The 144179-nt window shown below is 40.0% G+C and overlaps 5 protein-coding genes, 1 long non-coding RNA gene and 1 pseudogene across 9 annotated transcripts; 3 read left to right on the forward strand and 4 right to left on the reverse strand.

Moving 5' to 3' along the window:
- Positions 1 to 4574: 4574 nt before the first annotated feature.
- Positions 4575 to 10159, forward strand: LOC113016858 (histamine H3 receptor). The gene is made up of 3 exons (XM_026160016.1): positions 4575 to 5040; positions 5604 to 5770; positions 7849 to 10159. Exons 1-3 carry the CDS (start codon positions 4764 to 4766, stop codon positions 8704 to 8706), a joined length of 1302 nt encoding a protein of 433 aa, XP_026015801.1. The 5' UTR covers positions 4575 to 4763; the 3' UTR covers positions 8707 to 10159.
- A 31293-nt stretch (positions 10160 to 41452) lies between these two features.
- Positions 41453 to 63644, reverse strand: LOC113016605 (protein-glutamine gamma-glutamyltransferase K-like). Of its 3 annotated transcripts, none has more exons than XM_026159542.1 (14): positions 63556 to 63644; positions 51752 to 52035; positions 51431 to 51622; positions 47473 to 47724; positions 46223 to 46341; positions 46023 to 46130; positions 45546 to 45723; positions 45323 to 45461; positions 44769 to 44961; positions 44422 to 44575; positions 44005 to 44289; positions 42866 to 43026; positions 42632 to 42768; positions 41453 to 42532 (listed from the first exon to the last, which is right to left on the reverse strand). In XM_026159542.1, the coding sequence occupies exons 2-14, from the start codon at positions 52032 to 52034 to the stop codon at positions 42373 to 42375; spliced, it is 2361 nt and encodes a 786-aa protein (XP_026015327.1). In that variant the 5' UTR covers position 52035; positions 63556 to 63644; the 3' UTR covers positions 41453 to 42372. The 3 variants fall into 3 exon arrangements, with proteins under 3 accessions (XP_026015327.1, XP_026015328.1, XP_026015325.1); XM_026159543.1 differs by lacking the exon at positions 63556 to 63644 and adding an exon at positions 59652 to 60730; XM_026159540.1 differs by lacking the exon at positions 63556 to 63644 and adding an exon at positions 52909 to 52999.
- On the forward strand, positions 61006 to 61614 carry LOC113016606 (uncharacterized). Its single transcript, XR_003271268.1, has 2 exons — positions 61006 to 61411; positions 61494 to 61614. It is a non-coding gene; the product is annotated as an uncharacterized LOC113016606 (long non-coding RNA).
- A 4777-nt stretch (positions 63645 to 68421) lies between the features above and the next one.
- Positions 68422 to 77730, reverse strand: rabggta (Rab geranylgeranyltransferase subunit alpha). Its single transcript, XM_026159544.1, has 17 exons — positions 77557 to 77730; positions 77194 to 77230; positions 76938 to 77048; positions 76142 to 76266; positions 75851 to 76038; positions 75446 to 75703; positions 75228 to 75311; positions 75049 to 75131; positions 73516 to 73611; positions 71880 to 71985; positions 71741 to 71792; positions 71568 to 71656; positions 70467 to 70555; positions 70249 to 70365; positions 70040 to 70153; positions 69801 to 69888; positions 68422 to 69134 (listed from the first exon to the last, which is right to left on the reverse strand). Exons 2-17 carry the CDS (start codon positions 77194 to 77196, stop codon positions 68986 to 68988), a joined length of 1752 nt encoding a protein of 583 aa, XP_026015329.1. The 5' UTR covers positions 77197 to 77230; positions 77557 to 77730; the 3' UTR covers positions 68422 to 68985.
- A 3771-nt stretch (positions 77731 to 81501) lies between these two features.
- Positions 81502 to 83928, reverse strand: LOC113015834 (GTPase IMAP family member 8-like; annotated as a pseudogene).
- An 8310-nt stretch (positions 83929 to 92238) lies between these two features.
- On the reverse strand, positions 92239 to 98207 carry LOC113016367 (GTPase IMAP family member 8-like). Its single transcript, XM_026159153.1, has 6 exons — positions 98089 to 98207; positions 96186 to 96887; positions 94730 to 95428; positions 93528 to 94307; positions 93262 to 93429; positions 92239 to 93179 (listed from the first exon to the last, which is right to left on the reverse strand). Exons 1-6 carry the CDS (start codon positions 98102 to 98104, stop codon positions 92959 to 92961), a joined length of 2586 nt encoding a protein of 861 aa, XP_026014938.1. The 5' UTR covers positions 98105 to 98207; the 3' UTR covers positions 92239 to 92958.
- A 9918-nt stretch (positions 98208 to 108125) lies between these two features.
- Positions 108126 to 143240, forward strand: LOC113016176 (capping protein, Arp2/3 and myosin-I linker protein 3-like). Of its 2 annotated transcripts, XM_026158788.1 has the most exons (40): positions 108126 to 108227; positions 110903 to 110997; positions 113773 to 113823; positions 113913 to 113972; positions 115985 to 116106; positions 116264 to 116358; positions 116665 to 116735; positions 116851 to 116924; positions 117002 to 117077; positions 117162 to 117250; positions 119970 to 120064; positions 120374 to 120460; positions 120951 to 121060; positions 121166 to 121243; positions 121600 to 121676; positions 122230 to 122334; positions 122485 to 122554; positions 125573 to 125654; positions 125767 to 125863; positions 126093 to 126147; positions 126742 to 126914; positions 127028 to 127096; positions 127522 to 127615; positions 128733 to 128831; positions 128917 to 129036; positions 129122 to 129235; positions 129314 to 129489; positions 129615 to 129702; positions 129789 to 129908; positions 133349 to 133415; positions 133745 to 133932; positions 134284 to 134363; positions 138505 to 138678; positions 139207 to 139405; positions 139487 to 140228; positions 140352 to 140458; positions 140592 to 140718; positions 142086 to 142157; positions 142304 to 142411; positions 142632 to 143240. In XM_026158788.1, exons 1-40 carry the CDS (start codon positions 108170 to 108172, stop codon positions 142670 to 142672), a joined length of 4605 nt encoding a protein of 1534 aa, XP_026014573.1. In that variant the 5' UTR covers positions 108126 to 108169; the 3' UTR covers positions 142673 to 143240. The 2 variants fall into 2 exon arrangements, with proteins under 2 accessions (XP_026014573.1, XP_026014574.1); XM_026158789.1 differs by lacking the exon at positions 142304 to 142411.
- The last annotated feature ends 939 nt before the right edge of the window (positions 143241 to 144179 follow it).

Raw genomic sequence — 144179 nt, forward strand, 5'->3', positions numbered from 1 at the left:
CCATTTTTGGTACATTTTAGGTCTGGGGTATTTCTTTATGAACTTAGCTTGGCAAAAGATTTGAAGTGGAGCATTTGGAAGCTGTGAACATACAACAGACAGATGAGCTCAAAGGAATCCATCACAGAAAGAGATAACAGGAACATTTGGATTGGCAATTTGGTAAATTTGTAGAAACCCTGTACAATGTCTATCAAAGTGACAACCACTCTCCAAATGGAAAGCAATACCATTGCTCACAAGAAGAATTGCAGATATTTTATCACAAGGTGCCAAAGAGTCATCATCTTAGAGAATAGGAAAGACAGATTAGAGTTAAATAAAACGCATCTTAAAATAAAAGGTAAAGCTGTCAGAGCAGGGCATGCTTGACATCAAATTGCACTGGGTCAGTAGTGTTTACTGATGATGTGCCAGAAGCGGCGAGAAATCTGAAGAGCTATAATTTTTGCTCTCTTCAGCAAAACTGTCTTGACTGCACGTCATAGTAGCAAATGCAGTAAAAAGAGAGAAAATCCATTGTTTGGTGATACCTTTAGCTTCCAGACGGTAAGCAATCAATGTCAAGGGTCCTTAACTGGGAAAGGTTTAGGAATAAACACTTTGTTATTATGCTAATTTATCTTATTGCACCTAAGCTCCTGAAAACACAAGATTGTATAAATATGGAGTTCCTTATGAGTTAATGCTGTATTTTTGTTCAACACCTGTTGCTGAGATGAGAGTCGGTGTTTTAACCCCATATTCATCATATAACTGTAACTTGAACATGTTTTTACAGCCAAAAACCATTAATTTCATAAATGATGAAAAATATATGTGGACTTAGCACCACTCGTTCGATTTAGGTGTAAGACAAAGTTTGTCACCCCAGAGTTCTCAGTAGTTTTAAAAAAATGATGATTATTGACTAAATCAAATTGTTAAATATATATATATATATTTTAAAAAAGCTCATAAAAGTTTCATATAAAGTTTCAAATTCCTCATTTTTTAATGACAGATGTTGCAAAAAACTTAAAGACACCCTGAAAACTTTTCACTGATGATGTGCAGATGTAGCCTACAACCAGAGATGGGCAGTGACGCGTTACTTGTAACGCGTTACTGTAATCTGATTACTTTTTTCAAGTAACGAGTAAAGTAAGGGATTACTATCGCAAAAACGGTAATTAGATTACAGTTACTTTCCCGTAGGAACGCTGCGTTACTGCGTTACTAAAACCGTGATTTTTTGCGAGAATGTCTCACGACAGTGACGTAAGCGAGTGCGCCGTTAGTGACAACAGCTGTGTGTAGATCAACAATGGATCACATATCGATTGTGGGAGAGAGTATGAGCGTGCAGCGTTTAACCCTTTAAGACTTACCATAGAACCAAGTTCGCCAGAGCTTATATTATATTTTTACATGCTGTGGAGCCATTTATGGGAGCATTTCAAGTTGCTATACATCAATACAACCATTATAGCCCAAACTTTAATAATATGTCTGCATTAGGTGCATAGTAATTACATAAATTGCAAAAAAGTGCAATAAACTACAAAAAAATTGAAAATCGTTTTTGTTTTTTTAACATATATTTCTAGTTAGAGAAATTTAAGAGGCTTATCCCTCAAAACTGTAAATACAAAAATGTTACACAAACTAGTTTCCCACCACAGGAAATTTATTTTGAGTGTCTTCATAGTTTTATTTTTGAAATACACCAATTTTTATATACTGCAGGAAAAACGAAAATAAATATTATAGTGCAAATTTGCAAAATAACAGCATATGCATCAAAATAAACTATTTCCAGCAGTGCAATATGAGTCTTAAGCATCCCAGAAACGACACAGAAAGTCATAAAGTCAAACATAACTTTTTAAAACACATAACAAGTAAAACACAAGCTCATAAGGCCCCGATCATTAAAAACTACATTTCCGCAAAATGACGTCACTTCCGGTTTCGGGCAGGTCATGCGGTCATGTGATAGTTCGCGCTGATGGACGTAGGAAGTGTTACAAACAGCTGATGGATCGGCGAAGCGTGTTTCTGGAATATCATGTTTTTGTTGCTGCAAGTGATTTTTATGCAGTTTTTGCAAAGCTATATGTGGAAGGAAACTGTGACCTAGGACAAGCTGATGGCATAAGATGTAAGTACAACTCCTCCAGTTTCATATGCAAAAAAAATTATTGTGCTAGCTTACTTGGTTGCAGAGCTACCGGGATTTAAAAATAGTTACGCAAAACAGAGCGTGCCCGCTCCGATCGGCTGTAAAGGGTTAAAGCGTGGAAGTACTGACCTTACTTTGAGTTTGATTCCATAAAAAGTGACAAAAACATTAGTGTCCATCGTGCGTGGGAAGAAAACTTCTTTTTACAGCGAAAAAAACCCCTAAACTTCCAAGCAAGCACCGAGTGCGCAACGACGCAATGGGAAATTCACAGAGAAACTCGCTGATTCTTCAACTGACCACGGCACACCTGCACCAGGGTAAACCTCCGCCTACCGTAGTCCTGCTTTACAGGTGAAAATAGAGCAACAGGACCGCTGAGTCTTTGACTTTATTTCCTGCTGTGTTTTACTTGCATCTATTTGAAAGAGTGAGTGTAAACACAAAAAATATTTTATTTTATGTGCTGGAATGTGCAGAAAATAGGTTTAAATGTTAAACTAATTTATTCAAGTCAGAGAATGTTGCATATAATTAAATTTTTGCTTGATGCATAAAGTTAAAAGATTAAAACTGATAAAACAAGTTAAAAAAAGAGACTTTTCCATTTGATTACATTTTGTATGATGGATTATGTAGAAAAAGTAGAATAGGGCTGAAAGACCTATCGCTTTATCACCTCTTCAGGTTGTAAATCGTGTTTTTAAAAAGTAACTAAGTAATTAATTACTTTTGAAAATAAGTAATCAGTAAAGTAACGGGATAACTTTTTTGTGGAAGTAATCAGTAATTAGTTACTGATTACTTTTTTCAAGTAACTTGACCAACACTGCCTACAACTCATATTTTCTGATGGGTCTGGTTTTCACATAGCAAACAGTCTTAGGCTCATAAAATGGACAGTCTTCTTCTTTCTTTCTTTCTTTCTTTCTTTCTTTCTTTCTTTCTTTCTTTTTTTTAATTTTTACTACTTTTTTTTTTTTCTTTTTTACTAAAATGACCAAGAGGTATGGCAGTCATGATAAGAGCTGGTCAATTTCCTTAAATTAAAAGCGCTTCAATTTCGCTTTTCTCCTTATCTTAATAAACATAAGACAAATTTCCTGTACAAGAAAGGGAGATAATGCCATCCTATAATTCTTTGGCAGCTTTGTCATAATTTTTTTGTTACTGGCAGGATATTCTTAAATAAATCAATCTCCATGTCTTTTCTCTAATGCCACGGCAGTTGTTACTGAGGTCAAGTAATGGTGTATAGCAAAAGATGCAGGATGTTAATTTTTCTTTAGGCTTTCCAACCTTACTTCAAGAGTATCACATATATTATTAAAGAGAAAAAGGATCACAAACTCAGAGTAATGACATTATCCAATAAAAACAAATGCACTTATAAAAACAAGAGTGATTATTTGATAACAGAAGATATTGTTTTCCCCCTTTATGTGATATTTTGGGACTCGTTAAGAACAATCTCATCCCCAGTATCAGAAGGCTGACAGCTCATTTCAGAAAACAAACGGATTTTTCCGTTTCTGCCCGTATTTGTGTTCTGATATTAGTCTGGGTACCCTGTGTTTAATAAGAGGGGCTATTTGCATAGCTAAGTCAGTAGTAATTTTAGATAATTACGTAATTTCTTCGCGAAATAAAGGGATGGGAGGGATAATATGGTAATTCACACTGGACATTGGCCTCTGAGTCACGGAACTTGTTGCTTTGTGTAAATATCTGCTGGCTGGCTTATTGCGATATCCTGTTGCATAAAGCTCAGATCGTTTCATCTCAGCCTGCTTCATGCGCCTGGAGCACTTCAGCTTTTGATTGCAGACATGAGCCTTTGATCAGCTGTTGGGTGGGCAAAAAAAAAGCAAATCGTCCAAAATAGCAAACATCGTCTGAAAAAGGCCGGAATTTGTTTTGTTTTCAAAATAAAAGTTTAAGAATTCGTCACATCTGTTGGAAAACATACAAGAAGGACGTTTTATAGAGAATTTTATATTTTAATCCGACAGCCAACAATAATATTGTTATGTCTTAAAGGGGGTGTTAAACGGGGCAATTGTTTTAAATGCCTTGTTATTTAGGTTGCTCATTAAGCTGCATGCTGGCTGTCATTTTTATATTTTCTGCCGACGGCAGAACATCAAATGTAACTTGTCACATTAAATGTGCATCTTGAAAACAGATTTAGAAAACACCGATGCGCCTTGTTCGTCTTGAAACCTTACAGGACTGGTTTTATTTTGAAAAACATCCGGATTAAGTACTTTATCTCACATCTGGTCAGTACTGACGTTGTTAACAAAACCAACGGTGCGCTCCGCAGTATCAGCACATCCAGCATCAGCTGAGATTGTAGATGACAGAGTCCAGAAAGGAGAGAGGACCCAGAGGAACAATAATCATTATTAGTATTACTATTACAGAGTGTTCTTAACTCGTGTCTGTAGCTCGGAGACTTATTCTAGTGTTTTAAGAAATGGAAGATTTGGGAAAAGTCTTCAACGATTCACAGGTCTTCGTGTTTAACTTGTCTTCATGAAGTGGAGCGGGACGTTTAGGCGCGTTTTTGGACTTCTCCGGTGTTTCTGTGCGTGCGATGAAAAAACCCTACAATGATTTTGGCAGTCAATTAATTATGGGCGCGCACATCCTGGAGTCCAACTCCAGCGGCAACTTGACGCCTGCGGTGTCGGAAGCTGGGGCTGTCCTGCCGGGCTACCTGGTGGTGATCTTATCGGTACTTATGGTGACTCTGGTTGTCGTTGTTGTGGCAGGGAACGCACTGGTCATCATGGCTTTTATTGTGGACAAAACCCTGAGAAATCAAAGCAACTACTTCTTTTTGAACCTTGCTATATCCGATTTTCTAGTGGGTAAGTTCTCCTTCTTTGTCACTTTATCCGTTCGTGTTGTCTGAGTCCATTCTTATGAATGAAACCCTTTTTTTGCGCGCGCCCCAAGCACATTGTAATTTTCCCACACTGTAATTAGCGTCTAACTATTGATTAGCGGCGAGTTCATGATGACCTTTACAACCCTTTTGCGTTATTCACATGTTAAATTACAACGGACTACTCCGCGTAATTGTGGCATGCCTCCGTTTTATTGAAGAGCACTCACGTCCCTCTTATAGTGAAAGCTCCTCTTATCTACAGCTTTAGTTAAATTATACCCTTGTCATTAATGAAAGAGACATATTAGATTGTTCTTGTTCGTACAATGTCACAGGTTTCCTGGAACTGCGTCTTTTCGCTAATTTTCTGCCGCATGTAATGCATCTTACACCCAGAAACTGTGAAGGTATGGGAAAGTGTGAATATTGATGCTGGTGGCTGGTGAATCACCAATGTGATGTGTGTGTGTGTGTGTGTGTGTGTGTGTGTGTGTGTGTGTGTGTGTGTGTGTGTGTGTGTGTGTGTGTGTGTGTGTGTTCCAGGTGCCTTTTGCATCCCGGTGTACATCCCCTATAACCTGACCGGCAGGTGGATGCTGGGCAAAGGGCTCTGCAAAGTGTGGCTGGTCATGGATTACCTCCTTTGCTCAGCCTCTGTCTTCAACATTGTCCTTATTAGTTATGATCGCTTCCTGTCAGTCACAAGAGCGGTAAGTACAGTCTGTGTGGTAATGAGGCGCTCATTACCACACACACATACACACACGCTCATCAAGTTCACATAGGCGACCACATTTAGGTCCAAAATGTGTTACTCCCTGAAATAGCTTGTAGTGTGCTTAGAATCATTTGTATTCACAGCTTCGTTCTTTCACCAGGGTATTGCTGTCAAGTGAGTGCTTTGTTCATCAGCTTAGCCAAAATATTATCAGTGCAAAAATTAGCCCTGGCTCAACAGTCAAATAAACTATATATTCCATCACACAGCTCAGTTTTCTCATCACTTTTCAGATTTATCCTGTGAAAACAGCTGCAGAATGTCTTCTCTGGATCTCCAGGGGGTTAAATAACAGTCAATATGTCACAGTGATGTCACTGGGGTCATCATGGTTTTGTGATTGGGTTTTTGTTTTTTTAGGTTTTTTTCAGGGGGTGTAAGAAGCAGGGTGAGTCAGAGATGTGTTAGCGTGCATGAGTAGGCACTAATGCTCAATCTTAAAGCTAGAAATAAAGGGAAAGTTCACCCTAAAATCAAATTTTTACAGCCTGTTGTGACAGTTACGTTGGTATGAGCCGCTCAGTTTTGGTGATAGTAGCTATACAGAATCTGCCTTCTGTTGGAAAACAATGGAACTAAATGTGTAATTAAAAATATTATTAAAAATCAGTGACCAAAAAACCCACAAACATTGTGAGCAGTTTTATTGTTAGCTAAACGAAGCCTTGTTTTGCTGCTCATCATATCATGTTGTGTTATATTCAAGTGAAGGCAGGCAACTCTATAGGGATATCATACCAGTCTAGATGAATACAGGCAACTAACTAGTGAACTGTTCCTTTAACTCTTTCTCATTTAAAGACAACACATAAAGATAACATTTGACGACTAAATGAAGAGATTTGATACTTCAGTATTTGTCATTAAAGTGTGGTTTGACGAATATTCGAACAGTTTCTGGATTTTTCAAACTCACTCACTTCTGATGCAAACACAGTCATTTTAATCTAAGCAGGCTTGAAATATGACAAAAACCTCTTAAGTATATTTCACTGTCTGCTGCTTTGATCTTTGATCATTCTTTTCAGTTTTTGGCAGTTTTTTCAGTTTTTCCCTACATTTTGTACAAGATGAGTAATTCTTCTGTTGCTCTAAAAGAGTCATTGACTTTAATCATGGGGGGAAAATAGCCAGTATTAGATATAAAAGCAAAAGAAATATTTGTAAAACCTAAATATTTCAATGTGAATATTTGTATCCTCTTGCAGTCTCTTATTTTTAATTTATTAAAACTGTTAACTTTCTGTCAACTGATACGAGATTTACAAAAAAGAAAATCTGGCTGATGATTGGTTCGACTGCCTATTGGTCAGTTTCTTCACATTCAGCCTGTAGGGTGCAGTATTTCTTTAATTTACAGTGGAAATAGGGAGTCTTGTGCTTTTGTAGTGAACACTTGAAACTGGGGCCATAATTATTTATGAGCATCTTGTATTGGATCTGTTTCACTACTGATTTTTTTTCCAGTTGCTCTTGAACCACAGACATGCTGGCAGCTTCACTTGACATATATCCAGCTGTTGAATCTGCAGAGAGACATTCTGATTGTGTGAGAAAAAGAAAAGATTGAGAAAACAACAACAACACCAAAGGGGAGAGCAGCAGATAGAGAAGCCCTGCAAAATGATAGCATTTAGACCGAGAGGAGGTGAAGTGAAAATGGAGTGAAAGCAAAGAGAATAAGCGACGGTGAGGGAGGGGTAGATCGGGAGAAACCAGATGTCTCTTTCATACTAGTGTTGCATCAGTGAATGTGGCTGTCAGCCTGACATTCCCCTTCTCTCTTTGGCTTCGGAGACACACCGTGGTATAAAAACTCCATGAGTGGGTTTTATTTACAGCATCTCTCTCCTGCTCCAAAGCCGCACAATGCAACAAGGGGTTCATTTGGGGAAGATACTCTGAGCAGCTGTGGGTGTTTGAAATGTAACGTGCAGTGTTATTATGATGCAGAGTTTCTGTTCACGGCACATCACTGTGAGTCATACTTGTGCCTCTCTTTTGACACAGGTTAAATACAGAGCTCAGAGGAACATGACCCACCAGGCTGTTTTCAAGATGGTGGCGGTGTGGGTGCTGGCCTTCCTCCTTTACGGCCCTGCCATCATCTTCTGGGAAACGATCGTCGGCTACAGCATTGTCCCGGCCCACGAGTGCTATGCTGAGTTTTATTTCACCTGGTACTTCCTGCTGAGTGCGTCTACCTTTGAGTTCTTCACCCCGTTTGTGTCGGTGGCCTTTTTCAACCTCAGCATCTATCTCAACATCCATCGCAGGAATAAGAGTGGGGCTGCCTGTGCTGAAGACAATGCCAAGCCTCAGAAGAACAATGAGAAGCATAAAGATGGAGCCGGCTGGTCCGTGTTTTTTGTCAAGACTCGGAAGGTGATGTCAAGCGAGCCTGTTGCGATCTCTGCGGTCATCGAAGATGACGACATCTTGTCTCCCTCCTCCAGCGGGGAGCCTAACGCCAGTCAGATATTAATGCAGCGAGAGAAGTTCTCTCCGCACAGAAAAAACTCCAGGTTGTTTCAGCACACGGCCTCCTGCATGGTGCCTGGCCGTAGGACACCGGGATCTCGGCTTTCCAGAGACAAAAAGATTGCTAAATCTTTAGCCATTATAGTCTGCATTTTTGGGATATGCTGGGCTCCGTACACTCTACTGATGATTATCCGTGCCGCCTGTAGCGGTAAATGTGTGGCGAACTACTGGTACGAGATTACCTTCTGGCTTCTGTGGCTGAACTCTGCCATCAACCCGTTCTTGTACCCTGTGTGCCACAGCAGCTTTCGAAGGGCTTTCTCAAAGATACTGTGCCCTAAAAGACAATCAGTTCAACCACAGATTGAAGTTCAGTCTTGTTAGATGAACTCAAATGAACTTGCATATTTTATGAATGGAGTAAATGTTGCTGAACACTGTAAAAAATCCATTTGATGTTCTTCTATAAAAAAAAAAGGCCAGTTTTCAAAAATTAGGTAAATGTTTGCATTTAAATGAGGATTGTAACATACCTGACAGCAATACGATGACACAACACAGCTGAAAATAGCACAACATAATATTCTTATGGGCAGAACAATAGACTCTTGTAGTACCATTGGATAAATCTGCCCACGATTAAACCACCTCTCAAAGCCAGTTTCAGATTTTTCTAATGTTGTTCTTGTTCATTTTAAAACCTTCACACATTCCCTCTAAGAAGGCTGCAGAAGGCTGTGAAATGATGGCATATGCAGTCTTAAAGAAGGTAATTACCATAATTTAGTCTAAGATATCACACATATATGAGAACTACTGATCACCAGGTTGTTAAATTGTGTTCTGTCTGAATGGAAGCACGACGCAGACAGAAATGACATCTTCACCCAGCATCCAATTTCATAGCGGCCACCGTGAGAACATTTCAACTTCTATTTAGATGAAGCTGATGTGAAGCAAGAACTCAATGGTCTTTTGATGGTTTCAGAATATATCTGCACATGAAACCCTTTCATGTTACAGTTTCAAATATACAGCTGCAAGTTTGACTTTATGCTCATGCCCCTAAAAACTATACAATGCAAATCATGCAGCGATAGACTCACAAATGCAGAGTCCTCCATGTTTAAAGCACTAGAAAAGAAGACAAGAGTGTGCTTACTGACCAATGAGTGTACTTTTATCAAAGTAATTCTAAATATTTTATAGTTTTAATCTTATGGCAAGGAAATCTACCTGACATCTGTCAAAATGTTAAGAAAATGTCAAAGCAAAATGTGAAGCACAATGAAAAGAGAGCTGATTTAAAACTTATGTACAATAAGATCAATGTCAGGCCAGATGGCTGAGTTAATTATTTATTTCAAGGCTCGACTGGTTTACCTAAAGCTGTTTTCACACATGCAGTGCAGTCTTGAATTTTTGCCGAAAGGTACATGCAAGGATTTGCTTGTAAGACTCAGTGGAACATTAAACAGTTTTTCCTTGATGCAAAGCCTGCGTGATGTCTGACTGAGCTCATGTGCGAGCAGAAAAACGAATCGTCCAGCGAATTCATGATTCAGGGAATCATCGTGTTCTGCCTCCCTCTCGCTGAACCCAGACAGCTCGCCTGCCTTAACCAAACAAAGTATTTCCAGGAGTGAGAAAGAGTCTGACTGTCTCCTGTTGTGTTCTACAAAGGAGAAAGAACACTTTTGAATAATAATATGACCTGATTCTCCCAACATAGTGCAGACATGTGAAAACCGCATATTTGATTACTTTGTGTATTGGTTATGAATCTGTGCAGCTGTAAGTCAGATGAAAAAAATAAAATAAAAGAAGACTGCCAACAGGCTTTTTTCCACTGTATGTTATTGGTAAAATCTGGAGGAGTAGTTACATCTATAACCTACTTTGTTGTCAAGGGTTAGATGTGAACACTGCTTTTCTTCTGGTCTCTTACTGTTTTTCTTTTTTCCCCACATCAGCTTTGATATGAAACCTTTCTTTCATTCATCCAGAGTCTGTCTCTGGAGACAAAACATCCATCTCTCAGTTCCTGCAGCCCAAGTCACTCTTTTTATTTTTCAAAGAAAAGCCATCATCACTCCTGAGGGAAAAGTAAACTTTCTGGTGTCCAACTGAGACAACTTGTTCAGTCATGAGACTATTTTTCTCTTTTAATGGAGTCTTGCTATTTTGTCCACTCGGCACCTCTGTTTATTTCCTTCCATCTTTCTTCTTTTCTTTAATTCTCTCTGCTTTTTTCCTAAACAGGTCTGTAGGGTCAAACATATATTCCTTAACTAGTTGCTGAAAATTTCTGTCTGTCATTTGTTGAAATCAGTCACAATGAAGGTGCAACACCGAAAACCTTGCTGCAATTGCTTCGATTGCTAGCATATCACCATAGCCGACGGGGGTTTCCATGTAAAACATGGACTTACCTGCAACACTCACCAAATGCAAAAAAACTCCAGGCGACCAAGCCAATCTGCCAAAGACCACAGCAATTGGCATGGTTTTTGGTGTATTCAATTCAATTCAATTTTATTTATATAGCGCCAAATCACAACAAAAGTCGCCTCAAGGCGCTTCATAGATACAGAGAAAAACCCAACAATCATATGACCCCCTATGAGCAAGCACTTTGGCGACAGTGGGAAGGAAAAACTCCCTTTTAACAGGAAGAAACCTCCGGCAGAACCAGGCTCAGGGAGGGGCGGGGCCATCTGCTGCTACCGGTTGGGGTGAGAGAAGGAAGACAGGATAAAAGACATGCTGTGGAAGAGAGACAGAGGTTAATAACAGATATGATTCAATGCAGAGAGGTCTATTAACACATAGTGAGTGAGAAAGGTGACTGGAAAGGAAAAACTCAATGCATCGTGGGAATCCCCGGCAGCCTACGTCTATTGCAGCATAACTAAGGGAGGATTCAGGGTCACCTGGTCCAGCCCTAACTATATGCTTTAGCAAAAAGGAAAGTTTTAAGCCTAATCTTGAAAGTAGAGATAGTGTCTGTCTCCCGAATCCAAACTGGAAGCTGGTTCCACAGAAGAGGGGCCTGAAAACTGAAGGCTCTCCCTCCCATTCTACTTTTAAATACTCTAGGAACAACAAGTAGGACCCTCTTTGCAATGGATTTCACCTGGCAACAGCCAAGAACCTCCAGAAACCACTTGCCAGCTGGTTGGGGAATGCTCATTTTTCCTTTACCACTGGGGGTTGCCAGATAGTGATGGCCACATTTTCCCCGACCAACTAGAGGTTGCCAGGGAATCATCGACCTTCTCTAGGCCTGAGGCGTTATATAGAGAAATTAGTGCTTGAATAGCTGGCATCTGTCAGTCAGCTTAGAATGATTTTTATTTTCTAGCAATAATAATAATAATAATAATAATAATAATAATAATCTTTATTTATAAAGCACACTAAAAACCAAGGGTATACCAAGGTACTTGACAAAATAAGATAAGATAGGAAAAAGAAGATGGGAGGGAAAAGAGTAAGAGAACATATGTATATCATAATACATAAAAGTAGTTAACAACGCATAACGGATAAAAATGTATCAACGCACACCAAATATTAGCTAGGTGGAAAAGCAAGATTAAATAAACAAGTCTTTAACCATGATTTAAACAATGGCATAGAGTCAGACGCCCGGATAGCAACAGGAAGATTGTTCCATAAGACTATGGAAAAAACAGAACAGTGAGTTCTTCTCTTAGTTTGTGCTCAAAATTGTAATTCTGCACACAAAGCCTAGTGAATGAGGGCTGCGAATTCCATCACTTAACTGAAAGTCACCACTTAACACTAAATCCCTTATTTATGATTTCAGGTAGTCACTCCATTGACCTAACCTGACTACTGAAATTACTCTCATAAAACTATAGTTATTATTTGTACATTTTGTACTGAAGTATAATGGATTAAGCTGGAACCTTCAGAGCCTCTGTTTTCTGTTTCAGACTGAATGGTGCCAAGTGCCTCTTGGTACTTCCAGAAATGTCATACTACTTCTCTGAGTGTTTCACGATTGGTTAAAGGTTTATAATTGTTTCTGGCTCCTGTGAGATGGGATATGGTATGACAGATGTTAGCTGGTGTGAATGGGTGAAAAGCATTCTTGTCTTTTTATGTTGCTGGTAGCTGTTGTCTGTGTTTGATTCACACCTGCCAAAAAAAAAGAAAAAAAACTTTGCAGGAAAAAAGTGAGTTTTCTGTTTTGAAGATTGCTGTCAAGCTCTCATTTTATCTAGCAGCAAACACACAGTGTATGACAGAAGTGGCATTGACTTAAAAAATTTTCACCACAGATGAACATGATCAAAATATATCCAGAAAACTCTCTGGGGGCTGTCAGAAAAATAAAGGAAGTAACAGTATCGCTTTCCCCTGTGGGAATAACATGGGACATTTTACTTAGGAGGAAAGACCCTTGGAGACTGTTTAGCCTTGAGGATACACACAGAATTTATTGCACTGAAAGAAGAATCTTTGGATGATGCTGTTTTGTATCTTTCTGCCGTGCCTTATCGGCAACAACAAATTTAATTTGATGTCCAAAAGGTCACACGAAAGTCATAGCCCTACAGAAGCAGCTGTATAAATCATACAGTTTGTTGCCGTTCTGCAACATCTCAGTTAAACTCTGGAACAGCTCATATGATTAAACTTCCTGTCTCTGCATCTTGTTTTGAATACAGCCCAAAGCATTAAGTGGCTTTAAAAAAAAGACCCTGCAGAAAAAAAAGCTGTTTCCTCTGGGGCAAACTGGATAAATAGATTGTGGTGGTGTGTTTTCCCACTGACCCTATTTAATAATAGTCATTTAAATGCAATGGTTACTGTGGGTGCATTGATACACATTTTGTGCCTGTGAAAACCACAGCTCAAGAGTGAAAATGCTTTTGCTAAACAGATCCAAAAAATCTGAGACCCATGAGGCACGACTGTCATCTGTGTGTCTCAGAATTCAAGAATAGAAACGGACTAGTCGAGGAGTACAAGAGACTTTTTCCCCTCGGCCAAAAACAGGAGTCAATTTGGAAGCATTTCATAAAAGGTCAGTCGAGAATGAGATGAATTGGCAGTGGTTTAGGTGACTTGCACAGAGACGCAGGTGGACTTGCAAATAGAAACCAAATTGCTCAGTGCCAGTGTTGACATCGTTTCTATGCGCTGTGGGAAGCCCAAGAACCAATGAAACAGCCTTTCAAAAAGAAAAATTGGAAGCAGTTTCCATCCGTCTGGTTCATGTTGGGGTTGCTCTGGGATTCAAATATGGTGGCGGTAATTGTTAGTGAAACACATATCTGGTGAACAAAACAGATGAGATCCTTGGGGCTGAAGACAGAATGCAGACCCCTTCTTTTTTGTTCGTTTTGCTTTTGTTTGAGAGAAATGTGAGACGTGGGAGTGAAAAAACGGTGGCTGCTGTTAACCGGACAACATATGTTTGGTGGATGATAAGCTTCATGCAAAACCAAGTCGTTTAAAGAATGTAAAAGAAACACGTCCTTTGAGTGTATTTCACTGACTCTGAATGCAGCCTCTAGCTGAGCTCGCTCTTTTGATTTCAAGTCACTATGAATATTTACAGTTAGAGCTGAGGAGTCTGTCCTGAAAGAACTGGTGGCTTATAGAAGCTACATTTGATGCTCTGTTGTCCAAGAAAGCGATTTAAAATTCAATTTAATTCAGGATATGAACACTGGCTGCAAGGAGATGATTTTCCATTAGTTTTTTACTGTATAGAGTACACTCTACCACAGTGAAGCCTGCCTGACGCTGATGATGCTGATGACTCCTTAACGGGACTCACACAACATGGAATAATTGTTTATGGTGAAGATGTGGATAAAAGCATCCAGCGGCTCATGCTCATTGAGATCAATGGAAAAACAAGCATTTACTCTGCCAGAGCTCTTAATTAACCCACATGCCCTACACATGATAATTGCTTTCAGGGAAACAATCTACAGATGGCTTTCACCACAAGAGTTCTATCAGCTATGCCTTAATTTCAGCACTGCATTAATATGTATCTGTTATGTTGCTAATTGCTGCCAGCCACTTGTCTATAGGATCAGCACTGTTGCTTTAAACTAAAATAAAACTTTAAAAACAGGTTCCTAAAAATCTGGTGGTATATGCATTCACAATGTTTACATGAAATAACCACCAGTGACCAATCATCCAATCACAGTTGCAGAAATCAGCAGTCCAAAAGCTTGGCAGAGAAGGTATGTTTTTAGAAAAATAGTTACAGCTGATGCTTGTCTGAGGTCACTTGGGAGGTCCTTGCAGAATTTTGGTGCAACAACAGCAAAGGTACAACCCTCTTTTGAAATAATCTTTGAACCTGGGATGATAAGGAGTGGTTTAGAAGCACTTTATGCTGGATTCTGTAATGCACCAGAGTCAGTATAAGGCTAACTCTGGAGTATTTTGACCTCTCCAATTTTCCCCTGAATTAGTAATCAGCATTTTATACAAATTTTAAACCGACAAGAGATGATGATGATCGAGTATACACTGCATTGCATGGTTACATTTTAGATACAACAAAGGCGTGCATAACCGGATTATAATCCAGATCTAAAGGTGTAAAAAACTTTTTTAGGACATTATTCAAAGCTGGAAGTAAGATTATAATTTGGGATTTCAGAAAATCCCAAATGTTTTAAGGAACCTTGTAGAGCAGATTTACCAGTTGCATGGCTTTTCCTTGTCTGCTGTAATTAGTGACATCTTGTCAGCCTGAGGGGCAGCCAGTGAAAGGACACAGACAGGAAATGTCCCGCTTGTCCTCTTGTTGACACTGGGCAGTTTCATGGAAAAAAACTGTCACAGGTCATGAGCCTTTTCTTAACAACATTTTCATTCATATTCCCACAACATTTAAACAAGACTCTGTAGGTATGCCGGGCAGTTAAAGCACTATCCTTTAGGAAAACGAAGGTCAACATGGAAATGTAAAAAACTGCAGTTTTTATAGTGACCACATGAAGCACCAAAGTCTAAAAAAGTGATATCTGTAAGAAGTGGACTTCATTGATTTAAAATGACCAGCAGGATTTTGCCTTCCACCTTTCTTCTCCATGGGGAGCTTCCTCTACCTGTAACCTGGATCTTATACTCAAGTGCTTCTACGATTACTGTGGCAGTTTTAGTTATGAGCTCACTGGCAGTGGGAATCCAGTGTTCACATTTGCATTCCCTCTGATGAGACTCAGGGCCACAATCTTCATCTTCATCTTAGTAGATATATCTGTCATTGCTGGTGGCTGGATATCGTCTAAAATTGTTACACACACACACACACACACACACACACACACACACACACACACACACACACACACACACACACACACACACACACACACACGGGAAACAAGAATCGGTTCTTGTAGAAAACTGTTTTCTAGTAGTCCAGTTTCTTGTTAGTCTGCCTGCCTATCAGTCTTGCTTATCTGTTTGTGTGTTGGAGGAGGAAAATAGTGAAATGGGAAACTGCATCCAGGACAGAAACAATTGCATTATGCTGCTAACACAACTTTGGTTCTTTGCAAGCATCTGCCAAGACAGCATGCTAACGCTATGCTAGCCAATAACCCAGAGTGAAAACTGAGTGAATGTCACCACAGCAGCCAGACCCTGAAGTTTAACAGGTAACATGCAGCCTCCCTTTCTACCTGTTCACGTATCTAAAGCAGAATCACTGTGGTGACCACTTTTTTTCGTCTTTGCTTTGTGCGGCCAGCTTTGTGTTCTACTAAGAGAAAGATCTTAGCCGTGTGTCCACATTAGGGATTTGTGTTGGTGTGCAGGGTTGTAGCCTCAGGTTTATATTGTTAAATGGTGCCTGTGAGAGTGTGTTTCAGCTATTTTACAGAGTAACATGAAAGTAATGTAATGAGTAGTATAATTAATTATAATGAATCAATTTAGTTAGTGTTCTGTGTAATAATGTCTTTTTTGAGTAACATCTCCAACACCGATCACAAAAAAAAAGAAAAAAAAAAAAGAGGGAAATACCTCAACAAACATGCACTTGCATTTTCATGCATTTGATCCACAACATGCAATTAATTTGCATGAATGTAATTTCTTTATTGCTGCTTAGCAGTGTTGGTGACTCTCGAAACGGAGCCAATGAGAACCCAGTGACAATCAATAAGCGAACTGATAAGGAACTGAATCGATAAGTGATATCAATAATGGAATCAGAATTGCTCAATTCTTATCTGTTCCCATCCTTAATCACATAATGTTACAAAGATATTCTATTTGATTTAGGTCAGGTGACCACGGGGACCAGTCAATGGTATGAATTTCCTCATCCTTCAAGAACTACCTGCAAACTCTTGCCACATGAGGCCGGCCATTCCTGTACACCCGGAAGAACCCAGGTCCCACTGCACCAGTACAGGGTCGGAAAATGTGTCCGAGGATTTCATCCCAATACCTAGTGGCAAGTGCCGTTACCCTAGCCTGTAGATATCAATGTGTCTCTTCATGAATATGGCTGTGTCATGCTGCCTGTTAAAAAGCAAACAAAAAAACCCTCATAGTTTTGATGCTTTCAGTGAGAATCTATAATGAAAATAAGGTACAACCATTAAATGAGATGGTGTGTCCAAACCTTTGACAGGTATACATATATATTGAATGAGGCAACAAGTTGTTTGCTTAGAAAAAAAAAGGGGTTAAAATACGATGTTTACCACGTTTCAAAGCTCTGCTTTTTAGGTTGCTTAGGTCACGAGTCTCAGAAAAGTGTAATCTTAGAAAAATATGTTGTACAGGCTAGAGATGGCACGATACCACTTTTTTATGTCCGATACCGATACCGATATCATAAATTTGGATATCTGCCGATACCGATATGAATCCGATATAGTGTTTTTTAATCAACAAAACTGTTTTTTAAATATCTTGCTGCATTTTGTATAAGTTCATACTCAAGTTTAAAACAACAACTACACTAAAGCTATTCTGTTATACCTGTATGAAAAAAAAAAATTTCATAGTTCAGCAATACTGATCAATCTAATAAACTTAAACCTACACCATCCTCCCTATTCTGGTATTTTAAAGAGTACTTAGCATAAATATTAAGCAACCTAACTAATAGGGTTCCAACTCCCAGCAACAACAAAAATAAATAAATAAAAAATAGGGAACCACCCCTCACGCTCCACCTCATGATGCTTAATCGACGTAATCAACCTTAATTTGATGCAGTGTGAAAAAAAATACACAGAAATCAATTATTTTTCAAGAAATATTAAATAGATTCAACATCTTTCTTCAACAAAATTGCAGACTGCACAGATGGTACCTTCCCAAAGGAAAAAGTACTATAGCTTACTAGGGTATATTAGACTTAACAGTTACTATATACAATAATGGACTTCTATACATTTTACATCAGATTAAAACTTTGGGTGTAAGATTCAGATAAATATTAAATAATTAAAAGCTAGACATTTTAAATGAGAATAAGAAAGAAAAGTATGTCTTTGTGCCCTCTTTTCCCTGTTAATGCCCTATCGGCCCCCCTGGCTAAACTTTGCTAGATCCGCCCCTGCACAGTTACCAGCCATAGAAAAAGATCCTGGAGTAGAAAGTAATAATAAATAAATTCTAACAACAGCTGATCAAGCTTAAACGTGCTGCTGTTGTTCAGCCGCTGGTTTCCTCTGTCTGGTGCAAAGTGGGCCAAAAGCAAACAAGAGACACGGACTCCCGACAGAAAAGCCGATCAGCTGATTATTAAGCAGTTTCATGATTGAAGTAGCAGCCGGAGAGCGAGAGGCAGTCGCTCGTTAAGCTTAACGCAGGAATGCTTTACAAACATTCAGAGATGGACTTACACACTTGCTTTACTTCTCTCGGGATAACTTTGTCGGAGATGAAATGCGGGGTTGCTAGCGAAGCTCCACATGCTATCCAGACCACCGACAGGTCCCGCATGCCACAGCCGCTCTATCACGTGATGCATACTGCTCCGACGTGCTAACGTTCTGAGGTGAGTTACAGCGTGTTGCAAGTTTTGTGAGGTGCTTTCGTGATATTTAATGGATCGGATTACATTTTTTATTTTTCTCCGATATCCGATCCAGTAATTTAGGTCAGTATCGGACCGATACCGATACGTAATATCGGATCGGTCCATCTCTAATACAGGCACACAGCATACTTCCATTAGTATTTCAAAGTCCGTTAGGTTCTGTGTCATGCTGGGTGTCAAAAAACAAACAAAAAAAGAAATTACCCTTCAACCACATGACTGTCCCCGCCACTCACACATGACCCTACGCTGTGTCACTGCATCATTTCATGTCTGGCACTGATCACCACCTGCACTCATGTATATATCCTTCTACGTAGCACTCTTAATTCTTATTCTCATGTATATATCTCATGTATATCTCATGCACATATCTTTCTTTCTACATAGCACTTTAATTCTTATTGTTTGCACTGAAGCACCGCAGCAAATTCCTAATGTTGTAAACCTCAACATCTGGCAATAAACCCATTCTGAATCTGAATCTGAATCTGAATCTGTGTACTCAAACGGGTACACGGAAAGATTAGATAAGCAGATTAAAGGTTTTTGGCACAACTTAACCTACTTCAAGGTGCAGGTAGGAGAGGATAAAATTTTAATAAGTCTGAACTCTGGCATTTCTTGTAGTAACTTTATTAGCTGACTGACTATTGATTTTGGCTTTTGGCCTTCACTGTGGTTAAAAAAAGCCCAACCCAAAACCAAAACAGAGAAGAAAAAAAGTTTAAAAAAATCCACATTCATGTCAGCAAATGATGCACCTATAAGAATGGGTTGAGTGCATGGACATGCCATGTGGCTTCAGGAAAAACAACGTCCTTGGAAATGGGGAATGCTGAATATAAAAGATGATAAACTAAATAACTTATTTAGTAAATCAACAGGAGAAATGAACTTAAGAGATGGTATTTCCCCCATTTGTACTGGGCTACAAGCTGACATTAGTCAGTAAAACAATAAATTTGTTCTGAATCTTTGAGCTTTATGAAATGCATCATTTCGAGACTGTTTCAGAGTTTGCAATGAGACCCGGTCTGGACCTTCAGTTAGGCCAGCTAATGCAGAGTAATTGTTGCCTTTTAAATTCAAACCATTTCCAGTTAGATGATCTTTTCTGGTGATTAAATAGAATTTGCAAAGGAAAGGCACTGTCTAAGAGAATAAAAAGCATTATTTAACAAGAGAAGTCAGATCTCAGCTGTAGAAATAATTATATCAAGGCCGTTAATGTGCAGCATTTTGTAACAGCAGAGGTACAGAGAGCTACACGGTCTTTGCAAAATAATGTGTTTTTATATCAAATACTATTCAAAATGAAAGACAAGGGATGCTGAAATATGAATTTCAAAGAGAAGTAAATGTACAGGAAATATATACACATCCGGAAGTCTTCCCAAAAAACACATTTTCTGAAACCACAATATTTCATGTTAGCTTTCAACAGCATCCAAATACAATCAAGCAGCACTGATTTACTGGTTGATCATCTTGGCATTGCACACACAAAAAAACATTTTATTGTCAAACAAGAGACCTGAATTGTCTCCAAGGTGTTGCAACAAGCTCTATTACTATTTCATATTCCATCCATCCATTCGCTTCCGCTTATCCTTTTCAGGGTCGCGGGGGGCGCTGGAGCCTATCCCAGCTGTCACAGGGCGAGAGGCAGGGTACACCCTGGACAGGTCGCCAGTCTGTCGCAGGGCCAACACACAGGGACAGCCAACCATTCGCACTCACATTCATACCTAGTGACAATTTGGATTATCCAATTAACCTATCCCCACAAGCTGCATGTCTTTGGACGGTGGGAGGAAGCCGGAGTACCCGGAGGGAACCCACGCAAACTCCACACAGAAAGACCCCAGCCTGGTGTTGGAATTGAACTCAGGACCTTCTTGCTGTGCGGCAACAGTGCTAACCACCGTGCCACCGTTTAAAACACCAATATTTCATATTGGTGTTTTAAATTTTAAGGCGCAAAAAGCCTCTAAATTCCACATTATTGATCGTTCCCTTAATTCACCAAGATAACAGCATCTCAGGAAAATCATTTCTCAGTCCCTAAAAATGAGATTTTTTCCACCTCTGTTATCTTCATTAGATTTTGCAGCCCCTGGGATCTAATGCTTCATTGGAAGTCATTTCACCAGTCAGGAGGCAATTTACAAAGGATAAGGTTCAATTGGTAATTTTTACTTGCGAGCTCAAGAGAGCAGATCCTCTAGTGTAACGCTCATAATGCTCTGTGTTCTCTGTTAAAAGAGGTCCTGTTATATTTAGATCAAACCTTCCAGAAACACACATACATGTAAGTAATGAGTATGATCAGGTTGCAAAGCAGTGGTTTTGACAAAGCACGATGCCATAATATAGAATTTTCTGGTCTGCCAACACAAGACCAACCATTAAAGGAACAAATTTCAGCCACTTGATTTGCTTTTTCTGAGTTTCCCATTTTCAAAAAACAAAACAAAACAGAAAACCCATCACACTTTGACATCTGTCTCTTTTATATAATTGCCTGTTACCTTTACAATGTTGAATACTAACTGTGTATTTAGTACTGTCAGCTTCCTGACATTTGCTTTCTGTCCGGGTAATACTGTAATAGTGCTCAAACTGGGTGGTAGGGTGATTATGATCATGACAATAATGATATATGAGTATGACCCACTTTTAGGATGTGACATTTATTTACAGAGTCACAGCGACCTGTGAGGAGCTCAAACATAAGTCATATTCTTCTTTTGCCTCACAGTTTACGGTAACTTCTTTTCTCCCTTTTGCTGCCATTGTAATCATGTTTAGATCTGCGTTACAGTCACATTTCACACTGGGTGCATCAATGTTATGCTCTGAATATTAATGAGAAAAAAGTTTTACTGACATTATTTTTAAATACAATTGAGGGATCCTGGGGTTTTCAATTCATTTGAAACACAAAATCAACACTTTGCTGTTTTTGTGAATTATTTGCTATGAAGAAATAAAAAAACCAAAACAGACAGGCTGATATTTTTTGCCCTAGTTTACCTGTCACATATATCACTCACTTGTCACATGCCACCCACTCATGCTGTCACGACGCCATTCTCCAATTGGATCCTGATTACGTTTGACCTTGTTTTATATGCTAATTCAAGGCTCGGAAATGAGAACCCACCCCCACCCTAATCGAGAAAAAACCCCCAAAACAAACAGTTCATCCAGATGAACACACAGAAAAGTAATTTGCCCGACGTGAATACATAGATGCCATTCAGGGTGATGACTCACCTATTTCCCCCCTACCTGGAATCTGTCATAAGAAGTCAAACACAGAGTTGGAGGAGGTCCATTCTGACTGTGGTACATTAAGCAACTCCACTCATTATCAGGTCTAATGCAATCTTCTAAATGTCAGCTTTCACGTTACAATGAGAGGTGGGTATTTTTTCTTTTTGTTTTTTGGCCAGATTCACTTAATTTGCTGTCCTTATTGCCCTTCACTTGGTAATTACTTTTCCATATCTGATTGTTTATATTTATCTACATGTATATATATATAGCAATACTTTTTTAAAAACATATTTGAAAGTGCTGTTATTGATATTTTTCTTTATCATCAGTGGATTACATGACTATGTGCATATGGCAGATGCTGTTTGTACTGCTGAATTCACAGAAATGCCTGCCTCTGCTGTTCTTTTGAGCTCTGTGGACCTTTATGATGTTTTTTTATTGAACCTGTTTTGGTTGCTTGGTCTGTGACTCTGCTCTTTTGATTCACTCTCAGCTTTCTGATAGCAGCAGAAAATGGTCAGCTCAGTTTTTATTTTTGCACTAGAAGAGCTTCAGCTCTTATTTTTGTAGCTTAACACTGAGACTACTGCATGATTACTATGAGAGTCCTGTGTGTCTGACACTATATGCGACTCCAATTGACTCCCAATCAAAGAAATACTTCTGTATGTAAGTAAGTCAACAATGTTTATCCAATGAGTCATTATGGACTGAACTGCTTTGGCTTACTGCTGTCTGCCATGTGCCCACTCATTTACATCTGTATTTGGTTGTTATCTTGCCTGCTGCTCTCCCCAGTTCCCGTTTCAAATTTCAAAAGTTCCTTTAAAAGAACAAACAGAGATGTTTTTAACCACTGAAGAAAATATCAGTCTACACGTGGATCTTCTGGTATTTCGGTGTGATTCATAAGCCTTAGTATTGAAATTGTCGTCATGTTCTGTTAAGTTTGCATACTACAGTATTAAATAATATCTTTAGACGATTATTGGTTAAAGTTTCATACTGAGGTTTCTCACATAACATGAACTTTCACTGCAGCCACCTTAAAAATCATCTTATAAAGAGGAGTGAGCATATGGGAGTAAGTCAGGTAATTTTAATATAGAAATTATTATCTTCCAAAGTGATTCTTTCTCCCACTCTGCACTACTACAAATGATCTTAGGGTTACCTGCCATATTTGATGCCAAAAACGTTTAAGCTAGGTGGCTGTTACGCATTTACATGTAAATATGTTAGTAAAGTCACTTTAAACATTTTCCCATGCCTTTTTTCCATGTTGGAAATAAAATATAAGATATTGCTCACTGCAACTTAAGCATGCATGTCCATTTCACGCTTACATGAAGCAAAGCGTGACATCCACCATTCACACGGTGGACCTTTTACATGCGCTTACATCTTTTACATGCTTTGCCGTGATATCAGGTTGGCATAACAGATGTTCAAGCTGTGTATTTAAATTGAAATTAAATTGAAAAAAAGAAGAAGCTTGAATTCTCTTCTGTTATATTTGTTATTGTAATCAATTTCACAAGTGACACTTCAGTTATGTTTTCACAAAAAAGCTCATACAAGAGCCACGGGTACCTTTAATTCGGTTTAAATAAAGAATGTGTGTACTAATGCCAGCTCTGTTAAAATACATGTATACCCCCTCACAACATCTGCAGCATGCTTTTCCAATAGACTCTTAACTCCATTCTACGGACTTAAAAGTCATTCTAAAGAATAGGTTACGAAGGGTCCTCTCCAAGCGTCAATATATGGCGTTTGGGGTGAAAACCAGTGGCCACATTACATATTAAAATTCGATTTATTTTTGGTATAAAATATAAAACTGAAATGAATTACTGAATAAATTAAGTGGAAAGATCATCTTTCCTTTCAAAGTGGGTTTTAATCAAAAACTATTGATGCGTTTTGTGTGTTTGTTGTCTGTCAGTCAGCTGAGAGACTCTCAGCCTGAAGTGCTGTTTTACAGCCCTGCTCTAAATCATTGCAAAACTGGGGACTGGGCTTAGACCTTATTGACTGCTATGCGCTGAGTGTTTGCTACAAATAAACAGCACTGTGCTTTGGTCATGATGGACCTACATCCCTTTTACACTACACTGTTTTGAGCTCCAAAATGTAGAGATTCAGAGAGATTTTTGGAAGCTTTTTCCTTTATAAAAAGATTTCCATACTAGATATAATTCCCACAAGTTGTTTAACATTGTAGCAATATATAGTTTCATTACTACTCCAGAGATTATTTATTTTTGAGAAAGCTACCTATACCTCCATGTATTTGCTTGCCGAATTCATGTCCTGCTACACTCACTTGTTACCTAGAATTTAATAATTGCGGCTACTTTGTCTTCAACCTCAACCCCAGCAATTCTGAGCTATATCTCAGTTCGACTCCTGCTGGAAAATCCACGAGTGCAACACAAACAGCCTAAACCCAAACACGCTTGAAATCTTTGTTTTTAGTTACTATTTATCTTTAACACATACTCGAAAGAAAAATTTCCCAAAACACAAAAGTATAGTTTCATGCAGAATTTCGCTGTCATGCTGAATCTTTGTAAAAGTCAGAGAGACAGTATATAACCATATAATTAAGTGGATGCATTTTATCCTCAGGCCTGGACAGAGTTTTCTTTTTCTTTAGATTTTATTGATCTGATTCGAGAGGCTTTGACAATATTTGCAGTAGAGATATCTATCTTGTGTTGAACCTATTGGAGCTAGACAGCACTTGCCTTGTGCTCAGAGCAGGGTAAGTAGGGGTGGTGCTGAGGGGTGCTCCATAGGTTGCTTGTTATTTTCAGTTATATGGAAGTTGCAAGTTGTCTACCAATCCAAAGGTCAGTGGTTCAGTCTCCAGCTACTATAGTCTGCAAGTCCAAGCACCTTCAGACAAGATGCTGAACCCTAAGTTGCCCTGGTGTGTGTCTGTGTAGGTGTGTGTGTCAGACAAGGTGCTCAGGTATAGAAAAAGAGCTTCTATAATTGTGTGAATCAGGCTTGTAGTAAAAAGTGCTTTGGGACTGAATAGTGTATCTCTGCCAGTGGTTGTTATTTGTAGATAGCTTGGATGTGCTGGCTCTTGGCAGTAAAACTACCGTTAAATCTTCTTATATATTACCGATATTTGACTCATGCAATAATCCGTATGTTTGTGTTCTTTTTCAGCTTTGCAAAATTGAAATATTTTTCACTTGACTATTCTCACCTGCTTCCTCGTCACCATAACAGGCACCTCAGGATGTTTAATTTGACACAAGTTTTATGCCAGATGTTCTTCCTGATGCAACCCCATATCTTGTTACATGGGAATGATGTTTTACTCTGGTTTAGCCTGGGGTTTTGGCTATACTGAACCTGCTATGTGACTTTTCTCATATTGTTTGAGATATTTACATTTTATATGATCTCAGTGAAAAGAAAAACTCATTTGACATGAGATTTCTTAACAATAAGTCACCTGTAATTAATGGATGTGGGTTTTCTTATTTAATCTTTCAGTTATTTTTAACAGATTAGAAAGGAAGAAGCCACTTCATGCAACAAATACATTTTCTGTTGAAAGTAGAATAACCTAGATGTGAGTTAGAGCTGAAATTTTCTGCCTGTTATATTTTCTCCTTGAAAGCATAGGCGGTTTCTATCAAGATAATTTAATAAATTTGGAGCACGGTGTGCCGCTCTCTTTCTGCAGACATGAATAAATGTAGTTCACCCACCGACCAGTCTCTTTCTTTGCCTCATTCTTTCTCTCTCATCTGTAGAGCAATTATCATTTAAATAAATGCACAGATGTCCTATATTGGTCCTCAGAATCCATAATAGAAATAATAATGATATTTCTTAAATTTATACATGCACATGTACCCATTGTAATAAACAGAAGCAATGACATTCAAAATATCAACTTTTGTAATCATAAGCCCCAGCCCAAATTACTTTGGCCCATCCAAAAAATCCAGTGCGTGGGCTACAACTAATTCCTGAAAAATACAAGGAACTGTTTGTTCTTTAGAGGATTTAACCTTCTGAGAACTGAGGAAAAAAGAATCTTCCCATCGAATTTTTTTGTGTGATTTCCTGCCTCTCTAAAAGAGGCCACCCAAACACATGAGATATCAATATAAAGCCCAGGATGTCCATTATTTAGCACATCAGGACTTAGTAGTGTGGCTCAAATAAGCCAAAAGATATAGACCAAACAACAAACATAAAATGTTCATTACAGAGCACATAATGCTGAAGCATATCATGTTTATGATAGCTGTAAAGCTGAAAATACATTGCCTGCAATGGGTGTCAGCATAAATGATGGTGTTGTATGCTGTGGGTGTTTGTGGGCCTGGTAAAATTTTGTTCATTTGGATATTATTTAGTCAGTGTAAATAGTTGTATGTTCTTAACTGTGTTTTTAGGTGTGTATAAATGGAGCTCATACTTTTTCTTTCTGGTTTCAAAATGAATTTGCTCGCGCGCACACACTCCAGGATCACCAACACCAAGGCGTTTCCCACAGCTCTAATTCAGAATGGGAAATTAATGTTTCTTTCCAAAACTCATGACTCAAGACAAAAATCACAAACCTTGCTGCAAACACTTTTGTGTAACAATTATTTTCTGTCTACAGGCGTCAAATTAAAGAATTGTGCAACTAGCTGACATTACAAGAGAAAGCCATGCTAACATCCTTTCAACTAGTTTGAGCCTCTAAGTTCTGTTTGATGCACACTTCATTCTGCACCGGGACATGTTTGATGGTTGTAACTTGATTTAAAGAAACTGCTTACAACACGACTTTTGTAAACAAAGTCCATTTTTGGCACTTTGAGCACCACAACTCAGTCACCATAGAAGGTGACCCCCCAGAACTAACTCCCGGGTGGATTTGAGTGACAAACAACTCTACAAAAGCCACTGTTGTTGTGATTTGAATTGAAATTAAACAATTTTTCGATTTACATTTATATATGATATTGCACATACAGTAAGATGAGTTTCTACCAAACCTGTCAAAAGGTGTGAGATCTCTGAGATCTTTATCTGAGAGTGAAATAAAGGACTTCATCCAGCCTCTTTATGGTTACAGTAACACAAAGTGCTAGAGCAACCTATATGAGTATAATCTATACAGTGACTCCACTAATAGCAATCATGCACAATTTTAATCAGCACGGTGGTGCAGTATTTACCACTGTTGCCTTACAGGAAGCAGGTCCACCATGAGGTTTTTCTGGTTGGAGTTTGCATGTTTTCCCTGTGTTTGCGTGGGTTCTCTCCGGGTAGTTCAGCTTCCTCTCACAGCCCAAAGACATGGAGTTAGTGGGGTTAGGTTAATTGGTGATTCTAAATTCCCCATAGATTTGTTGTCCATCTCTGTTAACCCTGCGATAGACGTGCCCTAAGACAGCCTGACTGGATAAGTGTAGAGTAGATGGAAATAAACCTAATTAATGTAATGAATGAGGAAAGTATATACATTTAAGAACATAATATGCAAGCGTTGAAATGAGAAAGTCCAGTAAAGCACTGTGTAGACATGTTGTGTGATACAGGAAAGTACATGTGTAAAGACGTGTGGCTCAGAAAGTATGAGAGAGAGAAAAAAAACGGACACATATGGGCAGTTAAAAAAGCCGCTATTTAGCAAGGTTCAGGTTCCTCCTCTAGTTTCCTGCCGATGAATCGAGAGTAACATCGGAAAAAGAGATTTTTTCAGTTCACAGTAAGAAAATCTCTGGGAAAGCTGCCAAAGCATTAACCGCTATCCAACCACTGTACTGTACTGATTCACTGCTTCCCTATTTGGAGTTCATCAGGTGCAGCCCAGAGAGGATTACATTCAAGGTCTGGGCATTGCATCAGTTACTCTACTGTATCTCCTTTAATAAATTACAAGTACTGCATATACGAGCTCTAAATTATTTTTGCCGGATGAAATAAAAACGGCAAAGGTGCAGGCTGATGTAAAGGTGGTGATCTGGTTAAAACGACACTGACCTTTTCCCCCCCTCCAGATCACCACCTTGTACTTGTAAATACTGAAGAAAACTTTGTAAATAGTGACTTGTTATTATTTATCCACTGTAGTTGAAAAAAAAAAATTAGCTTGAAAACACTTTTTTCCTCTTGGTAATTGGTTATGTTTATAAATCACAAGTAGCACAAATAAGAGCACCTCTAAATTGTCTTTGGCAGATCAATTAAAATCTGTCATTATACATTGGTGATTCTAAATTGGCTGTAGATGGGAATGTTAGCAGCGTGGTGGGCTCGTTTGTTCATTGATTGGTTGGTTGGATGGATGGATCAGTTGATGTCCAAATAAAGTGCAAACAGTTTTACAGCATGCGGAAAGCTCAAGGATGCCTCAGGATAATAAATATATTATGATTTTTACCGTATTCAATAACCGTAACAGAATTAGCAATAGCTAATAAATATAACATGGCATTTAATTTATTAGGAACTCCTGTACAATTAATTGCAATTCAACATGACGACTCTGCTGTAACTTTTACCTGTACGCAGCTTAAATTGGTCAGTTTGGTTTACAAGTACAAAAAAAATTAACCTTCAATAAATCTAAATTATGATTGCGTGTAAATACAATGAGACAGATCTGTATTCACTCGTCTGCCTGGATTCCTGAGTGTCTATTCTTTCGCTTCGGCTTTCCCACGCTGTCAAATTAAATTTTGTCACCATCGCTCTGGCAGACTCATTTACTTGCATGTCTCTCTCCAAGCTAATTAGCCTCTGTTCCATGTGCTTCAAGTCTCAGTGCTCTTTTTCCATTCTGCCTTTGACTTTCATTTGTGCTAGGACCATTTCCACCTCCTCCTGGTCAGTTAGAGATTCTGATCCAAAGCTCCACCTGCTTCATTTCTGCTACCACCAGCATCTACACTCCATGGGGTCTATGAGGATCAGGCTAAAATATGCACCATTGTTCAAAACACCACAATGAAGGGTGAGCCCATGAGAAAAGGGGAAACTATGAAAGAAGTGTGCACATTGTCTGGCTAAATCCTCTGGGTGGCAGCTTGCATTTTATCCAAAGACTGCTCCTCTAATGAGAGGAGGGAAACCAACCAGAGAACAAATCCATATAAAGAAATGTCTAATGACCTCTGCACACACACACACACACACACACACACACACACACACACACACACACACACACACACACACACACTAGTATTAAGCATGTGACTTCACATTTTGGATTCATACATATGGCAGTTGCTTCCATCGCCTGCTAGTAGTTTCATACAAATGACAATCCCTGATAATTTAATGCTGCTGAACAAATAACACTGATTTTTCTGACATTCATAAAAGCTGTTTTTGCTATGATTTTTTTCTTATTTCTCTCCATCGGCAACAAATATGTCACAAGGTCCAAAACTCACCAAATACTCCAACATACAAAAAGCTGATGTTTGATCAGCAAGTTCAACCAATAGAAGCTGCTACATGAACAGCCAAAGGAGCTTCTTTTGTGTGTGAAGTTGTTTGAAAGGTCATCAAAATGTCCAACAAGCCAAAATAAGGCTATCTGCTCTGTCACTTCCAATAGTTCACTGAAGCGTCTGTATTTTAAAGAGATCAGCTTTTGGCAAATGGTTGTTGGCATTCTGGTGAAACGGGGTACACAGGCACAGCACAGATTGTGTGCACAAATCAGTCCAACAAGCATGACAGATTCAGTGGAATTAGTGGCATATAGCTGTTCCACAGAAGTAATGAATGCGCTCCAAGACCCCTTTTAATCAATGGCATCTTTGGAAATTAGGAAAAAGTATATTGGTCCGTGCAGCATGATAATCTCATGGAAAAAATATAAATGAATAACCCCACTGAATGATAAAAAAGAGCAATATTAACACCGAGCAGCCATGGGAAAATGTCATTATTGAGTGACATTCAAGTGAAAAACATAAAATGTTATGGAACAGCACAGGGTTCAATGATGTGAGGATTTTAAAACCACTGTAATTTAGAAAAAAGATTAATGTACCATCAGACAGTTTCACGTACTTCCTCTGGTAACAAAGTCTACATGAGAAGCAGTAAAAGAGATATAAATAGGAGAACAAGTAATGAATGTCTTACTGTGAAGCTTTTATCACAGAACCGGCAGATTCTAGAAGTAGCAGCAGAGTGTGTGCCTGAGAGTGTAAATGCTGAATTGTAATCATTTATAAACTGTACATATTTTGCACTGCAGCAGTTGAGTAGGAGTGAGAAGCCCTTTTTTTAAAAAAAAAAAAAGACTTTTTCCCCCTCTTGTTTAATGGTTACTGTAAGAGCTTCGGTTGGAGAATTTTTCTTTACTTTCTTTGTTAAGGAAGGGTAGGGATCATTTAAAATGTTTGTTATTCTGGCATTGCTTACTTCCGAAGCAAATAAAGCTGCTGTGTAGCCTCTCTAATTGCTCTGTACTGGTCTTGGGGGTGGTAGGAGTAGGACTCACACCTCCTGCTATGTCTATGTTATTCCTAAGCTGGGTCATACATAAATTGGCAAGCCAAGGCAAGTAAGGAATGACAGAGCTGGTGTTAAAATTCAGCAGGTAGGTGATCCTATCTCCCTGGTGGGGAGCTGTGTGTATCAAACATTCTGGTGTGTGTATATTATCATTTGCTTTCTGTATTTAAGGAGTCCAAAATTAGTTCTGAAGGACACCAGTGTCATGTTTTACCTACCAAGGCCATTTGTTAGTAGCACAATACGATTACAGTGTTTTAGATTTGCAGCAACATACATTTGCATGGGAATACATCTGAGTAGGAAATCATGCAGCTTCTTTCCCATCCTTTTTTGTTTCAACTAAATATTGTTTTGAGGGTACGTTTGTTGATTATCTTGCCCTTAAGTGCAGAGGATGTCTCTGGTTGGAATGAAAACCTGCAGACAGTTCCCCTGGGGGCACCTTACAGTGATAAACAGATCATCTGCAAGAGTATTTTTGAAAATGCCAACCATTTAGCAAACAATTTATGATCAGCATACACTAGCACCTTCCCTGTAACTACAACTAAAGGATATTTGTATTGATTTATCTCAGTTTTGGAATACATATATTGTGGAGTCATTGATGTAGGTTTTCTTTCTTTCTTTCTTTCTTTCTTTCTTTCTTTCTTTCTTTCTTTCTTTCTTTCTTTCTTTCTTTCCAATTAATTGTTGATGATCTCACCAGTAACCTCTAAGTTAACTGCACCAGATTTCAGTACAATGAGTTGAAAATACCTTATGTTTATGAGGTCAAGAGGCTAGAGTTTGGTATAGCGACACAGTCTCGATTGAAAATAAAAGACCAGCTGAGTGAGCGAATGCTTTATGCCGATATAACATCTGACACAGGTTGGGAGTTCCAATGCGGGGAGTCTTCAAAAGAGGAAAATGTCAAAAAAACAACCATCTGGAACATTGTGAAGAAGGAAACCAGAACCCCTGAAGGGACTGTATTGATTCCAAGGCAAGACACACAAAGCATAAATGTTGCTGTTTCGCTATTTGTGCAAACCTTTTATCAGTGAAGAGCATATTGCACCGTTATTGATGGGCGCTTATCACCCACTCTGTGACTCAAGCAACTGCAGGCTGAAATGACTCTATAGCTCCCATTTTGCAAGATAAATGGTTGCTTGACTGTGTGATAAATCAGTCATCTTCTCAGAGTTAGGATAACAGTTACAATACTGACCTTTTTCCTAGCTTAAGACTTTTTCCTCTGTTGTGGTAATGTCGCTATCTTAGTTCAAAGAGAAACCAATTATTTATAGTCTGCTTTTGAATGTGTGTCTCAGCACTCCATTCAGTTCCTTCTCAGGGAATCCATAATATGATGTAAATTGGAGATATCAAGCTTCAGGAGCTGTAAAACACGACAGGCTAATATATGAAACACTGAGAATAATCAAAACGTCAAGTGAGCTTTGTGCAATAAAAATGTAGGAAATTCATCATCGGCTTACATGCATTTTTTTTTATTTTATTTTACTAAGAAAGTTGACAGAACTACATTTTAGCTCTCTGTGCTTCACAGCAAAACTGTTAACATACATACTGAAAGAGCAGCGAAGGTATTTGAGGAAATAAACTGTTAAATATCAGCTGCATATAATAAAATCTCTTTTTAGGGGAAAATTGAGTTACATAATCTGTAAATCAGATAATTTGATGTGCATTAGGAGTTCTAACCTTTTCACTGACTGTGTTGAAAATGCAGCTTGAGTGCTGCTCTTTAATAGTGCCACACTCTGTCTCTGCAAATGCTCAGGGACGGTCAGTATGAGAAATTGCTCTGGATAAACAGCAAGGGGTTCATCAGGTCAACAGTGTCTGTAAAAATGCCCTCAAAATACAGCGGACAGATTTAAGTGAATTTGCTGAACAAAGTGCTACTGTTACATGGAGACAAATAACTACTGTATGTCACAGGTAAATTGATTTATTACTCAGGAGAAACATCAGACAGAAAGATGAGCATAGTGGCTATCAGAAAAAAATCAAATCTGATCAAAGTGCAAGCAACCTGCCTTTTCAAATCACAGCCAGTGACTGGCTTCTGTCTAAGCAGACAAAGGTACAAGCCAGAGAAGCATTAGACCACAGGAGTAAAACTGTATAATATATGCAGTCAGAGATCTACACTTAAAATTCTGTAAATGGAACAGCTATGAAAAAAAGCCCTCATACAAGCGCTGCAATTTAGCCACCACAATATTAAATGCACTTGTTATACCGAACAGCCTTTACTAAGAGTCACCACACCATGTTGGTTGCTTCATATACAGGCAGGGCCACCAAACATTTATACACATATGAAGTGGCAGAATCAATTTGTTCCACCTTGAACCACTATAAACAGTTTTCCAATGTCTTCCAACTATTAAAACTTTGGCTCTGACTTCCACTTGCCTTTCACAGTGTAACCAATCAAATGACTGCTACACCTAGAGGAAACTGTTAGAAACAGAGATAGATTTCTGTTATTTCCCGTTTTATTTTCCCGTCTTTGCCCCAATCCCTAAAACTAAAACATCAAAGACTTGAATGCTGTCGACAGTGTGCGCAGCCTGTATTTCGGTTCTCATTTCATCTTCGACTTCATAGAATAAAAATTACATAATGATATACTGAGCCAAGCTCTTACCGCGGACACCTAAAAACACACCAGAATTTGGCCTCAGAAAACTCATGTGTAGTAATGAACAAATAACAAAAAAATGCAGTATTTTTCAAGCTTTTAAATGTTGACTTTTTTCTATTATGACTTGAGGGTCTCTGAATTTTAGACTAATTGTTAAAAAAAGGAGGATGGACACATTACACTGTTCCCTTGAAACTTGTAATGGACATTTCAATATTTGTATAACTTTTAAAGCTAATGATTTCTTAAGTGACAGATAAATTGATATTAAAAAATGGTTTAGAACAGTCCTAAGAAAACCAGTAATTACAACCCAGAGCTCCTCACCACTCATAAGCTTTCAATTAAAGGAAGTAGGCCTTGTCTACATTTTGTGTTGCATAACAAATGGGAAACTGGGCTGCTTTAAGTTTTAGAAACAACAATTCAAAATGGAACTTCATTATGTAAAACAGCAAACTCAATTGCACATCTCTGCGGGGGAAGCCACTCACATTAATCAGCACACATCCCATCAGCATCTGACACACAACAGCCCAACAATGAGTGTCAGACATGAGAGCTTAATTACCTCTGCTCGGAGTCGGGCTCAAAAACTGCTCCACAGACATCACTGAAACTTCCTGTATGATCAGGCAATGGGCCAAGGTAGAACTTAACACTACAGTAACACTAGGGAAAACAATACTCGGGGTCAGTGGCACATGTTAAATTTTTGCGGCCATCTGCAGTGAACACTTCTTGCTTTTGGATTGGTTGCTTTAAATTTAGGGACCAGGTCTGCAATCATTTGCAGTCAGCTGGCAAAGTGACTTTGATGTATCACAAACATACTGCCTGCAATATGTTTGTGATTAGCTGTGATAAATTAGTGAAACCTGTTGCCATCTACACACATATTCACATTAAGTACTTAGATTCAGTCCATTCAGAACCACAGATTTACACATTCAGGAAGCCTTCTATTCCGCAGTGCTTTTATACAGGAGTAGAACCAGAAGTTCCCTGATGCAAGTTCCCTAATGCAAAGAGACACATCCCAGATGGGTTGCTCTCTGTGACAAATTGCCATTGAGCAGCAAAGGTCCAATCACTGCATGCAGGAGACAGGATTCAGCACAGCCCAAGTCTGTTATTTTGATTCATCCAAGCCTCAGTTCTACAGCTTAACAATTCTAAGCTCTTTGGAGCACTAGTAGCTTCTACCAGCATCAAACTAAAGTCCCCCTAATTGGCAGTTGGCAGCACTTTATACCCAGGTGCTGAAAAGCCACATCCTCCTCATAACCTGGGGTGTTTCCACACCTTCCCAAAAAGACAAATGGTGATAATAATATTTATATGTTATATTATATATATATATATAAAATCTATTCATCAACCTATATTTACATTTAAAACATATAATTTATTTTATTTTATTTAACATTTATTTATACAGGTAGTCCCATTGAGATCCAATGTCTCATTTGCAAGAGACCTGTTACAAAATAACACAATCAACCTACAATTACCAAGCAACACCTCCACCCAACCCTCCTTGGTCTCTCCCAGAACTTTTAAATAGAGTTCAGACCCTCAGGGACACATTTTCCCAAACATCCTGGAGAACACAAAGGAGAGAAGTGATTGCTACACACACACAAAAAAATCTGTTTGCACTAAAACTCAGCACCCATATTCGCAGTAATTGCACAAAAACAATTACACTAAAACACAAAAATCAATTAATCTGGGGCCAATCTCATTGTTTTAGCATCTGTCCACCATACACTAAGTAGATGATCAAGTGCCTGGAATGCATATAATTAAAATTTTCAGTAAATAATCAATATTTTGCTGTGTGGCAGGCAGGATGAAAGACCCAAATTCAGGACTCAAGACGGAGAAATAAAGTCAAAAGGCAGCTTTTATTGCTGGAAAAAAAATGACATTAAATACAAAACTAAACTAGGAACTTCACAAAACTGGTTATCAACTTTCTCATTAAGCTAAAATAACTATGACAAAAATATAACACTCCTACAGATAGGAAAACAGATTAATGCTGCAGAAAATCCTTAAACTTGGGCTCTTAGCACATAGATCAGTAAAATAAAGATTTTAGACTTAGTTAATTATTTTATCATTTAGTGCATTTATTTGTAATGTGACAGCTGCACATTAGAACTCTGAAACTTTTAATTGTAATTATTTAAACATTAATTTTTGCTGTCTCATAGCCGAATCAAAGAGATGTTGAAAACACTTTGTCAGCAGATCAAACTAAAATAGATTTTATTGACTGAACAGGTATTCTTCGTAAGTGTGTTCTGTGTTCCAGTAGCTGCAATTTCACCAGTGTAAAAGAGTCTCAGCAGCAGATTTACAATCAAGTACAAAGGTTTTTTGTTTTTTTTTTGTTTTTTTTTCGCCTGTCCCATTTGGTTCTTTAGCCATCAGAATTGTTGTCTGAAGACCAACAAGGATACCCAATGGATTTACTTTGCCAAATGGATCATCGTGGCATTGCCGTATTGGTCCATTTGGTCGATCTTTGTTTTTATTATTTATTATATTTTATTTTCAGATGTTACAGATGGGACAGACATGAGTGAGAGATAGGAAAGGGAGAAAGAAAGAGGAAGGAAAGGAAAAACAGAAGGGGAGAGGGACAGTGAGAAAGGGGGGGAGAAAAAAAATAAAAATCTCCTGGATCACCTGTTGAGAGAAGAATAGAAAACAAGCAAAAAAAGACAAAAAAAACAAAAAACAAAGCAACATACTAAACACAACACCATCGCATTAATCTAGCTAAGTGTAAACAGCAGTAAATACTAAATATTCAATGTTGTTGTGCAGCACGCAGGACAGATGTGCTTCGAAGTAGCAGCCAAGAAAGGTGTAATTTGGGTCTACGAGCAGTGAACACCCGTGTGCATACCTGTGTGGATCAGCGCGCTTGTATTCCAAAGGTTTCTCCATGTAACGATCTGCTAGGGAGTGTGGGGGGGCCACAGACCCGTCCTCCAGGGTGTGAAGCAGGTATGGAGGAGATCAAAACTCCAGACATCTAGAGGCCCCCAGAACACAAGAAACCATGGAAGACCAACAGAGGGGCAGCCGCGCCACTGTTCCAGTAAGAGCTGAGGAGAGTCCCAGATGAGGGTTCACTCAGCAGCCGCGGAGCAGAAGCCAGGGGGAGTTGCAGTGACGCGCCCGTGAGCTCCGCCGGCCGCCAGCTGTGCCTGAGTGACCGAGCCCCAGGCCGAGAGGCCGGGGGCACCCCACCCCCGAAGGGGCCCGAGCGAGCCCCAGGCTCCAGGCCCCAATAAGCGGCCGCCAAGGAGTGACCCGGTGTGTACCTGGACGCCCACCCCCAGACACAAAGAACCACCAACGCACCGACACCTGAGGGAGTCCGCCACCGGCAGGGGAAGTGGTGGTAGGTGGAGATAGGCCTCCAAACCTTGGAGGGCCTGAGGTGTCCCCAGAGAGGTGGCGTCTGATACCCAACCTGACATATAGACACAGACATACAGGCACACACAGACACAAACATCCATTCCCCCCCTCATGCTCTCATATGCACTCACTCCACACTCAACCAACATGGAGACAGACATAAAGAGACGCTGTACACACGATCACACTCCCCAAGCATACTCTACAAACCGGGTCTAGGTACCCTTGCTCCTGGAGGGGGGAACTGCACCCAGACCCAGGTGGTGTTACCCTTTCCCCTGCGGTGGGGAGAGGCAGACCACCCCGACTCCGTAGCAGCAGGGAGGCCCCACACTCCAGACCGCAGTCGGACGGCCAACTCCACCTAGCCCTCCCGCTCCAGCAGGCCGCAGAGAATGGGGGTGGGAGAAGACTCCAAACCTCCCTCCACCCGCTCATTGTAGTGTTGATGCATGTGTGTTCTAAGGTGCAATTAAAACCCAAGTACAAAGGTTTGCATTTTTACATTTTCTGCATCACCAGCTTAATTAGCAATACCATTTTGCCTTGACAATGCAGTGCTTCATTCAGTGGTTTTAATAAGGTATTGCTTAACAAAACAACTTGCACACATAAAGCATATTTCCCCTGGAGGAAAGTCGTACTGTGCTTAAAACACACTCTAAATGAAAGATTCATTGAAAATGTGGCACTTCTTGCCAATTTTAAACTGAAAGTCAGAACATAACCTGCTCCTGGCCAAGTAATGTATTCAGAATAAGTTACCACGGTGATTTAGTAGATAAAAAGGGACCGGCTTTTGTGATCCAGAAAACTTTGGCATTGAGGTCGACAAACCTTGCTCAACCATTAATCTATCTTCTTAGTACATCCCTCAGGCGATCAGTGCAGTCACCTTAAGATTGAAAATGATCACCCAGATGTTAAGGATGTTGCATGCTCCACTTCTGAGCCACTAGTTGGTTGCTGCAACTACTTGTCACTGAATGTGAAATAATTCCGTGCAATCACTGGGCCGCATAGGGTCAGTGATTGCTCCGGAGCCCTATGCGGCTCCAGAGCCGCAGGTTGCCGACCCCTGCACTAGTGTATAAGGTAAACAAGTTTATTTATGTATGTAAAAGCAATTTTATTAGTTTGACTTGACCCTTTTGATTAGCAAGTATTTTTTACAAATAGCCATTACAATGCGTCTTTGGATATATTCACATTTGTTTTATTCTTTTTTATTCTTTTTTTTTCCTTATTGTTCATCTTTTCTATAAAAAAAATTGAGACAAATTAAATTGTCTTTGTGTGGTTTGGTTCAGCAGTCTGTTTCCCACATTATTGTGTACATTACTAATGTTGCATAGAATACCATTACTCTTGCGTGTCCTTGAATGCACGGGTTCTCTACTTGTCTGGCACTACATTAAGAGATTTTAATGGCTTAGCACAGTGGGCATGGGTTAGTCAACCTTTATGCATATTCAAAACATGTAAAGATAGATTTAGAGAACTCTGCAGCCTTATTGAATGCATTTATGCTCTGAGTGCTTTTAGTTCAGTGACATGTAGGACATTTGCTTTTACCTTTGAAGGTTTTTTTCCCAGGTGTTGCCCACATGCTGCATGGTCATCAGAACTAAAACACTGGTTAACCATACTATTAGTGAGTAATCATTCACAAAGTGGTGGATTAGCACTCCTTGCACATGCTCACATTTTTCTTTTCTTTTTTTCAGACAATAGATCATGACAGACACTTCTTAAACACTTTTTCTATGCACTTATTAATTATTAACATGTACTTAGTAAAATAAAAGAAAGGGTCATGTTGGATCTAATAAACATGAGTAGAATGGTCCAGCAAAAAAAAAAAATACACATTTGTATATTTGGTCACAGCTGTTCAGTGTTGAGCTGATCTTAATATATTAACATGTTGCTTTTGTTTTTGTTCCTTTGTTTCAGTAGGGTCCTGCTGACATGCATGCTGGCTTTTAGGCACAGCTTACTGGCCTCCCAAGTGCAACAAAGCTACCCCTAATGTTACGGATCAACTGGGCTTGGTGACCTTGCAAATAACTACAGTGAACAAAGTGCATTTTTTTGCTTTTGTGGATATATAATCAGTCAATATAATATATGCAGTCGAAGTCCCATTTGTAAAAACCCCTGGGCCATGTGGGTACTAAGGGTATGTTTTCTTTTGTTGTGCTGTGCTTTGTCCTGCAGGTGCTGATCAGAGCATGTATAGCTGCATGAGCTACGCCTGGGCCTGGTGTGTTCAGCTGTAAAAGCTCACTCATTCCTGCACTATGCATCTAAAAGACTTGTCCAGTTCTATGACAGCATGTGGTTTATTTTTTTGTGCTTTCCATAAGCACTAGCAACCACCCAGACCTGCTTTACACTTCTTTTTCTTTTCTTTCTATACATTTCCTTTTGCTGGAATCATTCAATCTTTTAGGGACATTTTACCAACTTTATGCTGATGACATTCAGTCCTAAATCTCTTTTAAGCTTCGCTAGCAGAAGGTCCATCCTTGTTGATTGCTTAATCCAGGCTGGTTACTTGCAGTCTAATAATGATCTTGTTTTAAATTCCAAGAAGACTGAGACTGTGATTATAGCTCCTCCTGAATTACATCCAAACATCAGTCAAGTGATTGCTTCCTTTTGCTCATCTGCAATGTCACATGTGCAAAACTTGATTCCTCTCTGGGCTTTGGCTTACATGTAAAATCTATTTCTCATTCCTGTTTCTTACAGTTAAGTAACATTTGCAAATTGTGAGCAATAGTCTCCTCAGTGGAACTGGAGAAAACTATTCATGCATTTGTATCATCGTGCCTAGATTACTGCAATGCCCGTTACCAGCTCAAACAAATAATCTCGTTCACACCTCCCCGCTATACAAACTGACAGACTATTAACACTTTCTAGTAAGTGAACTCACATTGCTTCTATTTTATATTCTTTACATTGGCTCCCAGCAGATTTCAGGGTTTGTTTTAAAATTCTTGTACTTATATGCAGAGAACTAGTTCCAGTTGATTTATCTTAGCTTCTTATCAAACACACCACTGCTTCCAGTCTTTGATCACAGGCTTGTGGTAGTCTACTTGAAGAAGATGGTGTGAGCTTTTAGGATAATCTTAGACAAATATGTCCATTCCCCCAACTGCTGACTCTAGTTGCTGTCCATGGTGCTGATCAAATCTAGAATGATGCTATAGTTAATATTGAGAATTGCTATATGCTATATATTGCTTTTGCACCTACTGTGTGTGTGTGTGTGTGTGTGTGTGTGTGTGTGTGTGTGTGTGTGTGTGTGTGTGTGTGTGTGTGTGTGTGTGTGTGTTACAGAGAGAGAAAGGGAGAGAATAAGAGAAGCTCGATTGCTCCAGTACAATATGGTGGTATGGGCCCAATAAGAAAATCTGCCCTGGGACCTAACTCAGAGTTGTTACACCTGTGGAGAGAAAACTACTGGGAAAGCAAGATGAAAGTAGCCTTTTGTGAAGGAAGTAGTTTGTGTACAGGAGGTAACCTTGGGAAAAAGACAGGACTGGAGCCAAACACTGTACTTGATATGTTTTCACACCACTGCAAACAGCACACTCCAGTAAACAAATAAAACTGGAGTGGCTGTAGGCTATGTGAACACCTACAAGTGGTTTGGCTGTGGAGAGATTCAGTTTGCTTTTACCAGTTTGTTTGGATAGTTTGATATATAAACAGATGGTCTGTAACTAACCATAGTGATTTGAAAACTGCTACATTGGAAATTGATGGAAATACTGAAGGTCTGTGAAAGCAGGGACAGCAGCATCTACACTTCCTCAGAAAGCTAAGATCATTTAATAGAGAAAGACATTGATGAAACAGTTTCATAAATCCAACAGACTCTGTCCTTCTGTGTTATTTGTTGATTTAGAAATTTCTATGTGAAAAGAAAACCTCACTGAAACCTTCGGAAAGAGTGAAGAGCTCAGAGGAAGAGCGACAAAGCGGGTGACGTTTTCCAACGCTTTTATGTTCACCACATGTTAATTTTACACACCACAGCTGTAGCTGTATGTACTTATTTCCTGTGATGTGCCATTACTGAGTCAACATAGCTTCACTGGCTATTCTGGGTCTGTGCTAGCATTTTGTTGTAGTTAATTGACAGCGTTAAAGCAAATACACAGTTATGTTGTTTCAGTTTCTTTATGTTGCATTTCACAGTCTGTTTCTAGGTTTGATTGACAGTGTGTAGAACAAACTCCCAGAAAGTTTAAAAGTCAGCAGGAACAGCAGCAGCAGCCACAGCAAGCAATTCAACAGATAGTTTGTGGGAATTTTTTTGACAGTGAAACCCACCCACACTGCAGCTGCTGATGCCACTGTAAAGGACAAAAACAAATACTCCACCGATGCATTTCTTCCAAGGGCACATAATCCAGTTTATTGGCAGAGACGATGCAATGCATATCCTCACCTTTATAGCGCTCTATAAGTGCAACTGCTATGTTGTGTAAATGGATTTTTGCCAGGGTTGAAGAGGCAATTTGCAAAAAGAGAAGCCAACGCTGTGTTAGACAAGGTGCTTATGTATAGAGAAGAGCTTGTATGAATGAGTGCGAGTGTTTGAGTGCTCAGTTAGAATGAAAAAGAGCTATATAAGTACTAGGCCATTTACCAAGGCTGTAGAGCAGTGGACTCAATACACACCCTTGTGGGGAGTCAGCACTCAGTCAGCACTTGAGTGCATTCTTTGCATTCTGATGGTCTTTGGCATACTTTTAATTATAACAAGTAGTTATTTGAGTTACCATTGGCTTGAAGGTGCCTGAACGCTCTTCTCTACATTCATCATCAAGAATTTTCGTCTAGAGAACGGATACTCACTGGATATTTTCTTTTTTGTATAATTTTCTGTAAACTCTAGAGACTGTTGTATGGGGAAAACCCAGTAGATTTTTAAAAATACTCCAGCCAGCCTATTTGCCACCAACAAACAACATTCAAGCACATGCTAAATAGTTTAACACTGGCAACTGGCAACATTGAAAAAAAAAATTCTTAGCAGAGACACAGAGAACTTTTGACAGCAGCTGCATAACAATGGGCACACGCTGACATTAAAAATCAATAAATCACAGAATAAAACATAATTTTAACAAGTGGCATTTTATTAATATAATAGCATTTAAGTAGTGATTTGATATTTAAATGATTCTTTTGGCATCACATAATAAACAAAATAAATATATATAAAAATAGAATCAAAGACATAAACATAACGCCAGTCTTTACATAAGCACATCTCTTACATTAAAGCCAGCAGATGGTCCAACCTCAGCATCTACTGTGGGTCCCCAGACTGTTTCCTAATCATAGTAACCACATACTTTCATATGCATACTTTTTGCATATTCCAAGAAAACGTGAGGTGCTTATGTGGTGTGTCGATTATGTCTCTATTGCACTGGTTGGTTTAGAATAATGTTCAATGCTTCTTTTTTTTTTTGCAAGTCTAGAAGCATACAAGATGAGGAAATGTGAGTAATTGTCACTTTAGTTCAATACATCAATACATGTCAGTGCTAGCTATAGTGCTTGATCGGCTGTCAGAGCATAATGATGACATTTACAATGCTTACATAAGATTTCATAAAAAGTCATGATAAAAACTTTCTGGTTCCACATGGACACCTTTGCAAGAGCAAACATGTTCCAAAGAGGTTTTATGGATGCTGCCTTGTTCAATGCATTGTAGAAGTATGTTGCAAGAGTTTGAGCATTAAGATGTAAAGAAATTTTTATGCAGTTTAATACTGGTTTTCTTATTGTAGAGACAGTCTATTCTCTGTAACAGCCCATAAACGCCACCATGTTATCAAATATTTTATGGTTACGCGTGGTTATAAGTAATTTCAATATTCTACTGCAAAAATAAATCAGTACTGTGCTTTGTGAAAAAAATACTGGCTTATCATATAGAAAGCAAAAAGCAGAAAAAAAGACACAATCAGTGCCTATATAAATGAAATAACTGTCAGCATTCAGCCTCAAAGTGGCTCTATTATCACTATAGAGGGGCGTTGCTTTTCTCCTCCACAGTGATGTCACTCACACCATGAACCTGCGTGAGCTGCTTACAGTCCAGTGAAACTAGTAATTTTCTCGTTCCAGAAAGGGTGGGGATGAACTGCTCAGTGAGAGACACAGAAGCATGGCTGCCAATATCTCTGAGGGTAGGACAGGAAATGACAGTAGCAATCACAAAAGAGATAGCTAGACAAGGTATTTAAAAAAAACACAGTATAAAGTATATTATTCCTCCTTACCCATAATTTATCATTCGAGCAGTCAGAAGGCCAAGTCCTTCCACATGGAATATCACTGCTTTCAGCACTTGTGGCAGTGGATTAGTAAATGAAATCTCTACTGACATCTTCTCTCCTACCACAGCCTTCCCCAGTGGCTATTTGACAAAAAACGGAAAGAAAACAACTTTAGATATAGATTTATATCTTAATCTTCTTTCCTGTAATAATCACCTGATTAACTACGTGGCTTACTTTAATGATGAGGTCTGGTGTTCTGAGTCGGAAACTGAACTGAGTAGCAAGGATCTGCTGTGTTTCTGTGACCCTGCCTGATACTGTAAGCATCAGGGCAGCCTGATCTATCAGTTTGTCCTTGTAGTCTTTGTATTCCAGGGCCCACTCCAGAATCTTTTCTGTAGACAACAGCATAGTGAAGATGGCCTTTATAATTAGTGAAGATGGCCTTTATAATTAGTGATATTTATATATATATATATATATATATATATATATATATATATATATATATATATATATATATATATATAGTTTGTAATTATACAGAGTTTGTAATTATTCAGGTGCAGTCGGTACCTCCCACACTACCCCTCAAAGTCACTCACTGGTTTCCTGTATTCTGCCTCCTTGATCCCCTCAATGAATGCGAATGCAACTGTAACTCATCCCAAAATTTGACAGAACTTGGTATTGTAATGTTAGGCACCAGTACATTATAATTTTTTACAATAATTTACCTGCAACCATTGTCAGCAGATGTTTTCAAACATATTTAGCTTCATAATATTATATCAAGTTAATCTTTTTTTTAATATATATATTTTTTAGCCTTTTTTGGGCTTTATTGGACAGATACAGTGAAGATTGACAGGAAAGCTACACCTAGACATCATTGATTCCTTTTATAACATATATGGATACAATGTATGGGCACCGCTGAGGGCAGAAAGCATCTCCAAGTCTCAAGCCAGCTTGAAAAGACTGGATTGCAAACTGTGGATTAGGAATGATTGAGTTTCTCTCTGGAGTGGAGGAATTCAAGTAATCTAGGGATTTGTTCACAAGTGGGAGAAGAATGGACCGTGTATTGTCAGATATTTCGGTGTCATGTCTGTGTGGTGATGCAGTGGTAACGGCAGAGATGAGCCCAAAGGCTTCCCCTCTTCATAAGTTTAAGACTATGGAGTCACGCAGTGGAAATTGGCTTCTTCAAAAAGGTGTCTGCCCTTGCCCATAGAGATGGTGGTGGAGGGAAAAAGGACTACGATCCAGACTTCAATAAATAATAAAAAAAATATTTATTCTGCTTGTGAGATAAGCCTTGTGATCTTGCTGATGAAAAAAAGTCATCCAAAATGAAATGCTCCACTCACCCTCATTGGGAAGTACTTCTATATCTGTCGTGTCAGTTCTGACTGTAGCTTTGTGGACACCGGTGTAGTACATGACTGACACCTGGCTGTGCAGACTGACACTGCGTTGCTGTGAACTGCTGTTTTTCAACGTGATCATCAGCTCTGCATCTTTTCCCATTTTAGGACCTTCACCATCTAGCGTAACTTCTAAAGAGACATCCTGAGCTGTAGGAGATGAATAAGCTTTTGCTTTGGAGCCAAAGCTACATGCTGTTTCCACAGCAATGCGTTCCTCATTTGAGCCTGAGAATGACAAGAAATGTTGAGATATTTGAATAAGTTATCCAAAAATAATATCTCAGTTATAGCCCTTTTTAAATTTTTTGTGATCTCCTTTAAGTCTAAGTAAGTGTCTGCTTTTTTGTTTGATGCTACCTTCAGGATGTTTGTAAAGGTGGGTGATATCACTGCGTTCATTAGAGCCAACTGCTTTGGTGCTGATGGAGATGCCCACAATCTTTTTCTCACTGTATATTTGAGTGAAGGTCCCATCTGCATTCTTCTGCCAGTAGATTTTATCACTGTTCACCTGAGATATCGATGAGACAGACCATGAGAGAGAGATGGGGTTAGAAAATAAAGTCCCCACCACAAAGGAAGCTGTCATGCATATATTTAATGCGTGCCATATGAATCCTTATCAGTATACAGTGTTTTCATATCTACTATGATAAATGTCTTCTACCTTCCCAAAACACAGTAAAGAAGAATATTTCACAAACCTCAGCAAACACAAAAGCTGTGTCACGTTTCAGGTAGACCTGACCATAGCGCACAGCGGCGAGAGAAGCAGGGCCACAGCAGTAGGTGCCCTGGCTGGTCTCTTGAGGCGTGGCGTCGACAGCCTGCCATCCTCCGTGGCCAGGAGGTAAGTCCTTACGAGCCATCCAGCAGTCATTCCACACATGGAAGTTCCTTCAGAAAACAATTATGGTTGGTAAACTAAAGTTATAGTGAAAACAGCTGTGGAAATTTTAGTTCTGCGTAAATCTGTCAAGTACTATGAGGTTTCTGTGGGTAGTTTTTAAAACCTGTTGTAACAATTTTAAAGTAAATCAACCACATACCAATGTATAAATGAAGACACATGTGCTGATGTTGCCATCTTTGTATCGTCAGACTTAAATTATTAGGCTATACCACTTATCTTTTAGTTGTTTCCAAATACTGGTACTTGTACCACTGAGGAGTAACTTTAGATTAAGCCACTAGAGTCATGCAACGCTTAACCTCCTTCTTTGTAAGTCAAGGTAAATGTGACATATGGTGAACATACCAAATTGAGTCCACATTGAGGTTCTCTATAGGCTCCAGGTTCTCATCCAGGTACACATCTGTTGTCAATGAAACATCTGTGTCATGTGCTGAGCTGAAGTTGGTCACGGTTCGGGTGGGAATGCCTAAACACCGTAAAACTGAAAAGAAGACAATGGGTTTAATATCGTATCAGCCACTTAGTTTGATCAAATAAATTTATTGTTAGCTGAAAAAAGTCTAACCTGTAGTGACTACACCAGCAAACACCCAGCACTGGCCATATTTAACAGGGGTTCCATTCTTTTTGTGGTATTCCTCAAGGATTTCTACACTTCCACTCCACACTGTTGGAGAAGTTCCATTTGAATAATCTCCTGACCAGTTTCCCTCCAAAACACCTTGGTCATCAGGGGAGTTTACCTGAGAAATAAAGGAAGTGTTTCATGTTTTCATGGTTGACTTTAAGGACAATACCCGAAATACCTTAAGTTAGCTAGGTTTTTTGTTTATTAATTCAAATCTGGACATTTGTTTTTTGCATTTAATCCATAGCAGGTGTAAGCAGAAGTGTGCAGCCACCATTTGGCCACTTGGTATCCACTCCAGCTTTCAGCCACTGCCTGCGTTTAGGGGACTATGATATGGCATATGCGGTTTAACATATTTTACTGTTTGTTGTATGTCCAGTGATGTCGTTGTTAGTTGGGATCTCGTCTCACCATTGCTGAGATGATTCGCACCACATTAACTGGGTCACCCCACCCAGATGGAGAAGTTCCACTCTTTTCCATGACAAAGAGGCAAGCAGCCAGAATCCTGTCACTAAACTGATATCAAATGAGAGGAAAACATGAGGAGACCATGTCAGTTTCGACCGCTAAGCTTGGTCATTAAACATTAAGATTCAGAGCACCCTCACCTGTCCGTAGTTCCATGTCCTCGCTCCAATTTGATCCTTTGTGCCATAGTAGATTCGTCCAGTGTCATTTAGGATGTACTCTTGCCTTTCATCTTCAGAATCCATGTACACAATGTCATCTGACAGAAAATAGGAAAGGCTAAATTTTTAACTGGAAATAACACAAGGTCACTCTGAAGCATAGACTCTACAAGTAGGCTTTATCTTCTAAATTTGGTTTCTTTTCTATCACAGTTTCATGGTATTTTTACCACCCTAAATATCTTTTATTAAACTGTCTGAGTCATTCTTGAAGGCTGTCTGTGGAGATTTATTTTGAACTGATGACAAGGGTATATCCATACTGTGCTTGTTGTATAAGAGCACCTCCTACACATATATTTGGAAACGATGGCATACGTCTGTTGTCGTCTGGTGACGCTTGTAATTTTTGTACTGAACTTTTGAGAGGTTCAGTAGTTGTCATTTTAGGGGCTGTCACTGCTTTGTATAGGGCATTATTTCAGAGAAATAGTGTGGTATTTTTGGAAAGATACACTCACTACAACATAAGAAGATGAAGCTGAACAGAAGGAGGGAGATGCTGGCAAGAAAAATACTCTTGCTAGCAGCATAACCTGAACATGTTATATTTAGTGATAACTGTGGGAAGATACTGCTATTTAGCACAAAAGATAGTAGCACCATAAGTGACCAGCCTACCACAAATAACAACACTGCAAACAAAAACTAACCCTTTAAAGCCTAAACAAAAAACAAATTTGTTTTTTTTTTAAAAATACATTTTAATTTCCATATATGATTTTTATTTTGTGTTGTATTTGATACATCTGGCATTTTTTTCTTGTTGTGTAACTTCTTTAGATTTATCAGGGGGAAAAATCACACCGATGATTTTGAAGTCACAAAACACTCACAAGAAACTGTATGTATCAAATATGATACACTAGGTGATTTAATAATTTTTTTATTTGCCATTCTCAATATGAGAATTTGATTTTCTTATTTAACACTAATGCCAGAGGACTTTATTCCAAAAAACTCCAAGTATGCAATTTTGTATGTACACAATAACCTACACAATAGCCTGATGTGGCCCAACCTAGAAATGTAACTGCACATCACCATCACCACAACCCACACAGGTATAAATACTGGTAGCAGGGTTGGCCACTTGCATAGGCTGCATTATAGGCTCTGCATAGATTCATTCCAGAAGTATAAATTAACCATAAGATGTCCATATTTACCTTGACACCAGGGATTAAACAATATGTAGATGTCATTGGCAGGGTCATGTGTGGAACTGGCCGATCCATTTTGATTATTTGTTTCCACTGTGAGTTGATATCGGCCAATGACGGCTGTGGCTGGAGAATTCACCAACAGTTTTATCTTTTTGTCCTCCTGTTTCACAACAGCAGCCTCCCAGCGATCACCCTCCAGCTTCGCCACCAGTGGGATGATTACATGAGTTCCCTTTGCCACTACTGCCAATGGACCTTAGTAGGTGAAAAAGAAAAGAAAAAAAGTGTTACTGGCTGTTATTCATAACATGCCCAAACAGTTACTGTGCTTTTTTAAGAATCACTTCCCTCAATTAAAACCACACCTGCATTCCCAGAGTATGTTTGAACAACAGAAACTAAAAAGAAGGAACACAGAAAGCTCTATCCTGACAAGCTGTCTACACACACACACACACACACACACACACACGCACACACACACACACACACACACACACACACCTTGCGTGACAGCATTTGATCTCAGCGCAGCTGTGCTATAAAAGTCTCCATGTTTTCAGCTTCACTGTTACTGCACTATCTTGACGTTTGAAGTTAGTGTGGCCTCATCATTATCAAAAGAAAGCTTGATCTTCAAAGACAACAAAAAAAATAGTGTTTTCTATAATATATAAACTCACAATTTCCCACAGTACAAACAGCTGAAATGTTCAATTTGTTGCCACATTAAGGAGCTCTCCTTCTAAAGTGATAGTGGAAAACAACAGCTTTCCATGGCTATCACTCTCTACCCTCAGTGGGTGTGACCTTGTCTTGACTGTGTTTTCAAATGCCTTAAGAGAACTGATTTGCTTTTCTCCAGTTTCACCCTGAGATGTTTATCTGATTCAGTCATGGACAGACAGGCCACTGATTGTGTGTGACAAAAGGAATCGAAAGCGGCTCGCAAAGACATGAGGAAAATGAATGAAACGGCCATTGTTAAGGAAAAAGTAGTTGCCTCTGCATTATAGTGACCAAGAGGGAGGGAAAAAACAGACAGGAGATGCCAGGACGCCATAATGACTTACTGGCTGATGGGAAAGCAGCAGCTGTGCACCACTAGCCACCACGAGTGATAAAGATAGCAAGTTCATTAACATGGACAAAGACTACACCTTTACATAACCACTGAGGGACTCTAACCCAGTGACAGCTACTCGAGACTCTAACTCTGGTTCAGGGAAGACTTTATGATTTTCTTTTATAAAAACAAAAGAGAGCAAGAGATAAACAGAGGGAGAGAAACATAACACTCTCAGGTGCACAGCTCTGAGTGTGAACACATAAGCCCCTCCCACCTGCTGTCTAAACCTTCTGTTTTCATGAGGCTGCCAATCAGAAGAAAATTGACTTAAAGGAAAGGAGAAAAGTTAATACAGCTTTTTTGTTGTTGTTTTTTCCCAAACAGTGGATGAAATGTTGGGGTTCAACATAACTCATGAGAAGATAAATTAGGATATTTTAAACTAAGAATCAAGAAAGAGTTACTAAGGCCTCTGTAGCTGAGTCCAAGAATGAAAAAATATCCTTGGAAAGGAGCAAGACTCCTTTATAATTCGACAAGCTTGTTAAATCTAACAGATAAATATGCATGATAAGTGCTGTAGATATTCAAGGAGACCAGTTGATGAAGCCTTCTGTTTTCGGTGGCTATTGCTCAATAATTGGGACATAAATTATACCAGTGCACAAAAGAACTGTAATTAGCAGATGGCCATGACATTTTCAGACACTTCAGGGTACAAATGAGCAAAACCCCAAAAGTCTGATGATAATTGTTAAAGAGTTTACTCCTAATTGATGAGTAACTGCCACAACTTGACATTCTTACACTTTTGTTTTGTATCTTCAGTTTATGGTTTCCTGCTGCGCACGGCCTGCATTTCTGCAAAGCAACAGTAAACAGCTGCTGGCTAAAGATTCTAAAGACAACTATTCCTAGAAATATTGAGATTTGATAGTTCCAGGGTGTATTAACCCTTTTGTTTACTGCCAGGCCTTTTCTCTGCCTTACAGGGGGAAAGAACAGAGAAGAAAAAACTGTCAACGTGCAGTTCACTGTGCCTGACACTTTCATTTTGTCAGGTGTGACAAGAATCACCTCCTTAAAATTTTTTGCAGGGCTTCCGAACCAAAAGGTCAGAGCATCTGTCAACTGTCACTCTCTTTCGCCTAAAAAATCCTTGACTATTTAAAACAGTGTGTCGTTTTAGGTTGTGCTGTGATTAGCTTTTGTGCTGTGTGTCTGATGTATCTCAGAGTACAGTCTTTAGACTGAATATAGGGTACTGTAAGCATGCCTGAAAACAGAGAGCTGGGGGCAATTTAGTTAGTAATGCAGTGCCATTCTGGAGAGCGGTGTTATGGTTTTCAAAAGCATAAAAACTGGCATTGTCTGCTGCTTTTGTTCTCCTGCTTATTGCTGGTATTACAGATGGCTTTTTAAATTAGTGTTCACGTTGAATGTCGCTGTTGTTTTTGTCTCAAATTATGGATAAAATAGGTTAGAACTATATTTTTTTCCCTCTAAATGCAAAATCTAGAATTTAAAATGTATACATTATTATTCTGTCACTTTACCAAAACAAAACCTTTCATTAAACAGTGCATTATAGAGCCCACCTTTTCTGTAGCAGCAGCACTGTAATTATTCTGCTTAAGTGTCCCTAACTTGCTATCACACACAGCTGTAATTGTAAGATCTATATTGGTTTTCCCTGTCTGACAGCATTCAATTCTCACAAGCAGTGTGCAGAGACAGGCATGCACACTGGGTAAACAGGTGGCGTCCGAGGCACATGCAGCTGGCAGTGGCAGCAGTGACAGTGAATTCTCAGTAGAAGGGATCTCTAGTATCAGCAGGACTGAAGATTGCATCTGTAAAACACTCTCCCAGGACCATAGCAACCCCAACTGTTACCATAGCAATCTGAACTAAAAAATCCCCTTCTCTCATCCACAGCCTTCCCATATATCTATAAGTATCTATTTCACACATCTATGCAGCCTCAACACACAATCAGCAAAAAAACACAGTACAAGATGTGAGCATAAAAGAAAAAAATGTATTTTTTTTGTAAATTAGAGAGCTTCTACTCTCCGGAGAGCCATTTATAATGAATGAATGGGCCCTATAAGACCTGCAGTCCAAAACCTTTGATGCAATCCCCAGCAACTTCTTGAAATTGGCACTAAAAAAAAGTCAGCATGTGTGCATTCCCATGTTAAAATGCCCAATTTCAGCTGTGAGAACAAGTTTGGAGCCTACAAAAGAAACAAACAACTATTGTGGTTTCTAGGGCTAGCTTAACTTTACAAAGCTGTCCAGTGGATTTTTTAATTTAAATACCGTGCCTTGACTTCAGATAACACAGGAAGCTGTTGCTGATAGTGATCTCCTATTTTACTGTAATTATTTGAGAAGTAATATCATCTGGTTTATGGATGCATCTTGGTGCTTAACTACTGCAGAAAAGAAATACTTCACAGGAGAATAAGAAAACAAAATTTCACTGCATTTCATTGAGTTTCATTTCAGTTCAGGAATATAATCAATACTGTAACTACAAACAATTAAAAATGGGGCTGCTTTGTCTGGAAGTGCATGTAGAAAAAAGAAAAAAGAAAAAGCAATTTAGCTCCATTCATTCCTATTCACAGTAGACTATATTAGAACAGGCTCCCCACTATATGCACTGTATCATGTGCTGCTCTGCACAAGATTTCAGGAAAACATGTGAGTATGTTGTGACCAGTTTGGATCCTTCCCATCCAGTTTCATACTCTGGCTCTAAATATTTCAGGCTAGTCTTGGATGAAATTCAGTCAAATTTGAAATTTTCTGTTGCCCCAAAAAACAAAACAACACTATAACATGTATTACTTTTATAAAAGTCTCCATTCACTTCTCACAAACCTGTTTTAAGGTCGAGATGAAGCTCATCGGAGGAGGGGTTGAAAGGTCGAGATAAGGTTATCCACATCTCGAAACTCTGCCCCCTGCGGATGATTAAATTATCACTTTGGTAGAGATGAGTGTGATGCTCTGTGCGATTCGCCCCTGATTTGCTTTTCAGGAGGTCTATTGACTTCACTTTGAGAAGGACTTCTGAAGAAAAGAAAAGAAAAAACATAGGACACGTTGAAGTATTTCATATTGTTGGCATTTCTTCCCTTTTGGGGGGGGGGGGGGGGGGGGGGGGGGTAAACAGTGGCTATATGGAGTCTCTCTAATCACCGTCAAGCTCTTTGTCACCAGGCACAGGTTTCTCGCCGTTTCCCCCGTCCTCCTTACCCGGCCCATCAACCAGCGTGACCTCAGTGTCTATGCCATCATCATGCTTGGGACAGCAGCATGGGCAGACCTTACGCAGCCACTCCTTGCATGCATTTCCTTTTTTAACATTGTTTTCCTTTGGCTCTTCTTTTTCTGCCTCTGTGTCCTCCCCAAATCCAAAAGTGACAGATGGAAAGCGACCTACTGCAGATCTGCCTCTTGCTGATCGCCTCTCTGCAGGCATTCTGGAGAAAAAAAAATTATAAAGAACAACAATTAGATAATCAATGACTTTGGTATTAATAATAGTTAACATCCCAGCCTTTACAAATGCTTCTATGCATATATTTCTTTTCACAACTGTTCATAAAATGGTCATAAATGATTAAGGTACCACAGTAAGTGATCTAAAAGGTAATCCATTGTCACTGTGAACAAAGACAAGAAGGGTCTTTTCATCAGCTAAGTTCAGCAGTATTTTTAATCCATCAAAGCTTCAGTATCTTATGATCTAAGCTCACCGGCTCATTACTGATGGATTCTATGCATCATGTCTTTGCTTCAGTGTGAGAAATTGCTGATTTAAGTCCTTTGAAATAAATTTAAAAAACCGGAACATAATCTTGCAGTGAAACTCTACCCTAACATATTATTTCCCAGAGTGCAACATCTGGGCAGGGAAAAAGAAGAAAATGGTAATGGCATGGTAATCTCAAGAAAGTATTATAAATATTACATGTTATTCATATTAAACTGCAACCATTTCTACTGTTTATTGGTTATAGTCAGTGATTTCAGTGTTGCTTGACTGCTTACAGATAGTCTTTCAACAATTTCTTTATCTTAGCTAACCATCTGAACGACTGAATGGCTGCTTTTAAATGGAGAATATTCATTATCCATTACCATTATCCATAAGAATGTCTATTAACTGGAGAAACATGTCTGGATTTCTGCTGCAACATTCGGTGTAAACAACATGAAAACGTCCATGATCTATCTTGCCTTGAAACAACAATTCATGCTGCTGGTAATAATGTCATAGTGTGCGTGATATTTTCGTAACACACCTCAGGCCCCCTTAATACTGACAACATTTTTTAAATGCTAGAGTCTACCTGAGCATATTGCTGACCACGATCGCCTCTTTATGAGTCAAATTGGACAGTGATTGGACTCATCTCGGACGGGGATGAGTCTGCCTACAGGAGGGTGGTTGAACGTCTGGTGTCCTGGTGCAGCCACAACAACCTGGTGCTGAATGCCCAGAAGAGTGAAGATTATTGTGGACTTCAGGAAGCACACAGCCCCACTCCCCCCCCCCATCATCCTGACTGACACCCTCATCACCACTGTGGACTCATTCCACTTCCTGGGTACAACCATCACCCAGGACCTCAAGTGGGAGCCCACCATCACCTCCATCATGAAGAAGGCCCAGCAGAAGATGTACTTCCTGAGGCAGCTGAAGAAATTCAACCTGCCAACTAGAGCTGGGCGATAGAACGATAACGATATGTATCGCGATATAACTTTTACTCGATAGAGAAATTAAACTATCGCGATAGACTTCACCGCTCTTGTCCTCTTAAAAAAAAAAAAAGGTCAGCCAATCCAAATTAAGTAGCGCAGAGCCGAACCAATCACAGCCGCAGCGTCACGTCGCGTGACTTGTTATGTACAGCACAAGTGCCAAGCCGCACGTGTGTTTCTTTGGGAAGCAGCCAGCGGGTAATCCGATTGTTCAGTCTGACGTCACTAGCCGTGTCTGGGTCTAAACTCCGCTGCAGGTCCATATATCAAACGATCACTATGGCATTACTGAGAGTTGAAAAACTGTCTAAAGTCTTTCATCTTTAATAAAATGATCAGCGTTCTGCTCTACCAGGTGTAACAATTGAGTTTAACATCCAGGCATCCATGAAAACGGAATTTATGACATTTAACGGAGTTAGAAGTTAGCAGGGAGTTAGCTCGCTAGCTTCTATCTAAATACAATATAGCATGTCCTGACTGCGGGGTTTTGGAAACAAATTAAAACGTACAGCTTTCTTATCACTTCCAGCATAAATGAAGACAGAAAACTAAACAGCAGTGACGTTTGTAGGGTTACTGAAGTTGAGCTACCTGGTATATAATGATGTGCTACGTGACCGCTAGCGACACAGCTATGTTAGCTTAATATAAACAAGCTAACTTTTTTTTCCACTCGATAAAAGTTAACAGGAGTGTTGTCGGTGGTCAGGAACAAATGTAATCGCATGGCAGGATGCTGTAAAAGGACCAAACTTCAGCCAGGAGAACAACTGAGATAATCCATCCACATATGAGGTTAGTCATTCATATACTGCTGCATGGGCTGGGCTGTAGTTACATCCTAAGGTTTTAAAAACTGAGCTTAAATAAATGATTAGCGGTAATAAAAGCCGAGGGAGGTCAACAGTGATCACTGACTGTTTTAGGAGCTTTTTGAGATCAAATAGAAGAAAATACATAACATTAAACATGTTAACAACACAAAAGCCATATTAAACGCAGACTACTTTAGACCCGGAAGTAGGATTCGTCGCGTCATCACTGAACAACCGGATGGAGCCAGCGCGTAATGGAGGAAATGAGTGTGCCGACTAGAAAAATCAACCGAGCGTGACCGAAGAGAAAACAGATGATGGTTCCAACGCCGGAGAGATTGTCGAACGGAAGAGCCATAGAAGTTCCGTAGTGTGAAGGTATTTCGGCTATTTCAAGTCTGACAAAAAACAGAGTAGCGTGCACTGTAAATTGTGCCGAAAGCAAGTCTGGAAATACAATAAACTGGTGCATGCATCACACTGTGCGCCACGTTATTGTTTCGGTGAAATGAATTTCTACAATACTGTTACTGTTAATTCTACTCTCTGCAGTGTTTAAATGCTTACATATACAGACAGTTACTGTCCGTCCACACATACGACTCGGTTCTGCTTCTATGCCGCAGCTTTGTTTACTTTTTCCCACCGAGGCTTCTAGACTTCTGATTGGCCAACATTTCTGCACGGTTAGGAATCTAGCGCCACCTGCTGCTTTGGCATGTTCATAGCAGCATTTTCCTTCATTTCTGCCTTTATGTGTGGACGGGATTATTTTTTAAAACGAAAACGGAAAATCTCAGTTTTCAAAAATACCCGTGTACGTGTGGACGTAGCCTCAGTCTCTGACTGGAAGCGCTAATTCGTCATTCGGCTTTTGTCAGACTAAAGTAACTGTTAAAACTGTTTGAAAAGCTAAGCTATACAACAAGGAGAGATTGAGAATTTCCTTTTAGTTCTCAGTTTATTTGATATTGACAAAAGTTAGTCAGTTTTGTCTGTTCTTCTGTAAAACAAACTAAGATTTATTTTTAGAATTAATATTTTGTTTCTAAGTGGAATTGACAATTTAGTAGTCTGTTTCGTTTGTTCTATTTTGAAACTTAACCGCTTTAGCGGCTGCCTTTTGTGTAGTTTGTAATATTTGCCTTTATTTATCTGAAAAAGTCTCATGTTCCTTAAGTACATCTACCCTGTTGAACTTATTATGGGAAATAAATATTTAAATAAAAACAAGCTGCTGATTATTTCACATTTTACTTGTGAGCAACGGCACATTTAAATCTTACAAATATAGTTATTTGGCTTATATCGTGATATATATCGTTATCGCCTGAAATGAAAAAAACATATCGTGATATGAAAAAATCTCGTATCGCCCAGCTCTACTGCCAACACGGACGATGATGCAATTCTACACTGAAATCATCGAGTCCATCCTCACCTCCTCCATCACCGTGTGGTACGCTGGAGCCACTATCAGGGACAAACAGAGACTGCAGCATGTTGTGCGCTATGCTGAGAAGGTGATTGGCTGCAGACTCCCATCTCTGCAGGACCTTTACACCTCCAGGACACTGGGGTGTGCAGCTCAGATCACAGCTGACCCTTCTCACCCTGGACACAGTCTGTTTGACCTGCTCCCCTCAGGCAAAAGGCTCCGGTCCATTTGAACCAGAACCTCTCACCATAAGAACAGTTTCTTCCCCCCTGCTGTTGGACTCATGAACAATAACCATATGACTGTTCACACCACAAACACATGACTCTATACTGTGTTCTCTGCATCTGTTCCATTTTTGCACTGATCATCACTTATGTTTATTTAAGTGTTGTCTTACAGTATGTTTTGCACTACGTACCGCAGCAATTTCCCAATGCTGTAAACCTGCTCAACATTTGGCAATAAAACCCTTTCTGATTCTGAAATGGAGCAACAACCTTGAAAATGTGGTGGAATGGGAGCTTTTAATCACACCCACAAATTTGTAGGAGCCAACGATGCTATCACATCATTATGAACCAAAAACTGTGAGGAATATTCGTTCCTTCATTTATGAATCATTGATTTGTTTTCAAGGAGAAACTCAAACGTGTGTTTTGATTCAGCCTAGTCTGTCTCTAAATCTTTAAACTACTTTGTTCAACTTAGTTCTGTATGCATAAAGAATGATTCCCCCCCCCCCCCCCCCCCCCCCCCCGGCAAGACTTAGGAGGGGTGTTTTGACTCTGCAGTAGGCTACCCTCAGGAGAGTTCTGTAGCTGATCCTCTGAAGCTGATTTATGAGTCTGTGAAAGCATTTGAGTGGTCCTCTGGGGAACCGAGCACATGTTCTTATCCACAGCTGTGCAATGACAAAGAATTTTGTCATTGCAAATTTCAAAGAACACAGTCGTTTGTCACCTCTTAAGAAGAAACATTACACACAGGGTACATTTCTCAGGTGAACTACAATCATCACAACTATTTCTCTCCCTCTCTCTGTGCTTTGCTCACTTCACTCTGATTTGTCTTGCACATTTTTCTTCCTTCGAAGAAATACTATAAACCTTCTAAAAGCCTTTCACACCCACACTTTACATTCCTCGATATCAGCGACTGTTTCATTTTCACCAAATAGGTTCAAACAATAATAAGACTGACAATGAGTTCGGTTCTTATTCATATGTCGAGAATCTGAGGGGTTAAAATAAATTGCAAGCAGCCTCAGCATTGGTGACGAAACACCTCCACCCAGGTAGGAACTGGGCGTCATATTTACTGCTGGCAGATAGCCAACTAAAAACTGCTTAACAAAACAATGTAGAAACAAAGACACACATTTATCTACACACACAGAAACTGATTTATTGCCTAGCAACAAAACACTTTTTAAAAATATATGTATGTGTATATATATTGTACTCCACACAGCTACATTTATTAAAGATACAGTGGTTTTTCCCCCCCTTTTTCTACAGTCAATACGGCAAATCAATTTGTTCAATCAAGGTTCAAGAGAAGTAACCAGAATACCTACAATGTTGTGCCATTACAGTTTTAGCAGACTTGTATTCTACTGTGGAGGTAAGCATCAACGACACAGCTCTCAGTTCTCACTCCTTTATTCGTCTCCAACATCAACTGCGCATATCGCGCCACAAAACACAGGAACACACTTCCTATACACTGGGTGTGAGTGGAGCCCTCTAGTGGTCCACCACACATGCCCCCCCGAACACCCAGCAGAACTAGTCCAGGACCCGGGGCTTAAGCAAACGGCCGGAACGGCTGAACTGGGGGGGTGGGGAACTGACAGAGGGCAACCCAGCCCGGGAGCGAGGCTGGCACTGGCGGTCAGAAAAAGCTGCAGACGACTCGGATTCCGTTGATTTTGGGTCGCTCCTGGGGGAAAAAACAGAATCCATCAGCCCGGTGGCAGGTGGGCGGCCGCGGCGAGGGGCCTGGGCCGGGACCACCTGATCCTCTTGCATAACATGTGCAGGCTTAAGTCTGTCAACAGAGACAACTTCCTGCCGACCGCCAAAGTCCAAAACGAAATGTTTGTTGCCTGGTTGAAGAACCCTGTATGGCCCGTCATATGGTGGACGCAGCGGAGTCCTATGGGCATCGTGCCTGACGAAAACGAAACGAGCAGAGTCCAATGAACTCGGAACAAAAGTGTCAGGCAGGCAGTGGTGCACAGGACCAGGAACAGGAAATGAGTCTCTTGGGGGGCGAAAAGGCAACAAAGAGGTATCGAAACATGGGGGAGGGCTCTCAGGTAAGAATTCCCCGGGGACCCGGAGAGGCTGGCCGAGGACCAGTTCAGCCGGGGAAACCCCGAGGTCTTCTTTAACCGCGCTGCGCAATCCCAGCAAAACCCACGGAAGACGGTCGACCCAGTCGCCACTTGTCAAGGAAGCACGGAGCGCGGCCTTAAGTGACCGGTGAAACCGTTCGCACATCCCATTAGCTTGCGGGTGGTATGCTGTGGTGCGGTGGACCTTGACTCCCAGGCCGTCAGCCATAGCAGACCAAAGCTCGGAAACAAACTGGGGGCCCCTGTCCGAGGTAATGTCAGCAGGGGGGCCGAAACGTGAAACCCACGTTGACAAAAATGCCCTGGCCACCGTCGCCGCTGTCGTGGACGCCAGGGGTACCGCCTCCGGCCACCTGGTTGTGCGGTCCACCACAGTCAAAAGGCGCGTGAAACCCTGTGACTGTGGCAAGGGACCAACCAGGTCCACATGAACGTGATCGAAACGCCTACCCGGGACACGGAAAGGTTCGAGGGGTGCCTGTGTGTGCCGGTGGATTTTCGAGCGTTGGCATACAAACCGCCGCCCATTCTTTCACCGCCTTGCGAAGGCCCGGCCAAACAAACCTGGCGCTGACCAGCTTGACCGAGGCCCGGACGCCGGGATGAGAGAGGGCATGCACCGAGTCAAAAACACGACGACGCCACGAAAGGGGAACCACCGGGCAGGGGCGGCCGGTGGAAACGTCGCAAAGAAGGTGCGGACCGCCGTCCCACACCGGGGTGTCCTCCAGCACGAGGCCCGTTTTTGTTGACTGAAGGGCAAGGACGTCCGGGTCAGCACGTTGCTCGGCGGCCATGGCAGCGTAGTCGATGCCGACATACACCGGAGAAACCAACACACGTGAGAGACAGTCAGCGACGTGATTGGACTTACCAGCCACATGCTGAATGTCTGTGGTAAACTCAGAAATGGCCGCCAACTGGCGCTGCTGGCGTGCGCTCCATGGGTCAGAGACCTTGGACATCGCAAACGTCAAAGGTTTTTGGTCAACGTACGCAGTAAAGTTGCGACCCTCGAGGAAAAAACTCGAACAAGCCGAAGGGGGTAATGACAGCGGTTTTAGGAACGTCTTCGGGGCGCACAGGAACCTGGTGATACCCCCGCACCAAGTCAATTTTAGAAAAAATCTACGTTCCGGCGAGATTGGCAGAAAAATCCTGAATGTGGGGGATGGGGTAACGGTCATTCTCCGTGGCATTATTTAAACGGCGGAAATCTCCGCATGGCCGCCACCGACCGTCCGATTTGGGCACCATGTGAAGCGGAGAAGCCTATGCACTGTTCGAACGCTGTACAATGCCAAGGCGCTCCATGGCTGCAAACTCTTCCCGAGCGACGGACAGTTTCGCGGGGTCGAGGCGGCGCGCGCGCGCGCGAACACCGGGGGCCCGACCGTGGGAATATAATGCTCAACCCCATGCTTCGTTACCGTGCTAGAGAAATTAGGGACAGACAGCGATGGAAACTCTAAAAGCAAACGCTGAAAAGCATCCCCGGAGGTAACTACATTAGCCCGAATCAGGGGCTCGGCGGCCCGAGTAAAACAGGGTAGCGAAGAAAACGAGAGAGCATCGATTAAACGTCTGTTAGCAACATCGACAAGTAGTCCATGAGCACACAGGAAATCAGCACCCAAAATAGGTACAGAGCTAGCAGCAACAACAAAGTTCCACTCGAAATCCTGGCCATGAAAACAAACAGTCACCAACCTTTCCCCAAACGTTTTGATGGGAGAGCCGTTAGCTGCAATGAGCTGCGGCCCACAGTTCGCTGCTAGTCCGTCGGCAGCGGTAGGGGGAAGGAGGCTCTTCTGGGAGCCGGAGTCTACGAGAAAACGTCTCCCGGAGCGCGAGTCCTCTATGAAGAGCAGCCTTTCTGTATTGCCAGCGGTCGCGGCTGCGGCTGCTACAGCGCGCTGGCGGGTCCGTTTCCCTGGGCCGTGAAAGCGCAAGGCGGCAGGCAGCGACGCGCTCTGTCGCCAAAACGCTGATGGTAGAAACAGATGCTCTTTCCGCGGTGCCGGCGTGTAGCAATCCCTGCCGTCAGCAAGGGGGCGGATGCTCCGGGGGAGGCAGGTGGAGGCCTGGAAGGTGCCGCCGGCGTGTCCGTAGCCAGGGCGTGAACGTCGAAAGTGCGGCTAGCCAGGAGAATACGATCCGCTTCTTCAGCCAGTGAGCGATAATCCTTCGCAGGCAGAAGCGGAGAGTTCGCGAGGACAGCTCTCGCGGCGGCCGGTAGTTGGCGGAGGAAGAGGTGCACGAAGAGGAAACCACCGTCATCCGGCCCGAGCAACGATAGCATGTTCTCCATGAGCTCGAGCGCGGTACCGCCACCCAAGCCTGACAGGTTGAGGAGCTTTTCGGCTCGTTCGGCGTCGGAGAGGGCATAGCGCCGAAGAAGCAGCTCTTTGAGGGCGGCGTATTTCCCTTGGGCGGGTGGGTCCCGGAGGAGCGCCATCGCGCAACGGGTGGCCAGCGGGTCGAGCGAGGCCACCACATGGTGATACTTCGTGTCGTCAGCCGAGATGCCGCGAAGGGCGAACTGAGCCTCCACGTGTACGAACCATGACGGGGGGTCATGGAGCCAAAAGTCCGGCAGTTTAAGCGCCACAGCGAACGTAGCTGCAACAGGAGGCGGAGGTCCGGCGGCCGCTGATGCATCCATAGCGGAGTGTGCGTTATCTACGGCCCGTTGCATGCTCGAGTCAGGGGTCACCAATGTCGAGGTAAGCATCAACGACACAGCTCTCAGTTCTCACTCCTTCTTTATTCGTCTCCAACATCAACTGCGCATATCGCGCCACAAAACACAGGAACACACTTCCTATACACTGGGTGTGAGTGGAGCCCTCTAGTGGTCCACCACACTACTGATATTTTCTCTGTTTAAAGAGTTTAATTTGACACAAACAATGTAAAGCTTCAGCTGTTGAACTAATTTTCTAACTAAATAAGTACAAACATATAAAAACAAACTGTTTTCATTCTTGTTTAGAGAAACTGAAGATCCTTTTTGCCTACAGAGCATTTTAACAGCATGTGCTGAAAGGTCTGCTAAAACGCTACTTCTTTTTAAAATGTTTGAAATTGTTATATGTCATGGTCTGTGGAATGCGTGATGCTCGGGTAGCCACACCCCCGGGCTGGGCCATCACTAGCACACCTGCTCTCCATCCCGGTGATTACACGGAGATCCACTTAATCCGGCGCTGACGGATGCTCCACGCCAGTCCGTAGTCATCCCCACAGTGGTAACCAGACTTCCACGAAAAGTGTGCATTCTCTTCTGCTTGGAACTTTGTTTAACCTGCCTACTTCTGTCCAGATTTCTACTCGGCGTCTGCTACCTGCCTGTCCTCCGGCTCAACTGGATCTCGCGGCGCTCACCTGGCCCACTCGCCATTCCACGGACTTCCTGCCCCCACGGACTGCCACACTTCCCTCCCGAGCTCCCACGGTTCCGTTCTATCGTAAGCCCCTACTCTAACTCAGTCCTGATATGTTCTCCCCGCTTCCTGGCTCCCTAGTAATCATCTCCCCTTTCTATTGCAGCCCCCCGCCGTCCCGATCCCGGCTTCCTCGTGTCATTGTTTCCCCGGATTTTTAGTTTCTGTTTTGCTCTCTACTTTCCCCGGGTCGCCTTTCGTTGTTTTAATAAAGTGTCTTTTTGTTAGCTCGGAGTCTGCGCCTGGATCCTTTCGTGCCCGCGCACCACGGCGCATGACAGTATAAGTTAATTCAAGATGGGTCATCCATTCAAGTCATCATTTCTAGTAAAAAAAAAAAAGTGAATATCGACACATTTACAAAGTTATAAAGTTATCTAAAAATAAGCATGCAAATAACCTAAAATAATTGCAGAAAATCCTCCTGCACTGAATAGCAGGAGTTAATGTAAATGTCAATAGCTTTGCATATATTTGTTGAAAACAAAAGAATTGAATAAGATAAAAGTTATCCATCGAGATTGGCCCACAGTGGGTACAATGGACCAGACAAAATCTATATTCTAGATGACAGCACTTACTAATTACTCTCGATAGACTCGCTCTAGATTAGCTGGGATAGATTACAGCCTGCCCGCGACCCTGCTAAGCATAAGCAGAAGAGAATGGATGGGTGAATGGATAAATGTACTCATTGTCTATACTTTCCTTTCTTTTAGAAAACAACACATATTCTCAAGACTAGAAATTTAAGGATAATAGCAAAGACGCCTTTGATAAAGAGCCCCAGAAACCTTTTATGAACTTCATATCCAGATTTTTGTGATGAACTAGACTATTGTTCTGCAAAATTTAGTTAATCACGCAGCGGCACAACAACATATAAGATATGCTTAACTTGGTTTTTGGAAATAAATCCATTTGGATGTTTATCTGGTTAGAGGGCAGTAGCCCAGGCAAACTCATTCAACCTCACCACTACACCTATGTCCAGTTTAGAATCACCACTTAACTGAACATTCACATCTGTGAACTTACCAAAAGAAAGAATGCACGTGCACACAGGCTTGAACCTTGAACGTTACTGGGGTAACAGTGCTGACCAGCACACTTTTATTGTTTGTTGATTTAGTATAGTAAAAATCCCATGCCAGCAGAATGGCTAAAACGTTAAATTAAGCTGTTTTTTCACCCTCCACTTGACACTTAATAAGCTACATCTGTATAGTAGGCCTGTATGAGGGCCTACTATAGGTTTAGGAGACACACAGAATAGACATAGCTCCTGTTAGTTTGCTTGCAGGATGATGTTATATTAAATAATCTGTCAAATGTAAAATTTTGAGATAAGGGGAACTTTCATGAAGCTGCCCATCAGTGAGAAGGAGACAGCCGATTGTCATTACTTCTTCAGCTGCTGTTTTACACTCTAACTAATCAGAGCATATTTTCTCTGGCTGGCAGTGGCACATCTTGGATGACTGAACCAATGAGCAACTGAAACTGGCATTTATTTAATGATAGTCAAATGTCAGATTCTTAGTTTACCCTCATGACTTTAGCAGTTGATGTAAAAGACCCGAGTGTTATTCATTAAAGCTGGGTATTTTCCTTCAGGAGGGTGCTGAGCAGTAAGCATCCACAGCTGCACTCATGACCTCTTTGACCACAGGACCGTTTGTTTTGAAACACAAGGAGAAGTTCTGATATCTATTTCGCATTACAATTAAACTGACAGGAAATGATCACTGTATTTATTGAACTGTTATGCGTAATTTGGCAAATCTAATAGCTATTAAGGTGCTACTGTGAATCATATCTAATATGTACAGCATACAGATATTTTTTTGAGGAATTCACTGTGAAGAAAAATACATTAATGTAAAAAATTGATTGACAGCAAGAGCTAATTTCGCAGGAAATAGAAATGTCAATGAACCTTTTCATTATTTTTTCATTAATACACAATCCTGACATGGCAACTGAGGTAGCAATACGTAACTGCGTTTGAGCCATACTCCTTTTCCCTATTAATGAATTACTTGGTTGAAAAAACTAATGTTTAGAAGAACAATTGAATGAATGTGAGCTAAATACAGTAAACATTGTTAGGAACACAAAGTGTAAATCTGTCTGAGCTACATAGCAAGTATAGAGTTCAAACTCACTCAGTTCAGTTTGAGAAGAAATGTGAAAGAAATGCAGTCTGGAGGGAGAAACCTTGTCTTCGATGTGCCTTTCCCTTTCTTAAACAAGCTCCAACTTCAGAGCTGCTTTAAATACTTGGCTAAGACTCAGGGGACACGCCTTTCTGTTGCACATGGAGCAGTCGGGCCAGATATTTCTCCAGACGCTGAAGCAACAACAGAAATTATTTAGGCATGGCACAAGCAGCCTTTTAAATATTACGAGAGAAAATAAATTTTTCTTGTCACTCTTGGTATGAACTATATCGGATAAGTTATGCAAAAACTGACACTGTCTCCTGTTTCAACGATTTTAGTTAGTAACAAATTTTCACCTGTGCCTCTCCCACTTTCACACAAAACAGGTTAATCCTCAGTAAGACAGTGAGGACACACCTCCCTGCTGCACTAGCATCAATCATGTCAAATGTTTAACCAGAAGCCAACGTCAGAGCAGGTGAAATCAAACATCCACTTAAAAATTTTTCCACTATTGGAAAATATGACAGTTTGAGAAACTGAGCTAGTTTCTTGTTCTCTTTAGTATTTTTCATCTTAATTATGTTAAAAAGTTCATTGTTTTTTAACATATGGAAAATGAATAAGTTAAGAAGAAGTTTGAATGGTTCTCTGTGTTGTTGACCCTGCGACAGCCCTCTTCCTCTATGGCAGCTGACACCCTCGTGACCATGAATTGGATAAGAGGAGAAAGCTGGACGAATGTTTTGGGACTTTTTGCTTGTTTTGGACAGTTAAAGTTACAAACTCTGTACCCCGTTATATTTAACGTGATTAGCTGTTCCAGTAAAGTAAAGAATTCTTTATATAAAGATGAATGTACAATAAAAAAGATGACATTTTCTGCTTTGACACATGACAAAAACCCATCCTTCAGCAAAGTGGCATGATCTGAAAACCTTTGACCTACCTGATGGCACATGTGGGATGCCTGCTTCGAGGAATATGTGAACCGGAAGGGAGTGGATGCCCACTCACTTTTATGCAACAGACATGACCACTGACTGGTTGAGTTGGTTTTCACTGATTGATAGGTAAATGAATGCTGAATAAAGCCTAATCCTATTAAGAGAGCAATTAATGAAGCGTAAAACCCCAATGAAAGTCATGTAACAATATTCTTCCTGATACCACTGGATACAAGAATTCAATAAACAGAGAAGACTTCACTATACATAGTGTGGAAAATGTTACTGACTGTGGTTCAGATGCTACAGGGTCCAGTAAACAAAGCACTGGTAATTTAGTCCCCTCCACATCCCAAGATGACCTTGGGTAAGATGGTGGACCCCCTGAAAGCTCTGCAGCCATTACTGCTTTATGACAATGTGTGGGTGTAAAAGGTTGAATGAGAAACACACTCTAAAGCACTTTGGACTGTTAAGCTTTAAAAGTACTTTACCAGTGAAAGGCATTTAGCATAGCATTACAGGCAAAGCAGAAACTTCTTTGCCGTGCTAAAGTAGATCTTGAGATGATCAGTCGATTCAAGAGGCTCCCAAAACCTTCCTTTCAGGAGTTTACATTGGGGGCGGGGGGTTATTCATTGATTTCCAACTTTTCATGTTGCTCAGCAGATTAATAATAACAAGACTGACAAATGATGTGATGATTATTATCTTGATTAGCTTTAAGGCATGGAAAAATGCTCATGTTAACAGCTTGTGACATCATTGTATGACTGCAGAATTGTTTACATGAAGATGAAAACATAACACCGTTATAACCCTTACATAGTGTTCATATTTGATGCCTGCATATGGTCCAGGTTAATTTTGACCCAGGATGAGAATTTGCTCATAAATTTTCAACTGCAGATCTATTTGAACCATATGCATAACCTATGTGACAATAATAAATGGATGATTAATCCTTAATTAATGTTTCAGAGACCAGGGAGAGTGTGTTTTTCTTCATTTTTATTATTATTATTATTTTTTTTTTATTATTTCATTTTTTGATACCCCGTCAGTCAGTTTTAGGAAGCAGACTCGTGGTCTGAATGCTTAGTTGTGAATTTCAATTAACTTCTGCCTCTAAGTTGTAATTTTCAGAACACCTTCACCACTTCACTACAGTCAGGTAACATTAGATATTTAGGTATAGATCTCTCAGACTGGGTACAGGTAAAATACATTTGTCTTCTTAAAACGGTAGAAGATGATCTCACATGCTGGAAAACTTTACCTATTTTTGAAGGTGAAAACGGGATAAGAATTTTGGACCTTTTTGGACTTAGATACATGTACTACCATTACAACGATTAAAGCCTATCCTCGCCACTATCATAAAAAATTGTTGTAATACCATTTATAAATAAGAATACGAAATCAACAGTAATAAACATTAAATTTATATTAAAAACACCAAACAACTAGTCTGTGTATTTAAAGAAATGATAAGAGAACGTGTGCTTCTGTATGAAATCTGTTCCTTATGTGTACCATACATAATGACTTTATGCTGTTTTACTATTTCACTGTTGCCAAGGCCAAGAATTAAAGTCCTCTTTGAACTCTGTCAGCTCTCTCCTATATAAAATAGACACACAGTGAAGAGTATATGAAAGTCATGTCCTTAAGAAATATCCAAAAACACACAACATGTTCAGTTTCTGAAGAATTTCTGAAACCATAACTGTCTTTGACTTTGCCCAGACACACTTTCACATTACATACTAATTTGGTAAGGGTCTTGAAATGCCCTCTTAAGGTAACTAGTAGCGGAGGTAAACTAGCAGCACAACCTTGCCCTAAACCTAACTTTAAAAGCCCGTACATGTAACAATTAATGTCAAGTAGGCATAATGTGCAGCTATATACGTATCTTGTCTATACTTCTTAGCCAATTCAGAGACAGCTGCCAGGGGGAAAGAACAGTTGCATTATAAGTTACAATCACAGCTTGAATGCCTAAAACTCCTTACAGCTTTTTGAGTGCAGCATAACCTTCAAGAGGTGCCAGGCTGACAGTGACTATGACAAACATTTCTTTGAGTACAAAGGTGTGCCATGTTTCTAATTTTTTCTCAGCTTCTTTTATTGTTTTTAGACACTCCCAAAGAAAAGTTTTCGCCTAATGCAATTCCTTCTTAAAAATGACATCACAGTCAAACAAACCTGATGTGTTGCAAAATCCCAGCTCTTCACTCGAAAAGGCAAACGAATGAACAATGAAGGTGGCATCAGTTAAGGGTGGACCGGGTGACACACTGCTAGTCGCTCTGGCACACCTGAGTTTGGAATCATACATAAAAGTAGATACATATTTTTTCAGGCCTGTCATATAAGCCTACTCAAAAAGAAAAAAAATGATCAATGGAAGGAGTATAATATCTACTTAATTTTCCTAAAGATTGCTCAGACCTCCAGTTGGGTGTGAAATTTAGGTGCTTCTGGATTTGAAGTTCATCCAAGAATAATATAGACTCTATGTTTAAGTGCCCAGCTTTACATTAGAAAAAATATATTTGCAGCCAAGTAAAACAATTAAACAAGAGGACAAATACAACTGTTTTGGTCTCTATAGCTATTTTCTCTGTTTTTTATAATCCACCTGCTTTCATTTAGTTTAGACTTAAAGTTAGCCTTGGCCACCTTGACTGACAGGTGTGGCAGCACTGGCAGCTGAAGCCCAACCCTTTCTGCACCCTGTCACCTTTGCTAATTGGAGTCACAGAACTGAACGTTCTATACCTGTGGTGCATTTCAAAGCTTCTGTAATAGAGTTAACTGACAAATAACATGCACAACCCAAGTACAGCACATCTAAAAAGTCTTTGCTCCAGTTCCAGTGAGTCGGATATTTCTTTTGTATGGTCATTTCCACTATGCACCTGGCAGTTTATAATTAATAAATACTGCTCCTAAATATGGCCACATCTGGGTAAAAAAGAAAAACTAAACACCAAGGCTTTAAAATGAAGATTTCGGGAGTTTAGAGTAAGTACTTTTTTTTTGTCTTGAAAGACATTTAACGCTCTTTTTTGGGATGTTGGCTGACTTTTCCCCCCAATTCCTGTTAAAATGATCCCATACTGCTTTAATACTTGCCTGTGCCCTGGGTATGAGTCTACTGCTTTGGCAGTGTGTTTGAGATCACCGTTATTAATGAAGTCGTCGCCAAATAGATGCTTTTTTGCATGGTGGCTCAAAATCTGACTATACTTATCTGCATTCATAATTCAATCAACTGTGCTTTTCAGCCACTGGCTGAAATTCAGCCCCATAACAGAACCTCCACCATGATTTACAGACGGTAGACACACCCTTATACCTATTTCCTGTATATACTGACAAAAACTTGTGAGTCCAAATTTTTTATTCATCACTCCTTAAGACCTGCTACCAGCTATTCTCAATCCATTTCTTGTGTGATTGACTTCAGCACACAGTAGATGAATCAACTAAAGGCCAGATGCACCTCTCCTGTGTCAGGTCTTTGCTGGATTTTTGGATATTTCTTAAGGACATGACTTTCATATACTCTTCACTGTAGATGTTTTTTAAGCTTCCCACTTCATTCTTTACAAAAAATCTTTAGGGATACCCTACACACCATCCTGATATATATGACACAAGCTTTCATTTAATAATGTTTTTGAAATCACCTTGGTGGAGCAAAAATGTTGTTGTATACCTGCCAAACTGCATTATCGAACTACTGTTCAAGACCAAGAAAGTCTGGCTGGTACTTTACATTGTAGTTGAGCTCCACCACATCCTCACCAGTATTACAGAAATGAGACAGTTAATGTGAGTTAACCATTATGAACCTTTACTTTAAGGCATGCATTTTTCTTTCAGTGGAAAAAAGTCACAAGAGGCTTACTGGAAGGCAGTGACACAATGTGTGCTGTTTATTACTGGATCTGTGACTTACTGTGCAACAGTATAATGTCATAAATCAAATGCATTAACCGACCTTAAAAAAAAATCTGTAGAGAGTGATGCAATACTCTGATCACCCAGTATAACGTTTTCTTTAAAGTCAGCCATTAAACTTTTGGAAGCAATAAGCCATCATCGCTGCCAATCCATAATTAGTTTACTTCATTATTAATGTTTCTGCATGCACTGGTCTGTTGCATTAAAGACATTTGTACACACACACAAACAAAGAAATGCAACATTGGTTATTACGCACTCACTCATACACACACACACACACAGAAATGTTGACTTTTTGCTGAAGATGCTAGAGAGGGTTCTGACATTTGCTCCGAAGTATGAGGCTTTCAGACCAACAGGGTTCACTGTGACTGACATTTTTCCAAAACAGGTGGAACAGACACAGTCACAAGATGACACCCACTCACCACCAAAAACAGCTCAGAACGTGAAGGACAACTGAACGACAGAACAAAGATGGCAGTGATTCCTGCCCTGCGTTGGATCAGAGCAGGAGGTCTGTGACTGAGGGCAGCAGTTCGGCTAACTCCGACTCGACATTGGCCGTTTGAGTGACGGGGTTTCCACGGAGGTCAAGGCGTTTCAGCTTGGGGCAGGATGCCAACGTCTGAAGATCTGCCAATGTAGAGATTTCTGCATGTTTGAGTTAATGAAAATCCCTTGCAGTGTGCTGTGGTAACATCAGTAACAATGAATAACATGAGCTCTGATGCACATATTCCAAGCACCGGTGTAAAAAGTAAGATCTAAATGACAAATATGACACTGAGATATAAATTCATTTTTCTAAAAATAGCAACTGTGATTGCCAGAGGAAAAAAAGAAAAACAGTAACTATCCTCATCATAACCTGCAAATCACATTAATTCCTCCCAAGTGTAGCAGGGGAAGTGAAGCATGAAGAGGAGGGAGTCTGTGGTGATGATGTGTTGTTAAATGTTTCTTCGCTTCTTAATGATGCTGTTTGTTCGGTGAAATTGCGGTGCTGTTTTTATTTACCCGATCGATTCAGACGTAGGTAAAATAAATTATTCATGTATTGAGCTGAAGAGTCTTGTTAAAAGTGCAATTTTCTAAATGCTGTAAACACAATCTTAGTGCGTAGCGTGTCTTTTACATCAGCTGTTCGCACTCTTTACAGGATTGTTTTGAAGCACTGAGCCACTCAGAACTGATTAACGCATTTCTTGAGTCACTAGTTCCCTGTGAAAAGACAAACAGACAATATAAACTGATCCCTATGACACTAATTCTGAAGGATGACTGGAGATCCAGAACACACTACTAACTTAAGGATACTGTTGTTTTTCAAGAGGACTTCCTCCAGTTTGGGAAGGTGATAAACTCCCTCCAGGTTTTCTATGGCGTTGTTATCAGCCTCCAAGACCTGCAAATATGAAGAAGTCATTGAATTGCAGGAGAAGAATTTCATCAATATCTGTCTTTCCTTTTCTAATCTATTGGTGCAGACACAAAAGAGGAAAAAAATCACTGTCCATGCAGGAGAGCAAATTGGATTTCAATTGCAGCTTCATCACCTCGAGACACTGCAACATGGCAAACTGAGGAGGCAGCCGCTGCAGGTGATTAGAGGACAGATTGATATGGGTAACCAACAACAGCTGGTCCAGGTGGCATAAAGTGGTCAGGTTCTGTTACAAAGAAAAAAAGAAATCAAATTTAAGCACCTCCCTAATCAGCAAAAAAGGTTTCAGGGAAATCTGATGTCTTGTTATTCTGACCCAACCTTGTCAGAAATGCTGAAGACGCGCACTTCAGCATACTCCATTTTCAGGATGGTGTTTTCAATCATAAACTTGCTGCACAGGTCACTGTAATATGCAGAGCGCATGGAATCCACTTCCTAGTGAATGAAGCCATTGAATTAGTGATTGCTGACTGCATTGTAGACAAATGCATTTATTGCCAGTCCCATATACTGTACTGTATGTGGTTTATACTCACTTTGAGTGTTCTAAAATGAGCAAGCATCTCCTGTTCGTATCCCAGAGGGTCTAGTGCCCTCATCAGGAGAATAATGGTCAGTAAGCACCCTGCCGAGGCAAAGCTAGCAGTCAGTGGTTGTATAAGACCTTTATCACCAGCAACATCAAACTTCAATACTCAACCTAATCTTGTAATGGGAACAAGCACACCATCTCACCAATACGTTCCTTAACTCCCATCATCAAAGCTGCCTTTCATGAAAATGTCAACTACACACCTGCAAAGTTTCGCAACCACATTGCACACAGTTATAATGCTAATGTATTATGTAATTATGTTTATAGGCCAGAGATTCTTAAAGATTCTCCATTTCAGAAGCTGAAAAAAATACTCACACCCCACAATTTTTTTATCAATGACAACACAAATGGATAGAAATTGACTTTAGTGACGTAAAGGTCAACCAGATAGCATCAGCAAACATTTGCTTGTGTGTTTTTCCTGCAAATCATATTTATTTTAGTTAGTTTCACTCCATAGTTTTCCCCAGGGTCAGCCCAAGTAGTGTCTCTATGCCCTACCAGTGGGCTCCACTTCTTTTAGAGAACAATTACTCAAGAGATTAGTACTTAAAAACAACAACAAAGCCATATTCTTAATTATGCAGGAATCAGATTCACATTTAGCATTATTGTTCTGCTCTGATCTGTCATTCTGCACGCATACATGAAAAGCCTGAGGCAGGGGATCGCTTCTGCAAGCACAAGGACATAAAGGCTGCATAAGTAGGGCACAGCGTGAAAAACAGGGGTGAATGCAGGTCGCAAAGCAGCTTGAAGAACAAGCAGCAAGGGTAGGCAGGCTAAAACACCTAAAATAGCACACTTTATGTGATATTTCTCAGCTGGTCTCAGCTGATATGGGCTCCTGTTTTAGATCACCTGTTATCAGCTGATTGTGGGCTGAGCTCAACTTTGTGGCCTGTCTGAATCGAGGCTTTGCTGAGTTTTACAAAATTCATACACATGCACACATTGTAAAAAAAGAGCCACAGATCTGTTTCTGTGCGAAGCTGGTGATTTCCTGTAAACCCTGTAACATACAAGAAAAAGCACTTACATTTATTGAGTGGCTCCAATTCTTGTAGCTGCTTGACCGACTGTAGCTCCGACTGTAGCACAGAAGTCTTTTCTACTGAAAGTTCGCTCCTGCAAAAAAAGACCATATCTAGTTCCTAATCCCTAAAGAAGGCCAACTACAAAATGTTTCAGTTGTTCCAAAAACAAAAGTACCTGAAAAGTTCCTGATCTGTAGCAGAGTCCCTACACCAACTCTCAGTTCGACCTATGAAAGTTAAATGTTCACAGTGTCATGAAGGTCATCATCCTGCCTTTCAAAGAACACAACATGGTAGATATGTATATGTGTCACCTGTGTAGAGAGCACAGTCCCTATGAGTGTGTTTTTCAGTCCAGTGCACAGTCAGGTTGCGTTCATTGGTGATGTCGCTAATCGTTCCAGGAGGCAGATTGCATATCTAAGCCTTTGCTAAGGAGAGAAAACCTCCAAACATGAATTATGTATTCCAAAAGTGAAACGGAAGTATTTGATTTGAACATAAATTAGTCACTTTAAAGCAAACCCGCGCAGGCCCACAGTGTGAGTGTGCATACTAAGTCCATGGCTGATTTCCAGGGCCAATACGGCAACCTGGTAGAGCTAGGCATTATGACTAAAATATTAAATCTCCAAACTTTATTGAGGCTTTAATAAGTTCATTTAGATTTACAAAGAGCACTGAGCACTTTGTTTCAGACAAAACATTTTAGAATATACCAAAGAGAGAAGCAGCCTAAGGTAAAGAAGACTCCTGTTTCTGAGCGAATGACTGCATCTGGTTTAAAAAATAAAATATTCACGTGGAACTGTGAATGAATATGGATGTGAATGACAGATATCGAGGACATTTTACTAATTACTGAGCTTGCATATCAATGAGGGTCATTTCCATGACTACTGTGCAAATGCCATCACCCTATGAAGACAGTGTTAAGTGTGCCCACTTACACATTGCTTACGACCAATGTGTTACATACTGCACACTTAGAAGAAAATCCTGATTATTACTCCAAAGTTTTTCTCCTTATATGCCACTCCCATTGCTTTTAACTGCTTACCGGGAAACATGTATCAATTTGTATGGTACTGGTATTTGCTTTTTCCCTACTCTTCACCCAAATGTAAAGGTAACTCTACAGTCACACAAGGAAAACCAGTAGTTTGAGACTGAGACAAGACAGAGGTGGTCTGTGACTGCTTGTTGTCAGCTGTCATCTTCAAAAAATATATATAAGTGATAAAGTGGTAATAAGATGGAATGAGTCTGCTAACAGTTTGTGATTGAATTGGTTCACATTGGCATTTACAATGTGACCTGTTGTGGTACTAAAACTATAAATAAGGTTGCCTCACATCAAGCAAACCTGTGCAAGGTTAAAGCTGCTTGACATTTAACCTCTAGGCAACCAGTTGGTATTGAATAAATCCCAGGCAACCACCAATTTTTCCCAGTCGCCAGGAGGTTGCCATCCTAGTTTTACTCTAGTGCCAATGAACCATAAAGCAATGAAGTTGTTCTACATACTAATACAGTTGGAGTTTTAACCATTTTTCCATCTTGTTAGCTTGGCCTCTGAGGTCAGAAACAAAGCTAATCTTAGAGATACTCTTTCCAAAAGTATTAACTTCAGCTATCAACTTTAATAGTCAGTCTAAACATGATGTCATGTATTACTAAACTCTGACAAGCACTCTGACAAGGAACTCCCTTCACTAGTGTGCTAAAGCCAACATAACATTCCACTGCAGTGCACTGATCAAAGTTTCATGATGAAACCTTTTCTCTTGATGCACATACCACAGAGTCTTAGCAGCATGAGGTACGTGCAGAATGATAAGAGCAGAATGCTAAACCAGTATGCTGTTCAATCAGCAGCACACCAGGAAAAGTATTCTTATTCTCTGCAGGGGTAACCTGTCAGTTTTAAGTCACAATGGAAAAGGATACCCAGACAGGGCTCTGTTTAAAGCGCGGATGGACACTCCTCCACTCCACTCTCTGGGGCTGACCGTCAAGGACGAGGAACAAGCCGACTGACTGCGCCTGACAGGACAAAAGCAGGGAGAACGTTCACCAAGAATAGACAGGGTACCATATGAAGGCAACTTTGTTTAAAAAAAACAACAAAAAACTGGTCAGACACATCTTACCAGTCTTCACTTTTCCAAAACTGTCACAGTCTCCATGACAGCAGAGGAAAACTCTTTTCTTGCTCACACACAAACTCCACTTTGCACATGATTATATGCACATCATGAATACCTAAATCTACACTCTCCAGTCACTTCATCAGGTACACCTGCTTAGTTGCTTTTTTAGCTAACATCTAATCAGCCAATCACAAGGCAGCAATTCACTGCATGTAGACATGGTCAAGACCATAAGTTAAAATTGAAACGTGTTTTTAAGTGACACCTATTTGAGTACCAAAGTTGTTGGTGCAAGACGGCCTGGTGTAAGTCTTTCAAAAAGAAATGGTCCACTGGGATTTTCCTGCACAGCCATCTCTAGAGTTCGTAGTGAATGGTCTCAAAAATAGAAAATTCAGAAAGCTTCAAGTTGATACAAAGGCAACGTTAATTTGCAAAGACTCACCAAAGTTAGACAAGTGGCAAATAAAAAACATGCCTGGTCTAATGAGTCTTGATATATGCTACAATATTCATATGATAGGTTCAAATTTGGCATAAACAACATGAAATCACAAATCCATTCTGCCTTGTACCAACAGTGCAGGTTGGTAATGGTGATGTAATGGTTTGGGGGGCATTTCCTTGGCACACCTTGGATCCCTTAGTGGAAAGGAACATTGTTAAACACCTGAGTTCGTCCCATCATGTCCACAGTGTACCCATCTTGTGATGGTTGCTTGCACCAACATAACGCACCGTATCATGAAGTTGAAATCATCTCAAACTGTTTTCCTGAAGATGACAGGAGGCTCGCTGTACTGAAATGGCCTCCACAGTCACATCTCAGACCAAAACAACTTTTGAGACGTGAGGAAACGGGAGATTCATATCACTGACGAGTGGCCAGAAAATCTGCAGCAACTCTATAGACTTCTTTAGACCTAAATCTTTGAGAAGGTGCTTCCAGCACCTTTTTGAATGTGTCATAAAGGCTTAAGGGAATTCTGGAGGAAAAAGTACTAACAAGGTGTAGCTAAAGAAGTAGATGGTGAGTGCATATTCATACCCTTACATATCACAAATCTACAACATCTAACTAACTAAAAAAAAAAAAAAAAAAAAAAGAGTATATAATTTTCTAAAAGGACAAATTAAAGTACTTATGTGAAAAAAATGTATCTGCAAGTCTACTTTAGAATATTGTCACATTTAATTTCTTTAGGACAATGAACCCTAAAATGCCAGGGTATTTATTTAGGTCACCTTATTAAAAAAATAAAATAAAGAACAGCTCATCCTGAATTCCATTACAGCATTTTCTAAGTGAAGAAAAAGTGGAGATACTGACATTCACAGGCCTGGAGAAGGCCACAGCCACTCTCTCCTCATCCCGATTCACATACACACAGCTTATCATCTCTTCACGCTCCGCTGTTAAAAAGACAAAGAACTTGTGATTTACAAAGCACAGCAAAGCTGAAATGTATTCTCGTTCATACTTACAGACACTACGACCAATAGACATACCTCTGCCTAACAGCCAGCGATAGTAAAACCACGCGCTCTGGTCATTAGGGTCAGTGAAGAAAGCGTTCTGTACAAGCTCATATTCTGAAAGTAGTTAATACAATTTCACTGTAATAGAATATACAATCTGACTTCATTTGCAAAATAACACCTTTTACTTAAGGATAATAAAGACTTACACTGCCCCCTATCAGTTGCTATTGGGAACTGCAGTTTACCTTTTAGTAGTTGCTCTTCACAGACCCGATGGGAATGGGTTTGAGGAGAAGGTGGGGGGGAGGACTGCGGAGGCTCACGGCATGGTGAAGGGGGCTCTGGAGACTCTGGGTGAAGCAGAGGCAGAAGGGTGCTACGGTAGTGCCAGCTGGAGTAGTTGGAAAAGTTGGAGCCAATAAGACGATCAGTAAATGCCAATTCCTGATCTACAGGCACGCCAGACATCTTTACAACCATTCGGCGGTAATCCCAGCAATGGACTGGGCAAGACAGAAACACAGAACATGCCAGAAACATGAGTAAAAATAATGTAGTGAAGGACAAGGTTTAGATCGATTACTTTTTAAAAAATGCATTATTACATATCTTTAACATTCAGCTCCTTTTTATTTTTTTCTCCCACTCACAGTTGCGGTCATCCAGGCTCAAGCAGCGATCACACAAAGTCAGCTCCCTGGCCCAGTCCGGTCGAGGCAAACGGGCGGAGACCCAACCTCGGTGGTGCCAGCTGCCATAAGATTTTGGGTTCACTTTCAGGCAAGACTCAGTAAACGACAGCTCAGCCTCGTAAATCTTCTGCACTTCATCTTTGTCTCTGCAGAGGATATTGGGAAACAAAGTCGTCATTCTCCTGTGACACCGCAAATGACTTACCATTCAGTAAAAAGGGATTCAACTATGAATCTGTGAGTACTAACTTCACAGTCTCCAGGTGCATTAGGATTTCTCTTCTGTAGTTCCACAGGGTTGCAAAGTCAGGATTGGATGATAGGAGCTGCTGGGTGAGCTGAAGAGCCTCATCATCCCAGATACCCTCATTTCTCTGTCAAACAGGAGAAAGTGAGGAGGGTGAGGAAAATACATGGAGTGAAAAGCAGGCGGAGAAAAACACAACACATTTTTATCTGTTAAAGACACACACCTGAGCCACAAAAACATTTTACATATGAATATCACATTAAGTTTAAATCCTGTCCATTAGTTAACTATTTACAACTGTTAAAAGATGACTACATTAGAAGACAGATGAAAATTTAGAAAGGGATAAAAGGGGGCTGATATCCAAATGTGGACAAAATTGAATTGGTTTTTTCCTTGTTCTGACCAACCACCTATGGAACTCAAATTTCTGTCAATGTATAGAAGTAACTTCACATTTAGTTCATAAGATATAAATAAAGAGAAGCAGAATTTTAACAAAATCTTTTGATTTTTTCCCCCAATTTTTGTACATGATTTAAAAAAAATTGCTGTTCTTTACAGAAAATTCTCCTTTTTAAAAGACCCACTGTAAAAGAAAAAAAAAAAGGTGAAAAACCTTTCTGTCATTTAATTGTTTAGTTATTACTTAATGTTGGTGTAATCAAGTGGAGTACATTGGAGTCTTTGCTGGACTGATTCTGGCCCCCAGGTCTTATGTTTGACACCCCTACACTAACCCAAAGACATGCTGCAGTATTGCTACTAAAACATAAGGGAAATTTAATATTCCACCTTAGAAAAACAGGCATCACGTGCTGCTACGTATATCTTGAGCTTCTTCTCCCTCTCCTTTCTTTTCTCCTCCTCCTGCTGGGCTGTAGTTTTAATTTTCACTCTGCCATGCTGTCAAAAGCAAAAAGAGAAGGATATACCAGCAGAGTACAGTTTATTCTGCTGGCTAAATGTGTAAATAATTGACCTACTGTAATTCCACATGCACTGGAAATGCCTAGATTTGAACAAGTATAGTAAATGGCTCATCTCTTACCATCGTTGCTGTTAGTGAAGGAGGCTTCTTTAAGAATCTGTTTATGAGGGGTGACAGTCATGTTTAGGCCAGAGTAATGTTCACATGACATACAGAAGCAAAGTGCTGACAGACTGACACAGAAGCTTTAACAAGTTAACGTAAAGAGCTCTCAGTATTCAGGTATACAGTGCTCAGTAATGCCAAAACACTGAATACAAGTATCACTGAATGTAAACTTAGCATGCTAATTAGCTCCGTTGTGGGCTGGGCTCATTCAGTTCAATGAAACGAGCACAGATTAAACACAACCGGCGGTATACAACACTTCTTCATTAACGCTGTACACTGAACGCAGCACAACCTATCCCATTAAATACATACCTGGTGTTTCACTGACGCTGATTGTGTGTTTTAGAATGCAGTTTGATTTGTCATGTCACCATCAGGAGTGCTAACGACTACAATTTTTTCACTTCCGTCTCATGACATCTACGTCACTGAGAGGCTCTCGCACAGCCGCCGCGCTTTCGTTGTCCTCTAGTGGCGAAAACGGCTCACAGCTGCCGAGTTACAGGGGCCACATAAGGTGGTGACACTTAAGAAGGTGACACTAGTCTCTACGCGACTGGATGAGGCGTAAAGTCAAATAAGACAGAGGATCGGTGTAGTTCAGTTCAATTCAGGTTTATTCACAGCAAAAGTCGACTCAAGGCGCTTTACTGTGAGGTAAAAACCTACAGTTTGGGAGAAAACCCCAACAATCGAGCGACTCCCGTGAGCAAGCACTTTGCGACGGTGGGAAGGGAAACCCCCTTTGTAACTGGGAGAAACCACCGGCAGAACCATCCCCTTCAACTGGTTGGTGGTGAAGGGAAAGAGAAAGGAGAAAGGGAAGAAGCGATCTTAAAGAGACTGGACAAAACACACTATGAGAGAGAGAATTTTAATGACACTCAGCAGTGGCTCTACCATCCAAATGTCACAGCAGAAATTGAGATTCATCAGACTAGGCAATATTTTTTCAATCTTTCCTTGTTCAGTGTTGGTGAAGCAATGTGAATCAGTTTAACTGTTCTTAGTGGTCTGCTTTAGCATAGTTCAAGGTTTTACATTTTGTACTTACAGAGATGCTTTTCTTCACAAATTGGTTGTAATGGGTGGTTATTTATTCATTACTGCTCCCCTCTTATTAGTTTAAAGGTTTCTCTCTTTTTTGAAGATTCTCTGTAACCATAGAAATGGTTGTGAAGGAAGATTCAGTAGATCAGCAGTTTCTGAAATACTTAGACCAGCCTGCCTGTCACCAACAACTATACAACATTCAAAGTCACTACAGTCAGTTTTGTCTCCATTCTGATGCTTGGTTTGAACTTCAGCAGGTCATCAGGTCTACATGTCTAAATACACTTGAGTTGCTGCTGTGATTGGCTGATATTTGCATTAACGAGCAGTTGAAGAGGTTAATGTAATAAAGTGGCCAGTGAGCGAGGACTGTCTTCCTCACTATTTAAAAGTAACTCAAAAAGACCTCTTAAAAATGTCTCAATATCATATCAAACTCACTCTCAATAGTGGGCGAGCACATGGTGTGGCAGCATCAGAGTGTCTGAGTGGGTGAATGCAAAACATACTAAAAAGCACTTTGTAGAATGTAGCTAAGGTTGAAAGGTTCGTCATGAGTGCAGAGCATTTTATTTGAGGACTAGAAAATTTACATTTTTTAAACTTACCAGAAAATGTCTCTTGATACTGGCTTGCAGAGAGGCTCTTCAGATAGAAAGGTCAATGCAATACCGCTTGCATTATTTATAAGAAACCAACCCTGAATATGACCTTTTTAAAATGTAATGCCAGAAACAAGCTCTATATACTCAAAGTGTCTCTTTAAAGTTGTTCCAAATTGTTCATGGCCTGCACTATAAAGAAAACTATGCATGTATTGATTTTTAAAGGAAAAAATTACTGACATCTTAAGATAGTTTCAGGGCCACAGACTTGATGTGTCCTTTTAAGTTAGGACATTCTTCAGAGACATAGCAACTTGAGTGGAAAATTGATTTGTTATCATAAGGAGAGACTCCGACAGCTTCTCATGTCACACTTAACTGTCAAGATAGTTTTTTGTGAAATGTGGTGAATTAAAGGATCAGAATACTTTTTTTTATTCCTAGAGGAGATTATGTAAAATTGTGTTTTTTAATTATCATTTTGTAAGAAGTATAAAAAGAAATCCATCATAACAAACTGATGGACACAACAACGATCTGTATCGTTTTAAACACAAAAAATAGAAAAAGGAAAATCATAACTTTGTACAACTTTGTACTTTGTTTTTATTTTCATTGTGGGAAATCCCAGCATGCATGGAAGTGAAGTGACGATTTTTATCTTTCCTTTTATAAAGATAAGGGAAGAAAATACACCGATAGATAGATAGATAGATAGATAGATAGATAGATAGATAGATAGATAGATAGATAGATAGATAGATAGATAGATAGATAGATAGATAGATAGATAGATATTAATCTCAGCTTCTGCTAAATCGAGTGAGAAACGTTCCACATTGTTGTACCTTCTCCTGAAATTACTTTTTCTAGCAAAAAAATAAAAATCCCATAACATGCTAAAATTATCATAAATATAAAAGTATTGAGAATTGGCACAGTTTTTCAGTTAATAATAATTAATGAAGACAATTATATTATTTACCTTAACAAGGAATACAGAATCATAAGATTTATTGGAGTCATTTTAAAAATGTAAATATTTTCTAAAACAGCTACTCTTTAAAATCACTATTAAACTGAATCATGACATCCAACACAAAGCATGGAGTTAATAAATAAATAAAAATGAAACATATGCTTGACAAGACAAACGGTATACCTCTCTCTAAATGTTTATTAATGCTACTGAGCGATCGTAGGTCAAGAGTTGGCAGTTCGTCTTGTAATCGGAAGGTTGCTGATTCGAGCCCCGGCTCGGACAGTCTCGGTCATTGTGTCCTTGGGCAAGACACTTCACCCGTTGCCTACTGGTGGTGGTCAGAGTCCGGCTGCCTCGCCTCTGTCAGTGCGCCCCAGGGCAGCTGTGACTGTAGCTTGCCATCACCAATGGGTGGATGATTGAACATGTAAAGCGCTATACAAATACAGGCCATTTACTACTGCTGAATATGATAAGGTAAAAAGCTTTTAACATACATCTCAGATAAACTACTGTTTGTGAGGATTAATAGTATCTTTTGTACCATCTTCACAATGTGACTCCTTGGGAAAAAGAAACAAGAAATTATATAGTGTTTACATGAAGGTCCTTTTATTTATCAGATGTAATACCTGAAATGATTTATTTAACTGAATTGAAATGATTAGGCTCTGATTACCCTGAGTTCTACAATACTCCTACAAAGGGAACTGGCCATCAATAAAGGTGCAGATTTGGTTCTTATAGTGCTGAAATGTGTACACCATTACATCTAATAATGCTTAAGCCAACATTTGCACTTGCATAGAACAACTGGCCAGGAGCACTGTGGAGGTGATTTCCAACCTGGACAAAATTTAGCACACTTTGAGCTCCCTCTGCTGTTTCAGGAACTCACTCTAGCATAAGCACATAGGCTTTAAGGCATGTAGACATGGAATTGGCAACTCATGTGACGGTGCTTATCAAAGCATATGATTAAAACAAATTAAAAATAACATACAACATTAAAAATCGAATATACATTCGTCCAAATTAATTACATTCTATGTGCTCAAATGTTGCACATGCTGGACGTATTTCCCCTCTTTGTTGTGACGAGATTTTGGGGTCATTAATCAAACAAAAGTAATCCAGTACATTGCTGAATTACTCCCAGGAGAAAGTAATTTGTTTAACATTACTCTTACGTTTCTCTGTAAAATGACCTGAAACACATTGTCTCATGATTACCAGGTAACAATATAAACCTATAGGCTACAGTAACACGCGCCAACAAATATCCCTACAGCCTGAATGCACATCACTACTTTTACCTGTTGAACTTCCGGGTCTGGCTGCTGGGCTTTGGGCGGCATTGAACTACTAGGAGAGAACCAGTTCTCCAGTCCCATCCCTAATAATTATCCCACTCTGACCTACAGCGTAGCACTCCTATACAAGTGATAGAGCCAGTGTACCAAAATAATTACCTCTTCACTCTACACCCACCCACAGCCTCACTTCAACTGACATTTTTCAGTTAGTAACCCCTGATTTGTTATTCTTGCATCTTAATACTCACTCAGTGACTTGTATTTCATGCGTCTCACACATTCCTTGATGTCATTTTGCAGCTCAGGGAGTGTTTCCTTGAACCCCATCATCAACTCCAGCTCTCTCCTCCTGTTTCGGCCACTTCCTCTTGAACTTCTCCTCATTTCTCAGGTGGATGTCGTCTCTGAATGTCAGGTCCAAAGGAATGACTAACAGAGTAACATGAACTCCTACTGGGCTCAGTGAAATCTCAACTCGTCGGCCCGAAACCTCCTCCTCTTGCACTTGACATTGTTCATTCTGACTAGATGCAAAGACTTCTTTATGCAGGAGAGTATTTCCTGTTGCAGTCTTTCCAACAGTCTTCTGACCAAGCAGTATTATTCTCAGTTCCTGTAGCTTATTACTGGAAACTGAGAAGAAGACAGCTGTCAGAGCAAAGTGAAATGGGAAAATGTCATGTTGCATATAATCTGAGTGAGGATGCTCTGTCACTGGTAAGATTATACACTTCTGTCTATATTGTCCATTTTGAGGGGTGAGGGGTGGTCGTTTCTGAGTTCGGTAAGATGTAATTACCTGGACATTGTGTTAAAGCCAAGTTATTTGACATGTGACAGACACTATACTGCTATCATTACTGAATAACCATACTGTGTCTATTACAGTCACTCATATCCTCTAGCATTTTCAACAAAAGGTACTGCTGTTCTTTTGAAGTATATTTCTGTGTTTTGTTCATCTCTAATATTTATTTAATATGAGGGTGTGGAAACAGCTCTGACATTGCGGCACGTTTTTACTTGTGACACTGATGCTAGGTGATAGTGAAGCATACCTCCAAGGGATTCTTGTGTGGCCTTGACTTGACTTTGCCTCAGCATTGCTCCTTCTTTCACCTTCCTTCTTCTCTATTCGATGGTCTGAAATATCTGCTGGTCTGGAACAAAGTAGCTCCACCCATTTGCTGCCACAGTCTCAGTGATTTTTTCCAGCAGCTCTGAGATTTGTGTACCATCACTTGCATTCTTATTATCAACTACATGATATCTATTTCCACATTGTTCAACTAGAGGCTGTAGGGCCTCCCCCTCTGCTTCGATGTACTGCTCTATGCTGTTTGTTTCTAGCCAGTCTCCTCTGGTAAAAACTATAATAGTGTGTCTCCACACTCCATCACCAAGAAGCTCCACATGTGATGTCACTGCATCTAAGTGTTTGGCATTAAATGATGCATCTGCATCTATCACCAGGGGGAAGACATGGGGCCCAGGAGGGCACAAAAACATGCTGCGCATCAGTTCATCTTTGATCGCTTCAGGAGTGTCGAACACAGGGAAGCCTTTCCACCAGCCTGGTGTGTCAACAAGAATGATTTCAGTTTTAGCCACAAAACCCCGGCAGGCAACAGACTTTGGCGTTCTTTTTCCATCTTCCTGGTCTTTGTACCCCAAGATAGTGTTCCCTACAGAGGTTTTCCCAACATTACGGCTTCCCAGAAGAATCATCTGCAGGAGTAGTTTATCTCTTCTGTTATCGGACAAAACATTTATTAGGCTTGGAGCTCACAGATCATGTAAGTTATTAAATTCAGATACAATGATTAAATTCCCAAAGTTCCGATATATTTTAGTGGACATTTGCAATACACCATACTGACATCTATAACGACATTGAGAAAAGAAAAATCACTTTTTTTTAATTCATATTTTTTGTGGCTTCTCAAGATATTATTTAACCTGACATTTTATAGATCAGTTTTTCATTTTCTGTGCTTTCTAAAATAGTTTTTAAGTTTTTAAGTTAAGTTTTAAGTTTTTAACATTTACAAAGTTCCCCTATGACATCTCTCCACCTGTACTTAAAAAAAAAGTTTGTCATTTTACAAGACTTTCATGTGGTGGATGTTTTCCTGGACTGAAACTATGTACTGTACTGCCTATGCAGTAATCTGCACAAGGATGCAAGAGCATTCAATACAGGAAGCTTTTGCTCGAGTGCACCTTCTGTCAAACTCACCTGGAATGAGTGCTTTGATGTGTTGTCTTTGGTCCTCGGCCTTCTTCCTTCTCTCTTCTGCCCTCTCAGCTACCTCCTTTTGCTTCTCTTTGATGACCCGGAAAATGTGCTCTTCTACCTTGTAGTAACTGCCACCATTGCCATCTTCTGCAGCAACTTTGTGACCTGAGATAAGTTACTCTTGTCCTTGTTGTTAAATACATGGTACCTGTTCAAACACTTTTCTATTAACCACTTGAGTGCCTCTCCCTCGCTTTTGATGTGTTCTTCTATTGTCTTTTCCCAGAGGAAATCCCCAAAGGTGAACAGCATAGTGCATCGCCAAACCCATTCACCCAAGAGCTTCATGTGCTCCCCCACACTCATCTTTTGCTCCACAGAGAAAGCTGAGTCTGTTGGAATAACGAGGAGAAAAGTATTTGGTCTAGGCAGTTTAAATCTTTGATTGTCCCTGTCTGGGATCTTAGAGAGGGAAACACAACTCCTTCATCCAGGAATAAGATAAGATAAGATAAGATAGAACTTTATTAATCCCTCGGGTGGGTTCGGGTGGGTTCCCTCGGGTGGGTTCCTCTGGGAAATTCGATATCAATATCAATCACAGTGAGCTTCCTGCCTTCCACAACTTCATGTCTCACTTCAGACTGAGTTGATCTACTTTGACCACACAACCTAATCCTAACCATTTAAAAACAAAACTAAATTACCCGTTTGTTTATATCCATACCTTTAGCTGAGAAGATCAAGAATATAACTGCAACGTCAACAAGACTTAAGAATAAAGAGAAAAAACAAAAATTGCTTTGTTGAAGAAAGTTTTCATTGAACTGCGTGGCAGTTTTTCCTCTTGTTTATGTTCAAGGTACACAAAACTGTTTGAAGTGGAATTTTGAGTCATTTGATATGTGTGTGATGTGTTTTTGATAGCCTGCAGGAATTCAATCCATTTTGCCCTTCTGGCCAAACATAACTCAGGTTTAACTGGTTTTATTGTGTTTATGACATTTATTTTCCCTGTTCCATAAATGCTAATATTATTGCACAAAAATAATAGCAATAATGGGCAATAAACAGTGTAATCTTAATTATATCAATGATTTATTATATTTAACATATCAGTATTTTATGCATGAACTTATCAAGCTTTAATCTATGAAAGCTAACTTTTCATGAGCTTGATTTACTTCTTTGCTTATATCTCTCTCCTCAACGTCCCCGAGCTTTCAGCAGAAGTCAGAATGGACAAACTCTATCTCCAGTTAAAATATTTGAGGAAAATAGGTATTCAGGCATATTCTACTGCCAGTTCACACAGACTGTATGAAGTGAAGCAAAGCCAGCAAACACAGTGTATAGATTGGTGTAACAGTGCAGTCTAACTGGTTTTATAGATACAGTAACTTGAGAACTTAATCGTGATATCAGTGCAGACTTAAAATGAAGAAACCAACACGCCAGCGACTGTAAATAATAGAAGTTATGCTTAAGGTAATTGCTTTCAAAAGTTTTATTTTCCTATTTATAACGGTTAAGATTATTATTTATAAACTTTAGTAGAAAAAAGTCATATTTGCCTCAATGATTTTACTTGCTGTGCAGCACTTGGGTTCTAGTCTGTTTTGTTTAAATCGTTTTATTTATGCTACTAAAAATAAAATGATTGATGTGAGTTATATTGATGAACAAAACATTAATCTCATAGCACATAACAACAGCAAACACAAGCAAAGTAACATTGTGTCTGTTATCTCAGCAGAGTTCAAGGTCCCACACATCCCAGCCGCTTCTTTGAACCAAAGAAATAACTGAAAAACACAATTTCTTCTTAAAACCATGAGATACTTTCACCTGTGATTTGGCAGACATACAGCATGAATAATTTAGATTATAGTGATTTTGTATAAGGTTTTTGGTTGTCAGTATCAGTCTGCTGAGTTCTTGCACATGATACTCCAGTAGCATGAGAGTCCCAGTAGAAGTAAATTTAAATAAAGTTCTCGCTGTCATTGTCTGCATTTAGGACATTTTTAGAAAGTGAAGCATTTGTTTTACCATGAAAAAAACTCATTTATATATTCTTTTTCAGCCCAAAAGAAGATAAAAGTAGGATAACAATATTATAACAAGAATACTCATCATTTGATTTAATTTGAATAACCAATTAACAACCGTTTTTAAAATGTTTTGTTTACATTTTGAGATAAACAACATACTAAATGGCCACAAGACCAGTGTTTTACATTTGGGTTAAAAAAGTCACACAGATTTAACAGGAGCAGCAGTAATGATTCCCCATCATCAAAGTGGCTTCAGAAGCAAAGTGTCAGATAGTATAAGTGTGCATTGTTTTGGAGTCAAATTAGGGTTGTTTTTTTTTGCTAGTGTTAGAATGAGCAGGTTACAAAATAGAAAAGAAAAGATGCCAGACACCACAAGGATTTAGGTTTATGAAATATTGTTCAGTATTGTTTAATCAAGGGAAAACGCAGTATTCATGTACCAGCAAACTCAAAAATTTAATTCAGTGAGAAGGCAGAGTGTTTATCCATAAAAATAACAAATGGAGAACCAGTAGAGTTGAGAGAGATTCTGAAACACAGGCAACAGAAATGCAAACATTTCTGTTATAAAGTAGGGGAGATAAGTAGGGGGTTGGTCGCACTTACTTAAACATCTCACTGGATATTGCATCAATTTCATGAAACAGAAACAGTTGTTATTCTTATGTAATACAAAAGGCATGAAGATGCAATAACAGTTATTGTTAGAGGAAAGCATAAAAGGGAGCAGGGCTAAAAATATACTTCATCTGTTAACTTAGTAGAGGGATCAAAATGAACTATTTCCAGAAACTGTAAACTAATTTGGACATCTGCAAAAACAATTAATAATTGTTAACTATTTATAACAGAAGGAGTCAGTAATGCAAATGTAAAAGATGTGAACTGCCGTAAAAACACAAAGAAAAAGAACAACCTGCTGTGCTTTGTGGCTCTCTAGTGGAGGAAATGGCAAACAGCAGAAACTTTAACCCAAGATAGTTTTTAGGGAGATACAAAGATGTCTGAAGTGTTTTAGTAGTTTATGGTTGAGCTGTAAAATTACATTAGAAGTTATTTACAAGGTTATTGGACAGAGAAATGAGGCACCAGGGACACACTTGAAATAAAGAAGCTCAATAAATTGTATCTGGTTAAAAATATAAAACTACAGATCCAGTTCTAACAATGGTTCCTTAACAATTATTAGTTCCTTAATAATTAGCTAATTAGTTGCATAAAAATAATTTTAAATCACTTTGATATTAAATGAAATTTGCATATAGGCCTACTTGTGCTTTGCTTAATTCTTTTCTTTTCATGCAGTTTTCTACTTTTACTCTGCTGCAGAGACAAATATTGTGCCTCATTATATTTATCCGAGAGCACAGTCATGCCATGAGTTAAAATGTCTTCATGTGAAACCTATCCAGCACTAAGTAATGCATAATGATTGTTATAAATTTAAATTACCTAACAGCACATAAAAACACAGGGGATTTAGTACTTGTGACAGAAATTATCACTATTTTCTAAATGTTTGCAAACCAAATAATTAATTAATTAAGAAAATAATAATAATAATTAAAAAAAAATCATAATTTTGACAGCCCAGGTCTACATTATATGAACAAAAGTAATGAGCCACCTACACATTACACCTGCAGGAGCTGCTCAGCTCTGGAGAGGTAGGGGAATCCTAAGTTCATTGTAGTGGTGTAGCATAAGAAAATGACTCACCAGAAAAAAGCCACATAATTAATTTTATTGTGAGCTCCAGACTGCACTGGCTCTAAGGTCAACACTTTGTCAATTCATCCAGCTATATAAGCAGATGTTACAGCACATGAGCCATTGTGGCTGCTTTCAGCAGCACTCATGTCTGGTAATTATTTTGAAGCGTTAACTAACTAAATATTCAATATTGTTTATTACATTATATTTCAATACTCCATTTTTCTCACATATCATGTCTCCTCTGCTAAACAGGACCTAAGCTGGAATTGCCCTGCACTAGTCCAGCAATCCATCACTATAAACATCTACCCCAACACTGCACATTACCTAGTTTAATACCGACAGTAAATACAGGTCTCGTATAACCTTTGAATAACATGAAATTATCCATTTGTTGTCAGAGACACGTCTCAATATGAAATAACTAAGTCTGTACTTTATCAAATGTCACTAACTGAGGATTAAGTACCTTTAAAAATAATATCACCTCTTCCTCTCCTCTCCTCTCTTTTTCACATCTTTGTCTCTCTCTGAGTGTCACACATTTCATTGTTACTTCTGCCTGGAAATCTGTACTTTTGTGTGTTTGCAGATATTTGATGAGGTCTTTGAAACTTTATAACCACCACTGGGTCGTACTTCTAACTGCAAAAAGAGAAGGCTCTGTGGAAGACTGTGGGAAAATATCTCTAGGACTTGACCTCTGTAAACTCCAAATCCAATGTATTTATATAGCACACATAAAAAAACTGAAAATTTGCCCAAAGTGCTGCACAAAAACAAAACAAAACAAGAGATAAAACGAAAGATAAAACCTCTCACATTAAAACTCTCACATAAAATAAAACAAAGAGAATAAAAAGAGCATATCAATTCACACCGGTCCGAATGCTAATTAAAAAAAGATGTGTTTTCAAAAGAATTTATAAACAGGAAGTGAAGAGGCCTGTCTAATAGTTAAAGGCAGTATATTCTAGAGTTTGGGTGCCACAATTGAAAAAGCTCATTCTCCTCTAAGTTTTCGCCTCATTTTTGGGACAACCAAAAGCAGCTGGTCGGCTGATCTAAGGGCCCACGAGGGAATATAAGGCTGAAGTTCATCAGGAAGGTATGGAGGAGCAAGACCATTTAGGCATTTATAGGCAAACGTTAGGACTTTGAAATTAATTCTGTCATTAACAGGAAGCCAATGAATACAGGACAGGATAGGTTAGATATATTCATGCCTGTGTGTGCCAGGTAAGAGACAAGCAGCAGCATTTTGAACAAGCTGAAGACGTGAGAGGGATGCTTGGCTGACTCCAGCATAATGTGCATTGCAATAGTCAAGCCGAGTTGAGATAAAGGCATGTATTATTTTCTCTAAGTCATACCTTGACAAAGCTGGCTTAAGCTTTGCTATTTTCCTTAACTGGAAAAAGCTTTTTTGCAAAACAGAACTGATTTGTTTATTAAATTTAAAACCCGAGTCCATATTGACTCCCAGACTTGTGACATGCTGTTCGATATGTTGTTGGCTTGTATGACCCAAGCCAACCATAATTAATTAGTGGGTTGCATAATTACCTCTGATTGAAGCTCAAAAGGTTCAGAGCCATCCAAGCCTTGACATCTTCAAGGCAGTTTAAAACGATTGGATGGGGTCAGCCACATGCAAGCCATCCAAGCCTTGACATCTTCAATGCAGTTTAAAACGATTGGATGGGGTCAGCCACATGCAAGCCATCCAAGCCTTGACATCTTCAATGCAGTTTAAAACGATTGGATGGGGTCACCTAATAATCCAGGGATTATTAGGTGCTAAAGGCAGGTAAATTTGGAAGTCGTCAGCAGTGAAGGGATATCTCATGTTTTCTAAGAATAGAGCCCAAAGGGAGCAAGTACAAAAAAACAGAAGAGGACCAAGCATTGACCCTGAGGAACCCCACAAGAAAGGGGGGCTGAGGTGGACAAAACATTTTTAATATTAACACTGAACGTTCTGTCACTCAAATTGGAACAAAGTCAATCCAGTGCTGCACCTTTAAGCACAAGAATCACAGAGCTTCCAGAATCGTTTGCTATAAGGATGTCATTAAAAACCCGTAAAAGTGCTGTTTCAGTGGAATGTAAATGTTTAAAACCAGACTGAAAAACCTCCATAATGTCATTGGTATCCAAAAATGCATTGAATTGGGTAAAAACTATTTTTTCCAATAACGCTGAAAGGAATGGGAGTTTCGAGATCAGTCTAAAATTTGAGCGGGGAATAAACATGGATGGGTCATATGCAGGAAGTACTATTGCTGACCTGATACACTCAACCTTGTTTACGAAGAAAGAAAGGAACTGATTACATATGTCAGCAGAGGCTTTCAGGGTGGTAGCTTGAGGCACATTTAGAATAGAGCTGATGAGGGATTATGACAATTTCACACAATGATTTGCGAAAAATATTAGTTTTCTAATTTTTCACTGTATTCTGATAAAATTTCCAACAGTAAGCTGTTGCAGTTTATTTGCTCGGTTGCTCAGTGTCATGTTATATTGACTAAAACTTGTACATTTTGGTCATTCAAGTTTCAGAAAGCATGATTTAGTGTTAGTTCACTGGTTAAAGATGTGTCGAACCAAAGTCTTCAGCCAGGGTGCAGCTCATAAAAAAAAAAACCATCTGCATGACAGCATGTTGTAACCAACTGTAGTATCAGATTTAACAGACTACGAAATGAAAGTAACAGAAAGCTATTCCTGATGATTAATTTTAAACCCTGCTCATGAACTAACTGCAGGGTGTGACAGATAAATTTGCTGTACTAAGGGATGGCACTGAAACCCACACTGTTTCCATCAGCAGGCAATGGGCGAGCACCTTGCATAGCAGCATTGCTGCCACTGGAGTGAGCACAATTGGAGTGACAGGGTAGTCTCTTCAATAGTGAAAGGTCACTACAATGCCTCTGGGACTGCATTATAGATAGGAGAGCAGCTCTGAGCTTTTTCACACACAAACCATCTGCACATCCAACAGGAAGGGAAAGGGTTTTATTATGTTTTAATTAAGAGTCTCTTTAAAGTTGTTACAGTTAATATATGTTTTTGTAGTGATAGAAAAGTGGACAGCCACACTGTACACTGCTGTTGCGTAATGCGTCTGTGAGTAAACAAGCGAATAAGGCTCATAATAGTGATTTATGAAGGGAAACTGCTCTTGAAGCACACTGGTATATGGAACTTTGCAGGAAATATGGTTTAATCGTGGTGGATTAAACACAAAGGTGAGACAGAATTCATGCTAATGTTATTCAAATATGAAGCATAACTTTGGTCTTCTTTTGCTGCTGGCTGACACTTCCAATTTTGAAATCTGTGAGATCTATCCTTTCATCACAGACAATGTCTGTCTGTGTATATGCTGTGAGGTGAACAAGGGAATCTGATCTTTGTTTACATCTTTTTGTAGAGTCTGTTTACCTGCTCTTTCATTCCTTGTTGTTTTAGCTGTATCTGGTGGACATGTAAATGGTTTAATGAGTATTAAGCTAAGATTCTCATGTTTCTGTAAATACCATACATGTCTATATTTAAATAACAGGTCTGGCGCCTCGGAAAAGTTGAAAAATTGGGCACTTCAGTGTCACATAAAAAAAGAAAGAAAAAAGTTGCAAACCCAACAAACTGTACTACTTACCATTTAGAAATGGAAATGGAAAAGAAATCACTTCAGGTCAGCAGACACATAGCCACAGATGTTCTTTTACATAATGAAAAAAAGCTGAAATTTCATGCCAAAGCAAACCCATTGTAGGCTTGGGCACAATATTAGACATATACCATATTTCTCCATCTGCATGCTGATGGAGAAAAGCACTACATAATTTTAAACCTATAAAGACAGGAACCTGAGATACAGACTGAAATACCTTGCCACTTTAGCATCCCCAGCAATCTTAAAGTAAACAAAAAGCGGGCAAGATATTTCAACTTTAATCTCAAGTCATCACTGACAATGGAACAGGGACATCTAGGTGATGCATACCAATGCACACATTACCAATGTTAGGGTTACAAATGAAGTTGATGCATTTGTGAGATGGGGAGGAGTAGCATTGCAGTCTAGTGCTAGTGAGCTAATACTGTAGGTACTGTAGGTCGTCATACCCCGCACCCCGCAGCTTGATTTAAATTGCATGGAGGCGGAGGGAACAGAGGTAGAAAGTGAGGCAAATGTGGAACCACAGGACAAAAAAAACCCCATGTGAAAAATACAAAGCTACATAGCTGGTCTGTTTTCAGAAGCCTGATGGTGTCAAAACATTCATGTCCCAAGGTTTGAGTTTATGTGGCCATGAGGTTTGCCACTTGGCTTCAGTGTCTGAGATTTCAACCTGGTGGTATAAGTTTTGCAGGGTCATCCACCTTGAGGTTGACCTGGGTGTTGGTGCCATCCATGGTTGAGGATTTCTGCAGGCTGCAATCCTGTTTTGGCCTGCAGAAATCCTCAGAAGTCCCCCACTGACCCTGGCTCTGAAAGACTTCTGTACCACAGATCGGAGCATGAAGAAATTCCACCTTTCTCTTCCTCCCTCATTTCCCATGTCTGCGCTTGGGTTGGGACTGTGGGTCTCGGGTGCAGCAAAGAGAGGTGCAGGATGCAGGTGAAACCAGTGCCTGCAATGAAGACCCGGTGAAGAGTAGGGACTAATGCGGGGGGGTGACGTTAGGGGTAATGGAAGGGGTGCTACCTGGGGTGGATGATGGCGATGTTGTAAGCCATCTTTAACCTCCTAGGATCTGGTGTCCACATATGTGGACATCACATTTTGCGTTATTTAGACCAAATACTCAATTTTGCTCTACAAGAGCCTGATATCCACTTTATACTTTATACTGCTAAAATTTAAACGAATATCCTCATATGTGGCTCTAATTTTTCTTAGAAACAAAAAATCAGGTTAAAAAAAAAAAACTGGTAATTCTTTGTTTTTACATTCATCAGGTGCCAATATGCCCAAATGTCAAAGAGAAATTAAAAATGCATGCCGTGGAAGAGTTCGGGTCTTAGGAAGTTCCACTTGGCATTCTCAACTTCTTTTTCATGATATCTTTTCTTTGATGCCTCGGTCCAACAGTTTCTTTCACTTTGTCCATAAATTCCAGTTTAATTGATTATTTTTTTTTCTTTTTTCATGTCCTTAACGGCACTGCAATTAGAATTATTACCTGAAGACCAAGAAAAATGCCCAACAGCTTTATTTTCTCAAGTAGAAAATTACAGCTTTTGCTATACTGTCCACTTGATTGTCATATTTTGTTGAACCTTTATTATTTTTTATTTATTTATTTTTCTTTTCATTTTGAGTTATTGCAATCAGAACGGACAAGACCGCGGTCAGTGATAAGAAATAAAGAGAAATAAATAGAGGTTCCAGGTTCTGGAACACCTTACTCAAGGATGTAGACTGAGTTTGTGATATATATCATATTTAAGAGACGTGCCCCCTGGTCACCGGTTTAGCTCAGTGGGTGAACAGTCGATCACATTCCCCATAGTCACTGTTCCTTGTTTGCTCAAAGGCAAACAGTGCTAATGAGGCTGGGACAAGCAATGGTAGCTTATTTTTCAGATTAAGCTACCTGAGCCAATTCTCCAACAGTTCTCCAACATGAGAGGCGCTGCTACCCCATAAATTCACAGTATTGTTGGACTCTTTTTCTCTACATTTTTAAATTCACTACAGAATGCAGTAATCTTTTAATTTGTTCACTCGGGAACTTCAACTTCTCCGTCAAAGTCAAAGGTGTCGGATGGCACCATAGATCTGTAGCCTGATGTTTGAGAGAAGTTGAGAGTCAGCTGGTTCTCCACATTTGTGCCGATATGAAGATTCGATAACCAACTCAGAACTTTCTCAAAGTTGCCGGTTGATTGTTTGCGCTCTAAGAAAGACTCAGGAATAGAAGGTGCTGGACTGCTTCCTTTAACTGAAAACAAAACACACATTTAGACTTATTTTGTGCTTGATAATACTTTAAATGCTATGATTGATGATATAATTGGACTTACAATCAGGGATCAAAAATTCCTTGCTGTTTCCAAGAAAATGTGATAATTTCTCTATATCTTCATCCAGCTTTTTAATTTTTTGGCTGATTTTTGTATCTAGTTTTTCCTCCTTGCCATCTCTCTTCCCCTGACCAGTAGACCTGGTTGCGAGTTTCACCCTGTCACCAACTAATAATAATCATCAAAACATGTTAATAAAAAAAAAATCATCATTTACAAAATAGGATGAATAGAAACATATTTATTATCTTCCTCAAAATACTCACCCAGTGACTTGGATTTTGTGCCCGTCGCACCTCCCCTAATGTCATTTTGCAGCTCATGGAGTGTTTCCTTGAACTCTTTCATTAGCTCCAGCTCTCTCCTCCCGTACTCCCGCACTAGTCTTTGCTTCAGCACATGTTTCAGCTGCTTCCTCTTGAACATCTCTTCGAATCTCAGGTGCATTTCATTCATGTTTGGACAGAAGAGCTTGCCACTGTTTCCTGCTACTATTTCCTCTATCTTCTCAAACAGCTCTGTCACCTGATTCATATCCATTTTTTTCATATTGTTAATGGCATGGTACCTGTTCTCACACTTCTCAATCAACCAGCGCAGGGCACTATGCTCCCTTTCAATGTGCTCCTCCAAAGATTTATCTGCTAGTTTGTCTCCATATGTGAACAGAACCATTGCGTGTTTCCATACAGTGGCATGAAAAAGGTTCATGTGATCCTCCAGAGTGACTCGTTGAGAATCTCTGAATGTCAGGTCCAAAGGAATGACCAGCAGAATAACATGAACTCCTGCTGGGCTCAGTGAAAAACCTCGGGCAATTTCTTTGTCTATCTCATCTGTGCAGCATGAGGAGTCCTGCCACCAGCCCGGGGTGTCAATCACTGTGACTCGTCGGCCCGAAACCTCCCCATCTTGCATTTGACATTGTTCATTCTGACTAGATGCAAAGACTTCTTTATGCAGGAGAGTATTTCCTGTTGCACTCTTTCCAACAGTCTTCTGACCAAGCAGTATTATTCTCAGTTCCTGTAGCTTATTACTGGAAACTGAGAAGAAAACAGCTGTCAGAGCAAAGTGAAATGGGAAAATGTCATGTTGCATATGATCTGAGTGAGAATGCTCTGTCACTGGTAAGATTGTACATTTATATTTTCTTTTTTAAAAAGTTTTATACAGCTCCACATTCTCTTTGGGAATAGATTTCTGCATTTGATAAGATGTAATTACCTGGACATTGACGAGTTATTTGACATGTGACAGACACTATACTGCTATCATTACCGAATAACCAGAAACATTGTATCTATTACAGTCACTGATATCCTCTAGCATTTTCAACAAATTTTGAAGTATATTTCTGTATTTTGTCCATCTCTGCTATCTATTTAATATGAGTGTGTGGAAACAGCTCTGACATTGCGGCACGTTTTTACTTGTGACACTGATGCTAGGTGATAGTGAAGCATACCTCCAAGGGATTCTCGTGTGGCCTTGACTTGACTTTGCCTCAGCATTGCTCCTTCTTTCACCTTCCTTCTTCTCTCTTCGAGGGTCTGAAATATCTGCTGGTCTGGAACAAAGTAGCTCCACCCATTTGCTGCCACAGTCTCAGTGATTTTCTCCAGCAGCTCTGAGATTTGTGTACCATCACTTGCATTCTTATTATCAACTACATGATATCTATTTCCACATTGTTCAACTAGAGACTGTAGGGCCTCCCCCTCTCCTTCGATGTACTGCTCTATGCTGTTTGTTCCCAGCCAGTCTCCTCTGGTAAAAACTATAATAGTGTGTCTCCACACTCCATCACCAAGAAGCTCCACATGTGATGTCACTGCATCTAAGTGTTTGGCATTAAATGATGCATCTGCATCTATCACCAGGAGGAAGACATGGGGCCCAGGAGGGCACAAAAACATGCTGCGCATCAGTTCATCTTTGATCGCTTCAGGAGTGTCGAACACAGGGAAGCCTTTCCACCAGCCTGGTGTGTCAACAAGAATGATTTCAGTTTTAGCCACAAAACCCCGGCAGGCAACAGACTTTGGCGTTCTTTTTCCATCTTCCTGGTCTTTGTACCCCAAGATAGTGTTCCCTACAGAGGTTTTCCCAACATTACGGCTTCCCAGAAGAATCATCTGGAGTTTTGGGATATGTTTCATCTCTTCTGTTATCGGACAAAACAACGATTGGTTAGGCTTGGAGCTTACAGCAGCTTATACTGAGATAAAATTATCAAGGCATATGCAGGCCAGTAAAATCACTGAATCGCAACGGGCAATGGAAGTATGTGGTAATAGAATTCATTAACATATTCAACACATTAAAATACTGGACTTTAAAAACTGGAAATGTTTGTTATTGTAATGTTGTTTTAACACAGAATTTTATGCGATTTTCTGAGGTATAATTTATTCTTTTTTTTTTCTAGATGCATGTATTTGTTTGTAAAAATGTCCCTTTATTCAGTCTTTCTTTGCATTAAATGTCACTTTTTTCCAGGTTCTCCCTGCACATAATGCTGAAATAAATAGTTTGACATTTTCAGATGCTTAAGTTAGACTGGCATTGCTTTCACGTCTGTATGCTTAACATGCAGTTTTAACAACCTGATTTTGTTTGACTTTTGCAAAATCCACCTAACGTACTACTATATGAACCTTGTTTAATCCAGTCTTTATTTTAATGCACACATCTATCCAGTTGTATTAACAAATACTTTTACAGGACGTTGTGTGGTGGATTATTTCCTGGATGGGCACAGTTATGATTCTGGGAAGTTGTATGTCCCATAAAGTGGCAAATTAGTCCTTTCATCTTGATGTTTGCATTGATTGAATAAATATGGTACCATGATTTGCTGCCATTATGTCATAATATATAATACAGGGGATGTGTTTGAGTGCTCCTTCTGTCACACTCACCTGGAATGAGTGTTTTCATGTGTTGTCTTTGGTCCTCGGCCTTCTTCCTTCTCTCTTCTGCTCTCTCAGCCACCTCCTTTTGCTTCTCTTTGATGACTTGGAAAATGGGCTCTTCTACCTTGTAGTAACTGCCACCATTGTACCACACCATCTCTTCGATCTTTTGCAGCAACTTTGTGACCTGAGATAAGTTATTCTTGTCCTTGTTATTAAACACATGGTACCTATTCAAACACTTTTCTATTAACCACTTGAGTGCCTGTCCTTCACTTTCAATGTGTTCTTCTATTGTCTTTTCCCCGAGGTAATCCCCGCAGGTGAACAGCACCATCGTGTACCGCCAAACCCGTTCACCTAAGAGCTTCATGTGTTCCTCCACAGTCGTCTTCTGCTCCACAGAGAAAGCCGAGTCTATTGGAATAACGAGGAGAAAAGCATTTGGTCCAGGCGGACACTTGGATGCATTGAGTTTAAACCTTTGCTTGTCCCCCTCTGGGATCTCAGCAAGGGAGAGGGAGCTGCTCCAACCCGGAGCATCAATCACAGTGAGCTTCCTGCCGTCCACCAATCCATGTCTCACTTCAGACTGAGCTGTTCTTGTTCGGCCACACTCAAATCTCTCCTTTCTCAGAATGGTGTTACCAGATGAACTCTTGCCAGCCCATCTACTCCCTATGAGTATGAGCCTGATCTCAGTCTCCTCTGAAAAACAGAGAAAATATTGAAACTTTTTTGTTGCAGATAAAAAGAAATAATATTGTGTTCTTATTAGGATTGTGAAACAACTTATTTGGATTAATGATAATGCAGCTTGTTGTGACCAGATTGGCATAGAAGCTTTAAAATAGAAGGCGGGCTTATCTCCTCAAAATGAGGAGCAGAATAGAATCCTTCAGCGTGACATTGTTATCACCACAGTTGTCTCCACTGCTTTAGATGATTGACACAAGAGGAACGTTCTAAGAAATTTGTGCATGGGAGAGTTATTTCTGACCCTTTCATTTCTGTCTGAGGAATAACAAGTCAAAACTAAAATAGTGAAACATTTTTAGAATGACCCTGAACCAAAATAAATAAGTGATCAGAAGCAACAAGAGGAAAAAGAGAAAATATTAATTCAGATAAGAATGCCTCAGTCCCACTTATTGACAAAATATTCAGTTGAAACAGCTGAAAAGCGTAGGCTATATGATGCAATGCAGTGCAACACACAAATGATCTTTTCTGGCATCAAATATATAAGCTCAGACGATACTATAGAAGGCAACGAAGAAAACTGCAGTGTCAAAACACGATTAAGAAGTTAACCAAAAGCAGAATTTTGCAGGGCTGTTTTTCTTTGGAAAGTTTTTCTCTCAACTGTATTGACATATACAAAGCTTCTTGGGCGGAGCTCTCATAAGGAGGAATGTTTGTCAAAAGGTTGCTGGGAACTCAAAATGTTCTTTCCTTCCGGGCAAAAAAGGAAATTCTGGCATAACTGGTTTAGTGGCATGTCTCCTGTCTAAAAGCAAATGCCCAGACTGGTGTTTTTGGTTTTGGTTCTGTTTTTGTTAGCTAGTGTCTAACAGGGCTCTCAAACCTACAACTACATGCTCCAATTGCAAACACATGAATTTTGTCTATGACCTCTAGTTATTGAATCCAAATCCAAACAAATACATTTAATAACAATTTAGGAATGTGTTTAACAGATTTCTTTCTTTCACATCATTGCTTCTGAGTAACTGGTATTCACAATCTGCAGTGAAAAATTAGCAAACAACAAAAAAGTGGATTGTGGATAGACTTTATAAGTTGTTTCACCTTGTGATAAGCCCCAAGTACATTTCACAGCTCCATGCTGATTCATTTTTATTCAAATTGCTTCAAAAAAGTAAACAATATTTCTCAATTAACTTACCAAGATTGGCTTCCATTTTTCCTACTTCTGTTTTAAAAGTGCCTTTGAATGGTCCCAAGCTCTTCACTGAGGTCGAGTGGATAAAGTCTGTATTCAGGCATATTTTAGTACGAGTTCTTGCAGCCTTGACTGCATAAAGTGTGACTGAGAGGGCAAAGTGTTTGTATCTAAATCATCACAGCAGTGCAGAAATCCAGACTAACTGGTTTCAGACAGGTAGTGAGCGGTAAATGTTATGTCAGTTTAGCCACAGTAAAGCTACATAACTACACTACATCATTCAATAGAAATCATTACATTTGCTTTTTTTTTTTAAAAAGTAAAACATCTTACTATAGCTTATGGAAATAATGAGTGTAGTGGGTGTTTTAGCACCAAAGGCCATAAATAAAAAATATATTGATTTTTAATTGAAGAAATTAATTTAATCAAATCCAAAGATAAAATGTTTGTCTACATATACAGTATATACATGTATTTCCAGTGATGTACTTTCAAATTACAAAACCATTACATATTCAAGGATGAGTCATCCAATGTGCCGTGCTCCTGTAATTATCCTGACAGACACATAATGATGTTGGGTCTCCACAAAAAAGAGCATCATTCAAATCCAGAGCATAAATGAGCCTCTAGGGGATTGTGAAATTATAAACCTGACTTTCACTAAGTCAGCTGAAATGGAATAGACTATTATTTGTATGCAGCATAGGCTAAAGAGTGGCCATGATAACTTCATGGTTTCCATTTGTAGTTGTTATCCGTCTTTAAATCATTAAAGTCAGGCATAAGACAATCAAAAATACACGAGTTGTAGAAAACAAAAGGTAATTTGGAATAGAATACAACAAAGAAAATGACACCATCTAAAAGCATTTTAAAGTGAGAGACCTGTAAAATTTAAATTACTGAAATAATAATTCAATACCATATGGTGGACTTATACGACAGATGCTTTTGGCTCTTTATCACTCTCTATTAATATTTATTTGGCACTAAGGAAGTTCTGTTTGTTTGACTGACTGGCAATAGCTAAACAACTGTTCTTACATCATGCTAGCGGCATTATGTTGACTGAACTACCACAGGGGATCACCTTATGCTGGAGCTTACAGAAAATACTAAACTTGGTGTAAACTCTAAGTGCCAGGGTATATCTGCTTATCCAACAGATTGGACATCTCCATCCACGACAGGTCCCACTGCACTTCCGTCACGTCCTGCTTAGTTGCAGGAACCGGCACTGCTGGCACGTCTTCTTTGGAAAATGGCCAACGTTTCCAAGTACCCAACATCTGGTATCTTAAAAAAATAAACAAATGATAATACCTGAAGCATTTGACAGCTTGTTTGATTTTTGAGTCATGCTAAGACATCATCTGTCTAACAACATATATACAACTCCTGGGTACTGTAACTTACCTGTAGCGATAAAAAAGCCAGACCGATAGAGGAATAAGAAACAGAAATACAAGTCCAACAGACAGGATAATCCATTTCCAGTAGCCTGTTGACAAGAACAAATAGTATTTGTTTCAGTGCAAAAAGGCTCAACCAGGTTGTACCTGAAAATACATTACTGTTCCACATCATTTAGTCTCATTTCTTTTCTATTTTTTAAGTCTGATTTCTAATTAACAGCTGAAGAAACCTGCTAATGGGGTGCAAAGTAATGTGATTCACAGGGTGCTTTTTTTCTTTGCTTGCATACCTTGAATTACTGTTACATCTACTACAATAATCAGTCAAAAAAAAAAAAAAGGACAGTTGAATAAGTAGGCAAATTAATACTCGAATTATATTTTTATGAAGTGTTACCAATATAAAAATAGCACTTAACGTTTTGGGTTTTCATTTATGACTTTCTGTGATGCATGTGGAGCACACAACAAAGGTGGGCTCACTTCATTCAGAAATGTGGCTAACCCAATCAATTATGGCAAATAGCACAAACATTACCAGTACTGTTTCTAGCTTATGATTGGGTGAACAGGCTAATGTTGCCCAGTGTTGAGCGAGAAATACAGAGCTCTGAAGCAGACCAACTCTAATCTTAGATATAGGATGAGATGCCAGCATCTGGCCTCAAACTTGCAATTTTTATACTAATAGTTTGTCTAACCTCTGGCTTATGGTTACTTTCTAATGGTTGTTGCTTCTACTAAGTCATCCTGATACAAAAGGCTAAAACTAGGCTGATGGGATATCACTAGCATAGGGATATTACAACAAGTAAATTTTAGATATTTTTGCCAGTGTTATTATCATAATTTGCCTCATGCTGAAAACCTTTTATAAGGTTTTTACTATGAAGGAAATTATGCGCAGCCAGGCTTTCTTTGCAATAGCTGGCTTGAGAAAACTTAAAATCCCAGTCAGGCTTACTGGATATCACAATGGTACTTTTAATCCAGCTTGCATTTCACACAAAATATTCTTCTTCTGCTGCACAAAATGATCCATATGAGTGCTACCTACTCCAGTCATAGACATTATTGGAAGATGACGATGATAAAATGGTGATAAAAATGTATAAAGAACATAAAAAAAAGCAGCAGGAAATTATTAATCTTGTAATTTTGCGCACAGAGCAATAAAACAAACATTTTAAGTTGAATTAATTATTTTAATCCTATTTTAATTTTTAACTTGATGGCTGCAAATTAAAGCTCTGAAACTGTAAACATTTAAAGATTAAAGGTTAATGTTCCATAGCCTCTAAAGGGAGCTGTCGACAAAGGTTGCTAACTGATCTTAATCTCCCTTCGTAGTACACCTCTCTAATGGCTCATTAGGAAATGACAAAGTTGGCCTGGTATCGTCCCAGGTACTTGTCATTTATTTGTAGTGCTTTGGTTCTGAGGAAATCCCAAAGTTTTATTTGACATTATTAGAAACATTCTTATGACTCTATCTCCTGCTCTGACTAGTCACTCAAATAAAGAGTGTAAAAACTTTCTTTGCTTCTTTGCTAATAAGATCCAACATTTCAGAGCAAACATTACCCATCCTTTCTCTCTTCTCGCCGCTTGCCTTAACCGCCCATGTGTCTTTGAGAGCTTTGCACTGATATCTGTGAATGCTCTCATCAATTTAGTTGATAAAATGAAACCTTCCTGCTGCCCACTTGACATTTTACCAACCCCACTATTAGGTAGTGTGTTCTCAGGATAATTAACATCTCATTTAGCTCTGCCAGTGTCCCTTCCTATTTTAAACAGGCTATTAGAGGCCCTCTTAGAAAGAAAAAAAAGTGACCTTTTCCTCCATCACAATTTTAGACTGTTTTCAAAATTGCCTTTTATTTCCAAATTTTTTTAGAAAAGATGGTTTCCAGCCAGCTTATGGATGCATAGAGATGCAGGTGAACACTTAGCCCTTGTTCTGTCAGATATCTGTGTTGCCTTTGACACAGTTTATCATGAATCAGTCATGAGTGAGGATCTATGGGTCAGCTCTAGATTTGTTTTCCTCTTATTTGTCTTGAGCTGCTTCTGCTAACATTCTGTCTTCTCTGGCCATTTTATCTTGTGGTGCATCCCAAGGTTTGCTTGTGGGAACCATTTTATTTACCCTGTACATGCTTCCACTAGGACATATCCTGAATGACTCTGAAGATAGCCCATACCATTGTTATGCAGATGATATTCAGTTGTACATATCAAACTCAAACTTATAGCCAAATCAATGTTCTAAAAACTTAATGGAATTGAAAACTGTTCTTATTTGTGCCCCTGATAACTTCGTCCCCAGAGTAATTGAGAATCATGGACCCATTTCAGCTTCACTTCTGCCCACAGTGAGAAATCTGAGGACACTTTTGATCAGGCATTCAGTTTTAAAAGGATCTTGGCTGTCTTGTGCAAACGTATTTTTATCATCATTGCCTGTCTCAGATATATTGTCTCTCAGTGTGAATTGAAAATGATCATTCATCTTTTTATTTCAACATGATTCGATTATTGTGATTCATTATTCCTACTCTGAGCAAATCCTTCCTGGATCGCCTGGAAATGGTCCAAAAGGCTGCTGTGAGGCTGAATCCTCTAAAAGCTCTCATCAGAGTCAAATTCTTCTTCTTTATTGTTCAGTTTACAATTTTGGTGATCACTTTTAGACTTCTTAAAGGTCAGATGCCTCCCTTTATTCATGAACTACTGTTTAATAATTTTATCTTATATTATATTGTACCTGTAAAGCACTTTTGGACTTTTGTTCTTGAAAAAATCTATATAAATAAACTTAATTACTTACTAACTTATTGTGTTTCTATATCAATTTTTTCCTTGTGACTTTGGTGTTTGTGTTATCTCCTTTGTCTTCTTTAACCACTTTTATGACTTTTGGTGACTGCTCTTCCTTGTGTGCATCAAACCCTTAACCTCCTCCTTTGCCTTCCTACTGGTGGCCTGATTGTTCCCACCTGTGTCTTGTTCCCACCTGTGATTGTTCCCACCTTGGAGTCAGCCTTCTGTGTGCATGCAAAGGCTTGGATTTCCCTTTTTTACTTCGCCTGTTCATTCCATGGGTTTTTATTTCTTCTCCCTTCTTATGAAATCACATTTCTACCTTTTGGAGCTTATCTTGGGACTTTTGTTCAGCCAAAAAAGGCTGCATAGGCTGGATGCTTCTGTTACCTAAAAGGCATTTGAACAAAATGTAAAAATATAAACACAAATCATTACGTTGAGATTATACACCTGACCTGGGGTGTCGCTCTTGGGTCTCACAGATAACCAGCTCTCTGTACTCTCCATCTTTAGGGCCGGGGATGCACACTTGTAGGAACCTTCGTCTTTCTTTGTTACGTTCTCAATAGTCATGTTTATCTCATTGTTTGGACTCGAAGGCATCACAGAGACGACTGCTCCGTTTTTGAAGAAGGTTGTGTCGTTGTAGTTTGTTGTTTTGTACTGACAGTACAAAATTACTTTATCCCCCTCAAATACAGGGAAGGCTGGAGTCTTCATGATGATATTGTCATCTGTGGGATAAAGATAGTACACATAAATAACTCCTTACTTTTTTTTGTCACACATAAAACAAAAAATGCTCTCCCTCATACGTCACATTTAAAACCCCACCGTGTTATAATTTGTCTCTGGTGTGTTTTCCCCATTTTGTCCAGAGGCAGCAATACTCACAGCTTGCTGAGATCCTGACTGAGTTGCTGCGACCCTCAGGTCCCTCACACCAGTACAGCCCACTGTTCCCAATGGTAGCATTGAAGACACACGCATCAGTCCTGTTTGTGATAACAGCACACTCTAGTGGTGAACATTGGTCACCTTGGACAGCTTTTCTCCTCTGTGTACAGTCTGGAGAGTAATGCCTCAGCTTCCAGCCTTTGGCGTTCGTCTGAGATGAGGGGCAGCGCATACTGAATCTCTCCCCACTAAAGATGTATCTCGTGCTGGGAGCCAGAATCAGCGAGGGAGGGGTCAGCTCTGGAGTTGAAAGACGCAATAAGATTAGAAGAAGAACCAGAGCACTTTCATACTGTAGCAACTGGCAAATGTTTCCATGTTAAAGTTTTACTCATGAATATCATTATCATAAATGCACTTGCGGGCCTTGTTTGGCTGCAGAATAAGTGGCTCACATGGGAACACAACCGCTATAACTACATATCTCTGGAAATTACATTATAATTATTGCACGATTACATTTCATGCACCGCAGCAATGTGCAGTAATGAAAGAAGAAATCATATTCTGAAGTTCAGCTGCAGCAGGGACACGGGAATCCACAGATGACTGGTACATTTTGTCCTATTGAGGTAATTGACTTTTCTTATGAAACCCAACTTAATTTTCATACCACTTAAAATTTGATACAGGCATTCACGTGTCCCTTATGATCAGTTTGGTGATTCCCTCAGCTTTTCTTATTGGAATCTAAATCATACAAAACGTATTACTTACTGATCTGCCTTAGCTGTCCTTTGTGCAGAGAATACTGAATGAACATGACAGGTAAAGTGGGTTTACTTTGCATTTCCTAATTTTCTGTCATATAAATAATGTAACAGTGGTAGATGCTCATAATAAAGGTTTGAAGAATGGTTTAAAATTGAAATCAGAGTGTGCCCGTATAATCTTTGTGAAGCAGAATCTTAGCCTGCAGACTACCTGAAATGCTAGCAGATCTTTATAATATCATAGAGAGTGGATATCATTAATATGGTCATGTTAGACACACAGCTTGGGCTGAACCAAAATCACACCCACATTCTGGTTTAACATTATGTTTTCAAGGGTCAGCCAATCAGAAGAAAGTTGGCAAAGAGGGAGAGCGTTCTTTAGGAGAAAAGAAGATAAAACAGCATAATTTAGTTGAACTGAAGGGTTGCACTAAGGCCCAGTATATGATAAATAAGGAACTGTAAACAATCCAAAAGATTCTTGAATATAAATATAAGGGGCGTGAAATTAGCATAATGTTTTCCCTTGTAAAAGTTTGTTTTTTAATTAATTTAAATATTTTGAACATTATGATCTTAATCTCGGTTAAACCAGCAAGAAGATTTGGGCTCACAAACAATACACAACACAGCAGAAGTTGTAGCTGCTCACCTGACACGATGAGCTCCACCGGCTGGCTGGATGTTTGTCGTGCTTTGCACCTGTAGCTGCCCGCGTCCTCCCTTGTTACAGCGGTGATGAAGTAGCTGTCATTTGAGACCACATGCCTGGGGTTCAGGGTCAGAACAGTTTTTGGTTTGTCCCACTCAAAGCCCCACTGAGCAGTGGAGTTTGACTCAACTGCACACTTCAGCAGCACAGATTCTCCGAGGTAGACTTTTGACCCTGGGGGCCACACGGACACAACAGTCTTTAGAAGACCTGCAGGAGAACGATAACTCCGTTGGCGTCTTTCTTCTGCTTATGACAGACATATTGTACTTATGTGTGATGATAACATCTGCCGTACCTTGCAGCGAATCAGCTTGGAGAACAAATGCAGCCATACCTGAAATACGGACAAAGTGTTTCACAGAAACAGTCGATTTAAAAAAATATATATATATATATATATTCTACCACAGATTGTTCCTGTCACATCAGTGACATTTTGGGTACAGTATGTTTTCTCTATTCTCTGTCATTCATGAGTAAAATGTATCAGCATGAACACCACAGGCAGCTCAGATGGCTTATTCCCACATGGCTGCATGCCAGAGAGTCAGTCATGGTCCACTGCTGTTTTTTATATTATATAATCAAGACATAAAAATATATATATATTTTAAAGTAAGTGTCTACAAGTACATTTAAAACATCTAGAAGCAGTAAACCTGTGCCTATAAGGCATAACAATCTTTCGCTCTTCTAAGGAGTTGCTTTGAAGACCATCTGAGCCACATCTCTTTGCTAACACTCACAGTTACGGGACTGCCACACAGTTTGACAGAGAGCAGAGCTTCCTATGCCTTAATGAGCAAACTCTTTAGACAGTTATCATCCCCATGGGAACAGAAGGAATGTACACAGATTTGCTGTATTTTCCTGTTACACGCCCACGCTATACACGCACATATACAACAGTGTCACATAGTGCTACTACGACCATATAGTTTTAAAATATAACTCATGGCTGCCTGGGATGGAATAGCTTGCACAACAATTTGACAGCTCAGTCCAAATCATTTCCATTAGCCCTATTCAGATTCTGGCTGGTGCACATCATTTTAATTTAACACTGTCTGAAAGTTCCTGCTGCAGGCTAACAGCCTAGTAAAATTTATAACCCCGCATACCATACTACTGATATCTGCATCAAATAAGAGTGCTCGGCTTTGGCTCTGTGTCAGCACTACTCTGACAGCAGAGTGCAGATGCCTCTTAAACTGCTGGGACATGGTTTTGTCCACCGGTACCAAGAGTTTTGTCATGACAACGCTCGTTTTTTTGGAATTCTGCCCAGCAGAGGTGTGACAGAAGGTGTGTGACAGTCAATCAAGTGTTATCTGTGATACTCACCCAGCAGCAGGAAGATATGGATGAGGTTCATTTTGTCAAGAATTGAATGTCCAGAATTAATGTACAACTCCCCTCCTGTTCTTTGGAAAAGAAAAAGGAAAAAGCTTTTGAGATTTCCACAGTTAAAATGATGTATATTTCAGAAGTCCCTGTTATTTTACAGAGCCGGTTTTATTTCAGAGGCTATAAGACAGAGACTAATTGGATCTCATAGGAGGGGTTTCACCCAACTCTCACAGCAAACCACAGACAGAGATTATCATCTTGGTGGAGATATTTCCTTCCTCTGTCAACTAGTTAACAGGTGGAGCCTTTAGGCTGACAAAAAGGCGGAGAGGTGAAGATTTAAACCCACAGCACATCCAATTTATTATCAGCAAGGAGCTTAATTTTCCCTTTCTTCTTTTTTATCTTCTGTTGTTGTGGTCTGACCTTACAAACTTGCTGCAGAGGTGAAAGTATTTCTAATTTCTTCCCCTTCTTTGATCTGTGTTAAATCATGGTGTGGCTTTTTTGGGCCTCCTGCCAATGCTAAAATCCTGCATTTTCACATTTTTATTTACTCATTCAGGTTATTTTTTGTTATCTTTTGTTTGCTCTATTTATAGCCTCCCTTTCGGTCTACTGCTTACGGCTGTGGATGCTCATTTTCCCTTTTGGTGAACATTTATTTATAGTCCCTGTAATCCAGTCAGTTACAGTGCGATAAAGTTTAGTAAATTGATTGAGGAAATCTCAATCCCCCAGTCTGCAAGTTTATAGTCAGCCCACGGCACAGACCAGAACATTGGTTCGGGATGAAATATCTCAACAAATACGAGATTGTTGTGGATATCCACAGAGCCCACAGGATGAATCATAATAACTTTGGTTTGGTTTGGTTAATGAATTTGGATCCCTAGAGTTTTAGATCGTACCTGTTATGCCATTGCTTATTTTCTGCCATATTCATATTGTTACCGTGGTGCTCATATTAAACACCTTTCATTTTTCAAATAATGAGATCAGTGTATGTGCAAGTAAAACATGTGAGCCAAAAGCTCAGGCTTCAGACTGCTTTGAATGTGCAGTTACTAGCAGTCTTCAACAACAATGATTGTCCCTAACATGCATCTCAGGGACACATCTGGCTATAACCCAGCTACTGTTCAACCCAGACAATCAAAGTGAGGGTGGCCTTAAAGGGAGGATGGCTTGTCTCAGTAAGTGAATGAACTAGGGCGGCTGCACCGAGGCCCAGGCAATGTAAAACACTTTAAACTGCAGCTCATGCACTGTCTAAAGAATAAAAACGTAAATAGACATAAGACTACTGCCACTTGGAGGTTAGTCCTGTGGAACATTTGCAGAGCTATTCCATTCATATTTCCTGGATGGTGATTGACTCTAATAATTTCATGAATTTCATGATTTTCACCTGAAATGCCTCGAGCTCTCAGACCTAGACTCAGCTTGACCCCTTCAGAATAAATTGTGATAATTTCAGAGACCTCAAGATTTCCATATGGAATCACGTTTTTACCATTTACTGACTTTCCCATCAACTGCAACTGTCCAGTTCGGAAACGTAAGTTAACTGAAGAATAGCTCTACCTGGATGAATCTGATAAGCAATGTTCACTGTTTAGAATCGCTGACAAGCTCCACCTACACCCATCCCGTTTCCTGCCTCTTCTGTGGAGTCCCAGGGACAACCAACCGTGACACCCGCAGGGTAAATCTTTTCTTGTTTTTTTAAGTGGCAATCTCTATTTTGGGTGTAACATTTGTTTCTGCTGCTTTGCATCTTCTGATTTCTAACTTGGGCGTGCTCTCACAGGTAGCCTAACCACAGCCTCATTATCCCAGAGTGATCCCCGCCTCCTCCTCCTCAACATCATCACTCCCTCCACCTCCCGTCTCTCCCACCATCCAGCCTTCCGACATCCAAACGGTTTCTTCCAGGAAGCGCGTCGGGCAGTCGGGTGCTCTGCTGGAATGCCTGGGAGAGAGAGCATTCTTTCTGTCCATTTCTAAGAGAGAGAGGGAGAGGGAGACATTGGGGAGGAGGTGGAGGAGAGGAAGAGGAGGAGGGGTGGCGATAGGAGAGAGGAACAGACATGGCTTCTAAAGAGATCACTGCCTCTGGTTTCGTGAGTGTGAGCAAGGATATCACAGGTGGGTAAAGACCGCCGCTTGGTTATTTTGCTCCCGGTCTTGTGTCGGTGTGCTCGCGGTCGCCCCGGGCGCGTGTGTGGTCAGGCTCCTGATGCTTTTTTCTCCGCGCGGCTGTCGGAGGCTGCGACCGTACAGACGCATTGGATGCTTGTCATGAGCTACACCTTTGCAATCAGTCCCGAACCTTGCCGGGGAGGCTTTTTTCTTTCTTCTTCTTTCCCCGCGCATGTGAATTAGTTAATCTTCAAATTAATTATTTACAGTGCAGGGAAATTAGCTTTAAGCCTGCCCTCTCTGGGTGGATCAGGTAATAAAAAACCCCAGCCCTAGGCCAAAGAGGGAAAGGGGCGTTGTGGAAAATAATGGTGTGTACTCGTGGGGTCTGGTACCGTCTTGTTCCCTGCACGTTTCTTTTTCTTTTTAAAAAAAAAAACCAAGACACCCATTTCACAGTGAGATTTCCCCCTCTCTAACCCTCAACTCTTGAGTATTTCATCTTTGTTTTTCTGCAGCCTAACCAGCCAGAGCGCTGCTGCTGATTGCACGCGTGCGTGCGTGTGTACGCGTGCGTGGGAAAGTGAAGAGAGGGGCACTGATACAGGCAGATGTTCACCGTATCTTGCCAACAAAAATGCATGAGCTATACAAACTCAACAGCGCGACAGAATGCACAAATATTTACTCCCCTTTTCTCAAACAGCAACAGCTTACATATGTCAAAGTCACAGCAATGCCTCGATTTCAATATCATACACGCGCGCAAAAGCACTGACACATGCACCAGCAGCACACATGCTCAGGGTAGCAGGGACTCTGCTGCTGTGTTAATTACTCCTAATGGCTCTATTAGGCTCACTGTGATGATTAATCCAGTGGAATCCCTGCCTCTTCATTCAGCCACCTGCCGGGCGGCTGCACCACCTCATCCCGCCTTTCCTGCACTGATTGACAGGTGGAGAACCTGGTGGTCTGCCTGCATGCACTAGGTCACTGGAAAGAGCCTTCCTAACAGCTGGATTGACTTAAATTATCAGGTCTCAATTCTTGGTTCGCATAGCTCTTATTAATATGGTGCAAAATGTACTAAAAGTGTCAAAAACGAGTCCTCTTGTTCCAGGAAGGATCCTATAAGTGTCATCATGTTATCTGATTATTAATTGTCCATGCAAAAAGGTATGAGCGTCATTTACGTGTTGTGTCTGGTTAGGGTGATGATACTTAAATGATTTATTTAGGAAAATGTAGCTTCATCACAGGTCATTCATATAAGAGTTGAGATGCAGTAAAGTTAAAAGTGCTGTATTTTTGCTGAAATTTGATAGATTAGAAGTGTAATGGGACATTAAATCCAAATATTCGAGTAAAGTATGTACATAATCTGACCAAATGTACATAACTGCAATGGAACCTGTTCCCCTTAAGACTTATGAGCACCTAAAAATAGAAATAGGAAAGAATTGTTTGCCAGGGAAAGAATTGTTTGCATCACTGTCCATTGTGACTGTATCAACTCCACTGCCCAATCCCAACAACCCAGCCTCTGTATCGATTTCCTCATAAACTTGTCAGTTGGAAGCTCTGGAGCTAGAGTAATTGAGATGCTGAATCATGTAATTTCTGCTAGCGACTGTATGTGTCTGCGATAGTGTGTCAGTGCTATGTGTTCCCAAACTGTGAGTAAGATGCTTCTTTTGGCGCATCACGGACGTTATGTGCTGTATATACAAGTCAGGGGTCACAACACCGACAGTGACACTGTTTGACAGGAACAGTTCTCAGTGAATCATAGACACTGATGCTCAAATGTGTTATATTGCTCCTGTGAGTAAGAAAATAACACTGAAGCATATTGTGACTACCTCAAAGGAAATACCTCGGAGGCAAAACATTGTTATGTATCACAGTCATTCAGTAATTAATCCACGAAATCGTGTAACTTCCCACTGAGTGCCTTTGTGCTTTGGAGCACAACCTAAAACCCTGTCAATCATTCTGCTTCAGTGTTACGTGCAGATTATATGATTTTGCATATAAGAGGTTTGTTTCTCACGTATAATCATGATCCTGTCATCGCGGTTATTTTTATCATCTAAAATGCCACGACAGGTCAGCGTACATTGCAAGTCTGACACATCCCTCAGCTAATGTTGAGCTGGGATATTTGTACAGTAATCTGAAGTTAAAGGATCCTTCCTTATTGTTTGCATGTTGTTTTTTTGTGTTCCATTTAATTTTGAATTTCTGCCACACTACTCCTTATTACTTTTGGTTTCTGAATGTGATTTTTCTACTGTATCCCTTTAGGCAATGTTAACTTTGCAAAAATCAATGTTTAGAGACAAGAGGTCCTGCAAATAATCCTGCACAGTGAACATTATGTCTCATTTTATGTCCTTCAAAATGATATTATTGTTGTAGGATTTTGCTTTGCCTGTATTTTAGTATTACTGTACAATATTAACAGACAAAAAAAATAAATGTAGAGAATATTTTTGAGGTCTCTGCAAATTTGGAAGAGTGAAAAAGGATTCACAAATCTAAGACACAACAGCTTGCAAACTGTTCTTTTTATATGAAAAACTATCAAATTTGCACAAATGGTTGTTTGCTCCTTTCGGAGACTGAAACAGAGAGAGAGATTATGTTGTAACATATGTTAATGTTGTCATCCACAGAAAGCATCAGGAAGATTATCGATAAATCATCTATAAAGTTTGTTCGTGGCATTAAGCTTGACACTAAAAATGGCAAAACAGAGGACAAAATTCTGGTAAGTTGCTGCTTTCTCTTTCCTCACTGCCGACTTGGCTGGTTTAATGGGTTCTGTCTTAGCACTGGTCTGCTGATGTAGAAGAAAAAGAATGCCATAAGCCTGCTACATAAGCAGCCTGAGACATGCATCATGTATGTACTGTCTTTGATGTTTACTTCCCCTGCAGTGTTAATGGATCTCTGTCACAATGTTGATTTCTGTGACAGCAGAAGCAAGAGATCCTCATTATTTAACAGCGACAGTAAACATCTTGCTTCTTTGGTCACTTGCTAACTGCATTACGGCTGCTCCCCCTTTTCTGTGACTGCTGTTGGCGGCTTGGCAGGATGAATATTGGATAGACAGGATCTGCGAGAGTGGCTATGGATCCCTCTGTGCCTGTGGAGGCAGTGGGGGGCCGAACAGCTCACAGCCTTTGATTCTGGGGTGCTTTCATCAGAGAATATAGGACAGAGATATGAAATTTGTATTTGACTGTGCAAAACTCAGCCAGCTATCTGAATAGAATCTGGGGCAATCAGCTTGTACACGGCAGACAGGAAATCCAACTGGACCCTGTATGAATGCCAGTGTTAGCAAATGTGTAACACTTCCACTGTGTTTGCAGAAAAGGACACAACTCATGCATGGGTAACACACACTGCAGAACAGGTATAATTGATTGAGTGCACCATTAAGTGCAGCAAGGCAACCGTACATCTTTATAAGCATAATATAAAACAAATCCTTGTCTAACTAGTGTAGTTTTTATACTGTTTCGACACACTGGTTATTTCTGCCGCCCCTTCTACAATTCCCCCAGTGAGTGAATGAGCTTTTAAAAAAGGTCCATTTTTGCCTCGGCAGTGCAGAATTCCACTCATTGGATGCTGTAATGATTCATCGTGTGGTGAGGATGGGCAGTTAGGAGAGTTTCTGCATGTACAGCCTTTGATATTCAGACACTTTGATATGTCTATCTGCCAGAAACAATCCAATCCATGTCTCATTTACCGCTTCCTCTTAAAAGCTGAACTGGAACGCGAGGGCTCTCTCTCCTGCTGGGTGCACATAGAAAACGGAAAAATAGATTGGAGGTTGATCAAATGCACCCGGGTTAGCATTTGGCAGGAGAGAGGAGAGTTTAATTGTGTTAAGTTTTTGTTTTCCTGTTTCACTGGAAGTTCAGGGTCGGAAGTAAGCAGTTGAAAGCTTGCTTGAGGTTGTGATTGGTGGTTTTGCTTTGTCACTATGGTTTACATGAATTTATCTGCAGAGGCCTCACCCAAACTGTCAAACAAAACAGAATTTGAATATCTGTTATCTAGCTGCATAATTAACCCACAATATGTGTGCTGTGTGTCTGGTCTCCCTTTGAAGTGGAATACTCGATAAGTGTCTCTCTCTCCTGCTGCATCAGCATGATTTACTTCTGTTTACTTGCATGCACTCTCTTAACTACCACCCGTAACCCAGACTCATCACCGTAATGCGATACAATCTGGTCCTTCTAATCAACTCCTTCAGACAGTCTTTGAAGTGAAGCGCAGATCTTCACCTCTCTCTTACACTCTCTCCATCTCACATGCACATTTTGAATTTTGAATGATTTCTTTTTCGACACCTCACTTGCTGTGTGGGTGTAAGAGGCTGTCAATGTGTGCTTCAGACAGGCCTGTGTCAAGCTCCCTTCTCCAAAAAATAACAGTAGAATGAGAGAGCTGTAATTTAATTACTTATTTCATTGGGGAGAGACACATGGGCATGGGGTGGGCGGAGGGGGGAGACTTTGTCCTCGGGGAGTGTTTTAGCAGGCCCATCAGAGAGAATGGAGTAAATGATTGGAAGCGACGGAGCAGAAGAGGAGAAGAAAAAGAGCAGAGGGCAGTACTTAGGGGCTGGTGGAGAGCTGCAAAATGCCAAAGAATCACTATTCTTTGTTTGCCTTGATGGATCGAGACACTGACTTTTTTCTTCTTCTTTTTATAGAGTGTGTGTTTGCAAGAAAAACAAAAAGAAAGAAACTGTTTCTCAAGAAGAAGAATCAGGGGCAGAATCAGATTTACTCAAAAGCTGCATGACACAAATGTCTCCAAGCCAAAAATAAGTGGGTGCACGCACACAAATGGTGCGTGTGCTCCTTCAGATGGAGATGCACAAACAGGCTCTGAGTTTGCTTTCAAATTTCCAGTCACGTCCAAACTCCCATCAAGTTTGCATTGAACTAAAAATGATCCAACACGCCTCTGACCGCAGATACCAAATTAGCAAAGATGGCAAAGCAAAAAAGCTAATTTGATGTCCTGACCCACCATGACCCGCATTTCTGTGTTTAGAACAGATCCTATGATGCGAACGGTAGAGAAGACATCTATTAGCCCTGAAATTTGGCGGTTCTCATATTAAAGACCTGGAGCGATGCTAAATGACCAGAAGAGATTGCTCGCTGGGCCCAGAGGCGCACTGCGTGTCTCGAACTAAATGTATGAGCCACTGTCATGTTTACCCACAGCAGAAGTAATAGAATGATAATGAAATTACGTTTTATGTTTGTGTCATTGTGATTAAAACATTGCAGCATGTCACCATTTCTCAGACTTGAAGATGTTAATCTGTTAATGCTTGACGTTATCGCTGACACAGATAGCAATTTGCTGGATCAGTAGATGAATAGACCCTCTCATCATTACCATGGAAACTCCTGGGACTGTTTTCTCCCTGGGGAGTATGACTGTGCAGTGAACTTTTCAAGAGTCTTCATTCAATTTGCTTTATTTCCTTTTTTTTTCCCAGGTGCTCACAACATGGCGTCTCTATTTCCTGGCGCCAAAGATTCCCACAAAGGTACTTTCTGCCACCCTCTCAAGTTAATGTGCAGTGTGAGGCTTTTAGATTCGTGCCAGCTGAAATGTCAACTATGTCTCTGACAACAGGTAGAAACCACATTCAACTTCTTGGAGATTCGAGCTTTGAATTCTCAACCTGAACATCAGGTGAATTTTTACATTAACTCTGTATGCACTCCTCTCCACTGCAACAACAAAGTTGTCTGTGCAGTTGTATAATGGTGTAGTTACATCACTATGGCCTTCAAGGCAGGATAAAAGCATTTTAGACATTTATTAAAACAGCCACTGTGACAGTAAGAGCTCTCTTATTAACTTATTCTCTTCTACTGTTGATGTAATGCCAACAAGGAAAAACTTACTGCAAGAATTTTTAATTATTTTTCCCAGTTTTTATTTAAGCCTTTGCTTGTGAGATTAAAAGGCTTTTTTTCTCCTACAGGAAATTAATAACCTGTAACCAGAAAATTATTGTCAGGTCTGCTTTTTTTCTTCTAAGTTCTTCCACTACCTTGCTTTGCAGGCAGGTCCCTGGACCTAGATTTTAGCTCCACTCAGGAGACATTGAAGGATATAAAAGCATTTTTGTTACACAGCAAGGACTGCAGACTGTTTCACAGTGTGGAAAGTGTGTTGTTATTTCTAGGGATAAGGTATTAAAGCTTGCAGTATTGGAGATCCTGGATGGCCCCCCGGTTTATTTTATGTCAGGCCTCAGAGAAAAGTGTCTCCCCTCTTTCAACTCTCACAAGGACCAGTGCCACAACAGATTCAATTCATAGATATCAATCTAGGGACTCTAATAGCCATGGTCAGAATGACACCTAGTTAGGAGCAAGGAAGGAGGTGGAGTGAAGTCATCAGGAACTAATGTAAACAACTCTTTGCTAGGCTCAGGTTCAATCAGCTGCTAACTAACATAGAACTGAGTCAACAACAGTCAACAACAGGGAGAGAAAAAATACACTGATGCTCAGTTTGAATAATCAAGCATAACTTTAGTTTAGGCAAGTAAGCTTAGCTGTAATCTCAGCAGATCAGCTGATCTCATTGCCAGCTCATATCAACGGAGATGAGATCGGCTGAGATGATACCCCTCTATGTATCCAATTAGCTACTCAAGCTTCTTTGGCTGGCCCACAGTTGTTGCTCTGCAAGCTGCTTTATAGCCCAGCTCCATGTTTTTTTTTTTTGGACTAATTTAACGAATATCAAACCCGCTCTGTTCTGTGGTGGAGTCTTGCTACTGGTCTCTTTGTCTTATCTATCTATGTATGCGAATGGAAGGTCTGGTAGCTCTATGGCACCAAACATAAATGACTGCAGATGGAAATAGTCTTCTTTTGACTGTATTGTAGTGGCCTTAACTAAAATGCAAATTGCCACCCAGTTAATATCAGTTTTTTACACTGAATTCTTGACAATGGGACCAGAATCATGTCCGTACGTTGTCCAAATTCGTGCCACATGCAGCACACAACAGAAGATTTTCCAATTCAGGCCTATTTTCACTACTACAGGTATTTTCTGTAGTAAGGTTGCAATGACTTCTACTTACTGTTCTCACATTGGTTCAATTTTTACATTATGCAGACTATATACTTGGTAGCTGGCAGGGCAAAATCCAGTCTGACTGATTCAGACATTTGCTTTCTCACATGTGTAGAAAAGTTTAGAGATGCAGTGGGTGTGTGAAAACAGCTGTGGAGAAAAACAAGGAAGATCTTTCAATCTAGACCTCAGGGGCTCTTAAAGGTTCAGCTCATAGAAATCTCCGGGTCAGTGGCTGTTGTGGAAAAGAGCTACAGCATAACAGAGATTAAGGTCCAGTATAAGTTATCAAGGTAAACCTGGCTATGTGCTTATGTAAGGGATAAATCTTTCCTATCATAGTCAAGTACCTGATATAGCTCTGATATACTTGCATTTATACTTGCAGTTGTTTGCTCCTTCACTTTAGTGTTTATTATAACAGACAGATAATCTACGAAGTTGTGTCATCATTCCATTTAACTAGTCCAGTGGTTTCATATATAATTCATATAGTTTAATTGCAAGTAATTAAAAAATAGAAACATTAATTTGTTTAATAAATGAAATTTAAGATTCAACTGCCACGATATTTTTCAGTCTTTTACGGATATTTTTCTTATGCGCAGGTTGTTATCGACACTGACAAGTCCAGTTACTCCCTGAGGTTTGAGTCACGGGAACACCTCAATCATGTGGTCAGCCATATAAATTTCGCTCTGTCTCGAATATTCAACAACTCCATTTTTGCGTAAGTGTCGGTGCCTCTCAAGATAAAATGAGAATAAATAGTCACGTCTGTGCAGTGGTGAAAAATTGGAAAGTTTAAAGAAGGATGACCTTTATTTGCGCAATTATCAAAAGATAAATGATTCCTTACAGTATCTGTGTTTCTTTTATGTTTGCAGCCCTTCCATCTGTCATTCAGACAGTGACCTTTCGGAGGGCAGCAGGAAGTATTCACCCAGCTCCGAGACTTCAGTGGAGACACAGAGGGCCTGCGGTAAAAGAGACGTTATCATCAAACATGGGAATTTGCACGCATGCATACACAGGCAGTCACACACAGATATGAGCATGTGTACACCACTTGGCAGACTCAAGAGGAAGTTGGCACACGTACTTTACAAATGCTCTCCCAGATGTTCTTTTTAGTGCTGTCACACATATAAAAGATTGATAATTTGGACAAATGTTTCTGTGTGCATTTTCCTCCCTTTTTTGCCATTTACTGCTGAAGGAAGCAGCTGTTCTCATCAACTCTTTTTTTCCCCCTCTTCTGTTTGTTCCTCCCCCTTTCCTTTCTCAGGAGGCTTCTCAGAGACTTACGCTGCTCTGTGCGACTATAATGGCATCAGCTGCAAGGAGGAAGTGCAGTGGGTAAGAGCTGTGGGGCTGTGCCTGTGTTACTGTGAGTGTGTTTGAATGTTACATATATATGACTGTGCACAATATGAGGGGGGTGTCATGCACTCATTGATAATGTTTCTCCTAGGATGTGGACACCATCTATCACTCTCAGGACAACAGGGAGTTTAACTTGCTGGACTTCAGCCACCTGGAGAGCAGGTCAGGAACGAATGGCGGTTGGGCAATATTGCAGCCAAATTACAGTTCCTCATTTATCCAGTTTTTCCCTTTTACAGAGATTTGGCTGTCATTGTTGCATCAATGGCTTACAACACCTGGTTCACTAAACTGTACTGCAAAGACCTGCGCATTGTAAGTATAAACTTGTGTGCTACACCTTACAGTATTCCTGAAGGGTCACCGACCAAGGTTTTAAATATGTCTTTCATGCATCAGGGCTCAGAGGTCACTGAGCAGGTCCTGCACACAGTCAGCAAATCCTCCAGCCTTGAAGAGATCACTCTGGAGAATGCTGGGTTAAAATCGTGAGTAGCAGTCTTCATTTACTTTTTGTGCTTTGACTATTATAGAAACTCTGATTCCTGAAATGGGCATTAATTTTATCCTGCCTTGATTTTTTTTTTAATGCAAATGACAACATTTACCAAACGGTTTTAAGTGTATTTTGTGAACCTTAGTGGTGTTTGTCTTTTAATGATTGACCCATGCTAAGAACTTGGTCAGAATACCTGAGAATGCTGCTTCTATGAGTCAATTGTTGGCCTTATTTTGATTAACTTGTATGTCCTTGAACAAGGCTAAATCTCTGTACTACTGAATTATATATTATATATGTATTGTATGCGTAAGTGCTTGTCTGTGAATGTAGTGTAAGTTCATAGAGTTTTAGTTCATAGTGACACCACAGTGTTTGTCAGTTGTTTCAATCGCTTCATTGAATGACATCAAATATCTTTGTGTTTTATGCTGTTAAGCTGTGTTCATGCTTTGGTGAAGAAGTGTCTCGCTACAAATACAATGAGGGCCAAAAGTTGTTGGATTTTATAGAATTTTTGCCTCTAAATTTCAGACTTTTAGTTTTGATTTAAGTGGTTTTATAAAACTTTTCTTTAACAGTTTAGGAATTGTGTTTTTATACAGAATCTCCCATTTTCAGAGGCTCAAAAATAATTTGACCATTGGCTGACAAGCAGTTTCCTAAGCAGGTGAGGTATGTTCCCTCATTACTGTATGACAAATTAGCCAGGTAAAAGAAGATGCAAGGATGAGGAGTTGGACTTGTTTTGGTAGCTGTTCACTGGAATTCTTTATGTGAGTTTGGCGCAGATGCCAATGCAAATAAGGAAGACGATCACATATAGAAAAAACTTTGAATGGTCAAATGAACAATATACTGGATCTTTTAAATGAATGAGCATCAAAAAGCCGACAAGACTATAGAAGACAACTAAAACAGATGATTTTAGAAGCGCCTTGACTACATTCTTGAGACATCATCATGAATAGAAACACAGAGGAGTCACAACAAGGTGCAAACCACTGGTTACATTCAAGAACAACAAGGTCAGATTAGATTTTGTGAGAAAACTTCTCGTCCTGCACAGTTCTGGAAAAATACTAGTTGGTTTATTGAAAACAAGATGAACTTGTACCAGAATGATGGAAAGACAAAGTATGGAAAAAGACAGAAACTGCTCATGATCTGAAGCATACCACATCATCTGTCAAACATGGTGGACGCAATGTTTTGGCGTGGTCATGTATAGATGCCAGTGGATCCGGGTCACAAGTGTTTATTGATAGTGTGACTGCTGATAAAAGTAGCAGGATGAATTCTGAAGGACCAAGTCAGTCACTTCATCTTAACCTAATGGACCATTCCTTTAAAGTAACGGAAGACAAACCTGAATGCAGAGAGAACCACAAACAATCAATGACTGAAATCTGGTTGCAGTAAAGGCCTGGCTGAGAATCTAAAGGGAAGAAAGGCAGCATTTGGTGATATCCACGGGTTCTAGACTTCAGACAGTCACTGGCTGTGAATTTCTATCCAAGTATTAAAAATAATCCTTGTATTTAAAATTGTTAGTTTTTCCAATTAATTTTGAGCCTCTGAAAATGAGCTACTATGTATAAAAATGGATGTATTTCCTAAATAATGCAGTACTGAGTTTTAAAAACGTCTTTAATTAAAGCTGAAAGTTTGCAATTTAATCACATTTTGAATGTTTGACTTAAAATTCATTCATTACAAAAAAAATATATATATATATATATATATATATATATATATATATATATAACTGCAAAATATGAGCTGGCCTGAAGCTCTGCAGCGATTTATTTAAGAATCAGCTATGGTATGCTTTTATGTTTCCTCTCAAACACAGAAGCTCAGAGAACATGTCAACAAGTAACTAGAGCAAAGATGTCAAACTCATTTTACACTGTGGGACACATACCAGCCCACTTTGATCTTAGGTGGGTTGGATCAGTGAAACTCCTGCTTCCATCAGTGCAAAGTTTGACTACACATTTAACAGATGGCACTTCTTTTTCTACATGATAGAGAAATATTGATCTAATAAATGAAATAAATTTGCCAGGAATGACAGTTTGAGCTTAAATTGTAAGAAATAAATATGTAAAATTACAGACAAAGTTCTGGTAGCTTAAATCCCAGACGGTCCTGTAATGAAACAACAGAAACATTTTGTTAATTCACATAAAATGTCCTTTTAAAAAAATGCGAGCATATTGTAAAAAATGACATTTCCATAGTAGATGAGTTTTCTCTCATGTCATTGTTTATCTTTTCTATCTTTATCTATAACTTATTTACTCTAGTGTAGTAAGAATGGTTGTAAGGGACATCTTTGTCAGTAGCCAAAGCTGCAAAACCTTTGAAAATACAGCTAAAAGTTCAAAATTAATGCCCTCCTTCACATTTTTCAAAACTATCCAGTGGGCCAGATAGGAGTCTTTGCCAGGCCGGTTCCAGCCCATGGGCCCTATGTTTGACACCCCTGAACTGCAGCAAAACTATGAAAACTGTGTTTCTGGCCACACGTGGCTGTTGTAACTATGTCACTTGTAGTGGCAATGCAGCAAAAGTCACACAAAAAGCACATCAGTACATCATGATGGGCACTCAACATTTATAAACCAAGAGATTTATAATGAACCTGATACTTCAACTGCAGTTGCAGCTCTCTGTAGGTAACTGCACACCCACTTTTGCAGTGACTTCCCACAGAAGATGTCAGTAGCTCTTTCAGAGAACCCTGCATCTGTCATCCATTCCCTCAACTTGGCGCACAACTCACTGGATAACCAAGGTATCGTAAATTATCTCCCTTTTTTGTTTTTCTAATTTAATTTTTGGGTCTGGAGAAAAACTCAAGCTTGTGTTTGATGTGATGAAGAAAGACAGTTCTATTTTCACTGGCTCTCATTGTTCTATATCTAAATATTACCCGAAAGGGTCTGTTGAGTCCAATAGTAAAAGAAAATAGTGGCTCATTTTGGCTTATCTGGTACCTGATCCGTTAACTCAGAAGCAGGTACATCTGTTACAGTGAAAATTACTTTCAAGTGACAAGAAATTCTGCGACTCACTTGTTATATCTGCTGTGTTCATGCTGCAGGTGTGTCCAACTTAATCCAGCAAGTGTGTCGCCTCAGCAAGGGGCTTCGTCTCCTCAACCTCTCCAAGACCTCACTCACCTCCAAAGGTTAGGAGTTGCCCCACCTTGTTTTTTTCCTTATTTACCCCTGTCTGTGAGTTAAATAAAAGTATGGCACAGGTGTTACTCACCAAAATCAGGAGGAGAACAAGTTGGATCCCCTGCAGCTTTCAGAGCTCGGGTTAGATCATACTGTGGTTGAGGGGATATAATGTTTTCAGAGCTTTGTTTTATGCTTTCGCCCCGCTATGACTCCATATTTACTTACAATGTCATGTGCTGCCCTGCAGGCAGCATGCCTTCTGCTACTGTCTCATCGTACAGGGTACCCAGCGGAGAATTTAAATATTACATTGAATTGCGCTACTTCCCATAACATCCACTGATACCTGCTGCTCCAAGATGTCTATGAATAATTTAAAGACACAAAATGTTTTGAGAGCATTCTCTTTCTCCTTTTTAATATTGTACAGCTACCAGCTCTCATCTTTCTCATTTTTCATTTCATCTCTCTGCGCTCTACTCCCCTTTCTCTCAGGAGTGGTTTCTCTCTCTCAGGCTTTGTGCTCCAGCGATGAGTACTCTAACTCCCTGCTGCACCTGGACCTGAGCAAGAACCCCGGGGTCCTCTCGGGGGAGGATGCATCGGTCAGAAAGCACAAGCCATCTGGAAACACAAATACACGCTGCCCCATTTAATCTCCACTTTTTCAGCCTAATACGATGTTTCTCCTCTTCTCGATCTATTCGCAGAACCTTTATCTCTTCTTGTCTCAACCCAACTGCCTGGTCCACTTGGATCTGTCGGGCACAGACTGCTGTGTTGACTCAGTGAGTATTTAATGGGTGGGTGTGATCAAATGTGTGTCTTTGGGATGCACTTTGATATCGCCTGAAGAGCAGTAAGGGCTTATTGGTAACTAAGATTACATTTTTTGGATAGCACTTGCCAACGTTTGTCTGCTGCTAAATGTTCAAAGAGTGCGTGACGACAAGCTAGAAGTCAGTGAAGTTGTTTTTTTTATAATTGAGATTTCTTCAACAAAACAAAAATAAACACAAAAAAGCAACATTGCCATCACTATCTGCGCATCCCTAATGCATGTGCAATTTTAAAAAAAAATGCATTTCTCTCTGCGTGCAATTCTCAGCCCAAATTAACCGTTTCCACCCTGTGTGTCATGCAGCTATTTGGGGCTCTTCTGAGGGGGTGTTGCGCTGATCTCTCCTTTCTGAATCTTTCCAAAAATTCCTTCTCCCACAGGTTAGTCATATCTTTAAGATTACCGAAACAATAAACGCAGCTCCAAACCCAAATCTGGGAAGACATCATCCCTATTTCACCTTAAAGGCATCATCTTTCCGCTCATGTCATTCCGTCTCCATCTTTTTTTCTTTTTCTTTTTTTGTCAGTTGTTATCTTCATTTCTTGCTTAATGGGAAATCAGAAATGTGCTTTGTGGGAATCTCTGGAACATTGTGTTTCCTCTCTGTGGGTGTGTCTACTGTCGTTTAAAAGCAGAACTTTCGGCACAGTCTGCATAGATAAGACTCATGAATGTTTAAGCAGAGCTATCTATCATTTGACCCCACTCGCTCCCTCCTCTTACACCAAAGCAATATTCACTCATATTTCTCATTCTTTGTCAGTAGTCTACACTCAGCTCTGCACTCAAATTTACCTGGAATGTCAACAGTGTGACTTCATCTGCTGTGTGTGGTCGGTTTCATCCCATCCCACTCTCCGTATTATCTCTTCACCTCTACATCTTCTCGCTTTGATCCTCTGTGGGGGGGGGGGATTTCTAATCCAATAGGAAAGTGAAGGATACGCTGCCGTTGTTCCGTCAGTTTTTCAGCTCAGCTTTCAGCCTCACTCATGTCAGCCTGGCCTCTATGAAGCTGCCCCCTGATGTTCTGAGGTACCTACCATGTCACTTCTAATTCTCTATCCAAATATGCTCCCTTTTATCTGAACTCCTCTGCAATAAAGGCTGTGCCAGCGAGACCTTTAATACTCCTTCTGCTTGTCTTTTCCTTGTCCGTCATTTCTCTTCTTTCTGTCTCCGCAGGGCTCTCCTCACAGGGTTAACCTCCAATCCTCATATCAATGACCTTCATCTGGACATCAGCGGCTGTGAGGTGAGAGCTCATCTTCACACCTACACCGGATTTCAACACGGGAGGTGTCCAGGCGGAGTATTGAGCTATAGGTCACCTGTGTTTTTGAATCCCTCTGAACCAAATGCAGAGTGCAGATGTGAGCTTTAACTTGTGCTTTCGGTTTCATTGACAGGTTTATAGTGCAAGAAAGTAGCAAGCTTTCATGGCCTCCATATGCAGCTGATTTTATTTACACTGGAGTGTATCAGATGAGCGTATCTTGCATCAGATGCAGTTGAGATAAACCGAAAAGTTTTATTTTCAAATTGGACTTTGAAAGCATTTTGAAAGGGAGTTTTACCAAGGTGAACTTTTGTAAAAGTGTTAAGATTATTTACTGCAAGCAGCCATTATCAGTATTTTTAGACTAAAAATGGATCAAATGACCATGCATGTAATGTGAAACTTGGTCTCTTGATGGCAAACCAACAAAGAGTTATCAACTTCCCAAAAAAAGTTATTTGGGAGAGTTAGACACTGGTTAACACACCATAGTACTTGGCAGCTTAAGTGTATTTCCCCCAGAAGGGAAGATGGCAGAATATAAATATTAGCTTTGCAATTGCCTGGCAGTAGCTAGAAAAATAATAGTGTTTCTGCTGGTTATGTAAATAGACATCTGGTTTGTATAAGGTCATAAGTCTCTTAGTTTCAGCCCACAGTTTTATAGATTTACATTCTGCAGTTAGAAGCTTTACTTTTAAACTGACTTTCTTTTCTTTTTTTTTAATTCATCTTGATTTTTCTTTTTTTGTGTGCGTTGCCGGAGGTGGGGGTGTGTATGTGGTGTGTGTGTGTGTGTGTGTGTGTGTGGGGGGGGTGCTTTTAATGTTTACCGCCTGTCACCATCATAAGCTTCTCCTCACAGGTAGATGTATGCGTCCTGCTGCCAAATGATGTGATTGAAGGAAAGAAATTAATATCACTGTAAATATAAAAGAATTAAGTTATTTTTTTTAGATTTGTAGCCTTTCAGTATTTGTCAAATTTATAGTGATATCTGTTGATATATGTCAAAGCACCCCAAACACAAATACCTCTAAATTATGTTTATGTACTTGTAATTGTAGTTCATTCCAACACTAAATACTGTAAGGGCAGAAGTGTCAGCTATGTTATAATATGACTGTCAACTGCCAAAAATCTGTTATGCTTTTACTTACAGGGAGTGCAGAATTATTAGGCAAATGAGCATTTTGTCCACATCATCCTCTTCATGCATGTTGTCTTACTCTAAGCTGTATAGGCTCGAAAGCCTACTACCAATTAAGCATATTAGGTGATGTGCATCTCTGTAATGAGAAGGGGTGTGGTCTAATGACATCAACACCCTATATCAGGTGTGCATAATTATCAGGCAACGTCCTTTCCTTTGGCAAAATGGGTCAAAAGAAGGACTTGACAGGCTCAGAAAAGTCAAAAATAGTGAGATATCTTGCAGAGGGATGCAGAAGTCTCAAAATTGCAAAGCTTCTGAAGCGTGATCATCGAACAATCAAGCGTTTCATTCAAAATAGTCAACAGGGTCGCAAGAAGCGTGTGGAAAAACCAAGGCGCAAAATAACTGCCCATGAACTGAGAAAAGTCAAGCGTGCAGCTGCCAAGATGCCACTTGCCACCAGTTTGGCCATATTTCAGAGCTGCAACATCACTGGAGTGCCCAAAAGCACAAGGTGTGCAATACTCAGAGACATGGCCAAGGTAAGAAAGGCTGAAAGACGACCACCACTGAACAAGACACACAAGCTGAAACGTCAAGACTGGGCCAAGAAATATCTCAAGACTGGTTTTTCTAAGGTTTTATGGACTGATGAAATGAGAGTGAGTCTTGATGGGCCCGTGGCTGGATTGGTAAAGGGCAGAGAGCTCCAGTCCGACTCAGACGCCAGCAAGGTGGAGGTGGAGTACTGGTTTGGGCTGGTATCATCAAAGATGAGCTTGTGGGGCCTTTTCGGGTTGAGGATGGAGTCAAGCTCAACTCCCAGTCCTACTGCCAGTTTCTGGAAGACACCTTCTTCAAGCAGTGGTACAGGAAAAAGTCTGCATCCTTCAAGAAAAACATGATTTTCATGCAGGACAATGCTCCATCACACGCGTCCAAGAACTCCACAGCGTGGCTGGCAAGAAAGGGTATAAAAGAAGAAAAACTAATGACATGGCCACCTTGTTCACCTGATCTGAACCCCATTGACAACCTGTGGTCCATCATCAAATGTGAGATTTACAAGGAGGGAAAACAGCACACCTCTCTGAACAGTGTCTGGGAGGCTGTGGTTGCTGCTGCACGCAATGTTGATGGTGAACAGATCAAAACACTGACAGAATCCATGGATGGCAGGCTTTTGAGTGTCCTTGCAAAGAAAGGTGGCTATATTGGTCGCTGATTTGTTTTTGTTTGGTTTTTGAATGTCAGAAATGTATATTTGTGAATGTGGAGATGTTATATTGGTTTCACTGGTAAAAATAAATAATTGAAATGGGTATATATTTGTTTTTTGTTAAGTTGCCTAATAATTATGCACAGTAATAGTCACCTGCACACACAGATATCCCCTTAAAATAGCTAAAACTAAAAACAAACTAAAAACTACTTCCAAAAACATTCAGCTTTGATATTAATGAGTTTTTTGGGTTCGTTGAGAACATGGTTGTTGTTCAATAATAAAATTATTCCTCAAAAATACAACTTGCCTGATAATTCTGCACTCCCTGTATTTTACTAGATTTAAAGAGCTTACTAATGATAATCCTATATATTTTAAGTAAATCAAATAGCTAAACAGTACAGAGGATTGTGTACTGAAGCGTAAAGGGTTTCCCCTCTCTTTGAGCTGAACTGCTGCAGATCACAAACAAAGCAAAGCTTGCAGGGACATAAATCCATAAATTTGCCCCACTGTGGAAAATGGAACAATTCCCCAAAGACTGAAGTTAAAATGACTCTGATTCATGGCTGTGCACATGTTAGTTTTCCCATCTGTCTCTATCTCTCTCCAGCTAAGGTCTGCAGGAGCTGCTGTAATCCAGGAACTCTTCCCTAGAGTCTCCTCCATCGCTACTCTCGATATCTCCGACAACGGTACAGTGGCACGCTGCAGAACATCCAACCATGACCTTGACTTTTTATCCTTGGGCAGCTGAGGTTGGAGTGGGCTGCTAATGTCGAGCTGTGTGTGTGTGTGTTTTGACAGGTCTCGACGCAGACTTACTCACAGTCCTGCCAGCCCTCTCTAGACACCCTTCCCTCAAACACCTTCATCTGGGCAAGAACTTCAACATCAAAAACAGGTGCTGTCAGTGCTCTCTGTCATGCTTTACTGCAGTTATTTATGGATATACCCTATGCGCATGACTGTGTGTGTATCTGAGCACAAACATGCTTGCACTGCATATGCCAGCTTGAATATACACATTTGTTCTTGTAGTTCTGTTTTCATAAGTGGCTGCCATTCCTCAGGCAGCAGGAGATGACTCGACCCAGCTCATCCTGCTTTGTTTCCGTGTTTGTCATCTGCAGGGTTCTGGATGAAGTGTTGCAGAAGCTAGTTCAACTCATGCAAGAAGAAGAATGTGTGAGTAACTAGAATAGATATACAAAATTTAAAGGGCAATGTGCTTTGATTGCAAACAGTAGAAATAGAAAAAGCATAAATCAGCTGCAGAGACATTAAAATTCATCATATTCTGCAAAGATAAACTTAATTGACTTTCAGTTACTTAAATTATTAAAATAATAAATAATGTTTTTTTCAGAAGACTGAATGATTACATATATTTGTTTGTGTCAAATTCAAAATGAGAATATATTTTTGTACATTTTTTTCCCCATATGTCAACTTTCTTTATACTGCTTTTAATTAAAAGTAGGGTTCTGCTTACAGTTAAAATACTGCTCAGATTCCTGGGCACATAATTTTTGCATTATGTTTCACTGGAGATGTGTCACTGTTTCATCAATTATTACTGTTCCTCTGTTAACATTGTGGGCGCAGTGTCTATATCACTACACATATTGTGAATAATTCATGCAAACAGCATGTAAAGTCAAGTCAAAGCACTATTTGCTAAATGTCACCTCCTGGCTTCTCGTGCTTCTTTTCTTTTTCCTGAACAGTCTTCTCCGCTTCGTTTATTAACTCACATGCTTGTAACCCCTCCCTCTACAGGCCCTTCAGTCTTTGTCCCTCTGCGACTCACGCCTGCGTTCTCGGGGCACCGTGCTAGTCAACGCCCTGGGTAGCAACACCTGCTTGAGAAAAGTGGATCTGAGCGGGAATAGCATGGAAGACATTGGAGCCAAGATGCTGAGCAAAGCCCTTCAAATCAACACAACACTCAGGTGAACGAAAGACTAAGTGTAAAGTTTTTTTTCCTGGGTTTCTGCAGTCTTTGCAGTGACTTGTGCTCTGTGTGGAAGTTTGTATTCTATGCAACTCTGACCTTGCCCTGCAGGAGTGTGACATGGGATCGCAACAACACCTCCGCAGCAGGATTTCTCGATGTGGCCCGAGCACTTGAACAGTAAGAGTGTTAAAAAATATATATTATCAACATCTATTCTGTATGTATGCCCACTGGACTCTAATCAATAAATAAGAGCATGTCTTACACATCTACTGCTAGAACTATTTTTAAGAAATGTTATTAAAGAATGTTTGAGAACATTTAACCATGTTGCTCAGCTGTGCAAATTGTTGTTTTCCACTTTGCTATCTTAAGTGGTCCAGACTTGCCTTTAGGCAAAAGATGACATGGTTGCAAGGATCAAAGTATTACTCAGTCACTGAATGGCACAGGAAAAATATTTTAGGATGAGCTCTGTCCAGTGGGGATATTAACCCTAACTAACCCTGGACTCTGTAACCCACTTTATTTTCTCTTTTTAGTCTCTTACTGTCTCCCTTAATAACTTGTCCCTTCCCTCGTTTTCTGCTTTCTCCTCTCAGTAATTTCACCTTACAGTACATGCCTCTACCCCTAAGTGACATCAGCCAGGCGTACCGCAGCGCCCCTGAGAGGACAGAGCAGGCGTTGACCAAGGTTGGGACGGTTGGAGTAAAGCCACCAATAAAGTTATTACAGTACTACTTAAAACTGGGAAGATTAAAAAAAGCTTAATAGCTTCTTCATCAGTGGCCTGGGGACCGTTGGGGTAACTCAAAAATAGAGATAAAGAGCCCTACCTAACAACCCTAATCCCTAAAAGCTTTCAACCTACAGGAGACGCTAGAGGGATTTAATTAAATTCTTCTAGTTCACAACAAAACACTTTGGTGTTGACTCTTCAAAATTAATTTCTGCCCTTTTTATAAATTCATCAAATGCTTTGAGGTCATAAATGAGCAGATGTTTATGACTGTAGACAAAGACATTATCCGAAGCAAATGAAAACAAATATGAGGTATTTGAATGAAAACTTGGTGTGCTCAAAGAAACGTGTTGTGCAAAAATTTGGACCTCTGGAGGAATCTGCGTAGTTTCGCACAAAACAGTGAAATTCATCAAGAGATGACGAGGTTTATCTAAAAGCTTCATATGTCTGAGATGAAGCTGTACTACAGGCTTATCGGGAAAGCAAGTTCATCCTAAGCCTAACTGTGAAAGAATGTTTTCTTCATATGTTCTTAAATTTCTGCAGCACTTAAGACTGAGTGCAAGCGCCTACCATGAAGAGCCTCTTAACATATTCTGTTTGCGGTGCCGACAAACAGACAGTGGTGAATAAATGTGCAATAATTTTGTTCATTTATTTTTCTGTTTACTTGTTTATGAATACATGAATGTAAACTCAAACAGCATCGGGAAAGTGGCATTTTAGGAGATTCATAAATTAGACTTAACAAGCAAATTCTAGTTATTACTGTAATTATTTCTCTCTTGAGGAAAGGAGAGGGACAAGGGCTTTGGATAAAGGCTGTGTTAATTTCTAAGAGCTTTAGGGAGCCACCTCTAAAGCTTTAACAAGGATTCTACAGTCATCTTAGTCTTAAGATGCTTTTGTTGCTTGTTGTAAAATGACAGCACCCTCTACTTGGCTCTTTGCACTTTCTTCCTTCTGCTGAAATCTCCTTCTTGCATTGCCGCCTCTTATGTTCTGTTTGTGCTCTTCATGTTTTCATGGTGAGAGTATAATCGTGATAATCGTTTTGCCGCACAGATCCAGCGTGCTCTGGTGAGGAACAACCAGACTCAGCGCTTCTCTCAGAGACAGGCTTTGCGGCTCCATCAGGGCCTGGTCACCAGCACCGCCGAACAGGTAGGGCTCGTCAGCGTGCGCTCGCATCTGCGTCTGTTTGTGAGTGTTTGCACTTGTAACACTCCCCCGCCTGTCTGTTTCCAAGGTGATGGAGCGCCTCTGTGTGCGTGTCCAGCAGCAGGTGTGTTTATTACGGGGCGTCGGAGAGATGGAGGAGATTCAAGCTGCAAAACAAGTGCTAAAAGAGGCGAGGAACTCTCGCGCTGTGAGTGATGTGAAATGTGCAAGCGTAGTATTTGCATTGTTGTCACACTGAATATGAATGAATCCTTTCTCTGTGGTGCTCCAAGCTCTACCCTTCACTGTGTGAGCTCGCTCATGTGCTGTCTGTGGATGGGCCGGTGCGGCAGAGACTCGACTCCTTGGCTGGCGAACTTGCCAAAGCTGCTGACAAGGAGCTGCAGGTACATCTAGCAGCCTCTTTTTTTTGACACTGATATGTAACAGATGACAGAGTCACCGATCGCTGGCATCCATTGCAGGTGATTGTCGACTCCATGGTGTCTCTGTGCCGCGAGCTCTGCCCTCTATCTTCTTCTGCAGCAGAGAGATTAAGCCCACCCCTCTCATCTGTCTCTGAGCGTGTGTCCATCCCTCGCTCTGCCATTCGCACTGCCCTTATGGAAAGAGCAGCACAGGACATTCACAGAGCCTTGGAGTAAGTGAGACGCTGAAGCAGCAACAATAAGTCTGAATTTGATAAGAAGAATATTGATTTGCTCTCACTTTTACCAAGCTTCTTCCCGTCAGTCTCTCCCTTTCCTCTAACCCAATCTTCTGCAGAGAAGTAAAGCTGTCAGTGGTTTCCTATCTCACCAACTCCATCGTGGACCAGATCCTTCAGGAGCTCTATGCCACCCATAAGAACCTGGTAAACACAAAGCATTTACTGTGAAACTGTAAAGGATACACAGGTTTTGTTTGGAGCAAAAGTTTTAGGAGTGCTGTCTTTCTCAGACTCGGCAGGTCTCTCATCTTAAATGCTGGGAGGGGACGTGTGAAGATGGGACAGGCTGGAGGTTTAACAGGCACAGGGACTCTCTGGACATCACAGATGAAGAGCTCAGCACCAGCATAGTGAGTGAACTTTCGTGTGTCTTGGGACCCATATACGAGAAATATTCAATTAAATATTTAAAGTGAATTCAGTTTTATTGATATAATGCTAAAACGCAAAAACAGCCAAGAAGCAAAACCCCAACAGTCAAACAACCCCCTGTAAGAAAGCACTTGGCAATAGTGGGAAGGAAAAACTCCCTTTTAACAGGAACAAAACCTCCAGCAGAACCAGGCTCAGGGAGTGGGAGCCATCTGCTGCCACCAGTTGGAGGGTGAAGGGAGTACACCTCACAAATTGGGAATTTGTGGTTTTCTACATGCCTTCAATTGTGGTCGCTACCACAATCGCTATCAAATTTTCCAGAAAATTCAGCCTCCCAGAATTTTTTGTTGAACTTCAGCTACACTTTTGAAATTGCATATTCCTGAAGTCATAGCAGAGCGTTACCCAGGGTTCATGTGCTCCGATGTTAAATGAGCAGTTGCGAGAGGCGCAGAGTTTAATTTTTCAATTTTTTTGTTTACTTTAAATCCTTCCGTTTTTGTAAGTATTTATCCAATTCAGGCTGGGCTGGAGCCGGTGGGCCAGTCTAGTCACCAGTCCATCACAGGGCCAACACAGACAGACGGATAAACAACCACACTCAGGGCCAGTTTCAAATTTTCAAATTGCCATTTAACCTAACACCAATGTCTTTGAACTAAGGGAGGAAGTCACAGTACCTTGAGGAAGCATCCAAGCTCCAGAACACATAGAAAGACCCGTTTGAACCAGGTGGTTGAGACTGAAACCCTCTAATTGTAAAGCAGTAACAGTAAACACTGCACCAACATGCCATCGAAATGAAATGAGATAAGGATGCCGTTAGTAAATATGAAATGATAACTAAATGTAAATGTTTACAGGAAATGTTTTACTTTTTTTTAGTATGCCCAATTTTATCAACACAAATGGGCTGAGGGGGCTTTATTACCTGCAGCCCTCTCCGTGTGATCTTTTCTTGCTATCAAACAAAATCATTTCAGAGATTTAAATTAATTTTATCCCATCTAACATTACCTCTTAGCAATCTTTAGCAAATTGAAAAAGCCCAGGAAGTAGTCCCCCCCACCTTGCCTTCAGCATTTATTTTGCCTCTGAGCAGCTAGCTGTAGAAACTGAATTCCTGGAGTTATGATAAAGTATCATGACTCTCATAAAGACCCTGAAGTAGTGTGATTTCACATATATTAGTCTAATATTTCAAACCGTTTTCAATTTGTGTCTGACATGGAAAGGAGAATTGTTTCTCAGTTTTGTATTTTGTTGCATAATCGCAATATTTCATGTTTGTCATTGCAATCATATATGCATCAGCAAGTGTGCTGATTAAATTAGGTTTACGATCCCCTGCTTGTTTATCCCGTTATTAAATTTGAGCACTACAGCTAAGGCAAAAATAGTGTTTCAGTAGTGACAAAACTTGCAGGAATGAGGACTTTTTCCTCCGGGTTTTGACATTTGAAACATTAAGCTGACTTTCCTGACAGGAACACTACAGTTAAAGGTCAGAAATATTGAAAGGCTCCCACTCCTTCACTGGAGACGCTTTAACAATACTTGAATTGATGATGTATAGTCAGTACAATTGTGTTTTGGCCTTTAGAAGCTTCTACTGATTGTAGTGATTGAAGCACGATATTGAATGTCCATGTTTCAAAAGGCCAATAATTGCTACCCTGAAAGCCTGACTGGCATTAAACAGAAATCAAGTTATTGTTAGATACAATAGACAATGGACAATGAAGAAAAAGCAGGCTTTTTAAAGATGAATATTTAAGTTTGTGGCTCTCCATGATGTTGATGCACAAAATTCTGAAGTTATTAAAATATTCTTATCTTCTTATGGAGCAGCTACACCTCCTTCCCTTTCCCAGTTTTAAAATGAGTTCTCCGCTGTGTGCTGTATCTACATTTGCTCATTAACAGTAAATTAGAGCTTTTGTCTGTCTATTAGTTGCAGAATTCTTCTTATCATCTCTCCAAATGAGAAAACTAAACCTGAAACCAAATATTATCTGAATGTTACCAATATGGCTGAAATGCCAGGAGGCCGAATAAACCTGAAAAAAGGAAGAAAAAGGAAATTTCTGCTGACGCACTAAATCAATAGCTCAGTATCTACAACACAGCTGGTAAAACTGCAGGAGTAAAACCGTCCCCCTGACATTATCTCAAGAATCTACTTTAAGTACGGGACTTTATACATCACAGTCTGCTCAATCATTACCTGCAAGGAATTTGAAACATTGCTATTTCATTGAGTAATACAGCTAGTGAAGATTGTTGTATTGCAAAAATGAAACCAATACCTTGCTGTCTCAACTAATACATCATGGACATTGTAGGCTTCAGTACTTTGGTGTCTCAGCTTTTTAATGAAATGCATTTGATCAAGCTTCATTTCAAATATTTTACGCAATCACAGTCCGGGTCAATATTCTTGAGGGAAGTAAACGGTCTTTGCATTGTCTGCTCTTGTGCCTGATTTTGGTGACAGTAACAGTAATTGCTAACATTACCTGTGGAGATCCTCAAGGATCCGTCCTGGGTCTTTCTGTTATATTTAAAATGTAATTAATTATATTTACGTCTAATTTTGCACTCATAACCTAAGATTCATTTACCTTGATGGGCTATTGATAATATTAGCAGTCTTGTGAAGCTGGTGTCTAAATGATGGTACAGTTATATTGCAGATATATAAACCAAATGTTTGAGTTGGCTGAAATTTTCACCCCCTTATTGTGCTACTTTCTATTGCAGTATGGACCAAATTGATGAGACTGGCAGTGTCATCCCTAGAGCAGCACCTCTATCAAGGCCAGAAACACTTAGCCAGCTGTTTTGTTTCTTCTGAAAATCTCTCTGCAGTAATTTATTTTCAATTGGATCTTTAACTTAAAACTTTGGGTTTCCTCAGTCTGTTTTTCTTACCTTTTCAAATCTGTCTCTCCTAACTGTAGCAGGGAGACCTCTGGTTTTTGTCAGCTTACTCTAACATGCCTCATGGCTCCATACACCAACTCCGCAGTTATGTGACGTATGCACAACAGCACTTCTGCTGATTTGTGGTTGCCACATTTTCTCTACACACAATAAAGTCAGTCTTTTTTCATTGGGCCTACATTATACATATAAGGCCACTCAACTAGAGAAAGGCTTCACTGGGAACATTTTTGCTCTTTCTACATGTGAAATCCATAAGCTTTTGCTGGATTTTAAACAGCATCATGATCAATATGTCTAAAATTTGCACCTTGACTTGACAAGTCTTCATTGGCAAAAGCGGTGATTGCCCTAAAGGTCGTCTTGTACAATATTTCCGTTGACCTGTTTGCCTGTTTGCATGCGTGTCTCGTTCTAATTCCTTCCCTCAGCATCTCAGCAACTTTTACTTTTTCTTTTTTTCTCCCAGGACACAATAGCCATTAAGAAGCACAGCTCTAGAACAAGACGAATACGACCTGTCTCCACCAGGCTGAGTGAGTACTGCTGTATAGCCTATTATCCTCTCTCTTCAGTCAGCTCTGACCCCTTCCTTGTCTCTCCCGAAGCTCCATTAGCGTTTTCTGTAGTCGGTTTTCCCCTCTTTTCCATCTCTTCTTCTCAGAAGTCTGTTAATGGCTGTTATAATCTAGCCTGAGCCAAGTCTGAGTCACTATATGTCAGAGCAGTTACTGATTGTTTTGAATTTGATGACTTTGAAGCAGAAATGATGACTCCCTGTAATCTCCCCACTCTTTGACAGTTCCTTCTCAGTTTCTTGTCCTCACATCCTCTCTATCCCTTTGTTGCTCCTCGCTGCCATCAGGCCTGTGTGATGACTCCAGCTCCTCTCCACCCCCTTCCGTGCCATCATACTCGTCACCGCTATCCCGTTCGGCATCCTGGGAGGGTCTGTCAGAGCTGCCTACGCAGGGTCTGCCCCTTCATCACGTAACGCGAGTTCGTCCAAGGCCTCCGCGGAGACACAAGGGAGGGCACATCCCGTCTGAGAGAGTAAAGCTTGCCTGATCTTGGCACTGTTTGACACATATTAAAATGTTAAATAATCTGCAGCTGCACCCAATAATTCAGTATACATCACCTTTACGCAAATCTCCAACCATTTATCTATATATCTATGCATAATTCTCCCATTTCCCAAAATATGTGCCTGCTGGCGATGACTGCTATCTTTGCAGAAGTAATCTATTCAAATTGGGTGCCTGCAACTGGATTATGTCATCTCAGTAAAGGCATTGTAATCCATTTGTTTTATTGCAAATACATAACATTCACAAATGAAACCCACTAAACTGACCTCTCTAAAAAGATTTTAAGTGTGTGTTTGTGTCTGTGTGTGCACAGCACTGCAGTGAAAATGGTGGGATAAGCCCTCTGGATGATGGACTCCCTGATTTCTACACGAAAAGAGTGCTCCCTGATAGGTAAGAGTTTGTTTTATATTTGCACTTTGACAATACTTACACTCTGTTAGCAACCTGTCAGCTGTAATTCTCTCCTGACCTTACAAAACATTCCCTGAATATTGCATTTCAAACCTGCATCTCACATTTACTTAAAATTACTGTTGTTTCCCAAAGAACTCCTACTTTTCCCACCAGTCATAATTTTCCGTTATTTTGCTGCACTGTGAAAATCAGCAGACTTCACGACTGCTGGAGCAGGGTAATCCATCACAGTGAACTTATTGTCACCCTTAGATTATTGTTGCATAGTTATGCAGGTGTTTAATAAGCTGTCCAAGAGTTGGTTGGTTTACCGTGAATACAAGAAGACATGTTTACTGCTTTTGGGCTTCTTTATAATTTGAATACATGAGGTTGTGAATAAATTTTTGGTTTTGGTTTTGTGGGATTTATTTGCAGTCATCACTCTGTGTTGTCAGACTGCCTTTGAATGCGCTAACAGCAAAAAGAGCCCATTTTTATTTCTAGACATCTTTGCAATGTCTTGAAAAGATGAATTTTAACTTACTTTTTCAACCAAATTTAGACATACAGGGATTTGTTTTTAAGGCCATGACTACCTGACAAGATTTAGCCCAGAAAACAATGTTAGTGGTCATTCAGTGCTTGGTGGGTACAGTCGGAAGAAGATTGTTTGTCAGTCTGCAGTAAGATATATTTAGCAGGTTTTGTTTTGGGACAAATCCCCACCCTTCTGTCCACATATTTGGAAAGCATAAGGCAGGGAAAAAATAGCTAGCTTTCACTTGCATACTGGTGAGCAGCAGCAAGACCTTAGCAGAGAACAGAGTATGCATGAATGACAAAGGGCATCATATGCATTAAGGCAGACACAGAATGCAAAGAAGGAACTGTGGTGGGTTGCAAGGTGGCTTGCAGGTGTGCAGTAAGAATGTGCAAGAAAAAACTCTTTAAAGACAGTGTCTTTTTGTGATTTGCAAACTGGATATTTACAAAGATGAGGATCAGCTGAACCATCAGCCGATACTCCAGGCTGAATTTACCTGAGCTCAGCTAATGCTCTGTTCAGTTTGTGTAAATAGTTATGATAACTTGGTAAAAGGAAAATGGGTACATGGGTTGAAGCAATTTAAAATGTATGTGTGCAATACACATCCATGGATTGCATTAGGGGAATTACAAAATAAGTAACTCCAAGAGAATTTTTCATCAATCGATATAATGATTTCCATCCGATTATGTAACAAAGAGGGAAACTGTCTCAGTGGCAAGCCAAGAAAAGAAGATAACAAAAGACACAAAATGAATAGACAAATTATTGTATTGCACTGAAAGCCAGGCACTCTGAAAAATGTGTCTTTTGTAGAATAAAATAGATATTTGTAGCTAAAATCAAACTGCTTATCTTGCTAAGATGCTGAGCTGTCGATTCATTTCATTTCAATTCATTTTAGTTAAACACATAGATAATGACTTGAAAGTGATCCTATTTTGTGTTTCCTTCTTTTCTGTCTGTGTATATGGTGCTCCTGGTAATCATGGCCAAAGCTTAAAATAATGAGGTCAGTGTATGTATAAGTACAACTAATCCCTATAAGCAAAAGGCTCAGGCTTCAAACTACTCTAACAGCGTTTTTCTACTCTTGGCTCTGTATGGCAGAGAGAAGGGATATCCTAAATATGGTAATCCCAGGCATACATCTCCTACCACCCACTGTTTAGATGGGCTTTTTTATAAGGGACAACCAATCAGAAGAAAGTTTCCTTAAGGGAAGGATGAAGAAAGCTCAAAAAGCTTGTTTCAGAGGATGAGCTGAGGGGTGCACCAAGGCCTGTTATAAGATGAAAGACATAGTTTCAAAATCATGCAAAACTATTTTAGTAATGTCCAAGAATAAATATATAGAGGAAATGAGCATAGTGGGTTCCCTTTAATTCGTTGAAAACAATCTCGGGCACCACTTGTAATATCTCAAGATAAATAGGTTTAGTATTTGTTCGGTAATGTTAGCTGGTTATTTTCCTTATAAACAACAGTAGTCATACTGTGAAAGCCTTTTGGAAATGGTATTTTATTCTTAATTATGCCTTTTGAAAAGCTGCCTTTGTATGTGGTTACATTTTTTGATGCACTGTGTTGAGTGTGTTTCTCCGACTTGATTATATATTTAAACATCAGAATAAAAAGAATTTTTAAAACAGATACCTTCAAAGGGTTGCAAGGTTTTCTACTTACTCAGGAGGGGTTTCTGCATCTCTGTTACTTTATCTCTTTTTCTTTTTTCTTTTCTTTTTTTTTTTTTTGCAGGCTATGTTTTTGATTATTATTCCTAATTAGTAAATGTGATATTTTTAAACATTTCATTATGTTAGTTTGTTAACCAAGATACATTTCTGCAATCTTAGTTCACTAATCCTTCAGTCAAAATGTCTGCAGTTTAACTGACCTGGCTTCAGAAGAAAACCCTGCATTTCAAGACATAAGATCAATGATTCTTCCTCCTTTGTTGTGAACCCTGCTGAGTTCTGACAGCGTGTGTGTTCACACCTTTACTGAGCTGTTATTTTAATTGGCTTATGCTTCATGATTTTCATAAACCAACAAGACTGTTTCTGTGGCCAGTGTGTTGTCTGTCTTTGATGCAATCTCACGGCGAGGTTTGGCTCGCTCCTTATGTCCCGCTGTCTGCTCGAACATTCAGAGGCAGATCGAGCAAATTCCGGCAACCCTCATCTCTTCTTAATTAAATCATTAACTTTGTGATGATTAGTGGAGCTGGACTGTTTAGAGTTTGTGATTTGGTAGTAAGATGATCGGTCATTTGGTGGTTGCATGTTGATGATCAAAGTAGTCGTTAAGGTACCTCACAGAGATCTCCAGGAGGTACTTTGTGACCTAACGTCAGATCTGGTTTGGTGGTTTTGTTCAATGTGTAATCAGTTGCTGCAGTGTTACAAAAATAAAGAGAAAGACACAGAGCATGCAGTTCAGCTTCTACATTGCATCTCATATCAGATACTGCAACAAATACTGAAAATATCTCTGCATAACTTTATTCCAGTCCTTTTAGTCCACATGTTTTCACCTCTTTTTCACAGTTACTAAGAACAAGAATGCATTTTTGCAGTAGGTGTTCTACAATTTCACATGTATTTGATCCTCGTCCTCTCCTATTTAAATGGTGCGCAGTCACGCTTGCATCAAAAATCATAGAGTAAAGTTAATAACTTATAGTGACTTTTTTCCAAGACGGCTCTCGGGGACATAAAATCCACCGCACCACAGCATGTCAGCTATCAGTGTTCAGCGTAAAGTTGCTGCCTGAGGCTGTCACAGGTCACTAAACTTTATATTTCCACACAAATGATCAAAATAGATACACAAACTCATACAAATGCAGTGCATAGATCAAAACTTTAGTCTTTCCACTCCACGTTATTGTTCCCTTATGTTTCCTGGTTCAGCTGTTAATTGGATCTTTGATAGCAATGAAGCAATGAAGACACTCCTTTTATCTTCCCGATTGTATCTGGGGAGCAGGCACAGGTCTCTCTCCCTAGTCCCCACTCTGCTCAAATGCTCTAGATGTCAATACTTTCACCTGAAGTGTACTGCAGCTCTGTTAGTGTGTCCCCTTGTCCAGCTTTATAAATCTGAAACATTACTCGCTTCTCTGAGGCGACAACAAATTCCTGAGGCTGCTAAACATTAACAGTCAACTCTCAATTAATTTTTATCCATTTTGTTAACACAAAAGTGGCCACGCATTGCCTCAAATGCAAAACCATCATTTTAATATGTGGAGATGCAGGTTTCATTTTGGTGAAGCTGAATTCATAAACAGCATCCAGAGCTTATCAGAATCATGTCGCTCCTTTCCACGCGGAAGCTCGTGAGGCGAAGTCGGTGCTTTTAAAATGATTACTTTTGTAATATAAAAAGTGAACTTTGGATAAATCACTGTATACCACGAGATGTAGCTTAGCAACACACAAAACGCAGCAGCCGATGAGACAGCCAGGATGGCTGTGATGAATTCAGTGATATGCTGATGGAGGTGACTCATCTGTAGACACCAAACATGAATGTGCTGGAATGAACCATGTGTGTTTCATCGATCTCTCTCACCTCTTGCAGTCAGCTCTCGTCGCTGCACAAAGCGCACTCTCTGAGGAGGAAGAAGAGGAGAAACATGCTGGCCATCTTTGGTTTCCGTAAAAGCCGCAACCAAACTCTGTCCCATCCGGGGCCCGAGTCAGAAGCTGAGGTTTATGGAGATGGGAGTCACACTGTTGCTACAGCACCCACGGGGTTAGTGTATTTGCACGCACACACATGCATGAGGATTCTTCTCAAGAAAGATTTGGCCTTGAACTCACAGATGGAAATACAAAACGTCAACTAGGAGTTTATCTTTCCATATTCAACGCTACATCTTCACATCTTTTGCTTAGTATCTTGATTCTTGTGAGGACACTCCACAGCACTGAACCCTATGAATAGTTCAACAAATATCACTCTTAATCTTCCTTATTTCTTTGTTGATATAAGAAATGGCTGATAGCTGCCAAAGCGCAGGCAGGCTGATACCAGAGTGTGTACACAGATGTAGATGGCAGCCGGTGTCTCCGATTCTGGATCCAACAGTCAGCCGAGTGATTAGAAATGAACACGCTGCATGTCAAATACAGATTACAATGGTATTATATCTGATTTTTGCCAGAAAATTGATACTTTCTAAACGCCCTGTTCTAAAAATTTGTTACATTTTTGTGTATTTTGAATATGTGGGATAAATTAGGAGAAATTGTGGACATTTTTTCGTCTTCCAACTTTTAGGACAGCAATGGAGAATGTATACACTCTCCTCCAGCCTCCAAGGTCTACTGCCAGAGCTGGATCTCCCAGCGAGGCGGCTGATGGGAAAATGAATGACCTCCAAGGGAAAAGTACTATCGTTCTGAGTCCACCACCAGTGCCAGGCATCCCTCACACATGTGTGGGTGGAAGCAAACACCCATTTTATTCTCCAAGAGAGGTAGGGCCAGTGTAATCCACTATTGTTATTAACTGAAAGTTTGTAACGCGTCCGTAACCTCTTCTTGTTTTGTTTTGACAGAAATCTGAAGTGGATGCTGTGTTTGAACAGCCGGAGGATACAGACAAGTACTGGGCGGACGACAAACAGAGGACGGCAGAGGTGCTGCAAGCAGACAAGCAGTGGATGATAGCAGCAAGGCATGGCGATGTAGACAGACAGTGGTTTGACGACAGGCTGCAAGACAGAGATGCGAGAACGACCGACAGACAAACAGACAGGTACTGGACTGAGAGCAGGCATCCAGACAGGCACATGGACAGACAGTGGACTGTAGACAGACACACTCAGAGGCAGATTGACAGAAAAATTGAAAGACAGTGGATGGGCGGCAGACAGATAGAAAGGTCATGGTCGGAGAACAAGCCAGCAGACATGCAAGTGGACAATCAGTGGAATGAGAGCAGACATCAGGGAAGAAAGACAGACAGACAGGTCCAAGCACTTCAACTAGCTCAAAGGCCACTCCCTCCATACCCATCGGACAGGACGCCGTCTCCAAAACATGAAACAGATCCTCTGAAAAGCATAGAGGCTTCAGCCATAGAGTGGCATCCGCAGGACACGCAGGGAGACAGACATGCGTGTCCTGATGCAGGTGGAGTTTTCTCAGAAGGCTGGAAGATGAGCGGAGGTGGAGGAGGAGGTGGCTTTTCTGTCAGTCGAGCGACATCAAAACCTGACCCCCCGCCACAAAGCAGCAAACCCAATCTGTCCAAGCTGAGGCAGAGGCATCGACTTGAGAGCTCAGACGCTCTGCCAGGTAATACACAGGTCAACCGTGTTCATTTGCTGCAGGTCAAAAAGCTTGTTTTAGCTTGCAAAGAGTTTTTGCCGCAGTCTTTGCCGCAAGTCTACATGCCACTCACTTCTCTTTTATCTATAGCTACAGAGGAGGAGGAAGATATAGAGAAGGACCCTGGAAATATGGAGAAGAAAGAGAAGGAAAAGAGACGAGATTCTGAAGGTCACCCTCCCCCGATTCCTGAAAAGGTATGAAATTTAAAGCCACACACAAGTCGGTTTGTTCTGTTTGCTCAGTTGTTTTTAGTGTATATTTAAACCAAATGTGTTCATTGATGATGTTGTCTCTGTGTTCGTTCACATGTGCTGTACTCATGCCTAGCCAAAGACCTCCTCGTTTGTGACTTTTCCAAAAGAATCAGCCAATGAAAGGAACTTACCTCCTCCTCCCGTCCCACCTCCTGTTGATAAGCCAATACATGGGTTGCCAGACAGAGCTGCAAGCCAAGGTACCTGGGCTGAAAACAATTAGCAGACATGCTTTTTTAATGTACTCAAACAATTTATTTCTACTTTTCTGAAGCAACAACCACTAGCCTGCTGATTTAGCGAATTAACAGCATTTAGACTTGCCACCGCAATGACCTGCTTTAAGCCACAATCCAGTCAGTGAGTGATGTGTTTCAGGGTAGAATTCTTGGCATTGATCGTGAAGTCTTCAGAACTCTGCAGAAGGCATGAAACAAAATCTTTCAAAGATTTTACTTCATTTGGTGAGGGTTGTTGCTTGATGGTGGTCCATGATTGATATCATAATCAACAAACCATCAGAGAGCCCTTGTGCTCTGTAGATGAATACATTGTCATCATGGAAGAGAAAACTCCCATCAGGGCAGAAATGTTTCATTGCAGGATAAAATTCATTAATCAGAACAACTTTGCATTGATTGTCGACGATTTTTCGCTCTAAGGGGACAAGTGGGCTCAAATCATGCCAACAAAGTATTCGACTTCTGGGTCCAGTGGCCCGAGCTTTTCCTAGAATTTGTCACCTTATAAGCAGAGCCATAGGACTGCAAAGGTTTATCAAGGACCACAAAGGAAATGAAGAAGAAAAAGAGATATAACTAGGTTGTGTGCAGATCTCCTTTAACTGAATATTTTAATTGACAAAAATGTTACTGATTGAACTTTTTAACAGGAATGTAAAATTTGATAGATTTGAATTGATTAGAACACTGATGGTGGCTCTAACCTAACATTAAATGCTGTAATCTTGTCTGTTTTCTTTATATAAATTATCCTTTGTAGAATCCTCTATCAAGGCATCAAAGTAACTGTGTGGCCACTACAGGGTCACATTGCACGATTTCCTCTTGGTGAAGTGTGTTTGCAGGATCAGAAAGTCCCACATTCAGGGACTTTGGGTGATTTCTGATCCTTTCCCCTGGAGAATTGTTCCCCCGACTATAAAACTCTGGCTGAAATGATGCTGGTAATTTCAGTCTCCAGTGTAGCAGCAGAAGCAGAGTCTAGCCTTTAGAATAATAAGACGAAAGCCTCTGCGATAAACTCCCTTGGCGTATTTGATTACGCCAAAAGCAGTCCCCCACCTTAGGTCCACTTAGTCAATACTTGCCTGCTTAGCCAAATTGACTGTTTTGCTTTTCTGCATTCATATGCATACCCTTTTCTGTGTATTAGTTCACGTGATCGAGTGTTCTTTTAAAACAAATGTAACAATATTAAATGTCTCATTTAAAAAACATGAAAATGGCAGGAACAATAACATCACGGCAGAGTTATTCTGTCCCTTGTCCGTCCAAAACAAAATTTAAAGATACCTCCTGTTGTGTGTCAATCACATGTTGTTCAGGCGACGAAGGACTCAGGCCTCAAGCACCAGTGAAGCCACAGAGGAACAGAAAAGCAATGTCCTGTGATGCAGGTATAATCGCATTATGAGCTGCAGCTATTCACCTTAGAATGTTATACGCACACTTTTGTGAATGAAACACGTTTTGTTGATCTCTGTTTGCGTGAAGCGTCTCTATCTAACTGTTAATTTGTGTCTTCTGTCCTCGCTGAACTCAGGCACTGACAGGGAAAGCCCTAATAACGTTGAGAAGCCCCCAAATCGCAAACCCCCCGTGAAAAAACCTAGACTACCCCAAAACAGAAATAAGTCCCTGGACTTGTCTGGTACATGTTTCTCTGTTTTTATTTATGTGTGTTTGTGTGTGTGGGTGGGCGACCAGCTGTAATCAGTTACTATGTGTGTGTTACCATAATGTGGAAGTATAATTACTGTCTATAAAGCATTAAACACAATTATAATACAGTGGAAAATTAGGTAATGTATCTGTAGCTCTCAGCTGAACGGTACTGATTATCTATTTAATGATCCTGTTCCACCGTACAGACAGCTTCAACTCAGCACCTGGGGAAAGCGAGCTGTTGTGATACCTGAGAACTTCACCTGCCGCTGTCAAGCCAGAGTTGTCATCCAGCGAGGTCAAAGAGCGAAGAGGAGGGAAAAGGCCTAACATCAGAGCAGGACATCATAAAACACTGTTCACTCGCTTCGGTTCAAACGCTTTCCTCTCGTCACTTTCCTCCCTCTTCACCCTGAGTTTCTTGTCTTTGCTTTTCTCTCACGTGAAGCTCTTTTTGTGGCTACAGTATTTTAAAAGTATTTGCTACTTTAGAAAAACCCATGAGATCATTGTCGTGTGTGTGTCGGTGGACAGCCGGCTGAGTGCTTGAGCGTCGTGGCTTCGCTAGGCAGAAGAATACAAATGTCTTTATTAGAATGTGGTTTCTTAAATCTGCAATGCATTTTTGACCGCTGATACAGTTGATTGCCTTGGTTGACACTTGAAAATGAGTTGCTTCTTATCAAATGAAACTTGATGATTTATATCTAGTTTTGCTTTCAGGAACTGAAAGTTAATATATTTTATAGAAAAAAAAGAAATATTATGTTTGAGCACCGTCACTGTATGAATAAAAGCCTAATGAAAAACAAAAAGTAGGATGTGTTTATTGCCTGTGCAAATCCATTCAATCATATTCATAGTTTGTAGTTTATATAAACAGTGGATTAAATCCCAATTTGTATGTGAAAGGCTGTGTTTGTGTTATATGTATAGTTCCTATGGGCTGGTTTGACCTCCTGATGGACCTGGGAACAAAAAAAACAAACATATTCCTACACACACAAAACAACAACAAAATTGTTGATCAGATGTTTTTTATGTAAAGTTAAGTAATACTTCATAACAGATAGATTTAAATAATGTCTTTTTATAGTAAAAATTCACTGGTCCTAGTTCCTAACATGTAAATACTTACTGGTTTGCTCACTTTTCTGAGTGTTAACTCGGCGTCTTTTGAGTCTATTAAATTGGCAGATATAATACTGTGTATGTGATGAGTTATTATCTTGTAAAAACAAGTTAGGATTTTATAAAACAACTCATACATACAAGATTAAAAAAAATATTAACACATGGTTGGTTTTTGTCAGACAAAAATTTGACAAAATTCTAACATTTTTTGTTCATATAGCTTTTTTATGACATTTTATACAACAGTCTTAATTAGACTTAAACTGACTTTTTAATTTGGATTGATAATGATAAATAATAGTGCACTTCAATAATATAACTCAATTACAGTTTTTTTTTACAGTTCACTGTCAGTTTGCACACCTTTTTCATTTTGATTTTTAGTGTTCATTTTAGACTTGATTTTTTTTGTCACTCATTTTCAGCCCAATCCTTATAAATGACCATAAGAAGATTTGGGTTTTTTGTTTGTTTGTTTGTTTGTTAAGCCACTTAGTACTGAACCATGAATTATGCAAGCATAAGAAATGGCCTGAACACAAGTGATGGACCAGTTTTGTGTCGACACATAACAAAAAACTAAGAACTTAGTTTCATTTAAATCTTTGGGCACTTTGTTA

The sequence above is a fragment of the Astatotilapia calliptera genome, chromosome 23 (genome assembly GCF_900246225.1).
Source record: "Astatotilapia calliptera chromosome 23, fAstCal1.2, whole genome shotgun sequence".
Taxonomy (NCBI): domain Eukaryota; kingdom Metazoa; phylum Chordata; class Actinopteri; order Cichliformes; family Cichlidae; genus Astatotilapia; species Astatotilapia calliptera.

Coding starts and splice junctions, on each gene's coding strand:
- LOC113016858 (XM_026160016.1), top strand. CDS start 4,764: ATGAAAAAACCCTACAATGATTTTGGCAGTCAATTAATTATGGGCGCG. Junction 5,041..5,603: donor TATATCCGATTTTCTAGTGG/GTAAGTTCTCCT, acceptor TGTGTGTTCCAG/GTGCCTTTTGCATCCCGGTG. Junction 5,771..7,848: donor TCCTGTCAGTCACAAGAGCG/GTAAGTACAGTC, acceptor CTTTTGACACAG/GTTAAATACAGAGCTCAGAG.
- LOC113016605 (XM_026159540.1), bottom strand. Junction 44,290..44,421: donor CCTTTACAAACATCCTGAAG/GTAGCATCAAAC, acceptor TGTCATTCTCAG/GCTCAAATGAGGAACGCATT. Junction 42,533..42,631: donor GCTCGAATGATAAATTATGG/GTAAGGAGGAAT, acceptor TCCTACCCTCAG/AGATATTGGCAGCCATGCTT.
- rabggta (XM_026159544.1), bottom strand. Junction 71,986..73,515: donor TTAAACAGAGCCCTGTCTGG/GTATCCTTTTCC, acceptor GCAAAGGCTTAG/ATATGCAATCTGCCTCCTGG. Junction 71,657..71,740: donor ACAGATCAGGAACTTTTCAG/GTACTTTTGTTT, acceptor CTTTTTTTGCAG/GAGCGAACTTTCAGTAGAAA.
- LOC113016367 (XM_026159153.1), bottom strand. Junction 95,429..96,185: donor CATGAAAACACTCATTCCAG/GTGAGTGTGACA, acceptor GTCCGATAACAG/AAGAGATGAAACATATCCCA. Junction 94,308..94,729: donor CACACGAGAATCCCTTGGAG/GTATGCTTCACT, acceptor TTTTCTTCTCAG/TTTCCAGTAATAAGCTACAG.
- LOC113016176 (XM_026158788.1), top strand. CDS start 108,170: ATGGCTTCTAAAGAGATCACTGCCTCTGGTTTCGTGAGTGTGAGCAAG. Junction 120,065..120,373: donor CAACTCACTGGATAACCAAG/GTATCGTAAATT, acceptor TTCATGCTGCAG/GTGTGTCCAACTTAATCCAG. Junction 139,406..139,486: donor CATTTTATTCTCCAAGAGAG/GTAGGGCCAGTG, acceptor TTGTTTTGACAG/AAATCTGAAGTGGATGCTGT.